This window comes from Adiantum capillus-veneris, chromosome 24 (assembly GCF_014529385.1).
Source record: "Adiantum capillus-veneris isolate H3 chromosome 24, ASM1452938v2, whole genome shotgun sequence".
Classification (NCBI taxonomy): Eukaryota; Viridiplantae; Streptophyta; class Polypodiopsida; order Polypodiales; family Pteridaceae; genus Adiantum; species Adiantum capillus-veneris.
Window position 1 is genome coordinate 60,650,556 of NC_140954.1, and position 144,179 is coordinate 60,794,734.

General features: G+C 41.9%; 1 protein-coding gene and 1 pseudogene across 4 annotated transcripts; both read right to left on the minus strand.

Annotated features, from left to right (window-relative positions):
* Positions 1-9,478: 9,478 nt before the first annotated feature.
* Positions 9,479-55,303, minus strand: LOC147426450 (uncharacterized). Of its 4 annotated transcripts, none has more exons than XM_086498519.1 (3): positions 53,360-55,303; positions 12,635-13,640; positions 9,479-9,644 (listed from the first exon to the last, which is right to left on the minus strand). In XM_086498519.1, exon 1 carries the CDS (start codon positions 55,255-55,257, stop codon positions 53,719-53,721), a length of 1,539 nt encoding a protein of 512 aa, XP_086354645.1. In that variant the 5' UTR covers positions 55,258-55,303; the 3' UTR covers positions 9,479-9,644; positions 12,635-13,640; positions 53,360-53,718. The 4 variants fall into 4 exon arrangements, with proteins under 4 accessions (XP_086354645.1, XP_086354647.1, XP_086354644.1 ...); XM_086498518.1 differs by lacking the exon at positions 9,479-9,644 and adding an exon at positions 11,998-12,372; XM_086498521.1 differs by lacking the exon at positions 12,635-13,640.
* On the minus strand, positions 13,667-22,365 carry LOC147426451 (uncharacterized; annotated as a pseudogene).
* Positions 55,304-144,179: the final 88,876 nt, after the last annotated feature.

Sequence of the window (144,179 nt, forward strand, 5' to 3'; positions counted from 1 at the left end):
AGTTTCCAAAGGATGGGTCAATTCATGCTACACGCAGATGATTGCAACTTGTGCATAGTGATGTTTGTGGGCCTATGCAAACTCCGTCCTTGGGAAATTACTTATACTTCGTGACTTTCATTGATGACTACTTCAGGCATGCATGGGTATATCCGTTTAAAGCTAAGTCCGAAGTGTTCATGTGCTTCAAGCAATTTCTTGCTATGGCTGAAAATGTCTCGAAATGTACTATGGGCACCCTCCGTTTCGATCAAGCGGGGAGTATATGTCGCACGAATTTAATGCTTTTTTGGCTAGTCGTGGGATAAAACACCAATGTACAGTGCCGTATACGCCTCTGCAAAATGGTGTTGCTGAGAGGAAAAACAAGTCTCTTACGGAAATGGCAAGATGTATGGTCAAGAGTCAAGCTTTACCACATTCGTTTTGGCTCGAGGCTATCATGTGTGTCACTTATGTACTCAATAGGTGTCCTACGAAAGCGTTGCAATCTATGACTCCATATGAAGCATGGCATGATAGAAACCCATCTATTGAGGACATGAGTGTTTTTGGATGTTTCGCTTATGGTTTAGTGCCACAAGTACAGCACACACAATTGGATGATAAGGCTGTCAAATGTATTTTTGTTAGTTATAGTGTTGAAAGCAAAGGTTACAGGTTGTACCATCCGCAAACAAAGCGTATTTTGGTCTCACGTGATGTTGTGTTTGTGGAAGATTCTGTTCACCCTTGGTTGTCATGTACTAGAGACAGTAATGTAAGCTCACACGGCAATTATGACACTTTGTTGTCTCTTTTCAGTGGTGAAGTACGAATGTAAATTACAATGAGGCAAAGGTACAGCCTACGGGGGTTTCTGAAAATGTTACAAATCAGCCTATTACTGATGCAGATGTACACAATGTACTTGATGAGGAATGGGCTGAAAATGAGCAGGCAAGAGGTATGCCAAAATGGCTGGTGCACACTTTGTGTGACATTAAATTGGATACACCTTTGTTTAGTCTTACTTGTTCAGGTTCTCGCCATGCCTCTTATGCATCAAATTGTTATGCTTTAGCTGTGTCTAGCTTACATGATGTTGAGGAACCTCTGTCTTTCAATGAAGCACAGAATTCAAAAAATTGGATGGCTGCCATGCAATCAAAATATGACGTATTTTTAGAAAATGACAAATGGACTTTATTGTATTTGCCTCTTGTCAAAAAGGTCATCGTACAAAGTGGGTTTACAAGTTGAAACGCAAGCCGGATGGTGAAGTTGATCACCATAAGGCTTGACTTGTTGCAAAAAGCTATGCACAACAAAAGGCATAGATTATGAAGAAACTTTTGCTCCCACTTTCCATATGACTATTGTTTGTTTTCTGTGTGCATTGGCAGTTCATTTTCGTTGGGATGTACATCAATCCAATATTGTTACACAACCTTGCGATTTTGTCAAGAAAGGACAAGAGGACAAAGTGTGCAAGTCTAAGAAGGCTTTGTATGGATTGAATAAATCTCCTTGTGCTTGGTATGAGAAAGCTGACACTCATTTGGTCAAACAAGGCTTTCGTAACAGTCCAACAGAAAGCACATTGTATGTCAAGCATGAGGGTGATGTACTTCTCATTGTTGTTCTTTATGTGGATGATTTGTTGATCATTGGTCACAATGAGGCACACACTACTGAATTTAAGGCTGATTTGAATGCCCTTTTCAAGATGAAACATTTTGGTATGTTGCATCATTACTTGGGCATACAATTTAAACAGTGTGATGGTGGTATTGCATTGTGTCAAAAAAGTTACATAGAGACATTGATATGTAAGTTTGGACTTGAGGATTGCAAACCTATTGCCACTCCCATGGAAACATATTTGAAGTTGAGTCTACATGATGCTGGTGATCTTGCTAATGTCACTCTTTACCAAACTGCTCTTGGCTGCCTCATTTATGTATGCAACATGAGGCAGTTTGCAGTTTCATAGATCAGCAGATTTACGCATAGCCCAAGCTCTAAGCATTAGTAGATTGTCAAGAGGATTTTCTGCTACTTCAGTGGCACTTTACATCTTGTCTTGTTTTATCTCAAGCAGGGATCATTGCCGCCAGACTTACATGATTTTTCTATCTCAGATTGGGCTGACACGCGAGTGTCCACAAGCGGTTTTTGTTTCATGCTTGGTAGTTCATGTATATCATGGTTGAGCAAGAAGCAACCTATTGTGGCCACTTCGAGTTGTGAGGCTGAGTACATGGCAGTCTTCACAGCTACGATTGAGTGTGTATGGCTCAAACACCTTATGGTTGATTTGGATGTTGGACAGGACACTGCCAACACTATCTACACTAACAGTAGAGCGCATTGGCAGTTGCGAGGAACCCAGCTTTTCATGCTCGCACAAAGCACATTGAGGTGCATTACCACTATGTCAGGGAGAGGCTCTCAGTAGGAGAGATCAGCTTGGCTTATGTGCCAACACAGGACAACCTTGGAGATCTTTTCACAAAGGCATTGTCTCATGAGAAGTTTGAAGCTTTCCGCAAAGCTTTGGGCATACTCCCCTTTGTGGACTGATCATGTCCTCAGGGCATGGCACTTCCTTTTACTCATGTGCAAACTCTCGTTCACCGCATCACTCTAGGGAGGATTTGTTACCATATACATGTGGTAGAGATATGTGTGAACACACTTAGGACTGTCGGGGCATTTTTTCCCTCTTTAGGAGGTTTTTTCCCTTGTGCATTGTATATACCCCCATCACTCTAGGGCTATCTTCCTTTTGCTCATGTGCAAGCTCTCGTTCACCACATCACTCCAGGGGGGATTTGTTACCATATACATGTGGTAGAGATGTGTGTGAACACACTTAGGACTGTCGGGGCATTTTTTCCCTCTTTAGGAGGTTTTTTCCCTTGTGCATGGTATATACGCCCATCACTCTAGGGCTATCTTACTTTTCATTGCACACTAAGTAACACACTCTCTGTTGTGTGTCTTGAACTTTCTTCGTCTTCTCCAAGCTGTGTGTTTTCTTGCAACCCTAACTCCAACAAAACCTTTTAGTGATGTTGAATCCACCCCAAAATCATGCCAAAAGACGCAAGCTAGCCTTGATCTTGGCACCTTTTAGGGCCAAACACTCTAAGATTACAGAGCTACCCGATTGACCACTCAGATCCTCCCTAGATCATCAATCTGCTTTTGGTGATGCAACAAAATTATTCTTTATTCCATCTTGAACAAGCCTCAATAGATTTTAAAGTTCTTGGGTAAGAGCCTAGAAAAACTCATAATTACAAGGGAGCAATTTATTTGAAGCCACTAAAGCAGCTTCTCATTGTGCCACACCATTACTTTGACAAGGGATCAAAAGCATCTTTCTAGATAGGATAAAGGGACCAATAAAAGTACGGCCCCAGTAGAAGGGCAAACATTAAGTCTAGCGAGCCCCAATTGTAGGACAAAATGTGGTGAGTGATGGAAGGGTTAAGATGAGTTGGTGTTATCTAATTAGTAGGATCATGGGATCAAACCTCGCTCTTGAATGTACTATTTAGACTTGTTGGGTGTATCTGGCTATGGAAGCTGTGATTTTTAAAACGAAAAAATAGAAAGAGGTGGCTTGTTTTTTGTATAGACTATCGTGCAACAAAACTCCATGTTTGCTTGGAAGTATGGGTGTTGAGCTCTCATTTTCACCCTGCAACGCCTCAAATGATGCATCATGCGGCATGAGATTTGTTTTTTCTGTCCTTTAGTTTGTCCCTTCACCCTAGGTATCTAGTGGTTTAAAGATTTGAATTTCACCTGCTTTCTTATCTCAAGAATTAAAAGACACTAATAGCATCGAGCAACTCCATTCACATCTTCCACTAAAAAGCCCTAGATCTTTAGACAAAGTGATACTATACTTGACCTAGGGTTAATTTTATTTGTGAGTTAATCAATTCGTGTTTTTTGGCTAAAGGTGATGCTTTTTCGAGTTTATATAAGTGTGGAGCTCTCTCATATGTACGCTCTCTATGGTGGCGTTGAGGTAGGTGAAATAAGTACCGAGGGAAGGAGAGAGAAGAAGGATTAGACAAAGAGAGAAAAACATACTTGTGGAATAGAGATAGGATAGGGGTGTGAGAGTACCGACAACGAGAGGGAACTTATAGATCTAACAGTTCTAGACAACACTTATTCTATGAGGATTCTCTATGAGTCTATGGCCAAAAAGAAAAGCTCCTAAACAACCTTGTGAGGCATCTTCTATGTTTGAGTGGCAACCAATCCACACATTTTGAATGACATCCAGTCCATTGGGCATGCCAATTAGCTAGTGGGCTGACCTATAGGCAAATTAAGCCAGGTATCACGTTTATTACATGTGCTTCCTCTTAAACTCCAACATTTTGAGGTGACGCTTGAATCCAAGATGTCATATTGCCAAGTGTCTCACTGATGACCTTTGTGTCGCTTGTTCATGATGAGTGTGCGGATGCATGCGCGGTGCAGTGCGTGCGGAGAAGGGGGAAGAGCACAAGCCGGTGTGGGTGGAGCAGCCTCACAAGACTTAAGATGAGGAGCTTCTTATTCTCATATGTAATGAAGAATAAGGGTATGTACACACATGGGCGGGGCGGTCAAACACTAGACGTCCAGGCGGGTAAAAGACGGAGCGCCTTTACCCCAACAATCTCCCACTTAAAGGCGATGCGCCGATAAGTGAGACCTACTAGCTAAACTACTAGTATGTATAAGAAACTAGGTGAGAGACTCTCTCGACCTACGCCCACTGGCTCACTCTGTCGATCTACATGCAGTCATATTGGCTCTGGTGGTAGGCTAGTGTGCGTACCCACAGAAGAGCCTGCATGTAAATCCCACAGACAACTCTGTATGGTCTATAAAGCTCCACGAAGAGTCATGCTAGTGTCAACCACCATACAGCTAACAATCCCTACTGCAAATGCTCCCATTGCAACTGCTAGGTCGGGCCTCGACTGTAACAAGTCGAACATGAGATGCCTGAACGCTGATGAAATATGTGCAAGACTGGCCATACTCGCCTCCCCTATGCTATCTGCAATCACTGCATCCTCGGGACTACCCATCGCGTATAGATGTGTCAACACCAACACTGGGGAAGCTACGTCTCTCTCATCCATAGGCAAAATTGTGCATACTGGCACCAACTTGTTAGCCTCTACCATGAGCATGTCAAAAAACTCCATATATGTCAACTATGTCTGTGTAGACCTGCTCTATCTTTGCCTGTACAAAGTCTGACAACACCTGTTGTGTCTCACTAGAGCATTGTTGCTCTATCTCTGTCTCTACAGAGTCTACTATCATGTCTTCCACAGCTAAATGCTCTGTCTCCCGAGCATGATGGAGATCATTGGCGAAAAAGACACATCTTGTCTCTCGCTCAAAGCATGCTAGCAACAAAACCGAGACTATGCCGTCTCGAACCTCAGACACATACATATGATATACCACGCCGCTGCAGGCTCCTCTGGAAATCACTAGTGAACCGCAATGCATCTGGAAAGATTGCTCTCTAAGTAGTACCTGACAATCAAAAGCTGCCAACTATCTCACTAAGATCAAGCTCTGTCTCAACTGAGGAATATAACGCACATGTTGTAGCGTGTATGATGCACCATTGGGCAATGACAAACAAACATCTCCTGCACCCTCTATGTCGAATGTCGGAACCATCGGCCAAGTGCACACAACCAAGTCTCCACTAAAGAATGTGCTAAACCACTCACGACATGGTGTGACGTGAGAAACTCCATCGCTATCTAGTACCCGCTATGGAGAAAGTGTGCTAACCATAGACAAATATGCAAGATGTACATTGCAGGCAAGCGTGACAATATCAACGTCACTGGCATAAACTACCCCACTGGAACTGTCTCTCTAACATTTGTCAAAGCCGCATCTGCATCTGCATCTGGCATACATCTCTGCTGTTGTCTCATACGTCTGAAACAACAACGTCTAATGTGTCTTGTGTGACCGCAATGCCAACAACGCATGTATTGGCAAGAACAAGACCGCAGTCTCTCAATGTCACACATGTATGCTGTCATAAGTGAACGCCAAAATGGAAACAAAGTGGGAGATCACTCAACCACTATGCTAATCAAGCATAAACCAACCAGTAGCTCAATAGTGAAAACCTATAACCTACACGATATAGTCTCACGCTCGGAATATACGTCGATGTGAGAACATGAGGCAAAATCAAAGGAAAACGGTAAAACCACTACGAGTATACTATAAATGAATGGCTCTAAGAGCGAAAGTATGGCGAGAAATCTGGGAAAATATGACAAAATCTTCCCTATAAGCTGAGCAAAACCTCGAGTACAATCTCAACCATAAACCATGCAAAACTGGCAACAAAGTGGGAGGTAACTCGACCATTACGTAATGCTCAAAAGCATGATCAATCGCATCGAATTTGACACTAACATATGCCTAAAAGCAACTCCACAATCTGCAAACTCTGCAAGCATAAGCTGGGACAAATTGCTCAACTGAGCGTAAAGCGCATAACCATATATGCAAGTAGAGAACAAGCTAGCTCAAAATACATCCCACAAGAGAAACTGCATGCAAACTATCTGCAAAAACCTGTGACTGTCTATCTGTAGCTACACAAGCATACACAATCACAACCCTCACTCGTGCGAGAGTGGATACAAGAACACCAAACCGTGTCCAAATTGAGTAAGCACTCGATTACTGTCAAAGTGGGAATGTATCGACCATTGTAGAAGATGACATAACACTGCAAACTTTTATGGCGAGAAGATGGAGAAAAATGAACAAAATTTCCTTTGCAAAATGAGTCAAAACTCAACGCAAACCACAAGCCAAAAAACTGCAGATAATTGCCAAAGTGGGAGTCAACTTGACCACTAAACCATCAGAGAGAAAACTGTGAATACGTGCAAACCATGGCAAGAATCAAGGAAAAATCCGACAAAGTTTCCCCTAGAAACTGAGCAAAACTCAAAAAATCTCACCAAATCGCGTGAAAACTAGACACACAATGTCTCAGTAAACAAATCCACAAATCGTCTACATACGCTGCCAAAAGCCTGGCAACTGGCTCACTCCTGACCGAGTGGCTCTATGGACGTGTACTTATCCAAAAACACCTATAAAATTGTAAATCTGCTACCTATGAGCTATAGCTGCTCAAGCTATATCCACATATGCATACATAGCCTGAAACTGCACCAAATTGTGCAAAAAATGCTCTCTAGTGCTCCACACAAGCTGCTGGCAACGTGTAAGCAAAACCGTTGAAGAACTGGCAACTACTACCTCATTGATCGGTAAACATGTCGATCGAAAAAATCTGTCAAGAGTTGTGTGCGCTCAAGGGAGAGATCCGCTCTAGAATGGTCCGTCAGAGCCGTATCTGCAGATATGTGCCGTCGAAGCTGAAGTTGGAGATAATTGTCGAAGTCGTAAAGTCGAGGATGGCCGTCGGAGTCATCTTCCCCCACCGGATGCAAGTGCCAATGCTATGGCTGTCTGTGCTCGAAGTCGAGAAAACGCTCAATGTCAGCTTCCACCACCGGTGGGCGAAAGCGCGCTAGTTGAATAGCCGCAAATCGGTGTCGAAACCGATACGCCAAGCCGAGCCGTCAATGCTCGAGGCCGTAGACGATGCTAGAAGACCGAACTTGGACTGATGCCAGATAACGACGGGCTTACTCGTCTGCACCTAGCCAGTGTGTTCTCACATAGTTCGCTTTCTCTCAATCTCCTTTCACTCCCCAAGTAGTTGTACACCAAACTGTCTTGAAGAACACAGTCTTTGTGTTTTGGATTTTTGACCCACCTGCACTTCGAATCAAAAAACAATTTCTTTCACAAAGTTGTAGATCTTGAAGAGATCTATGTTTTGATTTTAAAAAAATTTGAAATTGGAGCTTCTTAGCTCAAGTTATGGCCAAAATACTGAACAGCTGTCAAGCTGCCAAACCTAAGCGACCTACTTCTTAGTGTCCCTAGCTCAAGAAAACTTGATCTCTCTCTCCCCTTTTGCCTAGTGGAGTGTAAGCCCATGTTACCTTGATCTCTAAGATCTACTTTCTGAATCCGTGTCGAACCGCCTCTGATCTGCGATAATGCCAAGCACCGAACTCCGTCACCACCGAGAAATTGCCACTACTACCTAACCATAGCTCTGATACCAATTGATGAGTGTGTGAGAATGTGCGCGCGCGCGGATGCGTGTGCGTGTGCGGTGCGATGCACACGAAGGAGGAAGAGCACAACCCAATGTGGGTGCAGTAGCCTCACAAGACTTAAGATGAGGAGCTCCTAATTCTCATATGTAATGAGAATAAAGATATGTACACACATGGCCGGGGCGGCCGGACATTGGACATCCGAACGGACAAAAGGCGGAGTGCCTTTACCCCACCATTTTATACTTGCAACATGCCCATGTCATTATGTTTACATGCATCCAACACAAATGGACTTGACAATGTAAACGCTTGGAATTTTTTCCCTTTGACCAACTCTCATCAAGTTTCATTATACTTGGATGCCATCAAATTCTTCCTAATAAATGGGACCATGAAGGCCCACACAAACTTTGCTCCTATTGAGCACATCTACACATGGTAATTCTTCAAATACACCATAGCCTAAACTTGGAGCATTTTTTGTGTTTTACGCAAACATTGATAGAGTCTGCTTCAACCTCTGGAGTCTTCTTATGGAGGAAAGTCTTCTTAAGGCACTTACACCTTTAACATGCCACAAAGCTACAACATATAATGGACATGCTCGTTTTGTACATATATAAAGGATCAACCGTATAACATTGTAAGATGTTAGAAACTAGCTTATTTGATATCCATAGCTAACATTAGAAGAACTCAGCATCAAATTTGGGCATGTTTTAGTGTATCAAATGGGAGTACTACTTACTAAATAGCAAACTCAAATTTTAGATATTAAAGTGATAGGATTTTTTGCTCAAATTAGAAAAGATTATATTGAGCTTCAGTAAAGCTTCTCCACAATACTCTCTCACTCTGTCTTAGTGAGATATCAAGCCCACTCATGGTATGCCTAGATGACTTCTTACCTACATTTATCATTAGCATGAGGTACCAAGATCATTGCCAGTGGAACTATAGCTGGACTACTTCATTGATATAATCTGCTTACTTCGAGTAATGGTCGCTTATCTTGCCAACCCAGATGGCAATTTCACATTGACTATTAGTCCTTATTATGTTTTTGTATTTCTTGTTTATGTTTTGTAGACCTTATCATCATTTTGAGTAGTGAAGAAGTGCTTCCAACCTTCATTTCCATTGTGTGCTCTCTTAGTTGTTTGTGTGTGTATGTGTGTGTTTTGTTATTGTTATTCTATTAATACATATACACAAAAGAACATAACGTTCAAAAGACAACTGGCTTTAGATAATTAGACAAAGATTGTAAAAAAATAACTTTTAAATTTATTTTTGTATAATATAATAAGAATGAGGAATCATTCCAATGATCCTATACAAAAAAAAAGAGTTGTGGAAGTCATTCAAGTTGAATCGGTAAGATTCTTCAAAGTCGGACAACAACAAAGTCAAAAAAATCTTGAGTAAAGATAGAATTCTCACCTGCATCCATATAAACAAAACAACAGATTTGTTAGCCTTGAATACATATTACAGGTGTCAAAAAACATATGAATTGTTATCCTTGTCCTACTTGAATTTCTTGATATGAACTATCCATAATTTAAAGTTCCTAATATTGCAAGGTGTCCCTCCAAAGGTAAGTGGTTCAATAATTAAACTCTATTTTTTATTCCCAGTTAAGCCATTCTTGCAACAAAAATCAAAAGGCCATGACCCCTTCTAATTCAAGTGTCATTAGTAGTTTGTTTTTTATCAAATTTTTGTTTTACATAACCTAATCAAATCAAACAGTTAACTAAAAAATGCTTTTGTTTTATTTAATTATATATCATACTCTTATCTAATGCTTTTAATTTTGAAAGCTTGTAGTGATTTTCATATTATCCAAAGAACAGTATTTCTTTTCTCCAAAGTAGTCCATAAACGTTCCATACCCTCACAAGTCGACTAACACTATCGCTGTTTAGGGCTAAGCAACCTTCATCCCTTTATCTAAAGATCATGCATGCCTCAAATTTAAGAGTCAACAACTTACCAATGTGTACTATTATATTACAATTACGTTTTGATGTAAATTTTTCAACTCAAGAGCCAAGTAAATCACCTTAAGATATCAACAAGGTATAATTTCAAGTTTATAAACAAAATTACGTTCTGATGTAAATTTTTAGCAGTTTTCTATATTAAGCCATCAGGTGACCGTAGCTACCCTGGTGCAAGTGCATAGCCGTAGTCAATACTATTTTGCTAAACGAATGTTTTAAGCTAGATCGAGCTAGCCAAATTCAATGAGAGCGAAACAAGCTCAATATCATAGTTTAGTTTAGTTAACATTAGACCAATTCACAATACGGCAATCACTACCAAGTCTGCCAGATATAAATGAGTGGTTTGATTCAAGATGCAATATATTGATGCAACAGGGTCATAGACCACCCAACAAAAAAATGATCATAACCATTCAGTGAGGCGAAGGTAAGATAACCTAGCATGCGTTAACAAATTATGGCAGACTAATCCAACAAAACCATAAAGTCTAATGCAAGCTAGTTAAAAGGCATCCCAATTCAAGAGCGGTAAGATCTCAAGCAATTTCCTATTCCTATACTCTATTCATGCTCATGACAAAAATCTTCTAGTTTTTAATAGAACATTCTCATTTTCAAAAATCGGCCCAATAATGGAATCATTAGTAGGTAGATATAAAGATGCAAAAGCCACAATGAGATCAAGCCAGGCTCAACATTACATATTTTTATAGAGCAGTAGCAAACCAACAAGTACCCCACCAAAAGAATGGAATCCAGCCAGTCAACTTTAATGAGTCTCATCATTAATACATGCTTTATCGTAAAAAACATTATGACCAATAGGATCACAGAATAGGATGCAACCGACCAAGCTCAAGTATACCAAAGAAAAGAGAGTTGAAGAAGAGTCCATTTCACTTTATGAGTGAAGCAAAAATGTTCATTAGTCATCAAGTATGAATTCCAATAGCAGTAATGTTTTTCAACCAGCTCCAAGTTAAGGCTAACAATGTAATGTTATAACAAAGAAAGCTCAAATACAATGAGAGCCAGGCAAGCTCAATAGCATAGTTTAGTTTAGATTAGATCAATTCACAACAAGGCATCGTCCACTAAAAAGTCAGCCAAATCTAAATTAGCGGTTTGCTTGAAGATGCAAAACATTTTTACACCACTATAAGGAACATCCTCATAAATTACCTAGCAAAAATAAGTGATGAGAACAATTCAGTGAGGCCAAGGTAAGGTGACCCAACATGTGTAAATTGAGCAAAACCATTAAGTCTAATGCAAGCCAGTTAAAAGGCAAACCCAATACAGGAGCAGTAAGGGCTCATGCAATCTCTTATTCCTATATGCATAGTACTCTTTTCATGCCCAGGACATAATTCTTCTAGTTTTTAATAGAACATTCTCATTTTTGGAAGTCAGTCGAATGATGGAATCATTAGCATGCAAATCTGTAGATGCAAACAAAACCAAAATAAGATCAAACCAGGCTCAACATTACATATTTTTTCTTAGCAGTACCATATTAGCAAGTAACCCACCTAAAGAATGGAATCCAACCAGTCAGCTTTGATGAGTCTCAACATTGCCATATGCTTTATCAAAAGATATTATGACCTAGTACGATCACAGGATAGAATGCAACCAACCATGTTATGTACGGTAAGTTCAAGTATACCAAAGAAAGAGAGCTGAAGAAGAGTCCTTTTCCACTTTATACGTGAAGCAAACAAGGAGCAACACTCACATCCATATTCACAAACATTTTTCAAGGCAAAGTTGACAGAGTTGCACCATAGTAAGCACATCGATCAGTATTCGCAAGGCTAAGTCTTCAGACCTCTTGTTTACAGTAATTTCTCTCAAGGAAAAATCATATTTGAGCAAAATTTGGAGAACCTTTTATTTTTGAACTTGTCACGGCCCGGATCATCAAGACCCATACTAGGCCAATGATTCTACCAAATTTGAAAGTGCGGTTGTCTTCCTTATCAAAATAAATTTACCCATAACATAGTAAACTGTTGATAATGCCACGATCAATGACAGTACAACTTACGGCATGTATGCCCATCAAATTGCTAGTGATGATTTTTCTAAAATACAAACAATCAAAAACCAAAGAGCCGGTAGTTATTGTAAAAAGTATAACCAGTGAGTATCGGAACCTGTGATGAGGTAGAGTTGTCAGCAAATTCTGTACTACAACAAAGTGCTATCACCACAACAAAACCCACCTCTCCTATGCATATTCTCTCAATAGTGCAAACACGGCATACAAAACATCACTCAATGACACCCTTTTTTTTTCCTCATGATGCAGGTTTTAATCCATTACAAAAGAACACGATAACCACACTCCCTTTCAGAATATTAAATGAAAGTAGACAGAATCATAAAGGCTAAGTGAGGGTATAAGCAAACCCTCACCTGTTTAAATGGTAGCAGCCTTAGGATGGAATCCAGTTAGGCGCCACAAAGAGATCAGTCAGAGCCAGCTACAATCTCCACATAATCCAAGACTGCAAGAGTCGAGAGTCTTCATTCTTCAAAGGGCATCCCAGTAGGCAAGGCATCAAGTCGTCATAGGGGGAAGAGAGGAGAGGAGAGTGAAGACATATAGCAAGACAGGTAACAAAGTCGAAGCCTTAGTGCGAAAGCACTCGTAGAGAATACAATGTTAGGGAGGCGCAAAAACTTTAATGACTCAATGGGCATATTTCAAAAGGAAGGTGGAGACTAAAATCCCACCATAATTAGTGTAGGACTTTTAGCTAAGAGGTAAGTTCCCACCCCATTCCCACATTAGAAAATGCATCTGATACATAGCATCGATAAATGTTGAGACTTGAGAGCAATGGGAAACTAAGAATATTCAACATAATGTATATTTAAAATGGACAAGACTTTGGGCAGACCAATTAAAAAAATGAGCCAAAAATGCTTAAAACCTGCATAAGGTTTTCAAGAAAAATTTAACAGAGAAGCTGTCAAGGGGTATTAGTGACAGTAGCAAGGCACACCATCATCATATTATGTTACCAAACAATATATCCATAGTATTTATCCACAAAACTTGAGGGAAGCATAGATAAGCACTTTTCTTAAGCACTATGGGAAGTCATATCTCAGCATGTCCTTAAGTCAGACTAAGTATGGTGACAAAGTGTGTGTGTGTTGCTATTTTTAGATTTATACACAAAAGAACATAACATTTCAAAAGACAGTTGGCTTTAGACAAAGGACGATGATTAGCACAAAAACAATACAATCTTCGATTCATTTTTGGACATCATAGTAAGGATCAAGTATCGTTCTAGTGTTTTTTATATAAGATAGTCCAAAAACAACTTATTTTGAAGTAAAAGAGACCAAGTTTGATAGTGATGGACAACAACTAAGCCAAAATGATCCTAAGTAAAGATAGAGTACTAACCTGCATCCATATAAACAAGACAACAGATTTGTTAGCTTTGAATATGTATTACAAGTTTCAACGAATGTCATAGAATATAATATCTAACTTTACCAGATAATTTTCTCATATTAAACTGCTCATTTAATACGGAAAGATAAAAGAGGAACAAGAGTTAGGATATAGATATGTGCTTCTAGACCTATCTCAACAGAGGGACCAAAAGGAGAAATGGTTGCTTCTCAATAGGGGTCCAAAAGGAGACGCTCTACCAAAGAGCAATGTGCAATAAGTGCTTCTAGATTTACCTCAGCAAAGAATCAAGAGGAGAGATGGTTACATCTCAATAGGAGAGAGTATACCCCACTCTCATACCAAGAGGAGAGTATACCCCACTCATGTTTTCTAACTCTCTCTCTCTCTTGCAAAATTATTGTTCATGCCAAGTTAATTAAGTACTATGTTTATGTTGCTACCATTAATTAAGTTCACCCCCTATGTTCTCAAAGTAATCTCACAAAAATGCTAACTCTAATTCTCTTAGTTCTGCTATTCTCAAAGTTCATAGGCCATTTCCATTACATTGGTATCATAGCATTTGGTTTCTCTTTTCTTGCTTAAGAAGTCTCTTGTAAAAAAAACTCACTTTTCTTTCGATTAACATAAAGTTTATTCTCTCTTAAAACTTGAAATATTACCTAGAGGTGTCGCTTGTGTTCGTCTAGTGAATTAGAGTAGATGATGATATCATCAAAGAACACTCCAGTAAAGGTTGGTGAGACTTGAATAGCTTCTCCATCAAGCGTTTGAATGTGGCTGGTGCATTGGTCAAACCAAAAGGCATGAGAATGTATTCATAAACACCAAATGCAGTGCGAAATGCGGTTTTTACAATGTCTTGATCAACTATCCTTATTTGATAATAGCCACTTCTTAGGTCAAATCTACCGAAGTAGGTCGATCCTTGTAGCTTATCAAATAGGTCTTCTACCCGTGGAACAAGAAATCTATTTTTGATAGTGATCCTGTTTAGTGCTCTATAGTCGACACCCACATACGATATGTGTCGTCTTTCTTTTGCACTAATAACACAAGTGAGCAAAATGGAGATGAGCTAAGCCTAACCATGCTCTTCTCAACTAACTCATGCACTTGCCGCATAATCTCCTCTTGTTGAGCTTGAGAAACTCTATAAGGAGGTTTATTAGGCGGTGAACTTCCTGGAAGAAGTTCAATTGTATGGTCATCATTGTCTCGTTTAGGAGGTAGTCCACAAGGGGTGTCATCAATAAAGACATCTGGAATCCCTTAAGAAAATTGGATAACTCTAATTCCTTGTGATCATTTATATTTTCTTTTGTTAAAGCATTAGGTTCATTTTGAGAATCTTTAACAAAAATCATGTACACGGAAATAGAGCTCTTTATTGACTTATTGAAACCTTGCGTATGCACAATGGGTATGATTTTATCCATCTCCTTAGCGTCTATGTATATATTTTTTTCCTTGAACCTAAAGTAGATTCTCCTTTCAAGTAATTTAACATTGGCAACCATGCGATCTAACCGTGGTGCCCATAGGATTATATCTTCATGCTTGAGAGGAGAAATAAAGAAGTTCTCTTTGTCTACATAGCTTTGGACATACAGCCTCAGTTTTTCGATTAAGGAAGTAACTGAAGCTTCTTGCCCCTTAAAAGCACCATCTGCGGGTAGGACATCTCCCATCTCATAGGCTTGGATGCCTAGCTTGGTGGCCAACTCTGTGGATATAAATTTGTGAGTAGAACCACGGTCAAAGAGAATAAAAGCATCATGTTCTCTTACCTTTCCCCACGCATAGCATAGAGGAGATCCTTTGTGGTGAGCTTCGTCTTCTTGGATTTCGACCAAGGTAGCTCAAGGAAGCTCATGGCGGATGTTCTTTTGGAGACAAGCGCGGTACGCATGCCCTTGCTCGCCGCACTTGAAACAACGGTTATCCTTGCGATACGCTCAAGCTCTTCAAGAGAGAGTTTGTTTTTGCTTTTGTAAACTCCCTTCTCCTTAGCTTTGTTGTTATTGGAATTGCCCTTAAGAGACTTTTGGACGTTGTCCTTCTCCTTGGGCTCATTGGAACCCTTGTTTTCCGTGGGCTTAAGAGCTCTCTTAGCCCCTCTTTGAAAATTGATTCGAGAAGCCACCATAGTATGGTGTCTAACCGCAGATATGGTGCGTGGCCTTTGGGAGTTGACATACTCCGCCATTTCTTCAGTTAAGCCAGCATAAAATTGTTGTTTTTGCTCTCCAAAATCCATCTTTTTAAAGACAGTGGTTTTGAGATGTAAGTCCCAAAACTTGTCTACATATTTATGAATGGATTCGTAGGGAGAGAACTTCAAGCTTCACCATTCGGTGAGTACTTTGTCTTTGGCATCGGTGGCCAAAAACTGCTTCATAATGGAAGCTCTTAAAGCTTTCCATGTTCGTGGAGCTTCATCGTTTGCCCGTAGGCTAGACCACCAATGCCTAGCGAACTTTTGAAAATGCATAGCTACATGGCGTAGCTTAGAGGACTCCGTGAAGCCCTCATCTCCAAACGCCGCATCGAATTGTTGGATGAAAGGCAAGACTTTGTCCGTAGCACCAAAGGTGCCATCATAGATAAGGAAAGAGATGCTCTTTCCTCCCTCTTTGAACTTTTTCAGCTTGGACGACCTCTTCCACGCGGCATAGGATTTCCTCTGGCCTCTTCTTTTTGATGGTTCAGAAGTTGCACCATCGCTTTCTTCAGAAGATAAAGAATTTGAGAAAGATGGAGAAGAGGGTGACCGCCTTTTTCTTGCCTTGGTCCTCCTTGTCTGCACCATCACTTTCTTCATAAGAGGAAGAGAATGAAGAAGATGGAGAAGAGGGTGACCTCTCTCTCGCCTTTTTCTTCTCTTGCTTTTTGTCATCCCTCTTTGAATTATAGTGTGGAGAAGTGTGCGATGATCTTCCGGTTTAGGAGGTGATGGAGAGCGTTTTGCCCGCCATCTTCGTGGAGCCATCTCCGTCGAGGTGACAGGAGACTCACTTCTTTCTCGTTCCTTCGGTGGGGACTCGAGTTCTCCTTTGAGAAGGAGATGCATCATCAAGAAGCAAATTTTTGAGCCCTTCGTATGCATCCTCTTCTTCCCAAATTGGAGAGAGGGTTTTTTAACACCAAAACAACACCGGGTCATGTCAAGCTTCTAATAGCTCAATAGTGGTTAAGCCATAGGCAAGCCCCATAGGACTCCACTCTTAAGACCATAGCTACGGTGATGCCCCATCATCTACACGAAAACAGGTGCACTGCAAGGCTGAAAAATCCCTATTCTACTTACTCAATTGCAATTAATAATACCAACCATTCATAGCTAGCTTGAGGACCTCCCTTCTTGAGCAAGAAAAGAGAAACCTTGTGCTCTGATACCAATGTAACATTTAATGGCCTAGTAACTTGTGTGTAGCGGAAAATAACATGAACATAGTCAACCTTTCATTAGAATAGATTCCTAATGAGCATAACAAGAGTGCTTTGGTGGAGAGAGCAACAAAAAGCATAAAACCTAGTTAGATAGGCATGAACAATACTTCAAAAGAGAGGGAAATTAAGCTATTGACAACAATTGAGGACTGGATTTACATGGAGCCGGTCCCCCCTCCAAAAGGCTTTGTATTATAGGTTTCCCCCATCCAGGGAGACACTTTACAATACAATTCTTTGTGTTCCTTCAATAACTAGCTAGTGCAATGAAGATGGAAACTTCAAGCACTAAGCAAACACTTATAAAACACAACATCAATTCCCTCACGATCTCAGACCCAAGACCTCACACACCTTCAAAGATGGTGAGAGCTAGCGGGGTATGAGAGTAGATTGAGAGGAAGGAGTAGTCTTACGAGAAAGATGTATATCTCCTCACATAATCACTCATATTAGCATAGCATAGCTTAGTAATTAGCATGGTAGAGGAGTTGAGCATACATTGAAGCTTGGCTCTTGGTTGGATTTGCATAGAGAGTCTTCTTGCTTCACAGATGAGCTTGTGTTAGTGTGTAAGTGATAATTCCTTTACAAATCAATCGCAATAGGAATTAAGAGGCATAAGTGAAAACCTTGTGACATGTGTCCCCCTTTTCCCTTTTGTGAGAGCTTTATGTAATTAAATAATGCAACTAAACTCTTATTGGACCCCTTTGTCTTCTGGCCAATAGGAATCAGGCAAGCCATTGGGCTGTTGAATGCTCATTGGACCCCTTGGGAGACTGTCCAATAGTCTTCTAGAGAGCTTATTTCTTATTGGTTCTTTTATCAAGTGATTTTAAATGAATTAAACTAAAAGTACTCTAGCCTAATTCTCATTGGTCCACCTCTATGGCAATCCAATAGGATTTGAGTGCACCTTGGGGACAGCTGGGCTAGAGAGCTGACATGTGTCCCTTATTCCCTTTGTGTAAAGGGGTTTGCATGAGTGTGTGTGTGTGTGTGTTTCTCTCTCATCCCATACTAAAAGGGCTCGCCCCCATCAATCTAGGACCACTTGAAGACTTTTTGTACTCACAAAGCATCCAATTCCACTAAGCTTGACCATTTGGACTTGCCTTTGAATTTTGGAACCTTAGCATTTTGGAAGTCTTAATGGGCTGAACCCTAAGGTCTTTGGAGCCCATTGTTGCACATTGCTCTTTTGCAAAGGGGCCCCCATATTTTCCCTCCATTGGATCCCTAATGCGGCCAGTCTGCCAGCTTAACCAATATTCTAGCTTTTTCTCCCCTAGCACTTAGCCATATTAAATGATCAGTTTAACATGAGAAAATCATTTAGGAGAATTAGATATTAGTTATTATGACAACATGGCCTCCTTCCCTTACAAGCTCCCCTCCGTGTTCCGGAGCTTCTCGGTTCCCTTGCTTCTGCAACGTGCCCTTTTTTAATATTGCTTTGCAAGTGGGAGCTTTCTCAGCAGGGCTTCCATCCACGGCCGCCCTCCCTTCGCTTCACGCATACATATTCCTTGCTCTCCCAGCCGACGGCAGCCCAAGTGCAAGCCCATCTCTCGTGCAAACTTCGTAAAAGTTTATTTTCTAAAGCCATTTTCTTTTTAAAAAAACCCAACCAAGGGTGGGCTCCCACCAAGTGATGGTTATAGGCCTAGGTTTTACAGCTATGGAGCCAATCTTCTCGAGTATGCATTGGACAAGGACCTTTGATATACATCACCATTAGAGATGGCAATTCCGAATATCCATAGCAGGACGATAACACCAAAGGCATACATCAAAAATTGGCGTTGCCTAGCACTGTACAAGTAGCACACTCAAAAGTGGAAAATGCGAGCACACCATATATACATGGGCTGGTAAACTTCGAGCCAAAAAACTCCTATCATAGTTTGCCAGCTCCCCTAGCCTGCTAGAGCATTCATGCTCAGCAGTAACACTAGTAGATGCTCATTCCACTTGGATCCCACACAAAAACACTTGGCATTCCATGCATCAAAAGCTTAATCAAGCTTCCACCTGGCTCCCAAAGAAAACCTGTGGAGATGACATACACCAACCTTGCACCAAAAAACCATCAATTACTTTTCCATAGACCTGCATGTGCATCATAAAATTTCATTCTTTGATATCCCCTACACAAAAAGCTATATTCGGGTCAACATAGGGCATATGGTACTCAAAAGCCTTGGAAACATTTGTAGCATCACTATGAGTAACAAAAGTAATCCTCAAAAGGCATTGAAAAGCATACATTCCTGCAAAGTGGCATATAACGCCCTTAAAACACGTTGGAGGCAAGCATCATCTTTCTTTGAAGCACCCGTAATTTTCTCAAGAGGCATTTCTTCATCAAGAAGACGATCAAAAAACTCACAAGTTACTTTTCCCCAACATGCAAGTATCAAAGGAAGAAGAGATGGATACACCATCACTTGCTTCAAGCATGAGACTATCAAAAAAACCAATATCATCAACTACACCATCAAACAAACCCTCAACCTGTACCACTTCTTCACATACACTTTCATCATCACAAAAACTCATAACCTCTTCAACTGAAGCATTCTCACTCTTCTCTGCCAATGGTTGCACATACTCCTCATGGGAGACAAGGCATAACTCGCATGTCATTTCCACCTGATGATAGGTCACAAGTGCTCTCTGTCTCACTATCACTCACTACAAACTCGGCTTCGACTTCCAAGGCTCTCAAACTTTGATGAATTGCCTCCTTGTCTTTAAGCTCGGGAAGGACAAAAGATCTTAACTTGTCATCAAAGCTTTCCCCACCATCACTATATGAAGATGTTTCTTCATCGCTCTCATAACCCTCACCATCAGGTGTAACCATTCCATTATGCATATCAAAACCAAACCCATCATGGGACAAGCATACCAGAGATGCCGAGCTTTCAAAGCTCTCCCATTACTGTGCTTGAAGTTCTCTCCAGGACTCAATGAGTTAACCATTCTCAATGGTACAAAACAACTATGGAGGATCATAGAAAGCTAGAAAAAGAGCCCTTTTCATGCTTTGTCAACTCGATTGTTCTTCCTCGGACAGCATGGAATAAAGGTAGCATGCATCATAAAGAAGCCCTTGCCATGCATAATCAGCTTGCGACTCGTCATCATAAAGCTCCAATTGAGCAAACTCGTACTCCACATGGCAAAACCATGCCACAATATCTTCATGTTGGGCACCTATGAAGAACCTGCTTGTAGCCATATCCATATTGGATCACTCGTAGCATAAGACCATTGTGAATTGAAGCTCTGGAGTTCGATCCTCAGCGAGGGGCACCAAAACGATGATAGGGAAAAGGATAGAACAAAATACTGCCTCTCAATAGCTCGCCCAAATCGCCAAGCATTCAAATAATTGTAGAGCTCGAGCATTCCTATCACTCTAAGATTCTTGTTAGCATCACCTGGCTATAAGTGAGGGTTTTTGAGCCAAACAAAATCATAAATCACCAAAGAAACTAGATACAATGATGGCATCTATCATATGTGAGCTTTTCGAGCACCCTTGCGTCTTTCTTCTTCAGCCCTGCACTCGATTGGCCATTCCTCTCAGCTGTGATGCTGCCTTAGGTCCCCATTCAAAGCTTGTAGGTCAAGAAGACCTTCTCCCCAAGCCCCTCAAAAGCTTGATGATGAGGACCCCTATGTAGGTGTCTTGTACAACAACCCTTACCCCAGGGCTCCTCACACTGCCCTTGACGATGGTGCCCTCGCTCATCTCTAAAATGGCCATCCCTCTCTTATCGATTCTCTTGGTTTGCGGCCACCGACCATGGTCAGCCCATCCTCCACCTCGCAACTCTCGGCTCTCCTTGGAAGCACAAAGCGGCTCTTCTCTGAACTGAGTCCTCCTGCTGCTCCTCTCCACACTTCAGTCCTCCATGAGCCCATATCAGGGCTTCTTCCACTTGAGTAGACCGCCCTAGCTTCCCTCCAGAGAGGTCTGCAAACCTTGCCTTCCTCTGGCCCTCTCTCGTGCAGTGCTCCCATTGTTTGCTAGCTCCAGCCCGAGTACGGCTCTGCGGGATGCTTCCCACTTCTCCAACTTGTGTAGTTGCCACCATAGTTACCCGGAACGCGGAACGGGAACGGCGACGGGATCCCCGCGGAACGAGGGAACGGCTAGGGGTCCGGAACAGGTACGGCGCGGAACGGGAGGTATAAAAAACACCCAAATAGTGCATTTTTTAGCTCCTTGTGTTTAAATACAAGGAGTATTAGAGTGCTTTGACTTTAATACTCACAAAAAACTCGTTTTGAAGACCATTCAACCTTGCTATGACTAGATGATGAGAGAGAGAGAGAGACTCGAGAGAGTGAGAGGGAGAGGGAGAGATTTGAGAGAGTGGGAGGGAGAGGAAGACAGCTTGAAGGCCTAAAGCCTTGAGCCTTGAGAAAGAGAGTCTTGAGAGGGAGAGATCTTGAGAGTGTGAGAGGGAGAGAGCTTGAGCCTTGAGGATTAGCTTGTGGAGAGAAAGGGGGAGGGGGTGCATTTTATGAGTCCTTGAGGCCTTGCACACTTCAAAAAGAAGCCCAAACATTTACTTCAATTTTTTCAATTTTTGCCAAATTTGTTTGTAGCCATTGGCTGTTCCAGGGGAATTCCGGAACGTTCCGGGGCTTTCCGGAACGTTCCGGAACGGCCGTTCCGGTTTGCACTGGCCACCCAAAACGTCAGACGTTCCGGGACGTTTCGGAACGTTCGAGAAGAGAACTGCCCCCCGGAACGCCGGAACGGGGGCTAGGGGGCGTTCCCCGGTAACTATGGTTGCCACCCTCTAAAGCCAGCTTTTCTGTCCGTTTCTAGCTGCTCTGGATGATGAGCTCTCCCTCAGATTCTTCGAGCCCCCTTGCCTCTTAGCTTGGCTCCCCTCCTCGGCTGCCTCTCCGAGCCCATCCCTTTGATTAGCTCCCCCTCAGTCCTCAAGAGCATTCTCTGCATCGCAGCCCATGCTCAGGCACACCCCCCTCCTTCTGACCTCGGCCTCTGCATGGCTTCCCTTCTCTCACCTGGTGAGTCTCCTTTTGAGCTCTCCCTTCTCAACCCCCGTGAGCCGATGGCCTCCAAAGCTTTCTCAACATGGCCTCCTTGCCTCACAAGCTCCCCTCCTTCGTGCTGTTCCGGAGCTTCTCGGTCCCCCTTGCTTCTGCAGTGTGCCCTTTTTTTATATTGCTCTGCAAGTGAAAGCTTTCTCAGCAGGGCTTCCATCCGCGGCCTCCTTGCCTCACAAGCTCCCCTCCTTCGTGCTGTTCCGGAGCTTCTCAGTCCCCCTTGCTTCTGCAGTGTGCCCTTTTTTTATATTGTTCTGCAAGTGAAAGCTTTCTCAGCAGGGCTTCCATCCGCGGCCACCCGCCCACCCTTCGCTTCACGCACACATACTCCTTGCTCTCCCAGCCGGCGGCGGCCCACGTGCAAGCCCATCTCTCGTGCAGACTTCGTAAAAGTTTATTCTTTAAAGCCATTTTCTTTTTAAAAAACCCAACCAAGGGTACCAAGTGATGGTTATAGGCCTACATTATCAGCTATAAAGCCAATCTTCTGGAGTATGCATTGGACAAGGTCCTCTTGATATACATCACCATTAGAGATGGCAACTCCAAATATCCACAGCAGGACCATAACACCAAAGGCATACATCAAAAATTGGCGTTGCCTAGCACTGTACAAGCAACCATAGCACACTCAAAAGTGGAAAAAGCGAGCACGCCATATATACATGGGCTGGTAAACTTCGAACCAAAAAACTCCTATCAACGCTAATGGTTCCATGACTAGGATCTGTAACTGATGGCAATGAATGCTGAAAACTGATGGCTGAAAACGCTGATGTAGCGGGCTGAACTCACTAATGCTGATGCTAAAAAAATGCTGATGTGCAGGGCTGAAATCGCTGGCAGAAACACTGAGGCTGCAATTGGAAACGTTGGCGATGAGGCTTCCAAACACAGGCTGCTGATGATGGAAAATGCCGGAGTGTTGAAGTGTTGCAGGTACTGCTGGTACTGCAGGGTACTGACTTTGTGGGTCCTCCTTGCCTTCAGAGGTAACCCCCTAGGTTCACGTATATACCCATTAAGCGAGTCGAGCAGTCTTTATTTCTGAGCCCCCCACGACCCTTGAGAACTAATGCTAAAAGTCACTTATTAAAAGTGCCTTAAGGGGATTATTCACAGTTGCTAGAGTTAGGCCATTGTTCAAATGTCTATATGCCGAATTAACTGTACTGTGCAAGAAAGGGTATGCAACTACGACCAGCCTGAACATGCACGTCTTGCTAGAGGCTCACAAAGTGCCAGGGTATGCAACTACAACCGGCCCGAACATGCACGTCCTGCTAAAGCTCACAAAGTGCCAAGCTAGGTCCTAAGCTAAACTGAGATTGACGCTAGATTGTAGCAGTAGCTTGTCCACATTGGAGAGGGGGAATGGAGAACACGCCCATCACACACAAAACTATCTCTCTATAGCCCAGGGTATTCACAACACCCCTGTCCTCTCAAAAAACACCTTCAAACGACACATGGTCGCATAGCAAATGCACACTTGCGCTGAACTCAACACACACACACACACACACACACTTGTGTAGACCATAACTCACAACACACCCACAAATGTCGTCGATTGTCATCGATTTCTGCACACAAACACCTCTCTCTCTCTCTCTCTCTCTCTCTCTCTCTCTCTCTCTCTCTCTCTCTCTCTCTCTCTCTCTCTCTCTCTGTGTGTGCACACATGAGCACCCTTTACTGAAGGGGGCCCCCCGGCAACATCAACGCCGTCGTTGCTCCTTTGCACACTTGCCTTCAAAAAAGCTTTTGCCTCATGTGTAAAGTGCAACGGAATTGAATATGGTGAAGATCTAGTTTTACACTTCCACAAATCCTTCTACTTCTTTCATTGCATTAGTGATTCCTTTTTGCTTAGATAATGGTTCCTTTTACTTTCCCCTGAAGAGAGGGGCTGAGAGAATGCAATAGAAATGTGTAGAGAGAGAGAGAGAGAGAAGAGAATAGCGCCAACGCTCTGAAGGGCCCCCACACCATTACCGATGTGGTATTTGCTTTAAATTGCGGAAATGGAATGTATACACAATGCAATACCTCAATGCAGACTCTACCGACTCGCTGTCAACAAATCACCCCAGTAAGTCCCCACAAAGAGCCACCTCCAGGGCTGATTTGATGCACCTTGGATCCTTCTCGATGTGGGATTGTGGATGGCCATCAAGGATAGATCTCGGGCTGATTTGCGCTCCCGATGTGAGAGGAATGAAGGGCCGAATGCTAGCTGCAGGAACAGGCTCCATCGGGGACAGACCACATCATCACCTTGTTCGCGCTCCGCATCCGCCAAAACCGACCACCTTCTGCCCGCGTGCACCTAGCGCCACCAAGCCCGCCACCAATGCAGCACCTTGCATGGACCACCATAGCCACCACGAGCTCAAGATCCTCTTTCTCACTTGATACCCCCACAATGGGTGCGCTCCAGGATTTATACCATGGCCTCAAAGGCCCTCTCTTCGCATATGGGGCAATGCCGTTGTTCTTCTTAGGTTTTAAGCCCCTCGGCGGTGATCTGAAGGTTGGCTCTGCTCTTCAGTGACTTGACATGTCAGTAGTTTGTGACAAGAGTAGTTAAGCAATTGTATCTACTCTTTCCATACAGAATTTGGCTAGAAAAGTTTGTACTTGAGAGTCCACCATAAGACTTCTATGCTTGATATATGTGTGGTAGCCAAGTTGTTGGGATTGTCTTATCATCCAACACTACATTTCCGGAAGCATGTATATCTTGGATTCCCATCATAGAATATATGTGATATCGGGAGATATCAGCATGTATTATTGGCACGCAAGCGAGGTCGCTTGCAGTATTTCAAGGGTGGGGTGTGTCACCAGGAGGTGTATTTTTCTTGTTGCCTTCTTTAAATATAAACTACATATTTTTATTTATTTTATTTTTACTTGTTTCCCCCGGAAACCTTGAAAAGGTGCAAGTGGACATTGCATGGCCAATGTAAAACGGATGCGGCTGAACGGGTTTCTCGCATCGAGAATCTAGGTCGATCAGTCTGGGACTGGAAGCTTGTGTGCGCTAGATGGAGTTTGGGCCACTCGGCAAATCATTTGCAACTTTATAAGTTGGTGGGAACTAGAGAATTAAACCAAAAGGAGCAAGCTGGACACACGGTAGTAGGAGAGCAACCTGTAGACACACACTCTAGGTTCTTATCCCAAGAGGGGGCCCCCAAAAAGGAGGAAACGCTGAGAATTACTCATAGTGCATTTACAAAGTGTGTGAGTAGTGGGTGCAGGGTCACACCTTTAATAGAAAGCTTGCCTTTTGCTTTGTCTCATGTAGCGCAATGATTTGCTCTCGTTCATCTCTCTCCCCCCTTTGCACATATGGTAATGCCCCACTAGTTGGGCTTCTCAGTTGAATATGTACAGTTTTGGGGGTTTTATGCGCGTTCTCCAAGGCAAGAGCCTTCTGAACAAGAACCGGATTAGCTCACAGGTACGTACAGTTCCATTGCGAAAGATTGCGAATTTGGAGAGTTTTCTTCCGTGAAAACTCGTCCAAATCCCACACAGACTGTCCCATTCCGTACGGGAGCCCTTGAGACACGCGTAGACCTATTTGCTCCGCTAAATACGATCCAAAACAGAGAATTACAGCCCACTGTGTTTTTCTGCGGGTTTAGGATTTCGCACATAAACTGCAAGAAAACGCCAGGGAGTCTCGAGAAAGCTTTGGGATGCGTGTACAGGGTTTTGGGCACCCGACAGTGGAAAAACATAGAATTACAGCACGCTGAAATTCTGTTACAGCTCACCAGAAAGCTTCTAAATTGCGAGAGAATCTGTCCTAGACAGCTACTTTTGACCTGCACGGGATTTGGCACCATTATGCTATCGAAATTGGGTCAAAAGCCTGCAATTTCAGCCCTCGCCAGGTTTGGACAGCTTTGTAAGACTTTGATCGTCGTGTCCAAATCGTCTGTTCTTAATTGAATAAAGAAATACCAAAAGGGGCACCGGTCTTTGGGGCCTACAAGGTGTCGGTCTTTGTGTGCGCAGTGACATTCTAGTCGTTGGACGCATCTGTGTTCTCTTTTCTTCTCAATGCTCTACATAAAGTTAACAGGTAATTGAATTAGTACCGCCCTCTACGGTGTACAGGCCGGTTATAACCACCTTCCGTCCCTGTGCGCTAGAGCCGCCAAGCCCGCCACCAACGCAACGCCCTGCGCGGACCACCATAGCCACCACGAGCTCAAGCTCCTCTTTCTCACTTGATACCCACACAATGGGTGCGCTCTAGGACTTGTACCATGGCATCCAAGGCCCTCTCTTCGCATATGGGGCAATGCCGTTGCCATCGTGGTTCATTCCACCCTTAAACTGCTCCAAAATCCCAAGTATAACACATATTAAACCCCTTTTTTCCTCCACTTCAAGACATGGCCATTTCTTGCTTGGCATCTCAATTTCCGAACCGCAAAGACCGGGTGAAAGCCGTCGTTGCCGACTTCAATCAATATGGAACTTGCCGAATTTCAAGATTCTCAGGCCCGCAAACCCACGCTGCCAAAATCGGCAAACAACATCTTCACCGCTCCTCGGGCAAGTACACCCCAACCTTAACCTGGCATAACTTGCTAACGGGGAATCTGATTGACGAGCCATCTCTTCCTCTCAACTTCACATGCTGAGCTCTATCTTCTAAAACCTGATCGAGGCCCAAAACCACCGGATGGCACGTCTACCGATGCAATCAATTTGGCCCATAATTTGCCCCCAGCAAATCTTTGACTAGACATATCTTGCCCGTTTGAGCTTCGATTGAGGATCCGAAAAGACCCACATGCTCCACAACTTGAGCTCTTCGCATCTATCCACTCATACCAACTTTGGCCATCTATTCCCACTTGCCCTGTCCATCGGGAATCTGCTATGCACTCCATCTTTGAACAACTCTATCTTTCACATCGGGACTCTATTTGAAGAGCCGTCTTGACCAACCAGTAGACCACCTCGAATACCACAGTCTAGGGCACCATCCACACAATTTAGACACCTGGACTTGACATCCTAAATGGCCCGTTCTGGAGTCTTCTTGGCCTAAAAAAAACCACATTAAACATACACCTCCGTTATCACGTGTCCGCCTGGGTCTTTTGTATCTGCCTAGGCCCTTTGCCATGCACCTGTCAGCATTCATAGCACTGCATAGACCACTTCACAACACCCGTGGCTCAAGTGCGATGCACACGTGACATCTCGAGACCGAACAACCAATAGATCTCGGATCTGTTGCAATAGATCTCCTCGTATACAAGCTCCTAACGCATGCCACCCATCGAACAGGCACAGCAATGACTTGCAAGCATGCACCCCCCGTGTGGGGTGTCCAAGCAGTGGGGAGAGGGAGCTCTAGAGAGAGCATGAGAGATCGATGGCACAAAAGGCTAGAGAGAGAGAGAGAGATGGTGGACAAAAAACGCTAGAGAGAGAGAGAGGCACACACAAACAACGCTAGAGAGAGTGTGTCTAAAACACTAGATCTTTGCATTGATCAACTGCCAAAAAATACAAGGGGAGGGGTTGCTTATGTAGGCAAATCGCAAATTTGCCTTACCTAGCCAAAAACCAAACGATCCTGATAAAATGGCCGACAATGCTAATAAATGTGAAAACACACTGAAAGTGACATAATACACACGTCACGTGCACATGGCTCTGTGTGCCACGTGGACATGCTTCATCGACTTCCAAAGCTAGTTTTCCCCTTTTTTCTAGATAGGAGTGTATAGAATCCTAAGAGGATTAGTGCCGGCAATTTTTTGAGCCTGTTCGCAGGACCTACATGTCTGGACGAGTCCATTAGATTAGGATTTTCAATTTTGGAACCCTCTTGTATAAATGGTTTGTACACACGTTTTGATAGATGTTTTTACACTACAATAGACATCTGGCATGGCGTGCATGTAGTTCTAGGTTAGAAAAATCCAACGAGCCATTCCCCGCATCAATCGGAGATGTGCGATAGTTTCATCCAAAACTTTGCCCTGGTCAAAAGCTTATAAATCAAATCATTTAATGGTTTAATTTGTTGGGTTGGTGAATAGTTTGCCCTACCTAAGTCTTAAAAAGTTTATAACCGGTATCTTGCCCAATAAATGATTAGATGAGCCAACGTCGGAGATCAGCCCAACGTTCTTGCACATTAGCCCCTTGACGTTTTGGACCTTCATCGCAAGCATCCGCGCCGGATCAGCCATAGCAGCCAGCATTTTCAGTTTTCAGCCCTTTCCCTCGCCTGAGGAGCCACGGATCTGCTAACGCTAGCCCCTCTGTTGCAGCTAGGAGCTTTTGGCAGCACATCGAGCCTCTCTCCCGGCCATTCCCTCGCCGCATCGAGTGCTCATATCGTTGACCATCATTTGCTCCATCATCAGCTACATTTTCATCCCAGCTTTACGCGACAGATTTGCTATGTTTTTCGTGCCAGATTTGCATTTTTGCAGCCAGCTCTTCCTCAAAGGTGGCAGCGGAAGATGCAATGAAGACAAGAACTGGCTCATGATCCGGTGGGTACCTCCACTCTGATCTAGAACACCTGCAGTGCCAAACGCATGAACAAGGCACACCTGTGGAGGAGAGATCATTGAGGTAGAGAGAGACAAGACATCTGAGAATGAGAGAGAGAAAGAGAGATCTAGGAAAGGCTCTCCATGCTGATAACAATCTACTCATACAAGTGACCAAGGGTGGTCCGGCATAGAATTGACACACCCAATGGATATACCCGAGGTACACACAACTGCGATTGCTACTAACACTGCCAACTGCTCCTGCACACGAGACCACTGACACGGTCTCGTCATGGACACCTCCTCCAACATGCTCTGAGGGCATAGATCTGGTGCATCTCCTCTTGGCTAGATCTAGTGTGGATCTAGATCTCGGTGGAGAAAACCTGCCACTGTAGGGTCACAAGGGCCTATGAGAGGCTGTCCTAAGAAGGCGTTGCATCAAGGAGATGATCCTCGAGCTCTGCTACTGCTGCCCACCAAAAACGTTAGGGCTGAGTGCTGCTCTCTGGCTGGGGGAGAAAAACGTTGGGCTGAAGGGGAAAAACGCTAGGGCTGCAAGCACCCTCTGCCCCTCCTAGGGAGCAACCCTAGGGGCGCCTTGTGCTCCCCAGAGCCTACACACAATTGCTCCTCCCTAGCGCTCCTGCCCTCACCTATATACCTAACAATGACGAGGTCGGTCAGCAATTAGCCAGCCCTCACAACCTGGGAAATGTAGGAAAATAGGGAAAATAGGCAGCAGATGCCTTGCGGGCTACAGGGAAAAATGTTAGACTTACACCACACTGCTGCTTCACAGGTCTAGGGCATACATGTACAGCTAGTGTGCCTCCGGGCTGGCCACTCTTTGCATATGCATTTTCTCTGCATTGTCTGGCCGCCCACTCCGGGCCGCCCACCTTGTCCAAGCGCCCTCATATTTCATTTATTTCTTGTTAGGTTGTGGGGGATTTTCCCAGGCATTTCCCTACCTCCCCCTGGGCACCTATTTATAGGGGCAGGGGGGTACCCACTTCCATCATACTCATTGTACTGAGGGTCTTCTGCTCATGGTAGTCATGGGGGGGTTGATCGCCCCCTCTTCACCATATCTTGCGTTTGTGGTCTACTCTCTCTCTCTCTCTCTCTCTCTCTCTCTCTCTCTCTCTCTCTCTCTCTCTCTCTCTCTCTCTCTCTCTCTCTCTCTCTCTCTCTCTCTCTCTCATTGTGACATTTGTCATTTCATTTTTGTCATTGTTGTCATCTTGTTACTCTGAATCTGACTTTGTATCAGATCCACCACATTGTAACTTTCTGGTCTCATAGGTCACTTTGGCCTTTTGAAGACGTTAATATAACATTTCATTTAACATTTCTCTCTCTCTCTCTCTCGCACACGCACTCTCACATGGTATCAGTAGCTTCAGACTCTCGATGATCCTAGGCGCATCTCCCCATCAAGTACTCCTCCCAAGATCACAATAGCCAGCGTTTTTGGAGAACCGTCATCGATTTCATTGTGGAGGCCTAGCACTAGCGTTTTTGCATATTTTCATCGCGAGAACTGCAAACTCAGCCTAGCGTTTTTGGGAGTAGCAGCGTTTTTGCAATTCAGCCAGCGTTTTTGGCCTTGCTCCTTGAGATTTTCTGCTCCTTCTCTTGGCGCCCCCTCCTTGCAAAGAAACGCACCCAACAAGGACCAGATCAGCCCTGCGTTTTTCAAGGCAAAACCTGCATTTTTCTGGGACAACTTGCGTTTTTAGACCTCGCTGCGTTTTCTGAGGTTGCTACGTTTTCAGCAAACGCTAAGCCTCTTGCACACACGGGAGCGGTAAAAACCTCCACGGGAGATTCTTCTACCGCAGGCACCAACAGATACACTCTTTCGTCAGGTATCTAAACAACATCGGCACCATTTTTGGCATTGAATACTTGCCATTTTTCTCTGTTCTCAGCCCTTCGACAGCTGAGAAGTGCGAGAATCCCCTCATTTGAACCTCTGCGACGCTCCCGTAACAATCGGTGGCGTACAGGCACGTTGAAATCTCTGTTTCAACAGCGTTTTCAGCACCCTTTGCAGCGTTTTTTGGATGGACAGCAGGCTGATTTTTTGCCTATTGCGTGGTTCATTGTCACGTGACAAATCCAACCCTATGCGTCCATGGACAAGCTACAGCATGACCAAGGTTCAGTCAGTCAAGTCGGTCTAGAATAGGAAGTGATCTGGCACTTTTGTGAGTCTGTTCACAGACCGTGCATGACCAGTCACTTAGATTAGATGCATATCCTCTGGTTGCACACAGCATGACCATCAGATTCCAGTCAGATCCCATCAGTAGCATTTTTTCACTCAATAGACCTATTTTCCCTATTTTTGACATTTTTCACTTATTATTTATTAAGTGAATTTTGTTGGAAAGTAGGTAGGGCAATTTTGCTAAGATAATATATAAGCAAACTAGAGCTAGCACTTTCTGGCAGAAGAGGCAACAGGAGCACCTTGCTCAACAGGCAACTTCTCAGCAAGACCAACCCCCGCGACAACTCTAGCGTTTTCCGCATTGCAGAAGGCCTAGCGTTTTTTGCATCAGATTAGCCAGTGTTTTTGCATTTGCAGATTCACGGCGACAGTAGACAGCAGATCAGCCCTAGCATTAGCAAAATTCAGCCCTACCGTTTTTTGGAGCAGCAGGCGACCTAGCGTTTTGCAGTTCCTTCGCGACGGAATCCGCAATAGCACCAACGTTTTCAGTTTTCAGCAGTCAGATCCCGCAATAGAACCCCCAAACATCGTAGATCTCACCTTCCCGCAGCAGATCCTCGCCGCACAGTTAGTTTCATCGAGGTTTACAGTTTCAGCCCAGAAAACGCAGATTTTCAGCGCATCGTCGTTGCATTGTTGTCATCGACATAGAGTCAGAATTCAGCAGATAAAGATTTGCAGATTTCAGCCATTAGCATTTCCAAATTTCAGCCCGTCTCGTCGTCGTCCTCATCGTCATCGACATCGTCGGCAAGTCCAAGCATTGTAGAGATTTGTGCAATCATAAGTAGACCGCTCTCGCCATAGAGAGTGGGACCTTCGGAGGAGGGTTCGACAATATTCTGGTGTCGTATTCTTCTCTCTCTATCTCTCAGTCTCATGAACCTTCACGCACAGTGTCCATTCACTTTGTTTGTGTTCATTGCACTCTCTCATTAAAGGAACGGAAGGCTCTCCCTTCCGTAAGTAAAAGGAACCCTTGAGCACAGTTCAGAGCACTCATCTTGAGCAAAGTTCAACATTCATTCCGCTGCACATTACATTGGTATCAGAGCTTTGGCAGTGTTTTGTATCACTCAAGGAAAGAACCACAAGAACCACAGAATTTTTGTTTGCTTCTTGCGATCGCACGTAACCCAAGTTCTCTTGGGCGTGTCGATTCCTAATCGTGTTTTTGAAGAGTGACAGGAAACCCAAGAAAGAAGGGCTTGCCCAACCTCCCTTGTGCCTTTTTTCACCCGTTGAGAGCAGACCTGCACTTAGCGGCCGGCCAATCGACGTGAGGTGGGAAAAAGCAACCTTGGTGTGAGCGCAAGGCCGCCAAGGGTGCGCCTGCAGAAAAGAGCAGAACTCGAGTGAAGAGAAGATCCTTCTCTAACACAGATTGCAAGCGAAAGAAGAACCCAAGAACCTCGAGACCCCCAAGAACCTCAAAGACCCTCAAGAACTCAAGACCCTGAAGACCCCCAAGAACCTCAAAGACCCTTAAGAACTCAAGACCCTCAAGACCCCCAAAAACCCAAGAACCCAAGACCCACAAGAACCCAAGTTCCTCGTGAACTTAAGAACCAAAGATCACAGTGCATGGTCATCACCCGAAGCGGAATGGATACTTCGCATGGCGATGATGGGCATGAAAGTAGTGAAGAAGAATTTCCCTCACCATAGAGGTTTTCCTGACCCTCCCCCTTCGCCATCTACGCCAAGGATTGCACCAAATCCTATGGAGGCTTTGGTCAAGTTGATGATGGACATGATGGCACAACAACAAGAAGCGAATCACGTTGCGCTAGCACAACAAGAAGCGACTCGCATTACTTTGGAACGCAAGCGCGATGCACGAAAAGAAAAAAAAAAGCACAAAGAAAGGAGGCAGCCGAAGAGAGACGAGCGGCCTTGGAGGTTGATCGTGAGGTTCAGAGAGACCTACGCACGCAAGAATTGGTTCGACGGGTCCTCGCTTCGAAGTCCGAGCCAGCCAAAGATGTTGGTAGTTAATCAAGTGGCGCAAGCCGAGATTCGGACTAGTCACTGCAACAACCCAGTCACAGAGAAGATCCAGTTCAGCAAGTATGATGGCAAGATGGATGCCACGGTTATTCATTCTTGGTTGCATCAATTTAATGCTTATTTTGCGACAACTAAGAAGATAGGAAATAGCAAGGTTTTGACGGCAGCCATGTACCTTGCCGGTGATGCCATAAATTGGTACCATGCATGGCAAGAGACAGTTAGCCGCGCACCTAGAGGAAGCCGATGAATTCACGTCCCTTTTCTTCAATTGGGTTGATTTCCAAGACAAGCTCAAGGCACGGTTTATGCCCCCACAGTACCTCGCACGATTAAAGGACAATTGGCGCGGTCTCAAGCAAAATGGTATGCCAGTTATGTCTTTCTCTAATCGTGTTTTGCAGCTAGGCACTCCATTACGCAAATCGGATGCGGAGCGCAAGGAGGCATTCCTTTATGGATTGGACGAGTATATCAAGTATGATGTCGAGGTGCTCGATCCAATCGATCTCAACAAGGCGGTAGCGATTGCTCTTGCACAAGAGATGAAGCACAACAAAGGAAAGCCTAAGGAAAACAAGACTTCGACAAGTACCTCTCAAAACCCTCCAAACGGTAAGAACGGTAAGAATGGTAAGAATGGTAAGAACGGTAACTCTTCTAACCAATCTTCCAATAGTATCTCAGAAAAGAACTCTTCCAATGAACCTAAGGGTAAAGCTAACACCATTGCTAAATCTAAGCTCACTCCAGATGAAAGATAGCACAAGGAATTTTGGGAGGATACATCACGTCGGAAGAGCAAAGCACTTATTCTAAGGAAGGTCGTTGTTTTCATTGTCACATTAAGGGTCACATAAAAAGAACATGTCCTAAGCTTGACTCTAATGAATCTAAAGAATCCACAAAACCCACTTCCTCTGTCAATGCAATAAATGACAACACGAGTGTGCCACAAGTTTCTCATGACCCTCCCATTGATGAGTCTCTCATTAAATGTTATGGTCATATGACGAGGCAACGTTTTGTTATATTGTTTGACCCAAGCAATATGCATGATATGATTAGCCCCTCTCTTGTTGAAAGAGCCCGCCTAGAGGTTAGTCAGAAATCTCCTCTCGACGTCTCTGGCTTCGCTCCCGGTATGGACTCTCTCATCACGAAAGAGTGCCTTGATGTGTTGTTTACAGTTCAACAAGCTACTTTCCGGAGAAAAATTTTCGTCTCTCCTCTCTCAGGATGTGATATGATTTTGGGCATTAGATGGTTTCGTGAGCATAACCCACTCATTGATTGGGCAGAAAATACGTTTACTTTCAATGCCAAAAGTGACTCTCCCATTGTCATTCGTGGAGAGCAAGTTGTTCATTCTCCATCTCTCATTTCTGATGTGTAGCAGAAGATTGAAAGGATTCAGGAGAAGGAGACTCTCTCAGTCTCTTCTTCTCCAAAACATGACACACAGGATTTGCATAATGATAAGCATGATGATTTGAATGGCACTGACAAGCATGATGATCACGATGTGATTTCTCACGAGCATGATGGTTTGTATGATTAAGACGTGATTGTTCACAAAGATGATGGTTTAGTTGATATTTTCTCTAGTGAAGCTAACCTCATTGCAAATTCGATCAATCACGAAGAACTGATCTTGACTCTCGAGCCTAGGTCCAAAGAACCTCCTCAGGAAGAACCGATCTTAGCTCTCGAGCCTAGGTCCAAAGAACCTTTACAGGAAGTACTATGTGCTCGAATGATTCCTCGACACGCATTAGATGGTTTCGTGAGCATAACCCTCTCATTGATTGGGCGGAAAATGCGTTCACTTTCAATGCCAAAAGTGACTCTCCCATTGTCATTCGTGGAGAGCAAGTTGTTCATTCTCCCTCTCTCATTTCTAATGTGCAGGTGAAGATTGAAAGGATTCAGGAGAAGGACACTCTCAATCTCTTCTTCTCCAAAGCATGACACACAGGATTTGCATGATGATAAGCATGATGAATTGAATGATAATGATAAGCATGATGATTTGAATGACACTGACAAGCATGATGATTTGCATGATGATCACGATGTGATTTCTCACGAGCATGATGATTTGTATGATTAAGACGTGATTGTTCACAAAGATGATGGTTTAGTTGATACTTTCTCTAGTGAAGCTAACCTCATTGCACATTCAATCAATCACCAAGAACCGATCTTTGCTCTCGAGCCTAGGTCCAAAGAACCCCCTCAGGAAGAACCGATCTTGGCTCTCGAGCCTAGGTCCAAAGAACCTTTACAGGAAGTACTATGTGTTTGAATGATTCGTCAGCACGCATTGTTCGAGTGTTTCATTTGTGATCGTTTCCTATATTTTAGTCAGCGTCTTTATGTGATCCCTTTTCCTAGGCATTACATATTGTATGTTGAGCACGTTTCACTCATGAATGAGCACGGATGTATGCGGATTATTTATGAAAAGCTGAAAAGTATGCATTCACGAAAGTCACATTCCATGTCTCTTCCTTGGCATGACACAGTTGTAGAAAGAGCACAAGAAAGTATGAGCACCAAGCATGGGCATTTCTGTTGTGATTTGCCACACATGATTGATTTAGATCAGAAAGACAAGATTCGATCTCATTGTTTGCGTGTGTGTGGTGAACGGTTTGGCACTCCGTCTATTTGTTTCTCTACATTGCACGCACAGTCTTTAGAGAAGACGAGATTTTTTCTAGTCACTTTACATGGAATGGGTATGTTCATGTTTTTGTGTTGGAAGTGGTTTCAAGAATTTTCAGCCTCGAAGATGCTTGAAGAAGGTAGACGCATGACTATCGACGAAGTTGAAGTATCGAAGGAGCCACAGAAGACTTCGTGTCGCTTTCGGCACCACCCAAAGAAGAAGGCATTGCAAACCTTTATGAAGTTCAAGTATCGCATGACCCACACATCACAGTGAGCCGGCAAAGAGTCCTTTCCAGGATTCCAGACTCTGTTGGCGATCTCCCTCGACACCATACAATTCGGTACCAGTACCTCACTTTGAAAAGGAGGGGATGTCACATGACACATCCAACCCTATGTGTCCGTGGACAAGCTATAGCATGACCAGAGTTCAGTCAGTCAAGTCAGTCTAGAATAAGAAGTGATCTGGCACTTTTGTAAGTCTGTTCGCAGACCGTGCATGACCAGTCACATAGATTAGATGCATATCCTCTGGTTGCACACAACATGATCATCAGATTCCAATCAAATCCCATCAGTAGAATTTTTACAATGCATAGACCTATTTTCCCTATTTTTGACATTTTTCACTTATTATTTATTAAGTGACTTTTGTTGGAAAGTAGGTAGGGCAATTTTGCTAAGATAATATATAACCAAACCAGAGCTAGCACTTTCTGGCAGAAGAGGCAGCAGGAGCACCTTGCTCAACAGGCAACTTCTCAGCAAAACCAACCCTCGCGACAACTCTAGCATTTTCAGCATTGCAAAAGGCCTAGCGTTTTTTGCATCAGATCAGCCAACGTTTTTGCATTTGCACATTCACGGCGACAGTGGACAGCAGATCAGCCCTAGCGTTAGCAGATTCCCCCAGAAAGCAGATCAGCCCTAGCGTTAGCAGAATTCAGCCCTAGCGTTTTTGGGACAGCAGACAACCTAGCGTTTTGCAGTTCCTTCGCGACAGAATCTACAGCAACACCAACGTTTTCAGTTTTCAGCAGTCAAATCCCACAGTAGAACCCCCAAACCTCGCAGATCTCACCTTCCCGCAACAGATCCTCGTCGCACGGTCAGATTCATCAAGGTTTACAGTTTCAGCCCAGAAAACGCAGATTTGAGCATCTGCGTTTTCAGCGCGTCGTCGTTGCATCGTCGTCATCGACATCGTCGTCGACATAGAGTCAGAATTCAACAGATAAAGATTTGCAGATTTCAGCCCGTCTCGTCGTCGTTCTTATCGTCGTCGACATCGTCGGCAAGTCAAAGTGTCACAGGGACATGGCAGCTGTTCACTATGTCACAAGGACGTGGCAACTGCTAACTTTAGTTATTGGTTTCTTTCCAATGGGTTTTGTTTTATTTTTGAGACCCTCTTTTTGAAGTAGCAAACGGTCGAACATTGTATGTGTCATAATAATCAATATCTAATTCTCCTAAATGATTTTCTCATATTAAACTGATCATTTAATGTGGGGAAGTGCCAAGGGAGAAAAAGCTAGAATATTGGTTAAGTTAGCAGACCGGCCACAGTAGGGATCCAAAGGAGGGAAAATAGGGATCCAAAGGGGGGGCCATCTGCAAAAGAGCCATGTGAAACAACGGGCTAAAAAGACCCTAAGGTTCAGCCCATTAAGACTTCCAAAATGCTAAGGTTCCAAAATTCAAAGGTTGTGTCCAAAGGTCAACCTTAGGGAAAATTGGATGCTTAGTGTGTGCCCAAAAAGTCTTTCTGCATCCCTACATGGGAGGGGGCGAGCCCCAAAGCTAGGGGATGAGAGAGAAAACCACACACACACACACAGGCTCCCTTTACACAAAGGGAATGAGGGACACATGTCAGCTCCCTAGGCCAGATGCCCACAAGGTGTGCCCAATTCCTATTGGAAGACCCTTGAAGTGGACCAATGAGAATTAAGCTAGAGTAAATCTAGTTTAATTAATTAAAAAACATTTAATAAAAGAACCCAATAAGAATTAAGTATCCTAGAAGACTATTGGGCAGTCTCCCAAAGGGTCCAATGAGCATTCAGGAGCCCCATGGCTTGCCTGATTCCTATTGGCCAGGAGGCAAAGGGGTCCAATGAGAGTTTAGTTTAATTATTTAATTATCTAAAGCTCTCACAAAAGGGGAAAGGGGGACACATGTCAGAAGGCTATCACTTATGCTGCTTAATCCCTATTGGCTTGACCTGGGGAGGTCCAATGAGGCAAAAGCCAGACTAACATAGCAGCTAGGGCTCGCCCAAGAGAGAGAGGGGGCTGATTTTTGCTTGGCATTGACACACACACTCTCACACTTGACCATGTGTGAAGGAAAAATACTCTATCTCCTCCCAAGCTTTAATGGAGAGCTCATCACCTACTCCAAGCTTGTGAGATAGAAGCCTACATCAACACTCTCTTGGCATGTGGATGCAAATCCAACCAAGAGCCAAGCTCCAATGCATGCTCATCTTCTCTACCAAGCTAATTACTAAGCTAAGCTATGCTAATATGAGTGATTATGTGAGGAGATGTACTTCTTTCTCGTAAGATACTTCTTTTTCCTCTCAATCTACTCTCATACCCTGCTAGCTCTCACCATCTTCGAAGGTGTGTGAGGTCTTGGGTCTGAGAACGGGGATAATTCAAGTTGTGTTTGATTAAGTGTTTTGCTTGGTGTATGAAGCTTCCATCTTCATTGCACTAGCTCGTCTTGAAGGAACACAAAGAATTGTATTGTACAATGTCTCTCTTGATGGGAGAAACCATAATACAAAGCCTTTTGGAGGGGGGACCGGCTCCATGCAAATCCGGTCCTCAACTGTTGTCAATAGCTTAATTGCTCTCTCTTTTGAAAGTATTGTCGATGCTATCTAACTAGGTGTTATGCTTTTTGTTGCTCTCTCCACCCAAGCACTCTTGTAATTCTCATTAGGAATCAACTCTAATGAAATGCTCACTATGTTCATGCTAATTTCCGCTACACATAAGATTTTAGGCCATTAAATGTTACAGTATGGCCAATGTGAACGGTAGTTTCACCCCAGACGAAAAGTGGTCGGCATTGGAATTCGTATAGTAAGAGGATGTCTAGGCTCAGAGCAACATCATATAGGTCCCCCGTCGCACTTAGCAAGTTGGTGGATACTAGGAAGTGAACTCAATAAAGGCATAAAGTCAAGGTGGGACTATCAGCAAAAAATATCCGACAGTTGGGCCACATTGCATTTTTGGATGCAGTCCCGATGAGGATAGATCGTCACATGACCACAAGGAGCCCAACAGAATCATTTCCTAAAATTTAGGGAACTGATATTTTGGGCCACGAAATGTGTTCGCGTCATTACCTCCGGTTTGACTAGGGGAACACTTTACAACTCTGCTGCGAAGTCAACTGGGCGACCAGTCGGGAGATTTTTAGGCGGCAACCCCGAAACGGGCAAAAGCTTATAAATGCGCCAAGTGTTACTTTTTCATGAACTTGCCCCATGCAAAAAAAGGGCGCTTATTTTAAAGCTGGGAGAGGCTTCATTTGGGTTTTTGTCACAGGTTAAGAGCTATGGAGTGCTTTCTTTCCCTCCCATGTACAGTGTGATGCTAGGAGTGATGCCCTGCACGCTACACACTGCTCTCTCTCCCCCCTACGTGCAGTTATGTGATGCCCCACAAGAGGGCTCTTCATTTGACTGATGTACAGCTGTGTGGTTTCATGGTTTTGTGCTGAGGCAAGAGCCTCCTTGAGCAGGAACAGGGGTAGCTAGCTGCTACTCCAAAGCAGGCACCGGTGAGGGTCATAACCTTACCGTACAGGTGCAAATTCAGCTCTGTGTATGCGCAGAAAATTGACTGTTTTTCAGCCATACGGACGCCAGAACACTTGGGAATCGTGCCCCATTGGCAAAAGACAGCTAGGGGACTGTTTGGGGCTGAAAACACGACAAAAACCAGTAAATACAGCATGCGGAATTTATTGTTTTTGGGTAGGAATCAGAAGGTATACGCCAGTGCAAGTGAGATCCAGCAGGGAATTTGATTTCGCGCAAGTGTTGGGGCTGTTATGTTGCCGAACTTTGGCCAAATCAAGTAGTATCTAGTGTGATACAGGTGAAGGATTCCTAGGACCTTACTTTGTAATTTACCCTCTCAAAGAATAAAGAAATACCGAAAGGGGCGCCAATTTTGGGGCCTACAGGTTATCGGCGTCTGCTCGGAGCATTCTAGCTTCCGAGCCGTGTGTGTACTTAAGTGCTAATCCCCGTTGCAAGTTACCTTTGCAAAGTGCTATGTGTGTGTGTATAAAGTAAAGAATTTCGGGTGAAAGCCAACGCCTACCGTCCTACGGGCCGGTTTCATGGTTGCATTGCCGGGATATCAATCACTTTTTCCTCAATAAGTGAGCCTCGGTTGTTCTGGGTAAAGACACAGATTACAATCGCGGGATTACACTATGGCCGACAAAGGGAAGGGCATTATGAAAGAGAGTTCCTCTTCAAAGGACAGATAGGAAATCCCTATCGTTTTCGAGATTGGCGAGAGCTCACGGCCAAGTCAATCTGTACCTCCTGTCAATGTGAATGTCTCTCCAGTTGTACAGGGCTTTATGACTGGGCAACTTGAGAATGATGCGTTCAGGACTCGGTTAGTTGCCGCAGTGAATGTCTTTTCACAACTAGTGCAGAATCCAAGGTTTATGGAGTTCTTGTAAGCGCCACCAGTGCAACAGCAAAATAGGCAACCTACACCGCATACGGAGCTTGTTGAGGCTCAAGCCCAAGTACTTAATGCGACTCAACAGGAAAGGAAAAACTCGCATGTTGCGGAGTCAAGGGCTCCAAAACAGGTTCCTCCCGTGCTTGAACAGGTGGCTGTTCCACAAGTTATGCCAGTTCAGCCCGCCATCTTTTCGAGCCCGCATGCTGTCTTGAATGGACAAGGAACTGGATACCAGGCTATGCACCCAGCTTTTCCACCACCCACGGTACATCCTGGGTATTTCGGGGGTGGATCAGTGTTTCAAACTATGGCTGGTTATGCGCCTAGAAGTCATTCGTACATGTCAGGAACAGGGTTTGGGGGTATGCAAGGCATGATGCCAAACCCCATGTATGGTAGTATTGGCATCGGCATGCAGCAGGGTTTCCAGAGCAACCACGGCCAATTTGGGGTGCCACAGGGTCATTTTGGCATGGCTGGTTTTTCTAGACAGCAGCCAGATATCGCACCTCTGACGCAAAATGTGAATGGCCAAGATGTGCCGATCATGCCTACTATAGTGCCCATGTTGCAGACCATTCCTTATGACAACTTGGGGGCACTGGAGAAGTCGAAAGCTTTCAAAGAAGGTAGTGCAGCTGTAAAGTTCAGTACCTTCAGTGGTTTCGAGGATAAGACCAAGGCTCTCACTTTCCTCCAACAATTTGATACAGCTTATGCAGGAGGGAATTTTACAAAGGCCTCGAAGGTCAGGAAAGCTGCCACTTTCTTAAAGGACAATGCGCGGACGACATTGTTAATGCAAGGACAGGCACCCGCCACTTGGGTTTACTTCAAGAAAATGTTTGCATCTGCTTGGCTGTCAAATGAATTTGAAGCCGACGTAATGACAGATTGGCACAAGCTTACTTCAGCTTCGTGCAAGAGCTTGTTGGAGTACAATAGGAGGTTTTGTAAAGCGTTACTCTTAGTGACCTCCTATAGATTTGTGCCATTGACAGAGCAGATAGAGAAGTATTGTTGTGGGTTGCCTAAAGGGCTTCGCGATTACTGTACCAAGAACAGAGTGGCTACCCACACTCAGCTAATGGAAGTTGCAAACACTGGTCTTGCCTTGTTGAAAGGAGAGGACAGTGGATTTCCAAGCAACGACAAAGGAGGGCAGCAAAAGAAAAATTCAGCGAAGAAGCCCTTTGTGAAAGCGGCTCCTGATGCGTCACAAGGGTCGGAAAAGGCCACCAAAGACAAGGATTCAGTTGGGACTTTTGGAGCGCAGGCAAAGAAACAGAAAAGGAAGCCTTTTGTGCGCAAGTCGCTCGAGGAAAAGAAGGTCCTAATGGCTGAAAACAAATGCTTTATATGCGAGCAGCCTGGTCACTTTGCTACCAATTGTCCACAAAGGAAAAGACCAACTAACTCAGAGGATAAAGAAGACCAGAAAGGCAAGAAGCTTAAACCCACGGCAGGTTTAGTGCCAGACATGGAGGGTGACAGGCCCAGCACAGATGCCAGTGAGTTATGCGGGGCATGGGGTGAAGTTAGGGATCAGACGGCACTCATCTTCTTTGATCCAGGTGCCAAAGCCAACTTTATCTCACCAGAGTAAACTATGAAGCTGGGCATCAGTGCTGAAGAGATGGGGTACACAGCAGAGACACGGTTGGCATGTCCTGGCCACTCAGAGTGTGTTACTCCCATTATTGGAAAGCTGCGTCTGCATATCCACTCATATGTGGACACAGAAGAGTTCTACATCATGCCGCTAGAAGGATGTGATGCCTTGTTGGGGATCCCGTGGATGTTCCGAGTGCATGGAGTCTTGGATGCCTACAACAAAAAGATCATTGTACAACATAGGGGCAAAACTCACATCTTGGATGTAAAGCTTAAAGGAGAGTCAGTCCCTATTGTATCTGCTTCTGCTATCACTTCTATGATAAAAAATCATCTTTCTGTGTACTTGATTTTTGCACGTGATGTCTCAAATAGTGATCAGTCAAATTTATCTGTGTTAGATAAAGAAAGGTCAACAGTTTTGCAAAAGTTTAGTAACTGTTTTTCTAATTCATTACCGTCGCAATTGCCGCCAAAGAGATCTGAGGACCATCGGATAAATTTGGTGCCAGGGTGTAGCCCACCAAATAGACCTCCCTACAGGGTTAGAGCGGCGCAACAAAAAGAGATTATGGGCCAGGTTGAGGAGTTATTAGAGAAGGGGTTGATTCAGCCTAGTCCTTCACCCTTTTGCTCCCCAGTGCTCCTAGTGCAGAAGAAGGATGGCTCATGGCGCATGTGTATTGATTACCGTGCGTTGAATAAGAATACCATCAAGAATAGGTTTCCTATTCCTAGAATTGATGATATTCTCGATCGTTTATAGAGTGCTGCAATTTTCAGCAGGATAGACCTTAAGAGTAGGTACCATGAGATTCGTATAAGGCCAGAGGACAAGACTGTGTTTAGAACGACATTTGGTCTTTATGAGTTCCTAGTGATGCCGTTTGGGCTAACAAATGCTCCTGCCACATTCAACAGAATGATGGACCGGATTTTCCGCTCGCATCAACAATTCGTTGGGACGTTCTTTGATGACATGATAGTCTATTCGAAGAATGAAGAGGAGCATAGGCGTCATTTGACCATTGTGTTCGAAGAGCTGCGCACTCACAAGTTACTTGTCAATCCTAAGAAAAGTGAATTCTTCCTCGAAGAGATCCACTTTCTTGGCCACATAGTCTCAAAGGATGGTGTCAGAATGGATCCCGTAAAGGTCGAAGCTATTAAGACATGGCCAGACTTGAAGACTGTGCACGATGTCAAAAGCTTCTTGGGATTGTGTTCCTACTATAGAAGGTTTATCAGAAATTTTACAGAGATAGCATCACCTCTTCACGCTTTGCAAAAGAAAGAGGTCACTTTCAGATGGACCCAAAAAGAGATTTCAGCTTTTAGTCTCTTAAAGGAAAAGTTGACTTCAGATCCAGTAATTGTTTTGCCAAACCTTAGGAAGTCATTTGTGGTCCAGTGTGACGCGTGTGGCAGTAGCATCGGAGCAGTGCTCATGCAAGATGGACGGGTAGTAGCTTATGAAAGCCGAATTTTGCAAGGGCCAGAGAGAACTATGCAAGTCTATGAGAAAGAGCTCTTGGCCGTGATTCATGCGCTTTCTAGCTGGAAGCACTACCTCTTAGGTGCTGATTTTGTTGTCCAAATAGATCATCAGACCTTGCGATACTTCTTGACACAGTCAAAGTTATCCAAAAAGCATATGCGATGGGCAAACATTCTTTCCATGTTCCACTTCCAGATTATGCATGTGGAAGGCAAGAAGAATGTTGTGGCTGATGCGTTATCAAGGAAGCCACAAATTTCAGCCATGTCAATTCCTTATCATCATGAGCTAGATGACATGAAGGAGCAGTATACTACTGATGAAGATTTTGCAAGGATCTTTGAACAGTTGCAAGAGGGGCAACATCATGAGCACTACCTCCTCAGAGATGGTTTTATGATTATGCATGGCAGACTTTGTGTCACAAGGCCACTGCGACATAAGGTCATGGAAGAGAGTCGTGTCCCACCGTATGCAAGGCATCATGGCATTGATGCGACAGTTAAAGCGGTAGAGACATTCTTCTATTGGCCTACCTTGAGGAGAGATGTGGATGCCTTTGTGCGAGCATGCATAGTTTGCCAAAAGGTCAAGTTTGACAGGCAAAAGGCACCAGGGTTGTTACAACCACTGCCGATTCCGGATAAGCCATGGGAAAGCATTGCTATGGACTTTATCTTTGATCTTCCAAGAACGCCAACAGGGAATGATGGTATAGGGACCATTATCTGCAAATTCAGCAAGCAGGCCCATTTTATCCCTGTCAGGAAGAAGATAAAATCTGATCAGATGGCACGCTTGTTCATGTACAATGTGTTTAAGTACCATGATATGCCACAATCGATTATCAATGATCGTGATCCTCGCATGACAAGTTTGTTCTAGAGAGGATTGTTTGAGAACATGGGCACTACGCTCAAGTTCTCGTCTTCGTTTCATCCACAAACTGATGGACACTAAGAAGAGGCTAAAAGGCAAGTGGGAACAGTATTTGCCTATGCTTGAATATGCGTACAATAATACGGTGCATTCGTCTACTGGCAAAGCACCTTTTGAGATTGTTGAAGGCGGCAAAAAGGTTCCTCCCATTTTGCATACAAAGAACAAGATCTTTGAGGCAGATCGATATGTTGAGGACATGGATGAAATGTACAAGAAAATTAAAGTTGCCTTGGAGAAGACTCAGGCAAAACAAAAAAAGGCTGCTGATCATCACCGTCATGAATTGTTGTTATCACTTGGTGATTGGGTTCTGTTAATATTCGAAAAGGCAACATTAAAGAAGATGAAGAGCAAGAAAAGGTTGTTTCCTAAGCTCAGTATACGTTACTATAGACCTTTTCAAGTGCTTGACAAGATCATCGATGTGGCTTACACGCTGAAATTGCCTGATGCGTGGAAGATTCATAATGCGTTTCACGTGAGTCTTCTAAGACCCTTCGTGGGTGATGTGCCAGAAGACATGCCAGATGAGGATCCGCCAGAAGTTGAGGAACTTGATGAGATCCTGGTACCTGGACAAGTTTTGGCACATAAGGACAGAAGAGTTAAAGGACAGGTTGCAAGACGTTATTTGGTAAAGTTCAAGAACTATAGATGCAAAGTGGATGGAAGAGCATGAACTGTCAGAGTCACCAAATGTATTGCAACTTTACCTTAAAGCCTTTGGGTTACAGCCTACTTATGCCCCAACCCAACGTGTGCAAAGGAGGGGTAATGATAGAGCTAGTACATCAAATGTACATATGAATTCAGTGTAATAGATGGAAATGACAAAAGTATGAAGGTCTCATTAAGTCATTTGTATCTATGTGTTACGACCTTTCTTGCGGATACATGCGATGATAAAAGAGTGTTAATAGCACAAGATCATCAGTGGCGTGTATTTATGGTATGTAATCGAGGACGTTTGCGCTTTCAAGAGGGGGGTATGTCACGGGGACATGGCAGCTGTTAACTATGTCACGAGGACGTGGCAACTGCTAACTTTAGTTGTTGGTTTCTTTCCAATGGGTTTTGTTTTATTTGAGACCCTCTTTTTGAAGTAGCAAACGGTCGGACATTGTATGGCCAATGTGAACGGTAGTTTCCCCCACAGCAGGAAGTGGTTGGCACTAGAATTCGTATAGTAAGAGGATGTAGGCTCATAGCAAGATCATATAGGTCCCCCCGTCGCACTTAGCAAGTTGGTGGATACTAGGAAGTGAACTCAATAAAGGCATAAAGTCAAGGTGGGACTATCAGCAAAAAATATCCGACAGTTGGGCCACATTGCATTTTTGGATGCGGTCCCGATGAGGATTGATGGTTAAATGACCACATAGAGCCCAACGGAATCATTTCCTAAAATTTAGGGAACTGCTATTTTGGGCCACTAAATGTATTCGCGTCATTACCTCCGGTATGACTAGGGGAACACTATACAACTCTGCTGCGAAGTTAACCGGGCGACCAGTTGGGAGAATTTTAAGCAGCAACCCCGAAACGGGCAAAAGCTTGTAAATGCGCCAAGTGCTACTTTTTCATGAACTTGCCTCATGCGAAAAAAAAGGGCGCTGATTTTTAAGTTGGGAGAGGCTTCATTTGGGTTTTTGTCACAGGTTAAGAGCTATGGAGTGCTTTCTTTCCCTCCCATGTACAATGTGGTGCTAGGAGTGATGCCCTGCACGCTACACTGCTCTCTCTCTCCCCTATGTGCAGTTATGTGATGCCCCACAAGAGGGCTCTTCATTTGACTGATGTACAGCTGTGTGGGTTCATGCTTTTGTGCTGAGGCAAGAGCCTCCTTGAGCAGGAACAAGGGTAGCTAGCTGCTACTCCAAAGCAGGCACCGGTGAGGGTCATAACCTTACCGTACAGGTGCAAATTCAGCGCTGTGTATGCGCAGAAAATTGACTGTTTTTCAGCCATACGGACGCCAAAACACTTGGGAATCGTGCCCCACCGGCAGAAGACAGCTAGGGGACTGTTTGGGGCTGAAAAGAGGGAAAAACCAGTGAATACAACGTGCTACATTTACTGTTTTTGGGCAGGAATTAGAGGGTATACGCCAATGCAAGTGAGATCCAGCAGGGGAATCGATTTCGCACAAGTTTTGGTTGTTAGCCGAAATTTGGCCAAATCAGGTAGTATCTAGTGTGATACGGGTAAAGGATTCCCAGGACCTTACTTTGTAATTTACCCTCTCAAAGAATAAAGAAATACCGAAAGGGGCGCCAATTTTGGGGCCTATAGGTTGTCGGCGTTTGCTCGAAGCATTCTAGCTTCCAAGCCGTGTGTGTACTTAAGTGTTAATCCCCGTTGCAGGTTACCTTTGCAAAGTGCTTTGTGTGTGTGCATAAAGTAAAGAATTTGGGGTGAGAGCGAACGCCTACCGCCCTACGGGCCGGTTTCACCAAGCATTGTAGAGATTTGTGCAATCATAAGTAGACCGCTCTCGCCATAGAGAGTGGGGCCTTCGGAGGAGGGTTTGACAACATTCTGGTGTCGTATTCTTCTCTCTCTATCTCTCACTCTCATGAACCTTCACGCACAGTGCCCATTCACTTTGTTTGTGTCCATTGCACTCTCACTAAAGGAACGGAAGGCTCTCCCTTCCGTAAGTAAAAGGAACCCTTGAGCACAATTCGGAGCACACATCTTGAGCAAAGTTCAACATTCATTCCGCTGCACCTTACATTCATTCCTCCATTGCTTGTCAGGACACGATCCGGTGGTTATCTAAGCGGTTATTGTGGACTGTTACAGCTTTGGAGACGGTACCTTCTATGGCGACTTGAGATCTTATCCATCAATCCTTGGGAGATCCATTCGTTCCAACCATCATTTTGCGGTTGCGCACTCTAGAGGGGGTGGTGACTTGTGATTTGCTATGGACACACCTATGCACTCAGCAGAGGAGTTCACACGAGATATGGCCATGCTCATGGCATATGGGATTCCGACATTCCCAAAGAAGACACCACCATCTTGGGTGGACAGACACTTACCACTTGACCTCGACACGTCAGATCACTTGCTTACGTAGGAGCATCTACATGGACTTAGGGAGAGGATCTTAGATCTCTTCTTGGAAAGGTTCATTGCTTGGATATACAAACTGGAGTGGGACTTCAGTGTTTTGGACTCTCTTGGAGAGTTTACCCGCGAGATGCGAGAGATCAGGCATCATTATGCGAATACATCCAAAGTCACCCAGAGCTTGGCTTGGATGATAGTGTAGTTACTCTTCTACATTCCTAATCATTTGGATTGCTACCTTCAAAGTTGCTTACACTCACACTCGGTAACCTTACAGCAGACTTATCCCCCGACCTGGGCAGTAGGCCACTCCAAGCTCATTTACATGAGAGCCACACTGCAGTGCGGTTTGGTGGCGTTGTTGGCACGAATTCTGCTTTGGTTGACACCGGAGGATTGGAGGCAAGAGATACAGGCAAGCCGGTGCAAACAGATTGGTCTGGCCTTTCCTCTTCTAAGAGATTATTCATAACGCAGACTACTCAGTCTGGCTTCCCTTCTTCTACAGGATGATTACGGTGCCGACAGCTTTATCACACCTCTTCTTAGAGGCCCTTCATAGCGCAAATTGTTGAGTCTGGCTTTCCCCTCATCTTGGATTACCCTACCTACTGACAGAACACCATGCGGTGGTGGTCCGTGCGGTCTCCCGGTGACTGCTGCAGTTACGGTAGCTTCTACAATGCAAACTGTTTAGTCTGGCTTTTCTTGATTTGGAGGAGTTTATAGCGCAGATTGCTACATCTATCCTTCCTGGAGTTTTTACACAACTTAGCCAGCCACCTGGCCATCTTGGGTTGCAGGTTCATGCATTGGCATGCTTCCGATCATGCTTATGATGGTTCCTAGGCTTCTCCATTTTCTCCAGATGGTCTGACTACAGACACCACACATCCTATTGTGCAGGACACTTGCAGGTCTATTGGCACTTCTTTTACGACAAGGAATTGTTTTCACACTCAGTTAGGGACCTTCTCGTAGTATCTTCACCCCTATATCAGCAGAGTACAGCAGTTTGCTACACTGCACGTGACCGCACTTTACCACGGAGATATTTGGCAGTTGGGACACCCTAGACTACTACTACACTCATGGAGTATTGTCCTTCAACAGACATCACAGTGGACATCTTCATCATTTGCCTCACATCTTTGGCTTCACGCGGTTTGTTCAACATCAGGTGCTGAGAGGGGGTATTAGACTTGCACCACTCTGCTGCTTCACAGGTCTAGGGCATACATGTACAGCTAGTGTGCCTCCAGGCTAGCCACCCTCATCACCTCCAAGCGAAGTATCCATTCCGCTTCCAGTAATGACCATTCTGAAGTCGTGGGTTCTTGTGGGTTCTTGGGGTTTTGGGTTCTTAAGTTCACGAGGAACTTGGGTTCTTGTGGGTCTTGGGTTCTTGAGTTCTTGAGGGTCTTGAGGTCCTTGAGGCTTGAGGTTCTTGAGGTTTTCTTTCGCTTGCAAACCGTGTTTGAGAAGAATCTTCTCTTCACTCGAGTTCTACTCTTTTTCCGTGGGCGCACCCCTTGGCGGCCTTGCGCTCACACCAAGGTTGCTTTTTCCCACCTCACGTCGATTGGCCGGCCACTAAGTGCACGGTCCGCTCTCAATGAGTGAAAAGAGGCACAAGGGGAGGCTGAACAAGCCCTTCTTTCTTGGGATTCCTGTCACTCTTCAAAAACACGAATAGGAATCGACACGCCCAAGTGAACTTGGGTTCGTGCGACCTCAACAAGCAAAAAAAAATCATGTGGTTCTTGTGGTTCTTTCCTTGAGTGATACAGAACACTGCCAAAGCTCTGATACCAATGTTAGGTGCAGCGGAATGAATCTTGTTCTTTCTCAAGACGAGTGCTCCGAACTGTGCTCAAGGTTCCTTTTGTTCTTACGGAAGGGAGAGCCTTCCGTTCTTAATGGAGAGTGCTATGATCACGAACAAAGTGAGTGGACATTGTGCGTGCAAGTGTATGAGACTGAGAGATAGAGAGAAGAGAGATACGACACCAAAGACGTAAAACCCTCCTCCGAAGGCCCTACTCTCGTCGGCGAGAGTGGTCTACTTGTGATTGCACAAATGGGTACAATGATGATGCATGGAAACTGATGCAACTTGTGACTATGTTGGTGACGACGATGGGGACGGGGACGGCGACGATGACCTAAGGGCTGAAATCTGCAACCTTCTAACTGCTGTCCACAAAACACTATCTGCTGAAAATCTGGGGCTGATTTGGGGCTGCTGAAAACGCTGATTTGGCTGCGTTTTTATGCTGCTGAAAACGCTGAAATAGCCTGATGAAAACGCTGGCCTGCTGCTGCGTTCTAATGCTGAAAAAACGCTGATTTGGTCTGCTGTGTTTGGGCTGAAAAATGTTGATGGGACTGCTGCATTTTGGGCCAATCTGGAAACGCTAGGTGCAAGGGGATGTTGCGGTCAAGCAATGGCTGAATCGCCAAGGCAAGGAAGGGCTGGCGATGCTACAAACGCTAGGGCTGAAATGTTGGCGATGAGGATGGAACCAAAAACGCCAAGTGCTTGAGGAGTTCTTGTTGAGAGAGGGGAGTACCTGCTGCCAAAGGCCTGTTGTGCTCCTTGCTCATCTGCCAAAGAATGCTAGCTTTGGTTTGCTTATATATTTTCTTAGCAAAATTGCCCTACCTACTTTTGTTGGAAAGTCACTTAAATTAATAAGTGAAAAATGCCAAAAATAGGTAAAATAGGCTAAATGCACTGGAAAATTTCCCTGATGGAATTTGATGGATTCTGATGGGAATACTAATGATCATGCTGTGTGCAACCAGAGGATATGCATCTACACTAAGTGACTGGGCATGCACGGTCTACGAATAGACTCACAAAAGTGCCAGATCACTTCTGATCTAGACTGACTGGATTGACTGAACCTTTATCATGTTGTAGCTTGTCCACGGACACAAAGGGTTGGATGTGTCGTGTGACAACAATGTCCGAGGGTCCTCTGCTCAGTGCTCCTAAGCCAACCTGAGGGAGAGAGCCCTGGCAATAAATTTATAGGCCCATGGCCTTCTAAAAGCAGCTACACAAAAAGCTACAAGTCCAAAAGCATCTGGTCTCAATTTCCCAAGCACCAAAAGCTGCCAGCACAAATCGCGGAAATCCGTACAGATGCCATGTCAACAGCCAGGCAAATCGCAGAGCTGTCCGTACAGCGCTACCACATCAACATGTTCATGCAAAATTGGGTCCTTGCTTGTTTTAATGTTCGTGTTCGTTGGGCCCCAGCGGACGGGACCCCATAAGTTGAAACAACTTATAACTTTTAAATCTATCAGTTTCACTGGGGGTTGTCCAATCGAACATGCCACGTCATTACTTTGTGACACAAAAACTCCAAGTTGCTTCAGAAAGTCCAAGGAAAGGGAAAAAACCAAGGCTACTGAGGAACTATATGTCCAATGACAAAGATCCAAAGAACTGCATCAATCACTATATAGAATGATGAACTGCAAATTGTATCTGAAGAAATTTCATCGGAGCTAAGAGTGAAACTATTATTGATCTCCATCTGCCTGGAACACCACCCAAGAGAATATCAACCCACTCTCAGAGTGAATCGGGAATAGACATCCAGCAAAAAGGAACACACACCAATACTGAGACTGTAGCTAACACGGCAAGATCAAGAGACCCAGACTGTCAATCCTGTCCGTTGCACATGGAACCACAAGAACTATATGGAAGTAGTCTCGGAGGGCGGCAAGCATAGCCACAACGAAGTCTCACTCATAAGATCTAGATGGGAAAACCTATTAGATGACCTCCAAAACTCTAACAGCAGCTTGAGTGAGTGGACCATATCAAAGAGAAAAGCCTCCAACCACTCCTCATCTATGTTCGTCAATCGTCCACTGCGCACCCTCGATTAGCATACAACATCAGGTTTCTCCTTTTATGAGAAAGCCCAAAAGTACTCTTTTAATCTCTTAAGGTGTTGCGGAGGCAAGAAGCTCACCTTAACATCCTCTTGAAACTTCTCCCAATTGTATCCGAGAGGGGTCGCTAAGAGAGACACATTGTTTGTCCCTTGTGCGCAATCAACTTCTTTTCCCTTCCATATGATAGCATCGCTTGTGAGATGCATACGGGCTTGGAGCCTTACTTATTTTGGACTTAGGAACGACCTCAAAGTAAGGATTAAATTGATGCAAACAAGGGTAAATTACGATAGTATCCATTGTACCATCATACATTTTACTAAACAATCAAGATCTACGATTAGTGCGAAATCAAACCATAGCCTCCACGGTCAAGATCTCCAGCTGATTTGCATATTCAATGTCTGTAAAAACACAACACAGCTGATGTAAATCCCATAAGCTAGATGGGGCTGAGGAAGGCTAGATTCTACTGTAGATGAGGCGTCTCCATCTGGCCCGAGGATGGGCTGAACTAGAGGGGGCGATAGCTGCAAAAAACACCAACAATGGGGACAACGATCTGGGCTGAAAACACCAAGGAAAGAGTATGTTAACAGAAAGGTGAGCGCTAGAAAGAGAAGAGGTGTGCACACAAAGTTTTGGGGCATTGTCGGCTCAGTATCTCCCAACCTCTATCTGACACGAATCTAGATCACAACCTTGCCCTTATCCTCGCTTACACGCTAATGTTGACGGAAGTCCACAGAATTGCAACCCCCATTACACACCTTTACAAGCTTTTTATGCAAAGAGAGTTCCGACAAACAAACACCTGATATGGACTTGTTCTGACATGCAAGCCCTACAAACAGGCTCATAAATGGACGGTACTAAATCCCATACGCTTTACAGACATTGTTTGACTCTAGAGCTAGGTTTAGCATATCCACATGGCACACGCAGCAAGCGTGCATGTGACATGTTACCAATACCAGACTTCAATTTTAGCTTGAGAGGTAGGGTTAGAGTGTAAAGCTCAACGTGTGACCCACATGAATGACGAGTCTTCTTTTTTAACCAACAAACACAACATGATAGACAAGGTATGCTAAAGAATCATTAGGATTGCAACATGGAGGAAATTGGAACAAATGAAGTAGGACAAGAGTTTATCTTTGTGTACAATTGAGACGAAAAGGAAGAGGAGTTTCAATGTCGTAAATAAATCCAGCGAGAAGAGAAAGAAAGAAAGATTGTATTAACATACTTTAGAGGCCAACTTGATCTATAGGACAAATCAAATAAATGCCATAAAGGCGTATAAAACAAAAAGAAAGTACAATGCTTCTGAAAAAAACCCTCTCAGGACTCCTAAGAGGTATATCTACAGTGGGTTGTTTTGGGGGGGGGGGGGGGGGGGGGGGGGGGGGGGGGGGGGGGCGCGTCATAGTATGGGAGAGAGCAACACAGAACGAAGCACATGTATGTTTTTCTCTGGCTCTTTTTCTATTTTCTTTTCGTCTTTTTTCTCGATGTGGTGGTGGTGTTTTGTTTTCTGCCGGGGGGGGGGGGGGGGGGGTTGCCATTCTTTCTAAACAGGTTTCTGCTTAAGAGCCTTAAAGTCAGCTAGGAATAAATTTATAAGCCTTTAGCCTCTTATATCTTGATGCCCTGAGACTTTTGAGTGAAAAATATGTTACTCTTGAGGGTCTTCTTTATTCAAAATCTATTGCAATCCTCTATTCTTGTGGTTTTGCCTTGAGGTTTGTATCCTCACTAATGTTACCTACCCTTCCCCCCCTTTTATAGAGCATTTTCTAAACCCGTTTCTGTTATGGAGGCAGCATTGGTATTTGTGCACTGAAACTTCAGGAAACAAGAACTAAAAAAACAAGGTTACCTTCTTCATACCACTTGCAAGGACCGTAAGGTTTGCATACATAGCCCTGAAGGCACACCAAGAAGCTCTTTTGCAAAACTTCCATGAAATTCTATCTCCACCTCTTAAACTCTGCTTAGTAACATCCTTTTGCATGCCAATGATGGGAGAGGCTTTGGCTACATTTAACTGAGCTACTTTACCTTGCTAACTTCTACCTCTCTAAACTGTACAATTTGAATACGGATTAGAACTCGGCAAATACTTCAGGATGCTTGCACCATCTGCAATGCTTTGAGTTGACAAAGACATGGACCAGATAGTTTACAAATGAGCATATGAGTAAGCTCTTCATATTTACATCACTTTTTGGGGATCCACTAGCATTGGAAATACTGTGGCACTCCACAAATCTGTGTTGCTTTTACAGCGAACTCACAAGAAGATGCAGGGAGGTGTGGTGCAAAGACTACTCGCAAATCCCTTCTCACTCTGCAAGAAGGAAAACTCTCTGGATTCAAGCTCCAGTTGTTTCTGCTTGAGTGTATATCCTGCCCTCTACTATAGCTTGATAATGAACCTGCTTCTTTATTATCCCCACATGATAGAAGAGTTGGCCTGTCAATAACTCCATTATAAGATTGTGCAGATCTCTGGTGAGGGAGAGTAAGAAGAACATCATCTGGAAGCTCTGACTCCAACCTTTGAAGAACAGAAATGTGAGGCTCAGAAACCATGTCCCTGCGATCAACATTATGTTTGAGTAAATTTGAGCTACGTTCTGAAGAAATCTTTATTGGTCCTGTTTGCTGATCATGAGATTGTGGCTGCTTATCTGGCACATAGGTCCGTGAAAGAAAAAGTCTCGTGTTGACACAATGAGACCAGCCGATGCCTAATGCCGGAATCACTCTTCTACTGGCAGATATTAGAGGTCCTGACTTCCCACTCAGCATCGCACTGACAGCATTTGGCTTCGCTAAACACTCACTGTCAACATCATCCACAACCTGGTTAGTAACTAAGACAGCAATGTCATAATCATGTGCATACTGCTTGAGCTTGCTCGAAAGTTTGAAGAACCATTCTGTGCGCATGGCTAAATCCTTGGCATTATTGTCAAAATCAGATCGAAACAAAGCAGCCACAGAATCGATAATCAGGAGCCTCACTGGCATAGTGAGAGGCCGGGAGAGGAGCACAGGTACTTGGTCAAGGAACACACAAAGCTCTTCAATATTCTGTATTGACTGTACAAAAACGTTGTCACAAGGATCCTTGAGCTCAGCATCAACATGATTAACCAAACCAGTTTTCTCTTGTTTGGGCAGAAATATGCTGCTGTGCATCTCCAAGCACCCATCAGCATTTACATTCTGCAGATAACAAAGGTTTCCTGCTCTTTCATGAATGGATGAGATGTGATTGCTTGATAAAAAATCATTCATGGCGTTTTGCATGTCAATGCCATCTAAACCCATCTCAGGTGCATTCAAATGCCGGTGCTCTGATATGCTATAGTGGGAGTTGGCCATGGCGCCAACCCTTTCTGCAGATTCTTCATGGTTAAGCTTGTTTTTGGAAGAGAATTGCCCTAGACCGAGCTTTCCTGATTCAAGAAAGCCTTTGGCAAGCTGCTGGAGGCGTTTAGAGGGAAAATAGCTCTCTGTGTATATGTACAGAGAGCTTGCGTGAAGGCCGCCCTGGGAAACGGACATCTGTGCAGAGAGAAGAAGCTGCAAACAAATCTGCGTCTTGGCAGAGCCGCATTCTCCCACGAGCTCAGTGATGCTGCCGCAGGGAATTCCACCACGTAAGAATGAGTCTAAGATGGGGCAACCCAAGCTGCACTTGCGCGCAAGCCGAGGCAGCGATGGCGAGGGAGAAAGCGGGCGTCCTTCCTCTCCTCGGCTGCTCATGCTCACCTATCCATGGCAGCTTCTGACGTGTTCCCGCCTTTCTCAAATGAAATTTTACTTGGTCCTTTTAGGCCTTGTTCAGACTGCGCAACAGGTGGACATGCTGTCTGAAGAGTCTTTCCTTTCGAAGTTCATATTGTGCAAGGCTTGGTAGCTAACCCTCACGACTAATTGGCAAGGACCTCCCCACTGGGGATCAATGGTCCATGTCAAAAAGCGTGGGCGATGCTCATCTACGCCGTTGGATCACGGATGTGCTCAATTGTGATCACAACGTGATGGATTTGATATCATTACTACAGACAGGGTTTGTTACTGAAGTAGCAAGTAGGGACTGGTGATTTCTTATAGTGGTGGTTCGAAAGAAGAATGGGAAACTTAGGGTCTTTGTGGACTATAGGAAGTTGAATGCTCATACCATCAAAGATCCATTTCCTTTGCCATTTACAGATACAATGCTAGATGAAATAGGAGACCGTGAAATGTACAACTTTATGGATGGATATAGTGGGTACAACCAACTAAAGATCGCACCAAAATCTCGAGCAAAAACAAAATTCATCACTAAATGGGGATCTTTCATGTTTCATAATGCCATTTGGGTTATGTAATGCTCCAGGAGCCTTTCAATGATGTATAATGAAAATCCTCAATGAGTTTTTACATAAATTTTTGGCAATATTTGTGGATGACTTTACAATGTTCTCAATTGAAGACATGCATCTTCTATTTTTTGGAAACGGTATTTGTGAGATGCAGAGAGAAAAGGATTCGTCTCAATCCCTTCAAATTAGTGTTCATGGTCTAGAAGGGACAACTTTTGGGACATATCATGTCCAAAAATGGAATTGAAATGGATGAAGACAAATTCCAGTGTGTCCAGCAAGCGAGATCAGCAATGAATGTGTCAGAATTGAGTTCATTCTTGGGGTACATCGATTTTTTTAAGAAGATCTATTCATATGTTTGCAACAAAGGCCATTCCATTATATGAATTTACCCAGAAAGGAGTTAAGTTTGTTTGGACCCCAGAATGTGAAACGAGTTTCTAGTCTCTCAAGGAGGCCATTAGTATGAAGCCAATCCTTTTGGAAGCTAGATTGGGGATGTTATCTTCCATCTTTATATAGATGCTTCCGGTATGGCAATGAGGCTATTCTCACAAAACTTGATGGGAAAATGGATTACCTAGTATATTATTTTGGTCGAAGAATTAGTACAACAAAGCAAGGTATTCCACAATCGAGAGAGATGCACTGGGAATGGTTTTTAATGCAACTAAATTTATGCATTATTTGTTGTGGAAGTTATTTCACTTTTATGTGGATCGTCAGGCATTGCTCTTTTTTATTAGCAAAGTGGTGATTCAAGGATGACTAATCAGATGGATGATGTTTCTATTGGAATTTCAATTTAAGATTGTCCATAAGCCAAGGAAAACTCATTGTGGTGTTAATTTCATAGCCCAAAGTAGCGAGGGAATTTCAACTACATTATTAAGAGACGAACTAGCGGATGCTAAACTTGTCCAGACTATTGGCAACGGATGGGCTAGATCCAAAATGGCACGATGCATATGATTTTCTCTAGTATGGAGGTGTTCTAAAGGATTGGTCTGAATCCAGCAAGGGCCATCAAAAGCTTGAAATTCACTGTTATATCTGGATCCTTGTACAAGTTGGGAATTCATGGAGTCTTGAGGAAATGTGTATCAGTGTAAAGCAAAGTGAAATTAATCACTAAGGCTCACAGTGGCAGCTCGTGAGGACACTTTTCCATTGATATAAAAAGGTCTTGCAAGCAGGGTTATGGTGGCAGAGCACGAAGTCAAAGGTCAAAGCCTTTTGCAAAACATGTGATATTTGTCACAGAATGGGCAGACCCATTGCAACAGACATGACACCTTTGACCATAATACAACCATCAGGAATCTTCATGAAATGGGGTTTGGATTATATGGGACCGTCCAAGAAGGTCACTACCTGTTATGTGAGTAAATGGGTGGAAGCTAAGGCATTACCCAATAACTTAGCCAAGTTTACAACATGGTTTTTATATTAACACATTATAGTTGATATGGTTGTCCAATTGAGTCTATATCGTATTATTCCAGATCAAATGCACATGCTAAAAGTAGCAATAAGAGTATTAAGATAATTCTGACTATGATAGTTTAGAAGGAACCTCACACATTGGATGATAAGCTTCAATAAACACTCTGGCCATATAGACACCATTCAACATGATGTATGATACTCAAGCAGTGTTACCCATGGAATTTATTGTCCCCACCCTTAGATTGGCTATAGAGCATGACATGGAGTACAACTCAACATTGAAGAAGAGATTAGATGAGTTAATTAAGTTGGATGAGATCAAACAAAGAGCAATGTTGGAACAAGAAGTAACACAACAACGAAGGAAATAGCAAGGGAGTACAGAAAGGGTGATTTGGTTTTGCTATAAAGTTCTTTAATGGCACAATTAGATTGAAGGTTTGTGTGGACTAATGATGTCAGGAATCTACAATGGGGCAAAGATCAAGTTGTATTATTCCAAACCAGAAGGACCTCTAGCACTAGATCCACAAGACAATCACATCTACTTTTGAAACTTCTTCACTCGATTTGTTCTTTATTGGACCAAAAGGGGTCAAATTAATGAAGGACATTCAACTAGAGAATGATCAAAGGGTCATCATATTCTAGGCTCGGCTATCAGATAATCAAAAGGCATTTGAAGTCCATAGCATTCACTAGTGGTGCATTAAAGAGTGCGTCTTTTTGGGTATCCCGCTAGAAATCATTATAAGTCAAGACCAATGCATGAATGCCACATCAGTAACAGTTGTTATGCTCCCGAGGCATGGAAAGAGTGGAGCATTCATGGCTCAAATTAGAATAACTATGAGGAGAGTGGATGATCCCGCAAGCATTCCTTCACCCCTTGTGCTTACAGAGCTCGTTACTGCAAAATTTCCTAATGCAACATCTTTCCCTCCAACTGCTACATGCATGGAGATGCCTATGCACTCGTGGTTCCCTTCAACTTCATCATCAAGTGAGTTCTTCTTCTCTATCCAAACACTTTCATAGGGGTCAAACATGGTGAAATGGCACAATCACACAAGCTATGCAAGCTGTACTCAATGAGTAGAATCAAGCCATAGCCAACCTTAAGCATGGGCTAGTACTTGTAGAGCCTTGACTCACAATGTCATATTAGCCGATTGGCAAATATGTATTCTAGGATAGGGAAAGGGAGCTCCTACAAAATTGAGGCATGATGGTGTTGCTGGAAGCTTTGAAATTACCCATTGATTCAAATATCATGGTATAGGTGATCGACACATTTGAATTTTAAGACGTGCACAATAATAGTCAATGGCAAGAATCTTCAAATCACGATTATGGCTATTTCATATATATCCAGAGATTATCATTTGACCCAAAGGCACAACCTTCTAGCGCTGACGGCCCAAACTAGAAAGAAGCGGAAAACAAAAGCCAAGGCATCCCCATCTCTGCCTTGGAGAATAGAGCAGTGCATCGATTTGCTACAAAGGCTATTGGTCTAAAAAATATCCCAAGCTTGTTTTGCAAATTTCACTGAATGAATGTGAGAAGTAATGGTGCGCTTCACAGACAATGCAATGGGAAATGAACAACAAAATGCCCATAAACCTTAGCTCCATACTATTTAGCAATGTAGTGTCTCAGACTGCCAAGGGTAAGACCCATAACCTTTTCAAAGCATGGTATATGTGGCAATACCTATACTAGGCAACAAGTCTTCCACCACATGTCAATGCGCAAAACATACTCTTGAAGTTGAGTGGGGCTGAAGTCCCTAAAGATTAGACCGTGAGTCTAGAGACCCAGCCAGAACAAACATATCTGGTTATAATAGGACAAAAAGAGATCTAGAACAAGATGTAGTAGGGACATTTGAGCTGCCAACAAGAAAGCAGAAACTCACTAAGGATTTTTATGATCATTTCAGTGCAAGAACTAAGAAATTGGCAACAAATGTTGAAAAGACACCGGAGCCAACAACTGAATAGACAACAGACAATTCACGGGCAATGATTATTGTCCTTCCTAGTACAACACTAGATATAACAACAGAACTTCAAAAAAGTCCAAAACAAAAGGCACTTATGAATGAACTACAATCATTGCATCGTCAAGAGACCAGTGGACATGTTACAAGCTCTTTAGAAGAATAGCCTAGTGGAAAATATGGTGATAGATTCATAAAAAAACTTTGGCAGTACCCTATAATGTCCCAATCCTGACATACCAAATTGAAAGAGCAGATGCTAAGACCATTACTAATGGGTGTGCTGCTACCATCCAAATGGGGTGGAACACCATAGTTAGTGCCACGAGTCAGATGATGGAAGCCCAGAGCTTCATCAAACAATCGGACTGTTACCCAGCTAGAGCAAGCACTCGAAAGAGAAATCATCAAATGAAAAAATTAAAGAAAGAAAATTATCCAGATAAAAGAATATCTCATTGAAGAACAATGTCAGGAGGAGCGTATGTACAGACCATTAAAAGCTCAAACAACAAGGGAACAAGCTGAAGTGTAAGGACATGGGTCCTACGGACAAGGCCACCCGCACAGCCGGACAGTGTGTCCGCTAAGGGGGAGGCTATAAGATAGCACGGCTGGGTGGAGACTAGCACACCGCCCTTTCACTGGTATCCGAGCTATTTTTGGGAAAAAGAAAAAGCGGGTTGCATGTGCATGTGACGTGCTACTTCTCTCCCACGATCTTCAGACAACGACGTCTTCGCTGTGGAGACAGGCAACGACAACCCCATCTACGCCCTCCATGGCGGGCGACCAAGGCAAACTCGACCGGCAACTCTACGACACCGAGGCTCCGAAGGCTTCGATTGGCTGCGCACATAGGAAGGCAACCCTTGCATGAAGGAGGGTTGAACCCACCCCATGAGGGTAAGAGGCCAACACTTTACCATGAAGCTATCGACCCTTGTTACACAACAAGGAAAGATAGCATACTTGTGTTGAAAAGAAAGATAGAACGAAAAGAAAAGCTTCAAACTTCAAGGAAGTAGTTTCACCCTTCCTTTTCACTTCTTGGAGGAAGACAAGTTTTCCTCAAATTATTTTTTCCTCAAGGAGGTAGCTTCAAAGTGAACAAAAGCTTTCACAAAACAACGAGTTTTTGTGAAGAATCAACAAAGGTGTTCTTACGACGAACAAAAAATGAAGCGCTACAATTTCCGCAAGGCGAGGTTCGCATGCAACGCAAATTGCGGAGCATATAAAACACAAAGACTTCAATTCTACAAGGTACAAGTTGACTTTTTTTTTGCATGTAGATCAAAATCAGGGCACTAATATGCATGACGATGATGATCTAGGAGATCATGGCCTTGTGGATATGACTGCTTTCAAGACTTTGGAAAATTGCAAAAGCGTACTTGAATGCGACCTCTCCGCACTCAATGCAAATGTTACAAATCTTACGGAGCTACTTGTGAAATTTATGAATTCACGGATGGCTCAAGGAGCCACAAGTGGCATAGTTCAAGGGAACTAAGCTCGCACGACTCAACGAGTCCAAGAGACAAGTGCTTCAAAAGATGCAAAAGGTATCAATGCATTACTTAAGAATATCACCATTCCCGAGTTTCACGGGGAAGAGCACGATCGCAACAAGGATGCGGTCAATAAGTTCTTACACAAATGGAGTGATATTCATAGATTGAGACACACCCCGGATATAAAAACAGCTACGGAAACAAGGCTATCTCTTAAAGGCAAGGCCTATAAGTGGTGGATGCCATTTCCAATAGATGCTCGTCCTCTGTCTTGGGTTGCGTTTCAAGCTTCTTTCTCCAAAGAGTTTTTGGACTCCAATGAAGAAGATAAGAATTGGTTAGCATGGGATGCATGCTGCATGTCTAACCTCTCTCTCACACAGTACCTTTCAAAGTATCGGAAAATCATTTTGAAACTAGAAGGTCTAGATGAATTCCAAAAGATACGGGGTTTTAATAGGTGTCTTGACAAAGACTATCGTCTTCATGTCAAGACCAAACATCCAAAAACTTTGGAAGAAGCCATCAGTCATGCCCAAAGATATGATGATGACCAAGAGAGGAAAGGAAATATTCCCTACTCTAAGAATAATTTTGCCAAGAGCAATGTGGCTAAGATCCAATGGTGAGGTAGATCTCTCATACGTTCCAAGAGGAATAAGAGACAATCTACCTCTCCATGCCCACAAGAAGCTAAGAAGCCTAAGCAATCACGAGATACTCCACGTGGGTCCCTCAGCACTGTTGATTTTGAGTGTGCAAAGAAACACAATTTGTGTTTTAGATGTCTTTCGGACCAACATAACAAGAAAGATTATCCTCTTTTACAAGGCAAAGAAAAGACCATGCACACGGTGCAACGCCTCACATTAGATTCATCTCCTAAATATTGTGATGTAGAGGTTCTTCATATGGAAGAAAAGCACAAGTGTTGTGTGCCTGCCTGCTTCAATGTGGCAGCCCACCTTTGGCCCCCATGATTTGATTTGCATGCATGGCACTATTAATGAACAATGTGTTCGTATTTTAGTGGATGATGGTGCAACTCATAACTTTTTGAACTATAAGGTAGTCAAGAAATTGAAGCTTACACAGACTCCCTGCTCCCACAAGTATGTGGTGGAGCAGATGTCTGGCAATGACAAAGAAGTATGGGACACGGTAGTTCAAGGAGTTGAGCTTATTGTTCAAGATCATACGATGACCCTTGACTTTCAAGCTACGAACATGGACTGTGTTGATGTAGTTTTAGGACGAGAGTGGCTGCATGGTCTAGGAAACACATTGCACACTAGTTATGAACACAAATCCCTATCCTTTATGGCCAATGGTAAACATGTGCTTTTGCTTGGTGAGAAAAAAATATCATATGCACCTCTTATATGTACAGTTGAGCTTTCTATTTTGCAGAAATCAGATCTGATAGATGAAGTCTTTTTGTGTTACTGCTTGTCTCCAAGTCTTGTGAATTCTCAAGAGCAAAGTGCGGTGAATTCTAGTAATGGTATGAAAAGTGCAATGAATTCTAATGATAAGCAAAGTGTTAACAAATCTAACGAGCAAAGTACTCTCAATTTTAATTCTATAGAGCAACGTGCAATTGTTGTAAAACAAACATTACAACAATTACAAGATTCTCTATCCTAGCATAACTCTAGTTTACTTTCTCCTTTTGCATGGTAAAAGCTGACTCACTTACTCATGGAGTATAGTGATGTATTCTCAAGTGATTTACTGCCGGGTTTACCCCCTACACGTGATGTGCAACATGGCATAGATGTCTTGCCAGGCACTAAACCGATGAGTAAATCACCTTATCGTATGAGTGCTAAAGAATCCAAGGAGGTTGAGAGTCAGTTGGTTAACTACCTCACCCGTGGTTTCATTAGACCTAGTACTTCGCCTTGGGCATCACCAATTCTATTGGTAAAAAAGAAAGATGGTACTATGCGCATGTGCGTAGATTATCGCGGATTAAACGTCATAACCATCAAGAACAAGTATCCTCTGCCAAGAGTGGATGAGTTGTTTGATCAACTCCATGGGGCAAGATACTATACAAAGATAGATATTCGTTCAGGATACCAACAGGTGCGTATCCTTTTGCAAGATATCTCCAAAACTGCCTTTAGAACACGGTTTGGGCATTTTGAATTTTTGGTTATGCCTTTTAGTTTAACCAATGCTCCTGCTACATTTATGACACTCATGGATAGTGTCTTACGTCCCTATCTTGAAAAATTTGTTGTGGTTTTCCTTGATGACATTCTCATTTATAGTAAGACTAAAGATGAACACATAGAACACTTACGATTAGTGTTCGAACAGCTACGAGCTCACTCGATGTATGCTAACCAAAGCAGCTGTGATTTCTTTAAAACAGAGTCACATTACCTCTTTCATGTGATCTCTTGTTAGCGGCTGGACACACCCTACGGAAAATGACTGCTCGACGGATTATTATTTTTTGTAATTATTCATTTATTGAGAGCACCCGACATTTCACCTTTGTAAATATTGGGGCTTTACAAAAGTTTCCAGATTGTATCCCAGTTTTGACATTTAGATTGAGTAGATGAAAATTGGAACATTAGGGTTTGAGATTGTAAGGTATTTATACCACTTTTTGACCTTAATGAAAAACCTTTGTCATTTTAAAAAGTACTATCTATGAGTGAGCGTACTGTGTACGAGAGAGAGAGAGTGAGAGCTTCATCTTGACGCTACGCGCGCACCGGTGGTCGGAATTGAGTGCGAAGAAGTGCAGCGTGTTGCCCGCGACGAGAGCTACGCGCCAATACTTACATTGCAGGCGTACGGTCTGGCTTTGCGAGCTCGACCTACGAGCTTCATCAGGTGATTCGGTGAGCATACGTTATCCGTTTTCGCATTTCAACATATCCACGCGTTCGCATTGAGTAGAGCTACACATTAGGCACTTTAGTTTTCTGAAACGACGACCTGCAAATTTCGGCCAGACATCCTACCTCTTTGAACAACTCTATCTTTCACATCGGGACTTTATGGATGGATATAGTGGGTACAACCAACTAAAGATCGCACCAAAATCTCGAGCAAAAACAAAATTCATCACTAAATGGGGATCTTTCATGTTTCATAATGCCATTTGGGTTATGTAATGCTCCAGGAGCCTTTCAATGATGTATAATGAAAATCCTCAATGAGTTTTTGCATAAATTTTTGGCAATATTTGTGGATGACTTTACAATGTTCTCAATTGAAGACATGCATCTTCTATTTTTTGGAAACGGTATTTGTGAGATGCAGAGAGAAAAGGATTCGTCTCAATCCCTTCAAATCAGTGTTCATGGTCTAGAAGGGACAACTTTTGGGACATACAATGTCCAAAAATGGAATTGAAATGGATGAAGACAAATTCCAGTGTGTCCAGCAAAAGCGAGATCAGCAATGAATGTGTCAGAATTGAGTTCATTCTTGGGGTACATCGATTTTTTTTAGAAGATCTATTCATATGTTTGCAACAAAGGCCATTCCATTATATGTATTTACCCAGAAAGGAGTTAAGTTTGTTTGGACCCCAGAATGTGAAACGAGTTTCTAGTCTCTCAAGGAGGCCATTAGTATGAAGCCAATCCTTTTGGAAGCTAGATTGGGGATGTTATCTTCCATCTTTATATAGATGCTTCCGGTATGGCAATGAGGCTATTCTCACAAAACTTGATGGGAAAATGGATTACCTAGTATATTATTTTGGTCGAAGAGTTAGTACAACAAAGCAAGGTATTCCACAATCGAGAGAGATGCACTGGGAATGGTTTTTAATGCAACTAAATTTATGCATTATTTGTTGTGGAAGTTATTTCACTTTTATGTGGACCGTCAGGCATTGCTCTTTTTTATTAGCAAAGTGGTGATTCAAGGATGACTAATCAGATGGATGATGTTTCTATTGGAATTTCAATTTAAGATTGTCCATAAGCCAAGGAAAACTCATTGTGGTGTTAATTTCATAGCCCAAAGTAGCGAGGGAATTTCAACTACATTATTAAGAGACGAACTAGCGGATGCTAAACTTGTCCAGACTATTGGCAACGGATGGGCTAGATCCAAAATGGCACGATGCATATGATTTTCTCTAGTATGGAGGTGTTCTAAAGGATTGGTCTGAATCCAGCAAGGGCCATCAAAAGCTTGAAATTCACTGTTATATCTGGATCCTTGTACAAGTTGGGAATTCATGGAGTCTTGAGGAAATGTGTATCAGTGTAAAGCAAAGTGAAATTAATCACTAAGGCTCACAGTGGCAGCTCGTGAGGACACTTTTCCATTGATATAAAAAGGTCTTGCAAGCAGGGTTATGGTGGCAGAGCACGAAGTCAAAGGTCAAAGCCTTTTGCAAAACATGTGATATTTGTCACAGAATGGGCAGACCCATTGCAACAGACATGACACCTTTGACCATAATACAACCATCAGGAATCTTCATGAAATGGGGTTTGGATTATATGGGACCGTCCAAGAAGGTCACTACCTGTTATGTGAGTAAATGGGTGGAAGCTAAGGCATTACCCAATAACTTAGCCAAGTTTACAACATGGTTTTTATATTAACACATTATAGTTGATATGGTTGTCCAATTGAGTCTATATCGTATTATTCCAGATCAAATGCACATGCTAAAAGTAGCAATAAGAGTATTAAGATAATTCTGACTATGATAGTTTAGAAGGAACCTCACACATTGGATGATAAGCTTCAATAAACACTCTGGCCATATAGACACCATTCAACATGATGTATGATACTCAAGCAGTGTTACCCATGGAATTTATTGTCCCCACCCTTAGATTGGCTATAGAGCATGACATGGAGTACAACTCAACATTGAAGAAGAGATTAGATGAGTTAATTAAGTTGGATGAGATCAAACAAAGAGCAATGTTGGAACAAGAAGTAACACAACAACGAAGGAAATAGCAAGGGAGTACAGAAAGGGTGATTTGGTTTTGCTATAAAGTTCTTTAATGGCACAATTAGATTGAAGGTTTGTGTGGACTAATGATGTCAGGAATCTACAATGGGGCAAAGATCAAGTTGTATTATTCCAAACCAGAAGGACCTCTAGCACTAGATCCACAAGACAATCACATCTACTTTTGAAACTTCTTCACTCGATTTGTTCTTTATTGGACCAAAAGGGGTCAAATTAATGAAGGACATTCAACTAGAGAATGATCAAAGGGTCATCATATTCTAGGCTCGGCTATCAGATAATCAAAAGGCATTTGAAGTCCATAGCATTCACTAGTGGTGCATTAAAGAGTGCGTCTTTTTGGGTATCCCGCTAGAAATCATTATAAGTCAAGACCAATGCATGAATGCCACATCAATAACAGTTGTTATGCTCCCGAGGCATGGAAAGAGTGGAGCATTCATGGCTCAAATTAGAATAACTATGAGGAGAGTGGATGATCCCGCAAGCATTCCTTCACCCCTTGTGCTTACAGAGCTCGTTACTGCAAAATTTCCTAATGCAACATCTTTCCCTCCAACTGCTACATGCATGGAGATGCCTATGCACTCGTGGTTCCCTTCAACTTCATCATCAAGTGAGTTCTTCTTCTCTATCCAAACACTTTCATAGGGGTCAAACATGGTGAAATGGCACAATCACACAAGCTATGCAAGCTGTACTCAATGAGTAGAATCAAGCCATAGCCAACCTTAAGCATGGGCTAGTACTTGTAGAGCCTTGACTCACAATGTCATATTAGCCGATTGGCAAATATGTATTCTAGGATAGGGAAAGGGAGCTCCTACAAAATTGAGGCATGATGGTGTTGCTGGAAGCTTTGAAATTACCCATTGATTCAAATATCATGGTATAGGTGATCGACACATTTGAATTTTAAGACGTGCACAATAATAGTCAATGGCAAGAATCTTCAAATCACGATTATGGCTATTTCATATATATCCAGAGATTATCATTTGACCCAAAGGCACAACCTTCTAGCGCTGACGGCCCAAACTAGAAAGAAGCGGAAAACAAAAGCCAAGGCATCCCCATCTCTGCCTTGGAGAATAGAGCAGTGCATCGATTTGCTACAAAGGCTATTGGTCTAAAAAATATCCCAAGCTTGTTTTGCAAATTTCACTGAATGAATGTGAGAAGTAATGGTGCGCTTCACAGACAATGCAATGGGAAATGAACAACAAAATGCCCATAAACCTTAGCTCCATACTATTTAGCAATGTAGTGTCTCAGACTGCCAAGGGTAAGACCCATAACCTTTTCAAAGCATGGTATATGTGGCAATACCTATACTAGGCAACAAGTCTTCCACCACATGTCAATGCGCAAAACATACTCTTGAAGTTGAGTGGGGCTGAAGTCCCTAAAGATTAGACCGTGAGTCTAGAGACCCAGCCAGAACAAACATATCTGGTTATAATAGGACAAAAAGAGATCTAGAACAAGATGTAGTAGGGACATTTGAGCTGCCAACAAAAAGCAGAAACTCACTAAGGATTTTTATGATCATTTCAGTGCAAGAACTAAGAAATTGGCAACAAATGTTGAAAAGACACCGGAGCCAACAACTGAATAGACAACAGACAATTCACGGGCAATGATTATTGTCCTTCCTAGTACAACACTAGATATAACAACAGAACTTCAAAAAAGTCCAAAACAAAAGGCACTTATGAATGAACTACAATCATTGCATCGTCAAGAGACCAGTGGACATGTTACAAGCTCTTTAGAAGAATAGCCTAGTGGAAAATATGGTGATAGATTCATAAAAAAACTTTGGCAGTACCCTATAATGTCCCAATCCTGACATACCAAATTGAAAGAGCAGATGCTAAGACCATTACTAATGGGTGTGCTGCTACCATCCAAATGGGGTGGAACACCATAGTTAGTGCCACGAGTCAGATGATGGAAGCCCAGAGCTTCATCAAACAATCGGACTGTTACCCAGCTAGAGCAAGCACTCGAAAGAGAAATCATCAAATGAAAAAATTAAAGAAAGAAAATTATCCAGATAAAAGAATATCTCATTGAAGAACAATGTCAGGAGGAGCGTATGTACAGACCATTAAAAGCTCAAACAACAAGGGAACAAGCTGAAGTGTAAGGACATGGGTCCTACGGACAAGGCCACCCGCACAGCCGGACAGTGTGTCCGCTAAGGGGGAGGCTATAAGATAGCACGGCTGGGTGGAGACTAGCACACCGCCCTTTCACTGGTATCCGAGCTATTTTTGGGAAAAAGAAAAAGCGGGTTGCATGTGCATGTGACGTGCTACTTCTCTCCCACGATCTTCAGACAACGACGTCTTCGCTGTGGAGACAGGCAACGACAACCCCATCTACGCCCTCCATGGCGGGCGACCAAGGCAAACTCGACCGGCAACTCTACGACACCGAGGCTCCGAAGGCTTCGATTGGCTGCGCACATAGGAAGGCAACCCTTGCATGAAGGAGGGTTGAACCCACCCCATGAGGGTAAGAGGCCAACACTTTACCATGAAGCTATCGACCCTTGTTACACAACAAGGAAAGATAGCATACTTGTGTGTGAAAAGAAAGATAGAACGAAAAGAAAAGCTTCAAACTTCAAGGAAGTAGTTTCACCCTTCCTTTTCACTTCTTGGAGGAAGACAAGTTTTCCTCAAATTATTTTTTCCTCAAGGAGGTAGCTTCAAAGTGAACAAAAGCTTTCACAAAACAACGAGTTTTTGTGAAGAATCAACAAAGGTGTTCTTACGACGAACAAAAAATGAAGCGCTACAATTTCCGCAAGGCGAGGTTCGCATGCAACGCAAATTGCGGAGCATATAAAACACAAAGACTTCAATTCTACAAGGTACAAGTTGACTTTTTTTTTGCATGTAGATCAAAATCAGGGCACTAATATGCATGACGATGATGATCTAGGAGATCATGGCCTTGTGGATATGACTGCTTTCAAGACTTTGGAAAATTGCAAAAGCGTACTTGAATGCGACCTCTCCGCACTCAATGCAAATGTTACAAATCTTACGGAGCTACTTGTGAAATTTATGAATTCACGGATGGCTCAAGGAGCCACAAGTGGCATAGTTCAAGGGAACTAAGCTCGCACGACTCAACGAGTCCAAGAGACAAGTGCTTCAAAAGATGCAAAAGGTATCAATGCATTACTTAAGAATATCACCATTCCCGAGTTTCACGGGGAAGAGCACGATCGCAACAAGGATGCGGTCAATAAGTTCTTACACAAATGGAGTGATATTCATAGATTGAGACACACCCCGGATATAAAAACAGCTACGGAAACAAGGCTATCTCTTAAAGGCAAGGCCTATAAGTGGTGGATGCCATTTCCAATAGATGCTCGTCCTCTGTCTTGGGTTGCGTTTCAAGCTTCTTTCTCCAAAGAGTTTTTGGACTCCAATGAAGAAGATAAGAATTGGTTAGCATGGGATGCATGCTGCATGTCTAACCTCTCTCTCACACAGTACCTTTCAAAGTATCGGAAAATCATTTTGAAACTAGAAGGTCTAGATGAATTCCAAAAGATACGGGGTTTTAATAGGTGTCTTGACAAAGACTATCGTCTTCATGTCAAGACCAAACATCCAAAAACTTTGGAAGAAGCCATCAGTCATGCCCAAAGATATGATGATGACCAAGAGAGGAAAGGAAATATTCCCTACTCTAAGAATAATTTTGCCAAGAGCAATGTGGCTAAGATCCAATGGTGAGGTAGATCTCTCATACGTTCCAAGAGGAATAAGAGACAATCTACCTCTCCATGCCCACAAGAAGCTAAGAAGCCTAAGCAATCACGAGATACTCCACGTGGGTCCCTCAGCACTGTTGATTTTGAGTGTGCAAAGAAACACAATTTGTGTTTTAGATGTCTTTCGGACCAACATAACAAGAAAGATTATCCTCTTTTACAAGGCAAAGAAAAGACCATGCACACGGTGCAACGCCTCACATTAGATTCATCTCCTAAATATTGTGATGTAGAGGTTCTTCATATGGAAGAAAAGCACAAGTGTTGTGTGCCTGCCTGCTTCAATGTGGCAGCCCACCTTTGGCCCCCATGATTTGATTTGCATGCATGGCACTATTAATGAACAATGTGTTCGTATTTTAGTGGATGATGGTGCAACTCATAACTTTTTGAACTATAAGGTAGTCAAGAAATTGAAGCTTACACAGACTCCCTGCTCCCACAAGTATGTGGTGGAGCAGATGTCTGGCAATGACAAAGAAGTATGGGACACGGTAGTTCAAGGAGTTGAGCTTATTGTTCAAGATCATACGATGACCCTTGACTTTCAAGCTACGAACATGGACTGTGTTGATGTAGTTTTAGGACGAGAGTGGCTGCATGGTCTAGGAAACACATTGCACACTAGTTATGAACACAAATCCCTATCCTTTATGGCCAATGGTAAACATGTGCTTTTGCTTGGTGAGAAAAAAATATCATATGCACCTCTTATATGTACAGTTGAGCTTTCTATTTTGCAGAAATCAGATCTGATAGATGAAGTCTTTTTGTGTTACTGCTTGTCTCCAAGTCTTGTGAATTCTCAAGAGCAAAGTGCGGTGAATTCTAGTAATGGTATGAAAAGTGCAATGAATTCTAATGATAAGCAAAGTGTTAACAAATCTAACGAGCAAAGTACTCTCAATTTTAATTCTATAGAGCAACGTGCAATTGTTGTAAAACAAACATTACAACAATTACAAGATTCTCTATCCTAGCATAACTCTAGTTTACTTTCTCCTTTTGCATGGTAAAAGCTGACTCACTTACTCATGGAGTATAGTGATGTATTCTCAAGTGATTTACTGCCGGGTTTACCCCCTACACGTGATGTGCAACATGGCATAGATGTCTTGCCAGGCACTAAACCGATGAGTAAATCACCTTATCGTATGAGTGCTAAAGAATCCAAGGAGGTTGAGAGTCAGTTGGTTAACTACCTCACCCGTGGTTTCATTAGACCTAGTACTTCGCCTTGGGCATCACCAATTCTATTGGTAAAAAAGAAAGATGGTACTATGCGCATGTGCGTAGATTATCGCGGATTAAACGTCATAACCATCAAGAACAAGTATCCTCTGCCAAGAGTGGATGAGTTGTTTGATCAACTCCATGGGGCAAGATACTATACAAAGATAGATATTCGTTCAGGATACCAACAGGTGCGTATCCTTTTGCAAGATATCTCCAAAACTGCCTTTAGAACACGGTTTGGGCATTTTGAATTTTTGGTTATGCCTTTTAGTTTAACCAATGCTCCTGCTACATTTATGACACTCATGGATAGTGTCTTACGTCCCTATCTTGAAAAATTTGTTGTGGTTTTCCTTGATGACATTCTCATTTATAGTAAGACTAAAGATGAACACATAGAACACTTACGATTAGTGTTCGAACAGCTACGAGCTCACTCGATGTATGCTAACCAAAGCAGCTGTGATTTCTTTAAAACAGAGTCACATTACCTCTTTCATGTGATCTCTTGTTAGCGGCTGGACACACCCTACGGAAAATGACTGCTCGACGGATTATTATTTTTTGTAATTATTCATTTATTGAGAGCACCCGACATTTCACCTTTGTAAATATTGGGGCTTTACAAAAGTTTCCAGATTGTATCCCAGTTTTGACATTTAGATTGAGTAGATGAAAATTGGAACATTAGGGTTTGAGATTGTAAGGTATTTATACCACTTTTTGACCTTAATGAAAAACCTTTGTCATTTTAAAAAGTACTATCTATGAGTGAGCGTACTGTGTACGAGAGAGAGAGAGAGTGAGAGCTTCATCTTGACGCTACGCGCGCACCGGTGGTCGGAATTGAGTGCGAAGAAGTGCAGCGTGTTGCCCGCGACGAGAGCTACGCGCCAATACTTACATTGCAGGCGTACGGTCTGGCTTTGCGAGCTCGACCTACGAGCTTCATCAGGTGATTCGGTGAGCATACGTTATCCGTTTTCGCATTTCAACATATCCACGCGTTCGCATTGAGTAGAGCTACACATTAGGCACTTTAGTTTTCTGAAACGACGACCTGCAAATTTCGGCCAGACATCCTACCTCTTTGAACAACTCTATCTTTCACATCGGGACTTTATGGATGGATATAGTGGGTACAACCAACTAAAGATCGCACCAAAATCTCGAGCAAAAACAAAATTCATCACTAAATGGGGATCTTTCATGTTTCATAATGCCATTTGGGTTATGTAATGCTCCAGGAGCCTTTCAATGATGTATAATGAAAATCCTCAATGAGTTTTTGCATAAATTTTTGGCAATATTTGTGGATGACTTTACAATGTTCTCAATTGAAGACATGCATCTTCTATTTTTTGGAAACGGTATTTGTGAGATGCAGAGAGAAAAGGATTCGTCTCAATCCCTTCAAATCAGTGTTCATGGTCTAGAAGGGACAACTTTTGGGACATACAATGTCCAAAAATGGAATTGAAATGGATGAAGACAAATTCCAGTGTGTCCAGCAAAAGCGAGATCAGCAATGAATGTGTCAGAATTGAGTTCATTCTTGGGGTACATCGATTTTTTTTAGAAGATCTATTCATATGTTTGCAACAAAGGCCATTCCATTATATGTATTTACCCAGAAAGGAGTTAAGTTTGTTTGGACCCCAGAATGTGAAACGAGTTTCTAGTCTCTCAAGGAGGCCATTAGTATGAAGCCAATCCTTTTGGAAGCTAGATTGGGGATGTTATCTTCCATCTTTATATAGATGCTTCCGGTATGGCAATGAGGCTATTCTCACAAAACTTGATGGGAAAATGGATTACCTAGTATATTATTTTGGTCGAAGAGTTAGTACAACAAAGCAAGGTATTCCACAATCGAGAGAGATGCACTGGGAATGGTTTTTAATGCAACTAAATTTATGCATTATTTGTTGTGGAAGTTATTTCACTTTTATGTGGACCGTCAGGCATTGCTCTTTTTTATTAGCAAAGTGGTGATTCAAGGATGACTAATCAGATGGATGATGTTTCTATTGGAATTTCAATTTAAGATTGTCCATAAGCCAAGGAAAACTCATTGTGGTGTTAATTTCATAGCCCAAAGTAGCGAGGGAATTTCAACTACATTATTAAGAGACGAACTAGCGGATGCTAAACTTGTCCAGACTATTGGCAACGGATGGGCTAGATCCAAAATGGCACGATGCATATGATTTTCTCTAGTATGGAGGTGTTCTAAAGGATTGGTCTGAATCCAGCAAGGGCCATCAAAAGCTTGAAATTCACTGTTATATCTGGATCCTTGTACAAGTTGGGAATTCATGGAGTCTTGAGGAAATGTGTATCAGTGTAAAGCAAAGTGAAATTAATCACTAAGGCTCACAGTGGCAGCTCGTGAGGACACTTTTCCATTGATATAAAAAGGTCTTGCAAGCAGGGTTATGGTGGCAGAGCACGAAGTCAAAGGTCAAAGCCTTTTGCAAAACATGTGATATTTGTCACAGAATGGGCAGACCCATTGCAACAGACATGACACCTTTGACCATAATACAACCATCAGGAATCTTCATGAAATGGGGTTTGGATTATATGGGACCGTCCAAGAAGGTCACTACCTGTTATGTGAGTAAATGGGTGGAAGCTAAGGCATTACCCAATAACTTAGCCAAGTTTACAACATGGTTTTTATATTAACACATTATAGTTGATATGGTTGTCCAATTGAGTCTATATCGTATTATTCCAGATCAAATGCACATGCTAAAAGTAGCAATAAGTATTAAGATAATTCTGACTATGATAGTTTAGAAGGAACCTCACACATTGGATGATAAGCTTCAATAAACACTCTGGCCATATAGACACCATTCAACATGATGTATGATACTCAAGCAGTGTTACCCATGGAATTTATTGTCCCCACCCTTAGATTGGCTATAGAGCATGACATGGAGTACAACTCAACATTGAAGAAGAGATTAGATGAGTTAATTAAGTTGGATGAGATCAAACAAAGAGCAATGTTGGAACAAGAAGTAACACAACAACGAAGGAAATAGCAAGGGAGTACAGAAAGGGTGATTTGGTTTTGCTATAAAGTTCTTTAATGGCACAATTAGATTGAAGGTTTGTGTGGACTAATGATGTCAGGAATCTACAATGGGGCAAAGATCAAGTTGTATTATTCCAAACCAGAAGGACCTCTAGCACTAGATCCACAAGACAATCACATCTACTTTTGAAACTTCTTCACTCGATTTGTTCTTTATTGGACCAAAAGGGGTCAAATTAATGAAGGACATTCAACTAGAGAATGATCAAAGGGTCATCATATTCTAGGCTCGGCTATCAGATAATCAAAAGGCATTTGAAGTCCATAGCATTCACTAGTGGTGCATTAAAGAGTGCGTCTTTTTGGGTATCCCGCTAGAAATCATTATAAGTCAAGACCAATGCATGAATGCCACATCAATAACAGTTGTTATGCTCCCGAGGCATGGAAAGAGTGGAGCATTCATGGCTCAAATTAGAATAACTATGAGGAGAGTGGATGATCCCGCAAGCATTCCTTCACCCCTTGTGCTTACAGAGCTCGTTACTGCAAAATTCCTAATGCAACATCTTTCCCTCCAACTGCTACATGCATGGAGATGCCTATGCACTCGTGGTTCCCTTCAACTTCATCATCAAGTGAGTTCTTCTTCTCTATCCAAACACTTTCATAGGGGTCAAACATGGTGAAATGGCACAATCACACAAGCTATGCAAGCTGTACTCAATGAGTAGAATCAAGCCATAGCCAACCTTAAGCATGGGCTAGTACTTGTAGAGCCTTGACTCACAATGTCATATTAGCCGATTGGCAAATATGTATTCTAGGATAGGGAAAGGGAGCTCCTACAAAATTGAGGCATGATGGTGTTGCTGGAAGCTTTGAAATTACCCATTGATTCAAATATCATGGTATAGGTGATCGACACATTTGAATTTTAAGACGTGCACAATAATAGTCAATGGCAAGAATCTTCAAATCACGATTATGGCTATTTCATATATATCCAGAGATTATCATTTGACCCAAAGGCACAACCTTCTAGCGCTGACGGCCCAAACTAGAAAGAAGCGGAAAACAAAAGCCAAGGCATCCCCATCTCTGCCTTGGAGAATAGAGCAGTGCATCGATTTGCTACAAAGGCTATTGGTCTAAAAAATATCCCAAGCTTGTTTTGCAAATTTCACTGAATGAATGTGAGAAGTAATGGTGCGCTTCACAGACAATGCAATGGGAAATGAACAACAAAATGCCCATAAACCTTAGCTCCATACTATTTAGCAATGTAGTGTCTCAGACTGCCAAGGGTAAGACCCATAACCTTTTCAAAGCATGGTATATGTGGCAATACCTATACTAGGCAACAAGTCTTCCACCACATGTCAATGCGCAAAACATACTCTTGAAGTTGAGTGGGGCTGAAGTCCCTAAAGATTAGACCGTGAGTCTAGAGACCCAGCCAGAACAAACATATCTGGTTATAATAGGACAAAAAGAGATCTAGAACAAGATGTAGTAGGGACATTTGAGCTGCCAACAAGAAAGCAGAAACTCACTAAGGATTTTTATGATCATTTCAGTGCAAGAACTAAGAAATTGGCAACAAATGTTGAAAAGACACCGGAGCCAACAACTGAATAGACAACAGACAATTCACGGGCAATGATTATTGTCCTTCCTAGTACAACACTAGATATAACAACAGAACTTCAAAAAAGTCCAAAACAAAAGGCACTTATGAATGAACTACAATCATTGCATCGTCAAGAGACCAGTGGACATGTTACAAGCTCTTTAGAAGAATAGCCTAGTGGAAAATATGGTGATAGATTCATAAAAAAACTTTGGCAGTACCCTATAATGTCCCAATCCTGACATACCAAATTGAAAGAGCAGATGCTAAGACCATTACTAATGGGTGTGCTGCTACCATCCAAATGGGGTGGAACACCATAGTTAGTGCCACGAGTCAGATGATGGAAGCCCAGAGCTTCATCAAACAATCGGACTGTTACCCAGCTAGAGCAAGCACTCGAAAGAGAAATCATCAAATGAAAAAATTAAAGAAAGAAAATTATCCAGATAAAAGAATATCTCATTGAAGAACAATGTCAGGAGGAGCGTATGTACAGACCATTAAAAGCTCAAACAACAAGGGAACAAGCTGAAGTGTAAGGACATGGGTCCTACGGACAAGGCCACCCGCACAGCCGGACAGTGTGTCCGCTAAGGGGGAGGCTATAAGATAGCACGGCTGGGTGGAGACTAGCACACCGCCCTTTCACTGGTATCCGAGCTATTTTTGGGAAAAAGAAAAAGCGGGTTGCATGTGCATGTGACGTGCTACTTCTCTCCCACGATCTTCAGACAACGACGTCTTCGCTGTGGAGACAGGCAACGACAACCCCATCTACGCCCTCCATGGCGGGCGACCAAGGCAAACTCGACCGGCAACTCTACGACACCGAGGCTCCGAAGGCTTCGATGGCTGCGCACATAGGAAGGCAACCTTGCATGAAGGAGGGTTGAACCCACCCCATGAGGGTAAGAGGCCAACACTTTACCATGAAGCTATCGACCCTTGTTACACAACAAGGAAAGATAGCATACTTGTGTGAAAAGAAAAGATAGAACGAAAAGAAAAGCTTCAAACTTCAAGGAAGTAGTTTCACCCTTCCTTTTCACTTCTTGGAGGAAGACAAGTTTTCCTCAAATTATTTTTTCCTCAAGGAGGTAGCTTCAAAGTGAACAAAAGCTTTCACAAAACAACGAGTTTTTGTGAAGAATCAACAAAGGTGTTCTTACGACGAACAAAAAATGAAGCGCTACAATTTCCGCAAGGCGAGGTTCGCATGCAACGCAAATTGCGGAGCATATAAAACACAAAGACTTCAATTCTACAAGGTACAAGTTGACTTTTTTTTTGCATGTAGATCAAAATCAGGGCACTAATATGCATGACGATGATGATCTAGGAGATCATGGCCTTGTGGATATGACTGCTTTCAAGACTTTGGAAAATTGCAAAAGCGTACTTGAATGCGACCTCTCCGCACTCAATGCAAATGTTACAAATCTTACGGAGCTACTTGTGAAATTTATGAATTCACGGATGGCTCAAGGAGCCACAAGTGGCATAGTTCAAGGGAACTAAGCTCGCACGACTCAACGAGTCCAAGAGACAAGTGCTTCAAAAGATGCAAAAGGTATCAATGCATTACTTAAGAATATCACCATTCCCGAGTTTCACGGGGAAGAGCACGATCGCAACAAGGATGCGGTCAATAAGTTCTTACACAAATGGAGTGATATTCATAGATTGAGACACACCCGGATATAAAAACAGCTACGGAAACAAGGCTATCTCTTAAAGGCAAGGCCTATAAGTGGTGGATGCCATTTCCAATAGATGCTCGTCCTCTGTCTTGGGTTGCGTTTCAAGCTTCTTTCTCCAAAGAGTTTTTGGACTCAATGAAGAAGATAAGAATTGGTTAGCTGGGATGCATGCTGCATGTCTAACCTCTCTCTCACACAGTACCTTCAAAGTATCGGAAAATCATTTTGTTTTCAACTAGAGAATGATCAAAGGGTCATCATATTCTAGGCTCGGCTATCAGTCACACTCAAAATCAACAGTGCTGAGGGACCCACGTGGAGTATCTCGTGATTGCTTAGGCTTCTTAGCTTCTTGTGGGCATGGAGAGGTAGATTGTCTCTTATTCCTCTTGGAACGTATGAGAGATCTACCTCACCATTGGATCTTAGCCACATTGCTCTTGGCAAAATTATTCTTAGAGTAGGGAATATTTCCTTTCCTCTCTTGGTCATCATCATATCTTTGGGCATGACTGATGGCTTCTTCCAAAGTTTTTGGATGTTTGGTCTTGACATGAAGACGATAGTCTTTGTCAAGACACCTATTAAAACCCCGTATCTTTTGGAATTCATCTAGACCTTCTAGTTTCAAAATGATTTTCCGATACTTTGAAAGGTACTGTGTGAGAGAGAGGTTAGACATGCAGCATGCATCCCATGCTAACCAATTCTTATCTTCTTCATTGGAGTCCAAAAACTCTTTGGAGAAAGAAGCTTGAAACGCAACCCAAGACAGAGGACGAGCATCTATTGGAAATGGCATCCACCACTTATAGGCCTTGCCTTTAAGAGATAGCCTTGTTTCCGTAGCTGTTTTTATATCCGGGGTGTGTCTCAATCTATGAATATCACTCCATTTGTGTAAGAACTTATTGACCGCATCCTTGTTGCGATCGTGCTCTTCCGTGTGAAACTCGGGAATGGTGATATTCTTAAGTAATGCATTGATACCTTTTGCATCTTTTGAAGCACTTGTCTCTTGGACTCGTTGAGTCGTGCGAGCTTAGTTCCCTTGAACTATGCCACTTGTGGCTCCTTGAGCCATCCGTGAATTCATAAATTTCACAAGTAGCTCCGTAAGATTTGTAACATTTGCATTGAGTGCGGAGAGGTCGCATTCAAGTACGCTTTTGCAATTTTCCAAAGTCTTGAAAGCAGTCATATCCACAAGGCCATGATCTCCTAGATCATCATCGTCATGCATATTAGTGCCCTGATTTTGATCTACATGCAAAAAAAAAGTCAACTTGTACCTTGTAGAATTGAAGTCTTTGTGTTTTATATGCTCCGCAATTTGCGTTGCATGCGAACCTCGCCTTGCGGAAATTGTAGCGCTTCATTTTTTGTTCGTCGTAAGAACACCTTTGTTGATTCTTCACAAAAACTCGTTGTTTTGTGAAAGCTTTTGTTCACTTTGAAGCTACCTCCTTGAGGAAAAAATAATTTGAGGAAAACTTGTCTTCCTCCAAGAAGTGAAAAGGAAGGGTGAAACTACTTCCTTGAAGTTTGAAGCTTTTCTTTTCGTTCTATCTTTCTTTTCAACACAAGTATGCTATCTTTCCTTGTTGTGTAACAAGGGTCGATAGCTTCATGGTAAAGTGTTGGCCTCTTACCCTCATGGGGTGGGTTCAACCCTCCTTCATGCAAGGGTTGCCTTCCTATGTGCGCAGCCAATCGAAGCCTTCGGAGCCTCGGTGTCGTAGAGTTGCCGGTCGAGTTTGCCTTGGTCGCCCGCCATGGAGGGCGTAGATGGGGTTGTCGTTGCCTGTCTCCACAGCGAAGACGTCGTTGTCTGAAGATCGTGGGAGAGAAGTAGCACGTCACATGCACATGCAACCCGCTTTTTCTTTTTCCCAAAAATAGCTCGGATACCAGTGAAAGGGCGGTGTGCTAGTCTCCACCCAGCCGTGCTATCTTATAGCCTCCCCCTTAGCGGACACACTGTCCGGCTGTGCGGGTGGCCTTGTCCGTAGGACCCATGTCCTTACACTTCAGCTTGTTCCCTTGTTGTTTGAGCTTTTAATGGTCTGTACATACGCTCCTCCTGACATTGTTCTTCAATGAGATATTCTTTTATCTGGATAATTTTCTTTCTTTAATTTTTTCATTTGATGATTTCTCTTTCGAGTGCTTGCTCTAGCTGGGTAACAGTCCGATTGTTTGATGAAGCTCTGGGCTTCCATCATCTGACTCGTGGCACTAACTATGGTGTTCCACCCCATTTGGATGGTAGCAGCACACCCATTAGTAATGGTCTTAGCATCTGCTCTTTCAATTTGGTATGTCAGGATTGGGACATTATAGGGTACTGCCAAAGTTTTTTTATGAATCTATCACCATATTTTCCACTAGGCTATTCTTCTAAAGAGCTTGTAACATGTCCACTGGTCTCTTGACGATGCAATGATTGTAGTTCATTCATAAGTGCCTTTTGTTTTGGACTTTTTTGAAGTTCTGTTGTTATATCTAGTGTTGTACTAGGAAGGACAATAATCATTGCCCGTGAATTGTCTGTTGTCTATTCAGTTGTTGGCTCCGGTGTCTTTTCAACATTTGTTGCCAATTTCTTAGTTCTTGCACTGAAATGATCATAAAAATCCTTAGTGAGTTTCTGCTTTCTTGTTGGCAGCTCAAATGTCCCTACTACATCTTGTTCTAGATCTCTTTTTGTCCTATTATAACCAGATATGTTTGTTCTGGCTGGGTCTCTAGACTCACGGTCTAATCTTTAGGGACTTCAGCCCCACTCAACTTCAAGAGTATGTTTTGCGCATTGACATGTGGTGGAAGACTTGTTGCCTAGTATAGGTATTGCCACATATACCATGCTTTGAAAAGGTTATGGGTCTTACCCTTGGCAGTCTGAGACACTACATTGCTAAATAGTATGGAGCTAAGGTTTATGGGCATTTTGTTGTTCATTTCCCATTGCATTGTCTGTGAAGCGCACCATTACTTCTCACATTCATTCAGTGAAATTTGCAAAACAAGCTTGGGATATTTTTTAGACCAATAGCCTTTGTAGCAAATCGATGCACTGCTCTATTCTCCAAGGCAGAGATGGGGATGCCTTGGCTTTTGTTTTCCGCTTCTTTCTAGTTTGGGCCGTCAGCGCTAGAAGGTTGTGCCTTTGGGTCAAATGATAATCTCTGGATATATATGAAATAGCCATAATCGTGATTTGAAGATTCTTGCCATTGACTATTATTGTGCACGTCTTAAAATTCAAATGTGTCGATCACCTATACCATGATATTTGAATCAATGGGTAATTTCAAAGCTTCCAGCAACACCATCATGCCTCAATTTTGTAGGAGCTCCCTTTCCCTATCCTAGAATACATATTTGCCAATCGGCTAATATGACATTGTGAGTCAAGGCTCTACAAGTACTAGCCCATGCTTAAGGTTGGCTATGGCTTGATTCTACTCATTGAGTACAGCTTGCATAGCTTGTGTGATTGTGCCATTTCACCATGTTTGACCCCTATGAAAGTGTTTGGATAGAGAAGAAGAACTCACTTGATGATGAAGTTGAAGGGAACCACGAGTGCATAGGCATCTCCATGCATGTAGCAGTTGGAGGGAAAGATGTTGCATTAGGAAATTTTGCAGTAACGAGCTCTGTAAGCACAAGGGGTGAAGGAATGCTTGCGGGATCATCCACTCTCCTCATAGTTATTCTAATTTGAGCCATGAATGCTCCACTCTTTCCATGCCTCGGGAGCATAACAACTGTTATTGATGTGGCATTCATGCATTGGTCTTGACTTATAATGATTTCTAGCGGGATACCCAAAAAGACGCACTCTTTAATGCACCACTAGTGAATGCTATGGACTTCAAATGCCTTTTGATTATCTGATAGCCGAGCCTAGAATATGATGACCCTTTGATCATTCTCTAGTTGAATGTCCTTCATTAATTTGACCCCTTTTGGTCCAATAAAGAACAAATCGAGTGAAGAAGTTTCAAAAGTAGATGTGATTGTCTTGTGGATCTAGTGCTAGAGGTCCTTCTGGTTTGGAATAATACAACTTGATCTTTGCCCCATTGTAGATTCCTGACATCATTAGTCCACACAAACCTTCAATCTAATTGTGCCATTAAAGAACTTTATAGCAAAACCAAATCACCCTTTCTGTACTCCCTTGCTATTTCCTTCGTTGTTGTGTTACTTCTTGTTCCAACATTGCTCTTTGTTTGATCTCATCCAACTTAATTAACTCATCTAATCTCTTCTTCAATGTTGAGTTGTACTCCATGTCATGCTCTATAGCCAATCTAAGGGTGGGGACAATAAATTCCATGGGTAACACTGCTTGAGTATCATACATCATGTTGAATGGTGTCTATATGGCCAGAGTGTTTATTGAAGCTTATCATCCAATGTGTGAGGTTCCTTCTAAACTATCATAGTCAGAATTATCTTAATACTCTTATTGCTACTTTTAGCATGTGCATTTGATCTGGAATAATACGATATAGACTCAATTGGACAACCATATCAACTATAATGTGTTAATATAAAAACCATGTTGTAAACTTGGCTAAGTTATTGGGTAATGCCTTAGCTTCCACCCATTTACTCACATAACAGGTAGTGACCTTCTTGGACGGTCCCATATAATCCAAACCCCATTTCATGAAGATTCCTGATGGTTGTATTATGGTCAAAGGTGTCATGTCTGTTGCAATGGGTCTGCCCATTCTGTGACAAATATCACATGTTTTGCAAAAGGCTTTGACCTTTGACTTCGTGCTCTGCCACCATAACCCTGCTTGCAAGACCTTTTTATATCAATGGAAAAGTGTCCTCACGAGCTGCCACTGTGAGCCTTAGTGATTAATTTCACTTTGCTTTACACTGATACACATTTCCTCAAGACTCCATGAATTCCCAACTTGTACAAGGATCCAGATATAACAGTGAATTTCAAGCTTTTGATGGCCCTTGCTGGATTCAGACCAATCCTTTAGAACACCTCCATACTAGAGAAAATCATATGCATCGTGCCATTTTGGATCTAGCCCATCCGTTGCCAATAGTCTGGACAAGTTTAGCATCCGCTAGTTCGTCTCTTAATAATGTAGTTGAAATTCCCTCGCTACTTTGGGCTATGAAATTAACACCACAATGAGTTTTCCTTGGCTTATGGACAATCTTAAATTGAAATTCCAATAGAAACATCATCCATCTGATTAGTCATCCTTGAATCACCACTTTGCTAATAAAAAAGAGCAATGCCTGACGGTCCACATAAAAGTGAAATAACTTCCACAACAAATAATGCATAAATTTAGTTGCATTAAAAACCATTCCCAGTGCATCTCTCTCGATTGTGGAATACCTTGCTTTGTTGTACTAACTCTTCGACCAAAATAATATACTAGGTAATCCATTTTCCCATCAAGTTTTGTGAGAATAGCCTCATTGCCATACCGGAAGCATCTATATAAAGATGGAAGATAACATCCCCAATCTAGCTTCCAAAAGGATTGGCTTCATACTAATGGCCTCCTTGAGAGACTAGAAACTCGTTTCACATTCTGGGGTCCAAACAAACTTAACTCCTTTCTGGGTAAATACATATAATGGAATGGCCTTTGTTGCAAACATATGAATAGATCTTCTAAAAAAAATCGATGTACCCCAAGAATGAACTCAATTCTGACACATTCATTGCTGATCTCGCTTTTGCTGGACACACTGGAATTTGTCTTCATCCATTTCAATTCCATTTTTGGACATTGTATGTCCCAAAAGTTGTCCCTTCTAGACCATGAACACTGATTTGAAGGGATTGAGACGAATCCTTTTCTCTCTGCATCTCACAAATACCGTTTCCAAAAAATAGAAGATGCATGTCTTCAATTGAGAACATTGTAAAGTCATCCACAAATATTGCCAAAAATTTATGCAAAAACTCATTGAGGATTTTCATTATACATCATTGAAAGGCTCCTGGAGCATTACATAACCCAAATGGCATTATGAAACATGAAAGATCCCCATTTAGTGATGAATTTTGTTTTTGCTCGAGATTTTGGTGCGATCTTTAGTTGGTTGTACCCACTATATCCATCCATAAAGTCCCGATGTGAAAGATAGAGTTGTTCAAAGAGGTAGGATGTCTGGCCGAAATTTGCAGGTCGTCGTTTCAGAAAACTAAAGTGCCTAATGTGTAGCTCTACTCAATGCGAACGCGTGGATATGTTGAAATGCGAAAACGGATAACGTATGCTCACCGAATCACCTGATGAAGCTCGTAGGTCGAGCTCGCAAAGCCAGACCGTACGCCTGCAATGTAAGTATTGGCGCGTAGCTCTCGTCGCGGGCAACACGCTGCACTTCTTCGCACTCAATTCCGACCACCGGTGCGCGCGTAGCGTCAAGATGAAGCTCTCACTCTCTCTCTCTCGTACACAGTACGCTCACTCATAGATAGTACTTTTTAAAATGACAAAGGTTTTTCATTAAGGTCAAAAAGTGGTATAAATACCTTACAATCTCAAACCCTAATGTTCCAATTTTCATCTACTCAATCTAAATGTCAAAACTGGGATACAATCTGGAAACTTTTGTAAAGCCCCAATATTTACAAAGGTGAAATGTCGGGTGCTCTCAATAAATGAATAATTACAAAAAATAATAATCCGTCGAGCAGTCATTTTCCGTAGGGTGTGTCCAGCCGCTAACAAGAGATCACATGAAAGAGGTAATGTGACTCTGTTTTAAAGAAATCACAGCTGCTTTGGTTAGCATACATCGAGTGAGCTCTCGTAGCTGTTCGAACACTAATCGTAAGTGTTCTATGTGTTCATCTTTAGTCTTACTATAAATGAGAATGTCATCAAGGAAAACCACAACAAATTTTTCAAGATAGGGACGTAAGACACTATCCATGAGTGTCATAAATGTAGCAGGAGCATTGGTTAAACTAAAAGGCATAACCAAAAATTCAAAATGCCCAAACCGTGTTCTAAAGGCAGTTTTGGAGATATCTTGCAAAAGGATACGCACCTGTTGGTATCCTGAACGAATATCTATCTTTGTATAGTATCTTGCCCCATGGAGTTGATCAAACAACTCATCCACTCTTGGCAGAGGATACTTGTTCTTGATGGTTATGACGTTTAATCCGCGATAATCTACGCACATGCGCATAGTACCATCTTTCTTTTTTACCAATAGAATTGGTGATGCCCAAGGCGAAGTACTAGGTCTAATGAAACCACGGGTGAGGTAGTTAACCAACTGACTCTCAACCTCCTTGGATTCTTTAGCACTCATACGATAAGGTGATTTACTCATCGGTTTAGTGCCTGGCAAGACATCTATGCCATGTTGCACATCACGTGTAGGGGGTAAACCCGGCAGTAAATCACTTGAGAATACATCACTATACTCCATGAGTAAGTGAGTCAGCTTTTACCATGCAAAAGGAGAAAGTAAACTAGAGTTATGCTAGGATAGAGAATCTTGTAATTGTTGTAATGTTTGTTTTACAACAATTGCACGTTGCTCTATAGAATTAAAATTGAGAGTACTTTGCTCGTTAGATTTGTTAACACTTTGCTTATCATTAGAATTCATTGCACTTTTCATACCATTACTAGAATTCACCGCACTTTGCTCTTGAGAATTCACAAGACTTGGAGACAAGCAGTAACACAAAAAGACTTCATCTATCAGATCTGATTTCTGCAAAATAGAAAGCTCAACTGTACATATAAGAGGTGCATATGATATTTTTTTCTCACCAAGCAAAAGCACATGTTTACCATTGGCCATAAAGGATAGGGATTTGTGTTCATAACTAGTGTGCAATGTGTTTCCTAGACCATGCAGCCACTCTCGTCCTAAAACTACATCAACACAGTCCATGTTCGTAGCTTGAAAGTCAAGGGTCATCGTATGATCTTGAACAATAAGCTCAACTCCTTGAACTACCGTGTCCCATACTTCTTTGTCATTGCCAGACATCTGCTCCACCACATACTTGTGGGAGCAGGGAGTCTGTGTAAGCTTCAATTTCTTGACTACCTTATAGTTCAAAAAGTTATGAGTTGCACCATCATCCACTAAAATACGAACACATTGTTCATTAATAGTGCCATGCATGCAAATCAAATCATGGGGGCCAAAGGTGGGCTGCCACATTGAAGCAGGCAGGCACACAACACTTGTGCTTTTCTTCCATATGAAGAACCTCTACATCACAATATTTAGGAGATGAATCTAATGTGAGGCGTTGCACCGTGTGCATGGTCTTTTCTTTGCCTTGTAAAAGAGGATAATCTTTCTTGTTATGTTGGTCCGAAAGACATCTAAAACACAAATTGTGTTTCTTTGCACACTCAAAATCAACAGTGCTGAGGGACCCACGTGGAGTATCTCGTGATTGCTTAGGCTTCTTAGCTTCTTGTGGGCATGGAGAGGTAGATTGTCTCTTATTCCTCTTGGAACGTATGAGAGATCTACCTCACCATTGGATCTTAGCCACATTGCTCTTGGCAAAATTATTCTTAGAGTAGGGAATATTTCCTTTCCTCTCTTGGTCATCATCATATCTTTGGGCATGACTGATGGCTTCTTCCAAAGTTTTTGGATGTTTGGTCTTGACATGAAGACGATAGTCTTTGTCAAGACACCTATTAAAACCCCGTATCTTTTGGAATTCATCTAGACCTTCTAGTTTCAAAATGATTTTCCGATACTTTGAAAGGTACTGTGTGAGAGAGAGGTTAGACATGCAGCATGCATCCCATGCTAACCAATTCTTATCTTCTTCATTGGAGTCCAAAAACTCTTTGGAGAAAGAAGCTTGAAACGCAACCCAAGACAGAGGACGAGCATCTATTGGAAATGGCATCCACCACTTATAGGCCTTGCCTTTAAGAGATAGCCTTGTTTCCGTAGCTGTTTTTATATCCGGGGTGTGTCTCAATCTATGAATATCACTCCATTTGTGTAAGAACTTATTGACCGCATCCTTGTTGCGATCGTGCTCTTCCCCGTGAAACTCGGGAATGGTGATATTCTTAAGTAATGCATTGATACCTTTTGCATCTTTTGAAGCACTTGTCTCTTGGACTCGTTGAGTCGTGCGAGCTTAGTTCCCTTGAACTATGCCACTTGTGGCTCCTTGAGCCATCCGTGAATTCATAAATTTCACAAGTAGCTCCGTAAGATTTGTAACATTTGCATTGAGTGCGGAGAGGTCGCATTCAAGTACGCTTTTGCAATTTTCCAAAGTCTTGAAAGCAGTCATATCCACAAGGCCATGATCTCCTAGATCATCATCGTCATGCATATTAGTGCCCTGATTTTGATCTACATGCAAAAAAAAAGTCAACTTGTACCTTGTAGAATTGAAGTCTTTGTGTTTTATATGCTCCGCAATTTGCGTTGCATGCGAACCTCGCCTTGCGGAAATTGTAGCGCTTCATTTTTTGTTCGTCGTAAGAACACCTTTGTTGATTCTTCACAAAAACTCGTTGTTTTGTGAAAGCTTTTGTTCACTTTGAAGCTACCTCCTTGAGGAAAAAATAATTTGAGGAAAACTTGTCTTCCTCCAAGAAGTGAAAAGGAAGGGTGTGAAACTACTTCCTTGAAGTTTGAAGCTTTTCTTTTCGTTCTATCTTTCTTTTCAACACAAGTATGCTATCTTTCCTTGTTGTGTAACAAGGGTCGATAGCTTCATGGTAAAGTGTTGGCCTCTTACCCTCATGGGGTGGGTTCAACCCTCCTTCATGCAAGGGTTGCCTTCCTATGTGCGCAGCCAATCGAAGCCTTCGGAGCCTCGGTGTCGTAGAGTTGCCGGTCGAGTTTGCCTTGGTCGCCCGCCATGGAGGGCGTAGATGGGGTTGTCGTTGCCTGTCTCCACAGCGAAGACGTCGTTGTCTGAAGATCGTGGGAGAGAAGTAGCACGTCACATGCACATGCAACCCGCTTTTTCTTTTTCCCAAAAATAGCTCGGATACCAGTGAAAGGGCGGTGTGCTAGTCTCCACCCAGCCGTGCTATCTTATAGCCTCCCCCTTAGCGGACACACTGTCCGGCTGTGCGGGTGGCCTTGTCCGTAGGACCCATGTCCTTACACTTCAGCTTGTTCCCTTGTTGTTTGAGCTTTTAATGGTCTGTACATACGCTCCTCCTGACATTGTTCTTCAATGAGATATTCTTTTATCTGGATAATTTTCTTTCTTTAATTTTTTCATTTGATGATTTCTCTTTCGAGTGCTTGCTCTAGCTGGGTAACAGTCCGATTGTTTGATGAAGCTCTGGGCTTCCATCATCTGACTCGTGGCACTAACTATGGTGTTCCACCCCATTTGGATGGTAGCAGCACACCCATTAGTAATGGTCTTAGCATCTGCTCTTTCAATTTGGTATGTCAGGATTGGGACATTATAGGGTACTGCCAAAGTTTTTTTATGAATCTATCACCATATTTTCCACTAGGCTATTCTTCTAAAGAGCTTGTAACATGTCCACTGGTCTCTTGACGATGCAATGATTGTAGTTCATTCATAAGTGCCTTTTGTTTTGGACTTTTTTGAAGTTCTGTTGTTATATCTAGTGTTGTACTAGGAAGGACAATAATCATTGCCCGTGAATTGTCTGTTGTCTATTCAGTTGTTGGCTCCGGTGTCTTTTCAACATTTGTTGCCAATTTCTTAGTTCTTGCACTGAAATGATCATAAAAATCCTTAGTGAGTTTCTGCTTTCTTGTTGGCAGCTCAAATGTCCCTACTACATCTTGTTCTAGATCTCTTTTTGTCCTATTATAACCAGATATGTTTGTTCTGGCTGGGTCTCTAGACTCACGGTCTAATCTTTAGGGACTTCAGCCCCACTCAACTTCAAGAGTATGTTTTGCGCATTGACATGTGGTGGAAGACTTGTTGCCTAGTATAGGTATTGCCACATATACCATGCTTTGAAAAGGTTATGGGTCTTACCCTTGGCAGTCTGAGACACTACATTGCTAAATAGTATGGAGCTAAGGTTTATGGGCATTTTGTTGTTCATTTCCCATTGCATTGTCTGTGAAGCGCACCATTACTTCTCACATTCATTCAGTGAAATTTGCAAAACAAGCTTGGGATATTTTTTAGACCAATAGCCTTTGTAGCAAATCGATGCACTGCTCTATTCTCCAAGGCAGAGATGGGGATGCCTTGGCTTTTGTTTTCCGCTTCTTTTTGTAGTTTGGGCCGTCAGCGCTAGAAGGTTGTGCCTTTGGGTCAAATGATAATCTCTGGATATATATGAAATAGCCATAATCGTGATTTGAAGATTCTTGCCATTGACTATTATTGTGCACGTCTTAAAATTCAAATGTGTCGATCACCTATACCATGATATTTGAATCAATGGGTAATTTCAAAGCTTCCAGCAACACCATCATGCCTCAATTTTGTAGGAGCTCCCTTTCCCTATCCTAGAATACATATTTGCCAATCGGCTAATATGACATTGTGAGTCAAGGCTCTACAAGTACTAGCCCATGCTTAAGGTTGGCTATGGCTTGATTCTACTCATTGAGTACAGCTTGCATAGCTTGTGTGATTGTGCCATTTCACCATGTTTGACCCCTATGAAAGTGTTTGGATAGAGAAGAAGAACTCACTTGATGATGAAGTTGAAGGGAACCACGAGTGCATAGGCATCTCCATGCATGTAGCAGTTGGAGGGAAAGATGTTGCATTAGGAAATTTTGCAGTAACGAGCTCTGTAAGCACAAGGGGTGAAGGAATGCTTGCGGGATCATCCACTCTCCTCATAGTTATTCTAATTTGAGCCATGAATGCTCCACTCTTTCCATGCCTCGGGAGCATAACAACTGTTATTGATGTGGCATTCATGCATTGGTCTTGACTTATAATGATTTCTAGCGGGATACCCAAAAAGACGCACTCTTTAATGCACCACTAGTGAATGCTATGGACTTCAAATGCCTTTTGATTATCTGATAGCCGAGCCTAGAATATGATGACCCTTTGATCATTCTCTAGTTGAATGTCCTTCATTAATTTGACCCCTTTTGGTCCAATAAAGAACAAATCGAGTGAAGAAGTTTCAAAAGTAGATGTGATTGTCTTGTGGATCTAGTGCTAGAGGTCCTTCTGGTTTGGAATAATACAACTTGATCTTTGCCCCATTGTAGATTCCTGACATCATTAGTCCACACAAACCTTCAATCTAATTGTGCCATTAAAGAACTTTATAGCAAAACCAAATCACCCTTTCTGTACTCCCTTGCTATTTCCTTCGTTGTTGTGTTACTTCTTGTTCCAACATTGCTCTTTGTTTGATCTCATCCAACTTAATTAACTCATCTAATCTCTTCTTCAATGTTGAGTTGTACTCCATGTCATGCTCTATAGCCAATCTAAGGGTGGGGACAATAAATTCCATGGGTAACACTGCTTGAGTATCATACATCATGTTGAATGGTGTCTATATGGCCAGAGTGTTTATTGAAGCTTATCATCCAATGTGTGAGGTTCCTTCTAAACTATCATAGTCAGAATTATCTTAATACTCTTATTGCTACTTTTAGCATGTGCATTTGATCTGGAATAATACGATATAGACTCAATTGGACAACCATATCAACTATAATGTGTTAATATAAAAACCATGTTGTAAACTTGGCTAAGTTATTGGGTAATGCCTTAGCTTCCACCCATTTACTCACATAACAGGTAGTGACCTTCTTGGACGGTCCCATATAATCCAAACCCCATTTCATGAAGATTCCTGATGGTTGTATTATGGTCAAAGGTGTCATGTCTGTTGCAATGGGTCTGCCCATTCTGTGACAAATATCACATGTTTTGCAAAAGGCTTTGACCTTTGACTTCGTGCTCTGCCACCATAACCCTGCTTGCAAGACCTTTTTATATCAATGGAAAAGTGTCCTCACGAGCTGCCACTGTGAGCCTTAGTGATTAATTTCACTTTGCTTTACACTGATACACATTTCCTCAAGACTCCATGAATTCCCAACTTGTACAAGGATCCAGATATAACAGTGAATTTCAAGCTTTTGATGGCCCTTGCTGGATTCAGACCAATCCTTTAGAACACCTCCATACTAGAGAAAATCATATGCATCGTGCCATTTTGGATCTAGCCCATCCGTTGCCAATAGTCTGGACAAGTTTAGCATCCGCTAGTTCGTCTCTTAATAATGTAGTTGAAATTCCCTCGCTACTTTGGGCTATGAAATTAACACCACAATGAGTTTTCCTTGGCTTATGGACAATCTTAAATTGAAATTCCAATAGAAACATCATCCATCTGATTAGTCATCCTTGAATCACCACTTTGCTAATAAAAAAGAGCAATGCCTGACGGTCCACATAAAAGTGAAATAACTTCCACAACAAATAATGCATAAATTTAGTTGCATTAAAAACCATTCCCAGTGCATCTCTCTCGATTGTGGAATACCTTGCTTTGTTGTACTAACTCTTCGACCAAAATAATATACTAGGTAATCCATTTTCCCATCAAGTTTTGTGAGAATAGCCTCATTGCCATACCGGAAGCATCTATATAAAGATGGAAGATAACATCCCCAATCTAGCTTCCAAAAGGATTGGCTTCATACTAATGGCCTCCTTGAGAGACTAGAAACTCGTTTCACATTCTGGGGTCCAAACAAACTTAACTCCTTTCTGGGTAAATACATATAATGGAATGGCCTTTGTTGCAAACATATGAATAGATCTTCTAAAAAAAATCGATGTACCCCAAGAATGAACTCAATTCTGACACATTCATTGCTGATCTCGCTTTTGCTGGACACACTGGAATTTGTCTTCATCCATTTCAATTCCATTTTTGGACATTGTATGTCCCAAAAGTTGTCCCTTCTAGACCATGAACACTGATTTGAAGGGATTGAGACGAATCCTTTTCTCTCTGCATCTCACAAATACCGTTTCCAAAAAATAGAAGATGCATGTCTTCAATTGAGAACATTGTAAAGTCATCCACAAATATTGCCAAAAATTTATGCAAAAACTCATTGAGGATTTTCATTATACATCATTGAAAGGCTCCTGGAGCATTACATAACCCAAATGGCATTATGAAACATGAAAGATCCCCATTTAGTGATGAATTTTGTTTTTGCTCGAGATTTTGGTGCGATCTTTAGTTGGTTGTACCCACTATATCCATCCATAAAGTCCCGATGTGAAAGATAGAGTTGTTCAAAGAGGTAGGATGTCTGGCCGAAATTTGCAGGTCGTCGTTTCAGAAAACTAAAGTGCCTAATGTGTAGCTCTACTCAATGCGAACGCGTGGATATGTTGAAATGCGAAAACGGATAACGTATGCTCACCGAATCACCTGATGAAGCTCGTAGGTCGAGCTCGCAAAGCCAGACCGTACGCCTGCAATGTAAGTATTGGCGCGTAGCTCTCGTCGCGGGCAACACACGCTGCACTTCTTCGCACTCAATTCCGACCACCGGTGCGCGCGTAGCGTCAAGATGAAGCTCTCACTCTCTCTCTCTCGTACACAGTACGCTCACTCATAGATAGTACTTTTTAAAATGACAAAGTTTTTCATTAAGGTCAAAAAGTGGTATAAATACCTTACAATCTCAAACCCTAATGTTCCAATTTTCATCTACTCAATCTAAATGTCAAAACTGGGATACAATCTGGAAACTTTTGTAAAGCCCCAATATTTACAAAGGTGAAATGTCGGGTGCTCTCAATAAATGAATAATTACAAAAAATAATAATCCGTCGAGCAGTCATTTTCCGTAGGGTGTCCACCGCTAACAAGAGATCACATGAAAGAGGTAATGTGACTCTGTTTTAAAGAAATCACAGCTGCTTTGGTTAGCATACATCGAGTGAGCTCGTAGCTGTTCGAACACTAATCGTAAGTGTTCTATGTGTTCATCTTTAGTCTTACTATAAATGAGAATGTCATCAAGGAAAACCACAACAAATTTTTCAAGATAGGGACGTAAGACACTATCCATGAGTGTCATAAATGTAGCAGGAGCATTGGTTAAACTAAAAGGCATAACCAAAAATTCAAAATGCCCAAACCGTTTCTAAAGGCAGTTTTGGAGATATCTTGCAAAAGGATACGCACCTGTTGGTATCCTGAACGAATATCTATCTTTGTATAGTATCTTGCCCCATGGAGTTGATCAAACAACTCATCCACTCTTGGCAGAGGATACTTGTTCTTGATGGTTATGACGTTTAATCCGCGATAATCTACGCACATGCGCATAGTACCATCTTTCTTTTTTACCAATAGAATTGGTGATGCCCAAGCGAAGTACTAGGTCTAATGAAACCACGGGTGAGGTAGTTAACCAACTGACTCTCAACCTCCTTGGATTCTTTAGCACTCATACGAAAAGTGATTTACTCATCGGTTTAGTGCCTGGCAAGACATCTATGCCATGTTGCACATCACGTTATGGGGTAAACCCGGCAGTAAATCACTTGAGAATACATCACTATACTCCATGAGTAAGTGAGTCAGCTTTTACCATGCAAAAGGAGAAAATAAACTAGAGTTATGCTAGGATAGAGAATCTTGTAATTGTTGTAATGTTTGTTTTACAACAATTGCACGTTGCTCTATAGTTCTATAGAATTGAGAGTACTTTGCTCGTTAGATTTGTTAACACTTTGCTTATCATTAGAATTCATTGCACTTTTCATACCAATACTAGAATTCACCGCACTTTTGCTCTGAGAATTCACAAGACTTGGAGACAAGCATTAACACAAAAAGACTTCATCTATCAGATCTGATTTTCTGCAAAATAGAAGCTCAACTGTACATATAAGAGGTGCATATGATATTTTTTTCTCACCAAGCAAAAGCACATGTTTACCATTGGCCATAAAGGATAGGGATTGTGTTCATAACTAGTGTGCAATGTGTTTCCTAGACCATGCAGCCACTCTCGTCCTAAAACTACATCAACACAGTCCATGTTCGAAGCTTGAAAGTCAAGGGGTCAATCGTATGATCTTGAACAATAAGCTCAACTCCTTGAACTACCGGTCCCAAACTTCTTTGTCATTGCCAGACATCTGCTCCACCACATACTTGTGGGAGCAGGGAGTCTGTGTAAGCTTCAATTTCTTGACTACCTTATAGTTCAAAAAAAGTTATGAGTTGCACCATCATCCACTAAAAACGAACCATTGTTCAATAATAGTGCCATGCATGCAAATCAAATCATGGGGGCCAAAGGTGGGCTGCCACATTGAAGCAGGCAGGGCTCACAACACTTGTGCTTTCTTCCATATGAAAACCTCTACATCACAATATTTAGGAGATGAATCTAATGTGAGGCGTTGCACCGTGTGCATGGTCTTTTCTTTGCCTTGTAAAAGAGGATAATCTTTCTTGTTATGTTGGTCCGAAACATCTAAAACACAAATTGTGTTTCTTTGCACACTCAAAATCAACAGTGCTGAGGGACCCACGTGGAGTATCTCGTGATTGCTTAGGCTTCTTAGCTTCTTGTGGCAATGGAGAGGTAGATTGTCTCTTATTCCTCTTGGAACGTATGAGATCTACCTCACCATTGGATCTTAGCCACATTGCTCTTGGCAAAATTATTCTTAGAGTAGGGAATATTTCCTTTCCTCTCTTGGTCATCATCATATCTTTGGGCAGGATCGACATGTTTCCGTTCCCGATGTGAAAGATAGAGTTGTTCAAAGAGGTAGGATGTCTGGCCGAAATTTGCAGGTCGTCGTTTCAGAAAACTAAAGTGCCTAATGTGTAGCTCTACTCAATGCGAACGCGTGGATATGTTGAAATGCGAAAACGGATAACGTATGCTCACCGAATCACCTGATGAAGCTCGTAGGTCGAGCTCGCAAAGCCAGACCGTACGCCTGCAATGTAAGTATTGGCGCGTAGCTCTCGTCGCGGGCAACACGCTGCACTTCTTCGCACTCAATTCCGACCACCGGTGCGCGCGTAGCGTCAAGATGAAGCTCTCACTCTCTCTCTCTCGTACACAGTACGCTCACTCATAGATAGTACTTTTTAAAATGACAAAGGTTTTTCATTAAGGTCAAAAAGTGGTATAAATACCTTACAATCTCAAACCCTAATGTTCCAATTTTCATCTACTCAATCTAAATGTCAAAACTGGGATACAATCTGGAAACTTTTGTAAAGCCCCAATATTTACAAAGGTGAAATGTCGGGTGCTCTCAATAAATGAATAATTACAAAAAATAATAATCCGTCGAGCAGTCATTTTCCGTAGGGTGTGTCCAGCCGCTAACAAGAGATCACATGAAAGAGGTAATGTGACTCTGTTTTAAAGAAATCACAGCTGCTTTGGTTAGCATACATCGAGTGAGCTCGTAGCTGTTCGAACACTAATCGTAAGTGTTCTATGTGTTCATCTTTAGTCTTACTATAAATGAGAATGTCATCAAGGAAAACCACAACAAATTTTTCAAGATAGGGACGTAAGACACTATCCATGAGTGTCATAAATGTAGCAGGAGCATTGGTTAAACTAAAAGGCATAACCAAAAATTCAAAATGCCCAAACCGTGTTCTAAAGGCAGTTTTGGAGATATCTTGCAAAAGGATACGCACCTGTTGGTATCCTGAACGAATATCTATCTTTGTATAGTATCTTGCCCCATGGAGTTGATCAAACAACTCATCCACTCTTGGCAGAGGATACTTGTTCTTGATGGTTATGACGTTTAATCCGCGATAATCTACGCACATGCGCATAGTACCATCTTTCTTTTTTACCAATAGAATTGGTGATGCCCAAGGCGAAGTACTAGGTCTAATGAAACCACGGGTGAGGTAGTTAACCAACTGACTCTCAACCTCCTTGGATTCTTTAGCACTCATACGATAAGGTGATTTACTCATCGGTTTAGTGCCTGGCAAGACATCTATGCCATGTTGCACATCACGTGTAGGGGGTAAACCCGGCAGTAAATCACTTGAGAATACATCACTATACTCCATGAGTAAGTGAGTCAGCTTTTACCATGCAAAAGGAGAAAGTAAACTAGAGTTATGCTAGGATAGAGAATCTTGTAATTGTTGTAATGTTTGTTTTACAACAATTGCACGTTGCTCTATAGAATTAAAATTGAGAGTACTTTGCTCGTTAGATTTGTTAACACTTTGCTTATCATTAGAATTCATTGCACTTTTCATACCATTACTAGAATTCACCGCACTTTGCTCTTGAGAATTCACAAGACTTGGAGACAAGCAGTAACACAAAAAGACTTCATCTATCAGATCTGATTTCTGCAAAATAGAAAGCTCAACTGTACATATAAGAGGTGCATATGATATTTTTTTCTCACCAAGCAAAAGCACATGTTTACCATTGGCCATAAAGGATAGGGATTTGTGTTCATAACTAGTGTGCAATGTGTTTCCTAGACCATGCAGCCACTCTCGTCCTAAAACTACATCAACACAGTCCATGTTCGTAGCTTGAAAGTCAAGGGTCATCGTATGATCTTGAACAATAAGCTCAACTCCTTGAACTACCGTGTCCCATACTTCTTTGTCATTGCCAGACATCTGCTCCACCACATACTTGTGGGAGCAGGGAGTCTGTGTAAGCTTCAATTTCTTGACTACCTTATAGTTCAAAAAGTTATGAGTTGCACCATCATCCACTAAAATACGAACACATTGTTCATTAATAGTGCCATGCATGCAAATCAAATCATGGGGGCCAAAGGTGGGCTGCCACATTGAAGCAGGCAGGCACACAACACTTGTGCTTTTCTTCCATATGAAGAACCTCTACATCACAATATTTAGGAGATGAATCTAATGTGAGGCGTTGCACCGTGTGCATGGTCTTTTCTTTGCCTTGTAAAAGAGGATAATCTTTCTTGTTATGTTGGTCCGAAAGACATCTAAAACACAAATTGTGTTTCTTTGCACACTCAAAATCAACAGTGCTGAGGGACCCACGTGGAGTATCTCGTGATTGCTTAGGCTTCTTAGCTTCTTGTGGGCATGGAGAGGTAGATTGTCTCTTATTCCTCTTGGAACGTATGAGAGATCTACCTCACCATTGGATCTTAGCCACATTGCTCTTGGCAAAATTATTCTTAGAGTAGGGAATATTTCCTTTCCTCTCTTGGTCATCATCATATCTTTGGGCATGACTGATGGCTTCTTCCAAAGTTTTTGGATGTTTGGTCTTGACATGAAGACGATAGTCTTTGTCAAGACACCTATTAAAACCCCGTATCTTTTGGAATTCATCTAGACCTTCTAGTTTCAAAATGATTTTCCGATACTTTGAAAGGTACTGTGTGAGAGAGAGGTTAGACATGCAGCATGCATCCCATGCTAACCAATTCTTATCTTCTTCATTGGAGTCCAAAAACTCTTTGGAGAAAGAAGCTTGAAACGCAACCCAAGACAGAGGACGAGCATCTATTGGAAATGGCATCCACCACTTATAGGCCTTGCCTTTAAGAGATAGCCTTGTTTCCGTAGCTGTTTTTATATCCGGGGTGTGTCTCAATCTATGAATATCACTCCATTTGTGTAAGAACTTATTGACCGCATCCTTGTTGCGATCGTGCTCTTCCCCGTGAAACTCGGGAATGGTGATATTCTTAAGTAATGCATTGATACCTTTTGCATCTTTTGAAGCACTTGTCTCTTGGACTCGTTGAGTCGTGCGAGCTTAGTTCCCTTGAACTATGCCACTTGTGGCTCCTTGAGCCATCCGTGAATTCATAAATTTCACAAGTAGCTCCGTAAGATTTGTAACATTTGCATTGAGTGCGGAGAGGTCGCATTCAAGTACGCTTTTGCAATTTTCCAAAGTCTTGAAAGCAGTCATATCCACAAGGCCATGATCTCCTAGATCATCATCGTCATGCATATTAGTGCCCTGATTTTGATCTACATGCAAAAAAAAAGTCAACTTGTACCTTGTAGAATTGAAGTCTTTGTGTTTTATATGCTCCGCAATTTGCGTTGCATGCGAACCTCGCCTTGCGGAAATTGTAGCGCTTCATTTTTTGTTCGTCGTAAGAACACCTTTGTTGATTCTTCACAAAAACTCGTTGTTTTGTGAAAGCTTTTGTTCACTTTGAAGCTACCTCCTTGAGGAAAAAATAATTTGAGGAAAACTTGTCTTCCTCCAAGAAGTGAAAAGGAAGGGTGAAACTACTTCCTTGAAGTTTGAAGCTTTTCTTTTCGTTCTATCTTTCTTTTCAACACAAGTATGCTATCTTTCCTTGTTGTGTAACAAGGGTCGATAGCTTCATGGTAAAGTGTTGGCCTCTTACCCTCATGGGGTGGGTTCAACCCTCCTTCATGCAAGGGTTGCCTTCCTATGTGCGCAGCCAATCGAAGCCTTCGGAGCCTCGGTGTCGTAGAGTTGCGGTCGAGTTTGCCTTGGTCGCCCGCCATGGAGGGCGTAGATGGGGTTGTCGTTGCCTGTCTCCACAGCGAAGACGTCGTTGTCTGAAGATCGTGGGAGAGAAGTAGCACGTCACATGCACATGCAACCCGCTTTTTCTTTTTCCCAAAAATAGCTCGGATACCAGTGAAAGGGCGGTGTGCTAGTCTCCACCCAGCCGTGCTATCTTATAGCCTCCCCCTTAGCGGACACACTGTCCGGCTGTGCGGGTGGCCTTGTCCGTAGGACCCATGTCCTTACACTTCAGCTTGTTCCCTTGTTGTTTGAGCTTTTAATGGTCTGTACATACGCTCCTCCTGACATTGTTCTTCAATGAGATATTCTTTTATCTGGATAATTTTCTTTCTTTAATTTTTTCATTTGATGATTTCTCTTTCGAGTGCTTGCTCTAGCTGGGTAACAGTCCGATTGTTTGATGAAGCTCTGGGCTTCCATCATCTGACTCGTGGCACTAACTATGGTGTTCCACCCCATTTGGATGGTAGCAGCACACCCATTAGTAATGGTCTTAGCATCTGCTCTTTCAATTTGGTATGTCAGGATTGGGACATTATAGGGTACTGCCAAAGTTTTTTTATGAATCTATCACCATATTTTCCACTAGGCTATTCTTCTAAAGAGCTTGTAACATGTCCACTGGTCTCTTGACGATGCAATGATTGTAGTTCATTCATAAGTGCCTTTTGTTTTGGACTTTTTTGAAGTTCTGTTGTTATATCTAGTGTTGTACTAGGAAGGACAATAATCATTGCCCGTGAATTGTCTGTTGTCTATTCAGTTGTTGGCTCCGGTGTCTTTTCAACATTTGTTGCCAATTTCTTAGTTCTTGCACTGAAATGATCATAAAAATCCTTAGTGAGTTTCTGCTTTCTTGTTGGCAGCTCAAATGTCCCTACTACATCTTGTTCTAGATCTCTTTTTGTCCTATTATAACCAGATATGTTTGTTCTGGCTGGGTCTCTAGACTCACGGTCTAATCTTTAGGGACTTCAGCCCCACTCAACTTCAAGAGTATGTTTTGCGCATTGACATGTGGTGGAAGACTTGTTGCCTAGTATAGGTATTGCCACATATACCATGCTTTGAAAAGGTTATGGGTCTTACCCTTGGCAGTCTGAGACACTACATTGCTAAATAGTATGGAGCTAAGGTTTATGGGCATTTTGTTGTTCATTTCCCATTGCATTGTCTGTGAAGCGCACCATTACTTCTCACATTCATTCAGTGAAATTTGCAAAACAAGCTTGGGATATTTTTTAGACCAATAGCCTTTGTAGCAAATCGATGCACTGCTCTATTCTCCAAGGCAGAGATGGGGATGCCTTGGCTTTTGTTTTCCGCTTCTTTCTAGTTTGGGCCGTCAGCGCTAGAAGGTTGTGCCTTTGGGTCAAATGATAATCTCTGGATATATATGAAATAGCCATAATCGTGATTTGAAGATTCTTGCCATTGACTATTATTGTGCACGTCTTAAAATTCAAATGTGTCGATCACCTATACCATGATATTTGAATCAATGGGTAATTTCAAAGCTTCCAGCAACACCATCATGCCTCAATTTTGTAGGAGCTCCCTTTCCCTATCCTAGAATACATATTTGCCAATCGGCTAATATGACATTGTGAGTCAAGGCTCTACAAGTACTAGCCCATGCTTAAGGTTGGCTATGGCTTGATTCTACTCATTGAGTACAGCTTGCATAGCTTGTGTGATTGTGCCATTTCACCATGTTTGACCCCTATGAAAGTGTTTGGATAGAGAAGAAGAACTCACTTGATGATGAAGTTGAAGGGAAACACGAGTGCATAGGCATCTCCATGCATGTAGCAGTTGGAGGGTAAAGATGTTGCATTAGGAAATTTTGCAGTAACGAGCTCTGTAAGCACAAGGGGTGAAGGAATGCTTGCGGGATCATCCACTCTCCTCATAGTTATTCTAATTTGAGCCATGAATGCTCCACTCTTTCCATGCCTCGGGAGCATAACAACTGTTATTGATGTGGCATTCATGCATTGGTCTTGACTTATAATGATTTCTAGCGGGATACCCAAAAAGACGCACTCTTTAATGCACCACTAGTGAATGCTATGGACTTCAAATGCCTTTTGATTATCTGATAGCCGAGCCTAGAATATGATGACCCTTTGATCATTCTCTAGTTGAATGTCCTTCATTAATTTGACCCCTTTTGGTCCAATAAAAACAAATCGAGTGAAGAAGTTTCAAAAGTAGATGTGATTGTCTTGTGGATCTAGTGCTAGAGGTCCTTCTGGTTTGGAATAATACAACTTGATCTTTGCCCCATTGTAGATTCCTGACATCATTAGTCCACACAAACCTTCAATCTAATTGTGCCATTAAAGAACTTTATAGCAAAACCAAATCACCCTTTCTGTACTCCCTTGCTATTTCCTTCGTTGTTGTGTTACTTCTTGTTCCAACATTGCTCTTTGTTTGATCTCATCCAACTTAATTAACTCATCTAATCTCTTCTTCAATGTTGAGTTGTACTCCATGTCATGCTCTATAGCCAATCTAAGGGTGGGGACAATAAATTCCATGGGTAACACTGCTTGAGTATCATACATCATGTTGAATGGTGTCTATATGGCCAGAGTGTTTATTGAAGCTTATCATCCAATGTGTGAGGTTCCTTCTAAACTATCATAGTCAGAATTATCTTAATACTCTTATTGCTACTTTTAGCATGTGCATTTGATCTGGAATAATACGATATAGACTCAATTGGACAACCATATCAACTATAATGTGTTAATATAAAAACCATGTTGTAAACTTGGCTAAGTTATTGGGTAATGCCTTAGCTTCCACCCATTTACTCACATAACAGGTAGTGACCTTCTTGGACGGTCCCATATAATCCAAACCCCATTTCATGAAGATTCCTGATGGTTGTATTATGGTCAAAGGTGTCATGTCTGTTGCAATGGGTCTGCCCATTCTGTGACAAATATCACATGTTTTGCAAAAGGCTTTGACCTTTGACTTCGTGCTCTGCCACCATAACCCTGCTTGCAAGACCTTTTTATATCAATGGAAAAGTGTCCTCACGAGCTGCCACTGTGAGCCTTAGTGATTAATTTCACTTTGCTTTACACTGATACACATTTCCTCAAGACTCCATGAATTCCCAACTTGTACAAGGATCCAGATATAACAGTGAATTTCAAGCTTTTGATGGCCCTTGCTGGATTCAGACCAATCCTTTAGAACACCTCCATACTAGAGAAAATCATATGCATCGTGCCATTTTGGATCTAGCCCATCCGTTGCCAATAGTCTGGACAAGTTTAGCATCCGCTAGTTCGTCTCTTAATAATGTAGTTGAAATTCCCTCGCTACTTTGGGCTATGAAATTAACACCACAATGAGTTTTCCTTGGCTTATGGACAATCTTAAATTGAAATTCCAATAGAAACATCATCCATCTGATTAGTCATCCTTGAATCACCACTTTGCTAATAAAAAAGAGCAATGCCTGACGGTCCACATAAAAGTGAAATAACTTCCACAACAAATAATGCATAAATTTAGTTGCATTAAAAACCATTCCCAGTGCATCTCTCTCGATTGTGGAATACCTTGCTTTGTTGTACTAACTCTTCGACCAAAATAATATACTAGGTAATCCATTTTCCCATCAAGTTTTGTGAGAATAGCCTCATTGCCATACCGGAAGCATCTATATAAAGATGGAAGATAACATCCCCAATCTAGCTTCCAAAAGGATTGGCTTCATACTAATGGCCTCCTTGAGAGACTAGAAACTCGTTTCACATTCTGGGGTCCAAACAAACTTAACTCCTTTCTGGGTAAATACATATAATGGAATGGCCTTTGTTGCAAACATATGAATAGATCTTCTAAAAAAATCGATGTACCCCAAGAATGAACTCAATTCTGACACATTCATTGCTGATCTCGCTTTTGCTGGACACACTGGAATTTGTCTTCATCCATTTCAATTCCATTTTTGGACATTGTATGTCCCAAAAGTTGTCCCTTCTAGACCATGAACACTGATTTGAAGGGATTGAGACGAATCCTTTTCTCTCTGCATCTCACAAATACCGTTTCCAAAAAATAGAAGATGCATGTCTTCAATTGAGAACATTGTAAAGTCATCCACAAATATTGCCAAAAATTTATGCAAAAACTCATTGAGGATTTTCATTATACATCATTGAAAGGCTCCTGGAGCATTACATAACCCAAATGGCATTATGAAACATGAAAGATCCCCATTTAGTGATGAATTTTGTTTTTGCTCGAGATTTTGGTGCGATCTTTAGTTGGTTGTACCCACTATATCCATCCATAAAGTCCCGATGTGAAAGATAGATTGTTCAAAGAGGTAGGATGTCTGGCCGAAATTTGCAGGTCGTCGTTTCAGAAAACTAAAGTGCCTAATGTGTAGCTCTACTCAATGCGAACGCGTGGATATGTTGAAATGCGAAAACGGATAACGTATGCTCACCGAATCACCTGATGAAGCTCGTAGGTCGAGCTCGCAAAGCCAGACCGTACGCCTGCAATGTAAGTATTGGCGCGTAGCTCTCGTCGCGGGCAACACGCTGCACTTCTTCGCACTCAATTCCGACCACCGGTGCGCGCGTAGCGTCAAGATGAAGCTCTCACACTCTCTCTCTCGTACACAGTACGCTCACTCATAGATAGTACTTTTTAAAATGACAAAGGTTTTTCATTAAGGTCAAAAAGTGGTATAAATACCTTACAATCTCAAACCCTAATGTTCCAATTTTCATCTACTCAATCTAAATGTCAAAACTGGGATACAATCTGGAAACTTTTGTAAAGCCCCAATATTTACAAAGGTGAAATGTCGGGTGCTCTCAATAAATGAATAATTACAAAAAATAATAATCCGTCGAGCAGTCATTTTCCGTAGGGTGTGTCCAGCCGCTAACAAGAGATCACATGAAAGAGGTAATGTGACTCTGTTTTAAAGAAATCACAGCTGCTTTGGTTAGCATACATCGAGTGAGCTCGTAGCTGTTCGAACACTAATCGTAAGTGTTCTATGTGTTCATCTTTAGTCTTACTATAAATGAGAATGTCATCAAGGAAAACCACAACAAATTTTTCAAGATAGGGACGTAAGACACTATCCATGAGTGTCATAAATGTAGCAGGAGCATTGGTTAAACTAAAAGGCATAACCAAAAATTCAAAATGCCCAAACCACCGTGGATCTAAAGGCGTTTTGGGAGATATCTTCAAAAGGAATATGGTATAGTAGCACGTCACATGCACATGCAACCCGCTTTTTTTTTTTTTCCCAAAAATAGCTCGGATACCAGTGAAAGGGCGGTGTGCTAGTCTCCACCCAGCCGTGCTATCTTATAGCCTCCCCCTTAGCGGACACACTGTCCGGCTGTGCGGGTGGCCTTGTCCGTAGGACCCATGTCCTTACACTTCAGCTTGTTCCCTTGTTGTTTGAGCTTTTAATGGTCTGTACATACGCTCCTCCTGACATTGTTCTTCAATGAGATATTCTTTTATCTGGATAATTTTCTTTCTTTAATTTTTTCATTTGATGATTTCTCTTTCGAGTGCTTGCTCTAGCTGGGTAACAGTCCGATTGTTTGATGAAGCTCTGGGCTTCCATCATCTGACTCGTGGCACTAACTATGGTGTTCCACCCCATTTGGATGGTAGCAGCACACCCATTAGTAATGGTCTTAGCATCTGCTCTTTCAATTTGGTATGTCAGGATTGGGACATTATAGGGTACTGCCAAAGTTTTTTTATGAATCTATCACCATATTTTCCACTAGGCTATTCTTCTAAAGAGCTTGTAACATGTCCACTGGTCTCTTGACGATGCAATGATTGTAGTTCATTCATAAGTGCCTTTTGTTTTGGACTTTTTTGAAGTTCTGTTGTTATATCTAGTGTTGTACTAGGAAGGACAATAATCATTGCCCGTGAATTGTCTGTTGTCTATTCAGTTGTTGGCTCCGGTGTCTTTAACATTTGTTGCCAATTTCTTAGTTCTTGCACTGAAATGATCATAAAAATCCTTAGTGAGTTTCTGCTTTCTTGTTGGCAGCTCAAATGTCCCTACTACATCTTGTTCTAGATCTCTTTTTGTCCTATTATAACCAGATATGTTTGTTCTGGCTGGGTCTCTAGACTCACGGTCTAATCTTTAGGGACTTCAGCCCCACTCAACTTCAAGAGTATGTTTTGCGCATTGACATGTGGTGGAAGACTTGTTGCCTAGTATAGGTATTGCCACATATACCATGCTTTGAAAAGGTTATGGGTCTTACCCTTGGCAGTCTGAGACACTACATTGCTAAATAGTATGGAGCTAAGGTTTATGGGCATTTTGTTGTTCATTTCCCATTGCATTGTCTGTGAAGCGCACCATTACTTCTCACATTCATTCAGTGAAATTTGCAAAACAAGCTTGGGATATTTTTTAGACCAATAGCCTTTGTAGCAAATCGATGCACTGCTCTATTCTCCAAGGCAGAGATGGGGATGCCTTGGCTTTTGTTTTCCGCTTCTTTCTAGTTTGGGCCGTCAGCGCTAGAAGGTTGTGCCTTTGGGTCAAATGATAATCTCTGGATATATATGAAATAGCCATAATCGTGATTTGAAGATTCTTGCCATTGACTATTATTGTGCACGTCTTAAAATTCAAATGTGTCGATCACCTATACCATGATATTTGAATCAATGGGTAATTTCAAAGCTTCCAGCAACACCATCATGCCTCAATTTTGTAGGAGCTCCCTTTCCCTATCCTAGAATACATATTTGCCAATCGGCTAATATGACATTGTGAGTCAAGGCTCTACAAGTACTAGCCCATGCTTAAGGTTGGCTATGGCTTGATTCTACTCATTGAGTACAGCTTGCATAGCTTGTGTGATTGTGCCATTTCACCATGTTTGACCCCTATGAAAGTGTTTGGATAGAGAAGAAGAACTCACTTGATGATGAAGTTGAAGGGAACCACGAGTGCATAGGCATCTCCATGCATGTAGCAGTTGGAGGGAAAGATGTTGCATTAGGAAATTTTGCAGTAACGAGCTCTGTAAGCACAAGGGGTGAAGGAATGCTTGCGGGATCATCCACTCTCCTCATAGTTATTCTAATTTGAGCCATGAATGCTCCACTCTTTCCATGCCTCGGGAGCATAACAACTGTTATTGATGTGGCATTCATGCATTGGTCTTGACTTATAATGATTTCTAGCGGGATACCCAAAAAGACGCACTCTTTAATGCACCACTAGTGAATGCTATGGACTTCAAATGCCTTTTGATTATCTGATAGCCGAGCCTAGAATATGATGACCCTTTGATCATTCTCTAGTTGAATGTCCTTCATTAATTTGACCCCTTTTGGTCCAATAAAGAACAAATCGAGTGAAGAAGTTTCAAAAGTAGATGTGATTGTCTTGTGGATCTAGTGCTAGAGGTCCTTCTGGTTTGGAATAATACAACTTGATCTTTGCCCCATTGTAGATTCCTGACATCATTAGTCCACACAAACCTTCAATCTAATTGTGCCATTAAAGAACTTTATAGCAAAACCAAATCACCCTTTCTGTACTCCCTTGCTATTTCCTTCGTTGTTGTGTTACTTCTTGTTCCAACATTGCTCTTTGTTTGATCTCATCCAACTTAATTAACTCATCTAATCTCTTCTTCAATGTTGAGTTGTACTCCATGTCATGCTCTATAGCCAATCTAAGGGTGGGGACAATAAATTCCATGGGTAACACTGCTTGAGTATCATACATCATGTTGAATGGTGTCTATATGGCCAGAGTGTTTATTGAAGCTTATCATCCAATGTGTGAGGTTCCTTCTAAACTATCATAGTCAGAATTATCTTAATACTCTTATTGCTACTTTTAGCATGTGCATTTGATCTGGAATAATACGATATAGACTCAATTGGACAACCATATCAACTATAATGTGTTAATATAAAAACCATGTTGTAAACTTGGCTAAGTTATTGGGTAATGCCTTAGCTTCCACCCATTTACTCACATAACAGGTAGTGACCTTCTTGGACGGTCCCATATAATCCAAACCCCATTTCATGAAGATTCCTGATGGTTGTATTATGGTCAAAGGTGTCATGTCTGTTGCAATGGGTCTGCCCATTCTGTGACAAATATCACATGTTTTGCAAAAGGCTTTGACCTTTGACTTCGTGCTCTGCCACCATAACCCTGCTTGCAAGACCTTTTTATATCAATGGAAAAGTGTCCTCACGAGCTGCCACTGTGAGCCTTAGTGATTAATTTCACTTTGCTTTACACTGATACACATTTCCTCAAGACTCCATGAATTCCCAACTTGTACAAGGATCCAGATATAACAGTGAATTTCAAGCTTTTGATGGCCCTTGCTGGATTCAGACCAATCCTTTAGAACACCTCCATACTAGAGAAAATCATATGCATCGTGCCATTTGGATCTAGCCCATCCGTTGCCAATAGTCTGGACAAGTTTAGCATCCGCTAGTTCGTCTCTTAATAATGTTAGTTGAAAATTCCCTCGCTACTTTGGGCTATGAAATTAAACACCACAATGAGTTTTTTCCTTGGCTTATGGACAATCTTAAATTGAAATTCCAATAGAAACATCATCCATCTGATTAGTCATCCTTGAATCACCACTTTGCTAATAAAAAAGAGCAATGCCTGACGGTCCACATAAAAGTGAAATAACTTCCACAACAAATAATGCATAAATTTAGTTGCATTAAAAACCATTCCCAGTGCATCTCTCTCGATTGTGGAATACCTTGCTTTGTTGTACTAACTCTTCGACCAAAATAATATACTAGGTAATCCATTTTCCCATCAAGTTTTGTGAGAATAGCCTCATTGCCATACCGGAAGCATCTATATAAAGATGGAAGATAACATCCCCAATCTAGCTTCCAAAAGGATTGGCTTCATACTAATGGCCTCCTTGAGAGACTAGAAACTCGTTTCACATTCTGGGGTCCAAACAAACTTAACTCCTTTCTGGGTAAATACATATAATGGAATGGCCTTTGTTGCAAACATATGAATAGATCTTCTAAAAAAAATCGATGTACCCCAAGAATGAACTCAATTCTGACACATTCATTGCTGATCTCGCTTTTGCTGGACACACTGGAATTTGTCTTCATCCATTTCAATTCCATTTTTGGACATTGTATGTCCCAAAAGTTGTCCCTTCTAGACCATGAACACTGATTTGAAGGGATTGAGACGAATCCTTTTCTCTCTGCATCTCACAAATACCGTTTCCAAAAAATAGAAGATGCATGTCTTCAATTGAGAACATTGTAAAGTCATCCACAAATATTGCCAAAAATTTATGCAAAAACTCATTGAGGATTTTCATTATACATCATTGAAAGGCTCCTGGAGCATTACATAACCCAAATGGCATTATGAAACATGAAAGATCCCCATTTAGTGATGAATTTTGTTTTTGCTCGAGATTTTGGTGCGATCTTTAGTTGGTTGTACCCACTATATCCATCCATAAAGTCCCGATGTGAAAGATAGAGTTGTTCAAAGAGGTAGGATGTCTGGCCGAAATTTGCAGGTCGTCGTTTCAGAAAACTAAAGTGCCTAATGTGTAGCTCTACTCAATGCGAACGCGTGGATATGTTGAAATGCGAAAACGGATAACGTATGCTCACCGAATCACCTGATGAAGCTCGTAGGTCGAGCTCGCAAAGCCAGACCGTACGCCTGCAATGTAAGTATTGGCGCGTAGCTCTCGTCGCGGGCAACACGCTGCACTTCTTCGCACTCAATTCCGACCACCGGTGCGCGCGTAGCGTCAAGATGAAGCTCTCACTCTCTCTCTCTCGTACACAGTACGCTCACTCATAGATAGTACTTTTTAAAATGACAAAGGTTTTTCATTAAGGTCAAAAAGTGGTATAAATACCTTACAATCTCAAACCCTAATGTTCCAATTTTCATCTACTCAATCTAAATGTCAAAACTGGGATACAATCTGGAAACTTTTGTAAAGCCCCAATATTTACAAAGGTGAAATGTCGGGTGCTCTCAATAAATGAATAATTACAAAAAATAATAATCCGTCGAGCAGTCATTTTCCGTAGGGTGTGTCCAGCCGCTAACAAGAGATCACATGAAAGAGGTAATGTGACTCTGTTTTAAAGAAATCACAGCTGCTTTGGTTAGCATACATCGAGTGAGCTCGTAGCTGTTCGAACACTAATCGTAAGTGTTCTATGTGTTCATCTTTAGTCTTACTATAAATGAGAATGTCATCAAGGAAAACCACAACAAATTTTTCAAGATAGGGACGTAAGACACTATCCATGAGTGTCATAAATGTAGCAGGAGCATTGGTTAAACTAAAAGGCATAACCAAAAATTCAAAATGCCCAAACCGTGTTCTAAAGGCAGTTTTGGAGATATCTTGCAAAAGGATACGCACCTGTTGGTATCCTGAACGAATATCTATCTTTGTATAGTATCTTGCCCCATGGAGTTGATCAAACAACTCATCCACTCTTGGCAGAGGATACTTGTTCTTGATGGTTATGACGTTTAATCCGCGATAATCTACGCACATGCGCATAGTACCATCTTTCTTTTTTACCAATAGAATTGGTGATGCCCAAGGCGAAGTACTAGGTCTAATGAAACCACGGGTGAGGTAGTTAACCAACTGACTCTCAACCTCCTTGGATTCTTTAGCACTCATACGATAAGGTGATTTACTCATCGGTTTAGTGCCTGGCAAGACATCTATGCCATGTTGCACATCACGTGTAGGGGGTAAACCCGGCAGTAAATCACTTGAGAATACATCACTATACTCCATGAGTAAGTGAGTCAGCTTTTACCATGCAAAAGGAGAAAGTAAACTAGAGTTATGCTAGGATAGAGAATCTTGTAATTGTTGTAATGTTTGTTTTACAACAATTGCACGTTGCTCTATAGAATTAAAATTGAGAGTACTTTGCTCGTTAGATTTGTTAACACTTTGCTTATCATTAGAATTCATTGCACTTTTCATACCATTACTAGAATTCACCGCACTTTGCTCTTGAGAATTCACAAGACTTGGAGACAAGCAGTAACACAAAAAGACTTCATCTATCAGATCTGATTTCTGCAAAATAGAAAGCTCAACTGTACATATAAGAGGTGCATATGATATTTTTTTCTCACCAAGCAAAAGCACATGTTTACCATTGGCCATAAAGGATAGGGATTTGTGTTCATAACTAGTGTGCAATGTGTTTCCTAGACCATGCAGCCACTCTCGTCCTAAAACTACATCAACACAGTCCATGTTCGTAGCTTGAAAGTCAAGGGTCATCGTATGATCTTGAACAATAAGCTCAACTCCTTGAACTACCGTGTCCCATACTTCTTTGTCATTGCCAGACATCTGCTCCACCACATACTTGTGGGAGCAGGGAGTCTGTGTAAGCTTCAATTTCTTGACTACCTTATAGTTCAAAAAGTTATGAGTTGCACCATCATCCACTAAAATACGAACACATTGTTCATTAATAGTGCCATGCATGCAAATCAAATCATGGGGGCCAAAGGTGGGCTGCCACATTGAAGCAGGCAGGCACACAACACTTGTGCTTTTCTTCCATATGAAGAACCTCTACATCACAATATTTAGGAGATGAATCTAATGTGAGGCGTTGCACCGTGTGCATGGTCTTTTCTTTGCCTTGTAAAAGAGGATAATCTTTCTTGTTATGTTGGTCCGAAAGACATCTAAAACACAAATTGTGTTTCTTTGCACACTCAAAATCAACAGTGCTGAGGGACCCACGTGGAGTATCTCGTGATTGCTTAGGCTTCTTAGCTTCTTGTGGGCATGGAGAGGTAGATTGTCTCTTATTCCTCTTGGAACGTATGAGAGATCTACCTCACCATTGGATCTTAGCCACATTGCTCTTGGCAAAATTATTCTTAGAGTAGGGAATATTTCCTTTCCTCTCTTGGTCATCATCATATCTTTGGGCATGACTGATGGCTTCTTCCAAAGTTTTGGATGTTTGGTCTTGACATGAAGACGATAGTCTTTGTCAAGACACCTATTAAAACCCCGTATCTTTTGGAATTCATCTAGACCTTCTAGTTTCAAAATGATTTTCCGATACTTTGAAAGGTACTGTGTGAGAGAGAGGTTAGACATGCAGCATGCATCCCATGCTAACCAATTCTTATCTTCTTCATTGGAGTCCAAAAACTCTTTGGAGAAAGAAGCTTGAAACGCAACCCAAGACAGAGGACGAGCATCTATTGGAAATGGCATCCACCACTTATAGGCCTTGCCTTTAAGAGATAGCCTTGTTTCCGTAGCTGTTTTTATATCCGGGGTGTGTCTCAATCTATGAATATCACTCCATTTGTGTAAGAACTTATTGACCGCATCCTTGTTGCGATCGTGCTCTTCCCCGTGAAACTCGGGAATGGTGATATTCTTAAGTAATGCATTGATACCTTTTGCATCTTTTGAAGCACTTGTCTCTTGGACTCGTTGAGTCGTGCGAGCTTAGTTCCCTTGAACTATGCCACTTGTGGCTCCTTGAGCCATCCGTGAATTCATAAATTTCACAAGTAGCTCCGTAAGATTTGTAACATTTGCATTGAGTGCGGAGAGGTCGCATTCAAGTACGCTTTTGCAATTTTCCAAAGTCTTGAAAGCAGTCATATCCACAAGGCCATGATCTCCTAGATCATCATCGTCATGCATATTAGTGCCCTGATTTTGATCTACATGCAAAAAAAAAGTCAACTTGTACCTTGTAGAATTGAAGTCTTTGTGTTTTATATGCTCCGCAATTTGCGTTGCATGCGAACCTCGCCTTGCGGAAATTGTAGCGCTTCATTTTTTGTTCGTCGTAAGAACACCTTTGTTGATTCTTCACAAAAACTCGTTGTTTTGTGAAAGCTTTTGTTCACTTTGAAGCTACCTCCTTGAGGAAAAAATAATTTGAGGAAAACTTGTCTTCCTCCAAGAAGTGAAAAGGAAGGGTGAAACTACTTCCTTGAAGTTTGAAGCTTTTCTTTTCGTTCTATCTTTCTTTTCAACACAAGTATGCTATCTTTCCTTGTTGTGTAACAAGGGTCGATAGCTTCATGGTAAAGTGTTGGCCTCTTACCCTCATGGGGTGGGTTCAACCCTCCTTCATGCAAGGGTTGCCTTCCTATGTGCGCAGCCAATCGAAGCCTTCGGAGCCTCGGTGTCGTAGAGTTGCCGGTCGAGTTTGCCTTGGTCGCCCGCCATGGAGGGCGTAGATGGGGTTGTCGTTGCCTGTCTCCACAGCGAAGACGTCGTTGTCTGAAGATCGTGGGAGAGAAGTAGCACGTCACATGCACATGCAACCCGCTTTTTCTTTTTCCCAAAAATAGCTCGGATACCAGTGAAAGGGCGGTGTGCTAGTCTCCACCCAGCCGTGCTATCTTATAGCCTCCCCCTTAGCGGACACACTGTCCGGCTGTGCGGGTGGCCTTGTCCGTAGGACCCATGTCCTTACACTTCAGCTTGTTCCCTTGTTGTTTGAGCTTTTAATGGTCTGTACATACGCTCCTCCTGACATTGTTCTTCAATGAGATATTCTTTTATCTGGATAATTTTCTTTCTTTAATTTTTTCATTTGATGATTTCTCTTTCGAGTGCTTGCTCTAGCTGGGTAACAGTCCGATTGTTTGATGAAGCTCTGGGCTTCCATCATCTGACTCGTGGCACTAACTATGGTGTTCCACCCCATTTGGATGGTAGCAGCACACCCATTAGTAATGGTCTTAGCATCTGCTCTTTCAATTTGGTATGTCAGGATTGGGACATTATAGGGTACTGCCAAAGTTTTTTTATGAATCTATCACCATATTTTCCACTAGGCTATTCTTCTAAAGAGCTTGTAACATGTCCACTGGTCTCTTGACGATGCAATGATTGTAGTTCATTCATAAGTGCCTTTTGTTTTGGACTTTTTTGAAGTTCTGTTGTTATATCTAGTGTTGTACTAGGAAGGACAATAATCATTGCCCGTGAATTGTCTGTTGTCTATTCAGTTGTTGGCTCCGGTGTCTTTTCAACATTTGTTGCCAATTTCTTAGTTCTTGCACTGAAATGATCATAAAAATCCTTAGTGAGTTTCTGCTTTCTTGTTGGCAGCTCAAATGTCCCTACTACATCTTGTTCTAGATCTCTTTTTGTCCTATTATAACCAGATATGTTTGTTCTGGCTGGGTCTCTAGACTCACGGTCTAATCTTTAGGGACTTCAGCCCCACTCAACTTCAAGAGTATGTTTTGCGCATTGACATGTGGTGGAAGACTTGTTGCCTAGTATAGGTATTGCCACATATACCATGCTTTGAAAAGGTTATGGGTCTTACCCTTGGCAGTCTGAGACACTACATTGCTAAATAGTATGGAGCTAAGGTTTATGGGCATTTTGTTGTTCATTTCCCATTGCATTGTCTGTGAAGCGCACCATTACTTCTCACATTCATTCAGTGAAATTTGCAAAACAAGCTTGGGATATTTTTTAGACCAATAGCCTTTGTAGCAAATCGATGCACTGCTCTATTCTCCAAGGCAGAGATGGGGATGCCTTGGCTTTTGTTTTCCGCTTCTTTCTAGTTTGGGCCGTCAGCGCTAGAAGGTTGTGCCTTTGGGTCAAATGATAATCTCTGGATATATATGAAATAGCCATAATCGTGATTTGAAGATTCTTGCCATTGACTATTATTGTGCACGTCTTAAAATTCAAATGTGTCGATCACCTATACCATGATATTTGAATCAATGGGTAATTTCAAAGCTTCCAGCAACACCATCATGCCTCAATTTTGTAGGAGCTCCCTTTCCCTATCCTAGAATACATATTTGCCAATCGGCTAATATGACATTGTGAGTCAAGGCTCTACAAGTACTAGCCCATGCTTAAGGTTGGCTATGGCTTGATTCTACTCATTGAGTACAGCTTGCATAGCTTGTGTGATTGTGCCATTTCACCATGTTTGACCCCTATGAAAGTGTTTGGATAGAGAAGAAGAACTCACTTGATGATGAAGTTGAAGGGAACCACGAGTGCATAGGCATCTCCATGCATGTAGCAGTTGGAGGGAAAGATGTTGCATTAGGAAATTTTGCAGTAACGAGCTCTGTAAGCACAAGGGGTGAAGGAATGCTTGCGGGATCATCCACTCTCCTCATAGTTATTCTAATTTGAGCCATGAATGCTCCACTCTTTCCATGCCTCGGGAGCATAACAACTGTTATTGATGTGGCATTCATGCATTGGTCTTGACTTATAATGATTTCTAGCGGGATACCCAAAAAGACGCACTCTTTAATGCACTAGTGAATGCTATGGACTTCAAATGCCTTTTGATTATCTGATAGCCGAGCCTAGAATATGATGACCCTTTGATCATTCTCTAGTTGAATGTCCTTCATTAATTTGACCCCTTTTGGTCCAATAAAGAACAAATCGAGTGAAGAAGTTTCAAAAGTAGATGTGATTGTCTTGTGGATCTAGTGCTAGAGGTCCTTCTGGTTTGGAATAATACAACTTGATCTTTGCCCCATTGTAGATTCCTGACATCATTAGTCCACACAAACCTTCAATCTAATTGTGCCATTAAAGAACTTTATAGCAAAACCAAATCACCCTTTCTGTACTCCCTTGCTATTTCCTTCGTTGTTGTGTTACTTCTTGTTCCAACATTGCTCTTTGTTTGATCTCATCCAACTTAATTAACTCATCTAATCTCTTCTTCAATGTTGAGTTGTACTCCATGTCATGCTCTATAGCCAATCTAAGGGTGGGGACAATAAATTCCATGGGTAACACTGCTTGAGTATCATACATCATGTTGAATGGTGTCTATATGGCCAGAGTGTTTATTGAAGCTTATCATCCAATGTGTGAGGTTCCTTCTAAACTATCATAGTCAGAATTATCTTAATACTCTTATTGCTACTTTTAGCATGTGCATTTGATCTGGAATAATACGATATAGACTCAATTGGACAACCATATCAACTATAATGTGTTAATATAAAAACCATGTTGTAAACTTGGCTAAGTTATTGGGTAATGCCTTAGCTTCCACCCATTTACTCACATAACAGGTAGTGACCTCTTGGACGGTCCCATATAATCCAAACCCCATTTCATGAAGATTCCTGATGGTTGTATTATGGTCAAAGGTGTCATGTCTGTTGCAATGGGTCTGCCCATTCTGTGACAAATATCACATGTTTTGCAAAAGGCTTTGACCTTTGACTTCGTGCTCTGCCACCATAACCCTGCTTGCAAGACCTTTTTATATCAATGGAAAAGTGTCCTCACGAGCTGCCACTGTGAGCCTTAGTGATTAATTTCACTTTGCTTTACACTGATACACATTTCCTCAAGACTCCATGAATTCCCAACTTGTACAAGGATCCAGATATAACAGTGAATTTCAAGCTTTTGATGGCCCTTGCTGGATTCAGACCAATCCTTTAGAACACCTCCATACTAGAGAAAATCATATGCATCGTGCCATTTTGGATCTAGCCCATCCGTTGCCAATAGTCTGGACAAGTTTAGCATCCGCTAGTTCGTCTCTTAATAATGTAGTTGAAATTCCCTCGCTACTTTGGGCTATGAAATTAACACCACAATGAGTTTTCCTTGGCTTATGGACAATCTTAAATTGAAATTCCAATAGAAACATCATCCATCTGATTAGTCATCCTTGAATCACCACTTTGCTAATAAAAAAGAGCAATGCCTGACGGTCCACATAAAAGTGAAATAACTTCCACAACAAATAATGCATAAATTTAGTTGCATTAAAAACCATTCCCAGTGCATCTCTCTCGATTGTGGAATACCTTGCTTTGTTGTACTAACTCTTCGACCAAAATAATATACTAGGTAATCCATTTTCCCATCAAGTTTTGTGAGAATAGCCTCATTGCCATACCGGAAGCATCTATATAAAGATGGAAGATAACATCCCCAATCTAGCTTCCAAAAGGATTGGCTTCATACTAATGGCCTCCTTGAGAGACTAGAAACTCGTTTCACATTCTGGGGTCCAAACAAACTTAACTCCTTTCTGGGTAAATACATATAATGGAATGGCCTTTGTTGCAAACATATGAATAGATCTTCTAAAAAAAATCGATGTACCCCAAGAATGAACTCAATTCTGACACATTCATTGCTGATCTCGCTTTTGCTGGACACACTGGAATTTGTCTTCATCCATTTCAATTCCATTTTTGGACATTGTATGTCCCAAAAGTTGTCCCTTCTAGACCATGAACACTGATTTGAAGGGATTGAGACGAATCCTTTTCTCTCTGCATCTCACAAATACCGTTTCCAAAAAATAGAAGATGCATGTCTTCAATTGAGAACATTGTAAAGTCATCCACAAATATTGCCAAAAATTTATGCAAAAACTCATTGAGGATTTTCATTATATCATTCATTGAAAGGCTCCTGGAGCATTACATAACCCAAATGGCATTATGAAACATGAAAGATCCCCATTTAGTGATGAATTTTGTTTTTGCTCGAGATTTTGGTGCGATCTTTAGTTGGTTGTACCCACTATATCCATCCATAAAGTCCCGATGTGAAAGATAGAGTTGTTCAAAGAGGTAGGATGTCTGGCCGAAATTTGCAGGTCGTCGTTTCAGAAAACTAAAGTGCCTAATGTGTAGCTCTACTCAATGCGAACGCGTGGATATGTTGAAATGCGAAAACGGATAACGTATGCTCACCGAATCACCTGATGAAGCTCGTAGGTCGAGCTCGCAAAGCCAGACCGTACGCCTGCAATGTAAGTATTGGCGCGTAGCTCTCGTCGCGGGCAACACGCTGCACTTCTTCGCACTCAATTCCGACCACCGGTGCGCGCGTAGCGTCAAGATGAAGCTCTCACTCTCTCTCTCTCGTACACAGTACGCTCACTCATAGATAGTACTTTTTAAAATGACAAAGGTTTTTCATTAAGGTCAAAAGTGGTATAAATACCTTACAATCTCAAACCCTAATGTTCCAATTTTCATCTACTCAATCTAAATGTCAAAACTGGGAACAATCTGGAAACTTTTGTAAAGCCCCAATATTTACAAAGGTGAAATGTCGGGTGCTCTCAATAAATGAATAATTACAAAAATAATAATCCGTCGAGCAGTCATTTTCCGTAGGGTGTGTCCAGCCGCTAACAAGAGATCACATGAAAGAGGTAATGTGACTCTGTTTTAAAGAAATCACAGCTGCTTTGGTTAGCATACATCGAGTGAGCTCGTAGCTGTTCGAACACTAATCGTAAGTGTTCTATGTGTTCATCTTTAGTCTTACTATAAATGAGAATGTCATCAAGGAAAACCACAACAAATTTTTCAAGATAGGGACGTAAGACACTATCCATGAGTGTCCTCTTATATGTCGCAGGAGCATTGGTTAAAACTAAAAGGCATAACAAAAATTCAAAATGGCCCAAACCGTGTTCTAAAGGCAGTTTTGGAGATATCTTGCAAAAGGATACGCACCTGTTGGTATCCTGAACGAATATCTATCTTTGTATAGTATCTTGCCCCATGGAGTTGATCAAACAACTCATCCACTCTTGGCAGAGGATACTTGTTCTTGATGGTTATGACGTTTAATCCGCGATAATCTACGCACATGCGCATAGTACCATCTTTCTTTTTTACCAATAGAATTGGTGATGCCCAAGGCGAAGTACTAGGTCTAATGAAACCACGGGTGAGGTAGTTAACCAACTGACTCTCAACCTCCTTGGATTCTTTAGCACTCATACGATAAGGTGATTTACTCATCGGTTTAGTGCCTGGCAAGACATCTATGCCATGTTGCACATCACGTGTAGGGGGTAAACCCGGCAGTAAATCACTTGAGAATACATCACTATACTCCATGAGTAAGTGAGTCAGCTTTTACCATGCAAAAGGAGAAAGTAAACTAGAGTTATGCTAGGATAGAGAATCTTGTAATTGTTGTAATGTTTGTTTTACAACAATTGCACGTTGCTCTATAGAATTAAAATTGAGAGTACTTTGCTCGTTAGATTTGTTAACACTTTGCTTATCATTAGAATTCATTGCACTTTTCATACCATTACTAGAATTCACCGCACTTTGCTCTTGAGAATTCACAAGACTTGGAGACAAGCAGTAACACAAAAAGACTTCATCTATCTATCATCTGATTTCTGCAAAATAGAAAGCTCAACTGTACATATAAGAGGTGCATATGATATTTTTTTCTCACCAAGCAAAAGCACATGTTTACCATTGGCCATAAAGGATAGGGATTTGTGTTCATAACTAGTGTGCAATGTGTTTCCTAGACCATGCAGCCACTCTCGTCCTAAAACTACATCAACACAGTCCATGTTCGTAGCTTGAAAGTCAAGGGTCATCGTATGATCTTGAACAATAAGCTCAACTCCTTGAACTACCGTGTCCCATACTTCTTTGTCATTGCCAGACATCTGCTCCACCACATACTTGTGGGAGCAGGGAGTCTGTGTAAGCTTCAATTTCTTGACTACCTTATAGTTCAAAAAGTTATGAGTTGCACCATCATCCACTAAAATACGAACACATTGTTCATTAATAGTGCCATGCATGCAAATCAAATCATGGGGGCCAAAGGTGGGCTGCCACATTGAAGCAGGCAGGCACACAACACTTGTGCTTTTCTTCCATATGAAGAACCTCTACATCACAATATTTAGGAGATGAATCTAATGTGAGGCGTTGCACCGTGTGCATGGTCTTTTCTTTGCCTTGTAAAAGAGGATAATCTTTCTTGTTATGTTGGTCCGAAAGACATCTAAAACACAAATTGTGTTTCTTTGCACACTCAAAATCAACAGTGCTGAGGGACCCACGTGGAGTATCTCGTGATTGCTTAGGCTTCTTAGCTTCTTGTGGGCATGGAGAGGTAGATTGTCTCTTATTCCTCTTGGAACGTATGAGAGATCTACCTCACCATTGGATCTTAGCCACATTGCTCTTGGCAAAATTATTCTTAGAGTAGGGAATATTTCCTTTCCTCTCTTGGTCATCATCATATCTTTGGGCATGACTGATGGCTTCTTCCAAAGTTTTTGGATGTTTGGTCTTGACATGAAGACGATAGTCTTTGTCAAGACACCTATTAAAACCCCGTATCTTTTGGAATTCATCTAGACCTTCTAGTTTCAAAATGATTTTCCGATACTTTGAAAGGTACTGTGTGAGAGAGAGGTTAGACATGCAGCATGCATCCCATGCTAACCAATTCTTATCTTCTTCATTGGAGTCCAAAAACTCTTTGGAGAAAGAAGCTTGAAACGCAACCCAAGACAGAGGACGAGCATCTATTGGAAATGGCATCCACCACTTATAGGCCTTGCCTTTAAGAGATAGCCTTGTTTCCGTAGCTGTTTTTATATCCGGGGTGTGTCTCAATCTATGAATATCACTCCATTTGTGTAAGAACTTATTGACCGCATCCTTGTTGCGATCGTGCTCTTCCCCCGTGAAACTCGGGAATGGTGATATTCTTAAGTAATGCATTGATACCTTTTGCATCTTTTGAAGCACTTGTCTCTTGGACTCGTTGAGTCGTGCGAGCTTAGTTCCCTTGAACTATGCCACTTGTGGCTCCTTGAGCCATCCGTGAATTCATAAATTTCACAAGTAGCTCCGTAAGATTTGTAACATTTGCATTGAGTGCGGAGAGGTCGCATTCAAGTACGCTTTTGCAATTTTCCAAAGTCTTGAAAGCAGTCATATCCACAAGGCCATGATCTCCTAGATCATCATCGTCATGCATATTAGTGCCCTGATTTTGATCTACATGCAAAAAAAAAGTCAACTTGTACCTTGTAGAATTGAAGTCTTTGTGTTTTATATGCTCCGCAATTTGCGTTGCATGCGAACCTCGCCTTGCGGAAATTGTAGCGCTTCATTTTTTGTTCGTCGTAAGAACACCTTTGTTGATTCTTCACAAAAACTCGTTGTTTTGTGAAAGCTTTTGTTCACTTTGAAGCTACCTCCTTGAGGAAAAAATAATTTGAGGAAAACTTGTCTTCCTCCAAGAAGTGAAAAGGAAGGGTGAAACTACTTCCTTGAAGTTTGAAGCTTTTCTTTTCGTTCTATCTTTCTTTTCAACACAAGTATGCTATCTTTCCTTGTTGTGTAACAAGGGTCGATAGCTTCATGGTAAAGTGTTGGCCTCTTACCCTCATGGTCATGGTGGGTTCAACCCTCCTTCATGCAAGGGTTGCCTTCCTATGTGCGCAGCCAATCGAAGCCTTCGGAGCCTCGGTGTCGTAGAGTTGCCGGTCGAGCCTTGGTCGCCGCCTTGCCAGGGGTCGCGATGGAGGGCGTAGATGGGGTTGTCGTTGCCTGTCTCCACAGCGAAGACGTCGTTGTCTGAAGATCGTGGGAGAGAAGTAGCACGTCACATGCACATGCAACCCGCTTTTTCTTTTTCCCAAAAATAGCTCGGATACCAGTGAAAGGGCGGTGTGCTAGTCTCCACCCAGCCGTGCTATCTTATAGCCTCCCCCTTAGCGGACACACTGTCCGGCTGTGCGGGTGGCCTTGTCCGTAGGACCCATGTCCTTACACTTCAGCTTGTTCCCTTGTTGTTTGAGCTTTTAATGGTCTGTACATACGCTCCTCCTGACATTGTTCTTCAATGAGATATTCTTTTATCTGGATAATTTTCTTTCTTTAATTTTTTCATTTGATGATTTCTCTTTCGAGTGCTTGCTCTAGCTGGGTAACAGTCCGATTGTTTGATGAAGCTCTGGGCTTCCATCATCTGACTCGTGGCACTAACTATGGTGTTCCACCCCATTTGGATGGTAGCAGCACACCCATTAGTAATGGTCTTAGCATCTGCTCTTTCAATTTGGTATGTCAGGATTGGGACATTATAGGGTACTGCCAAAGTTTTTTTATGAATCTATCACCATATTTTCCACTAGGCTATTCTTCTAAAGAGCTTGTAACATGTCCACTGGTCTCTTGACGATGCAATGATTGTAGTTCATTCATAAGTGCCTTTTGTTTTGGACTTTTTTGAAGTTCTGTTGTTATATCTAGTGTTGTACTAGGAAGGACAATAATCATTGCCCGTGAATTGTCTGTTGTCTATTCAGTTGTTGGCTCCGGTGTCTTTTCAACATTTGTTGCCAATTTCTTAGTTCTTGCACTGAAATGATCATAAAAATCCTTAGTGAGTTTCTGCTTTCTTGTTGGCAGCTCAAATGTCCCTACTACATCTTGTTCTAGATCTCTTTTTGTCCTATTATAACCAGATATGTTTGTTCTGGCTGGGTCTCTAGACTCACGGTCTAATCTTTAGGGACTTCAGCCCCCACTCAACTTCAAGAGTATGTTTTGCGCATTGACATGTGGTGGAAGACTTGTTGCCTAGTATAGGTATTGCCACATATACCATGCTTTGAAAAGGTTATGGGTCTTACCCTTGGCAGTCTGAGACACTACATTGCTAAATAGTATGGAGCTAAGGTTTATGGGCATTTTGTTGTTCATTTCCCATTGCATTGTCTGTGAAGCGCACCATTACTTCTCACATTCATTCAGTGAAATTTGCAAAACAAGCTTGGGATATTTTTTAGACCAATAGCCTTTGTAGCAAATCGATGCACTGCTCTATTCTCCAAGGCAGAGATGGGGATTGCCTTGGCTTTTGTTTTCCGCTTCTTTCTAGTTTGGGCCGTCAGCGCTAGAAGGTTGTGCCTTTGGGTCAAATGATAATCTCTGGATATATATGAAATAGCCATAATCGTGATTTGAAGATTCTTGCCATTGACTATTATTGTGCACGTCTTAAAATTCAAATGTGTCGATCACCTATACCATGATATTTGAATCAATGGGTAATTTCAAAGCTTCCAGCAGCAACACCATCATGCCTCAATTTTGTAGGAGCTCCCTTTCCCTATCCTAGAATACATATTTGCCAATCGGCTAATATGACATTGTGAGTCAAGGCTCTACAAGTACTAGCCCATGCTTAAGGTTGGCTATGGCTTGATTCTACTCATTGAGTACAGCTTGCATAGCTTGTGTGATTGTGCCATTTCACCATGTTTGACCCCTATGAAAGTGTTTGGATAGAGAAGAAGAACTCACTTGATGATGAAGTTGAAGGGAACCACGAGTGCATAGGCATCTCCATGCATGTAGCAGTTGGAAAAGATGTTGCATTAGGAAATTTTGCAGTAACGAGCTCTGTAAGCACAAGGGGTGAAGGAATGCTTGCGGGATCATCCACTCTCCTCATAGTTATTCTAATTTGAGCCATGAATGCTCCACTCTTTCCATGCCTCGGGAGCATAACAACTGTTATTGATGTGGCATTCATGCATTGGTCTTGACTTATAATGATTTCTAGCGGGATACCCAAAAAGACGCACTCTTTAATGCACCACTAGTGAATGCTATGGACTTCAAATGCCTTTTGATTATCTGATAGCCGAGCCTAGAATATGATGACCCTTTGATCATTCTCTAGTTGAATGTCCTTCATTAATTTGACCCCTTTTGGTCCAATAAAGAACAAATCGAGTGAAGAAGTTTCAAAAGTAGATGTGATTGTCTTGTGGATCTAGTGCTAGAGGTCCTTCTGGTTTGGAATAATACAACTTGATCTTTGCCCCATTGTAGATTCCTGACATCATTAGTCCACACAAACCTTCAATCTAATTGTGCCATTAAAGAACTTTATAGCAAAACCAAATCACCCTTTCTGTACTCCCTTGCTATTTCCTTCGTTGTTGTGTTACTTCTTGTTCCAACATTGCTCTTTGTTTGATCTCATCCAACTTAATTAACTCATCTAATCTCTTCTTCAATGTTGAGTTGTACTCCATGTCATGCTCTATAGCCAATCTAAGGGTGGGGACAATAAATTCCATGGGTAACACTGCTTGAGTATCATACATCATGTTGAATGGTGTCTATATGGCCAGAGTGTTTATTGAAGCTTATCATCCAATGTGTGAGGTTCCTTCTAAACTATCATAGTCAGAATTATCTTAATACTCTTATTGCTACTTTTAGCATGTGCATTTGATCTGGAATAATACGATATAGACTCAATTGGACAACCATATCAACTATAATGTGTTAATATAAAAACCATGTTGTAAACTTGGCTAAGTTATTGGGTAATGCCTTAGCTTCCACCCATTTACTCACATAACAGGTAGTGACCTTCTTGGACGGTCCCATATAATCCAAACCCCATTTCATGAAGATTCCTGATGGTTGTATTATGGTCAAAGGTGTCATGTCTGTTGCAATGGGTCTGCCCATTCTGTGACAAATATCACATGTTTTGCAAAAGGCTTTGACCTTTGACTTCGTGCTCTGCCACCATAACCCTGCTTGCAAGACCTTTTTATATCAATGGAAAAGTGTCCTCACGAGCTGCCACTGTGAGCCTTAGTGATTAATTTCACTTTGCTTTACACTGATACACATTTCCTCAAGACTCCATGAATTCCCAACTTGTACAAGGATCCAGATATAACAGTGAATTTCAAGCTTTTGATGGCCCTTGCTGGATTCAGACCAATCCTTTAGAACACCTCCATACTAGAGAAAATCATATGCATCGTGCCATTTTGGATCTAGCCCATCCGTTGCCAATAGTCTGGACAAGTTTAGCATCCGCTAGTTCGTCTCTTAATAATGTAGTTGAAATTCCCTCGCTACTTTGGGCTATGAAATTAACACCACAATGAGTTTTCCTTGGCTTATGGACAATCTTAAATTGAAATTCCAATAGAAACATCATCCATCTGATTAGTCATCCTTGAATCACCACTTTGCTAATAAAAAAGAGCAATGCCTGACGGTCCACATAAAAGTGAAATAACTTCCACAACAAATAATGCATAAATTTAGTTGCATTAAAAACCATTCCCAGTGCATCTCTCTCGATTGTGGAATACCTTGCTTTGTTGTACTAACTCTTCGACCAAAATAATATACTAGGTAATCCATTTTCCCATCAAGTTTTGTGAGAATAGCCTCATTGCCATACCGGAAGCATCTATATAAAGATGGAAGATAACATCCCCAATCTAGCTTCCAAAAGGATTGGCTTCATACTAATGGCCTCCTTGAGAGACTAGAAACTCGTTTCACATTCTGGGGTCCAAACAAACTTAACTCCTTTCTGGGTAAATACATATAATGGAATGGCCTTTGTTGCAAACATATGAATAGATCTTCTAAAAAAAATCGATGTACCCCAAGAATGAACTCAATTCTGACACATTCATTGCTGATCTCGCTTTTGCTGGACACACTGGAATTTGTCTTCATCCATTTCAATTCCATTTTTGGACATTGTATGTCCCAAAAGTTGTCCCTTCTAGACCATGAACACTGATTTGAAGGGATTGAGACGAATCCTTTTCTCTCTGCATCTCACAAATACCGTTTCCAAAAAATAGAAGATGCATGTCTTCAATTGAGAACATTGTAAAGTCATCCACAAATATTGCCAAAAATTTATGCAAAAACTCATTGAGGATTTTCATTATACATCATTGAAAGGCTCCTGGAGCATTACATAACCCAAATGGCATTATGAAACATGAAAGATCCCCATTTAGTGATGAATTTTGTTTTTGCTCGAGATTTTGGTGCGATCTTTAGTTGGTTGTACCCACTATATCCATCCATAAAGTCCCGATGTGAAAGATAGAGTTGTTCAAAGAGGTAGGATGTCTGGCCGAAATTTGCAGGTCGTCGTTTCAGAAAACTAAAGTGCCTAATGTGTAGCTCTACTCAATGCGAACGCGTGGATATGTTGAAATGCGAAAACGGATAACGTATGCTCACCGAATCACCTGATGAAGCTCGTAGGTCGAGCTCGCAAAGCCAGACCGTACGCCTGCAATGTAAGTATTGGCGCGTAGCTCTCGTCGCGGGCAACACGCTGCACTTCTTCGCACTCAATTCCGACCACCGGTGCGCGCGTAGCGTCAAGATGAAGCTCTCACTCTCTCTCTCTCGTACACAGTACGCTCACTCATAGATAGTACTTTTTAAAATGACAAAGGTTTTTCATTAAGGTCAAAAAGTGGTATAAATACCTTACAATCTCAAACCCTAATGTTCCAATTTTCATCTACTCAATCTAAATGTCAAAACTGGGATACAATCTGGAAACTTTTGTAAAGCCCCAATATTTACAAAGGTGAAATGTCGGGTGCTCTCAATAAATGAATAATTACAAAAAATAATAATCCGTCGAGCAGTCATTTTCCGTAGGGTGTGTCCAGCCGCTAACAAGAGATCACATGAAAGAGGTAATGTGACTCTGTTTTAAAGAAATCACAGCTGCTTTGGTTAGCATACATCGAGTGAGCTCGTAGCTGTTCGAACACTAATCGTAAGTGTTCTATGTGTTCATCTTTAGTCTTACTATAAATGAGAATGTCATCAAGGAAAACCACAACAAATTTTTCAAGATAGGGACGTAAGACACTATCCATGAGTGTCATAAATGTAGCAGGAGCATTGGTTAAACTAAAAGGCATAACCAAAAATTCAAAATGCCCAAACCGTGTTCTAAAGGCAGTTTTGGAGATATCTTGCAAAAGGATACGCACCTGTTGGTATCCTGAACGAATATCTATCTTTGTATAGTATCTTGCCCCATGGAGTTGATCAAACAACTCATCCACTCTTGGCAGAGGATACTTGTTCTTGATGGTTATGACGTTTAATCCGCGATAATCTACGCACATGCGCATAGTACCATCTTTCTTTTTTACCAATAGAATTGGTGATGCCCAAGGCGAAGTACTAGGTCTAATGAAACCACGGGTGAGGTAGTTAACCAACTGACTCTCAACCTCCTTGGATTCTTTAGCACTCATACGATAAGGTGATTTACTCATCGGTTTAGTGCCTGGCAAGACATCTATGCCATGTTGCACATCACGTGTAGGGGTAAACCCGGCAGTAAATCACTTGAGAATACATCACTATACTCCATGAGTAAGTGAGTCAGCTTTTACCATGCAAAAGGAGAAAGTAAACTAGAGTTATGCTAGGATAGAGAATCTTGTAATTGTTGTAATGTTTGTTTTACAACAATTGCACGTTGCTCTATAGAATTAAAATTGAGAGTACTTTGCTCGTTAGATTTGTTAACACTTTGCTTATCATTAGAATTCATTGCACTTTTCATACCATTACTAGAATTCACCGCACTTTGCTCTTGAGAATTCACAAGACTTGGAGACAAGCAGTAACACAAAAAGACTTCATCTATCAGATCTGATTTCTGCAAAATAGAAAGCTCAACTGTACATATAAGAGGTGCATATGATATTTTTTTTCTCACCAAGCAAAGCAGCACATGTTTACCATTGGCCATAAAGGATAGGGATTTGTGTTCATAACTAGTGTGCAATGTGTTTCCTAGACCATGCAGCCACTCTCGTCCTAAAACTACATCAACACAGTCCATGTTCGTAGCTTGAAAGTCAAGGGTCATCGTATGATCTTGAACAATAAGCTCAACTCCTTGAACTACCGTGTCCCATACTTCTTTGTCATTGCCAGACATCTGCTCCACCACATACTTGTGGGAGCAGGGAGTCTGTGTAAGCTTCAATTTCTTGACTACCTTATAGTTCAAAAAGTTATGAGTTGCACCATCATCCACTAAAATACGAACACATTGTTCATTAATAGTGCCATGCATGCAAATCAAATCATGGGGGCCAAAGGTGGGCTGCCACATTGAAGCAGGCAGGCACACAACACTTGTGCTTTTCTTCCATATGAAGAACCTCTACATCACAATATTTAGGAGATGAATCTAATGTGAGGCGTTGCACCGTGTGCATGGTCTTTTCTTTGCCTTGTAAAAGAGGATAATCTTTCTTGTTATGTTGGTCCGAAAGACATCTAAAACACAAATTGTGTTTCTTTGCACACTCAAAATCAACAGTGCTGAGGGACCCACGTGGAGTATCTCGTGATTGCTTAGGCTTCTTAGCTTCTTGTGGGCATGGAGAGGTAGATTGTCTCTTATTCCTCTTGGAACGTATGAGAGATCTACCTCACCATTGGATCTTAGCCACATTGCTCTTGGCAAAATTATTCTTAGAGTAGGGAATATTTCCTTTCCTCTCTTGGTCATCATCATATCTTTGGGCATGACTGATGGCTTCTTCCAAAGTTTTTGGATGTTTGGTCTTGACATGAAGACGATAGTCTTTGTCAAGACACCTATTAAAACCCCGTATCTTTGGAATTCATCTAGACCTTCTAGTTTCAAAATGATTTTCCGATACTTTGAAAGGTACTGTGTGAGAGAGAGGTTAGACATGCAGCATGCATCCCATGCTAACCAATTCTTATCTTCTTCATTGGAGTCCAAAAACTCTTTGAGAAAGAAGCTTGAAACGCAACCCAAGACAGAGGACGAGCATCTATTGGAAATGGCATCCACCACTTATAGGCCTTGCCTTTAAGAGATAGCCTTGTTTCCGTAGCTGTTTTTATATCCGGGGTTGTCTCAATCTATGAATATCACTCCATTTGTGTAAGAACTTATTGACCGCATCCTTGTTGCGATCGTGCTCTTCCCCGTGAAACTCGGGAATGGTGATATTCTTAAGTAATGCATTGATACCTTTTGCATCTTTTGAAGCACTTGTCTCTTGGACTCGTTGAGTCGTGCGAGCTTAGTTCCCTTGAACTATGCCACTTGTGGCTCCTTGAGCCATCCGTGAATTCATAAATTTCACAAGTAGCTCCGTAAGATTTGTAACATTTGCATTGAGTGCGGAGAGGTCGCATTCAAGTACGCTTTTGCAATTTTCCAAAGTCTTGAAAGCAGTCATATCCACAAGGCCATGATCTCCTAGATCATCATCGTCATGCATATTAGTGCCCTGATTTTGATCTACATGCAAAAAAAAAGTCAACTTGTACCTTGTAGAATTGAAGTCTTTGTGTTTTATATGCTCCGCAATTTGCGTTGCATGCGAACCTCGCCTTGCGGAAATTGTAGCGCTTCATTTTTTGTTCGTCGTAAGAACACCTTTGTTGATTCTTCACAAAAAACTCGTTGTTTTGTGAAAGCTTTTGTTCACTTTGAAGCTACGCATCCTTAGGAAAAAATAATTTGAAGGAAAACTTTGTCCTTCCCGTTGTCTTCCTCCAAGAAGTGAAAAGGAAGGGTGAAACTACTTCCTTGAAGTTTGAAGCTTTTCTTTTCGTTCTATCTTTCTTTTCAACACAAGTATGCTATCTTTCCTTGTTGTGTAACAAGGGTCGATAGCTTCATGGTAAAGTGTTGGCCTCTTACCCTCATGGGGTGGGTTCAACCCTCCTTCATGCAAGGGTTGCCTTCCTATGTGCGCAGCCAATCGAAGCCTTCGGAGCCTCGGTGTCGTAGAGTTGCCGGTCGAGTTTGCCTTGGTCGCCCGCCATGGAGGGCGTAGATGGGGTTGTCGTTGCCTGTCTCCACAGCGAAGACGTCGTTGTCTGAAGATCGTGGGAGAGAAGTAGCACGTCACATGCACATGCAACCCGCTTTTTCTTTTTCCCAAAAATAGCTCGGATACCAGTGAAAGGGCGGTGTGCTAGTCTCCACCCAGCCGTGCTATCTTATAGCCTCCCCCTTAGCGGACACACTGTCCGGCTGTGCGGGTGGCCTTGTCCGTAGGACCCATGTCCTTACACTTCAGCTTGTTCCCTTGTTGTTTGAGCTTTTAATGGTCTGTACATACGCTCCTCCTGACATTGTTCTTCAATGAGATATTCTTTTATCTGGATAATTTTCTTTCTTTAATTTTTTCATTTGATGATTTCTCTTTCGAGTGCTTGCTCTAGCTGGGTAACAGTCCGATTGTTTGATGAAGCTCTGGGCTTCCATCATCTGACTCGTGGCACTAACTATGGTGTTCCACCCCATTTGGATGGTAGCAGCACACCCATTAGTAATGGTCTTAGCATCTGCTCTTTCAATTTGGTATGTCAGGATTGGGACATTATAGGGTACTGCCAAAGTTTTTTTATGAATCTATCACCATATTTTCCACTAGGCTATTCTTCTAAAGAGCTTGTAACATGTCCACTGGTCTCTTGACGATGCAATGATTGTAGTTCATTCATAAGTGCCTTTTGTTTTGGACTTTTTTGAAGTTCTGTTGTTATATCTAGTGTTGTACTAGGAAGGACAATAATCATTGCCCGTGAATTGTCTGTTGTCTATTCAGTTGTTGGCTCCGGTGTCTTTTCAACATTTGTTGCCAATTTCTTAGTTCTTGCACTGAAATGATCATAAAAATCCTTAGTGAGTTTCTGCTTTCTTGTTGGCAGCTCAAATGTCCCTACTACATCTTGTTCTAGATCTCTTTTTGTCCTATTATAACCAGATATGTTTGTTTCTGGCTGGGTCTCTAGACTCACGGTCTAATCTTTAGGGACTTCAGCCCCACTCAACTTCAAGAGTATGTTTTGCGCATTGACATGTGGTGGAAGACTTGTTGCCTAGTATAGGTATTGCCACATATACCATGCTTTGAAAAGGTTATGGGTCTTACCCTTGGCAGTCTGAGACACTACATTGCTAAATAGTATGGAGCTAAGGTTTATGGGCATTTTGTTGTTCATTTCCCATTGCATTGTCTGTGAAGCGCACCATTACTTCTCACATTCATTCAGTGAAATTTGCAAAACAAGCTTGGGATATTTTTTAGACCAATAGCCTTTGTAGCAAATCGATGCACTGCTCTATTCTCCAAGGCAGAGATGGGGATGCCTTGGCTTTTGTTTTCCGCTTCTTTCTAGTTTGGGCCGTCAGCGCTAGAAGGTTGTGCCTTTGGGTCAAATGATAATCTCTGGATATATATGAAATAGCCATAATCGTGATTTGAAGATTCTTGCCATTGACTATTATTGTGCACGTCTTAAAATTCAAATGTGTCGATCACCTATACCATGATATTTGAATCAATGGGTAATTTCAAAGCTTCCAGCAACACCATCATGCCTCAATTTTGTAGGAGCTCCCTTTCCCTATCCTAGAATACATATTTGCCAATCGGCTAATATGACATTGTGAGTCAAGGCTCTACAAGTACTAGCCCATGCTTAAGGTTGGCTATGGCTTGATTCTACTCATTGAGTACAGCTTGCATAGCTTGTGTGATTGTGCCATTTCACCATGTTTGACCCCTATGAAAGTGTTTGGATAGAGAAGAAGAACTCACTTGATGATGAAGTTGAAGGGAACCACGAGTGCATAGGCATCTCCATGCATGTAGCAGTTGGAGGGAAAGATGTTGCATTAGGAAATTTTGCAGTAACGAGCTCTGTAAGCACAAGGGGTGAAGGAATGCTTGCGGGATCATCCACTCTCCTCATAGTTATTCTAATTTGAGCCATGAATGCTCCACTCTTTCCATGCCTCGGGAGCATAACAACTGTTATTGATGTGGCATTCATGCATTGGTCTTGACTTATAATGATTTCTAGCGGGATACCCAAAAAGACGCACTCTTTAATGCACCACTAGTGAATGCTATGGACTTCAAATGCCTTTTGATTATCTGATAGCCGAGCCTAGAATATGATGACCCTTTGATCATTCTCTAGTTGAATGTCCTTCATTAATTTGACCCCTTTTGGTCCAATAAAGAACAAATCGAGTGAAGAAGTTTCAAAAGTAGATGTGATTGTCTTGTGGATCTAGTGCTAGAGGTCCTTCTGGTTTGGAATAATACAACTTGATCTTTGCCCCATTGTAGATTCCTGACATCATTAGTCCACACAAACCTTCAATCTAATTGTGCCATTAAAGAACTTTATAGCAAAACCAAATCACCCTTTCTGTACTCCCTTGCTATTTCCTTCGTTGTTGTGTTACTTCTTGTTCCAACATTGCTCTTTGTTTGATCTCATCCAACTTAATTAACTCATCTAATCTCTTCTTCAATGTTGAGTTGTACTCCATGTCATGCTCTATAGCCAATCTAAGGGTGGGGACAATAAATTCCATGGGTAACACTGCTTGAGTATCATACATCATGTTGAATGGTGTCTATATGGCCAGAGTGTTTATTGAAGCTTATCATCCAATGTGTGAGGTTCCTTCTAAACTATCATAGTCAGAATTATCTTAATACTCTTATTGCTACTTTTAGCATGTGCATTTGATCTGGAATAATACGATATAGACTCAATTGGACAACCATATCAACTATAATGTGTTAATATAAAAACCATGTTGTAAACTTGGCTAAGTTATTGGGTAATGCCTTAGCTTCCACCCATTTACTCACATAACAGGTAGTGACCTTCTTGGACGGTCCCATATAATCCAAACCCCATTTCATGAAGATTCCTGATGGTTGTATTATGGTCAAAGGTGTCATGTCTGTTGCAATGGGTCTGCCCATTCTGTGACAAATATCACATGTTTTGCAAAAGGCTTTGACCTTTGACTTCGTGCTCTGCCACCATAACCCTGCTTGCAAGACCTTTTTATATCAATGGAAAAGTGTCCTCACGAGCTGCCACTGTGAGCCTTAGTGATTAATTTCACTTTGCTTTACACTGATACACATTTCCTCAAGACTCCATGAATTCCCAACTTGTACAAGGATCCAGATATAACAGTGAATTTCAAGCTTTTGATGGCCCTTGCTGGATTCAGACCAATCCTTTAGAACACCTCCATACTAGAGAAAATCATATGCATCGTGCCATTTTGGATCTAGCCCATCCGTTGCCAATAGTCTGGACAAGTTTAGCATCCGCTAGTTCGTCTCTTAATAATGTAGTTGAAATTCCCTCGCTACTTTGGGCTATGAAATTAACACCACAATGAGTTTTCCTTGGCTTATGGACAATCTTAAATTGAAATTCCAATAGAAACATCATCCATCTGATTAGTCATCCTTGAATCACCACTTTGCTAATAAAAAAGAGCAATGCCTGACGGTCCACATAAAAGTGAAATAACTTCCACAACAAATAATGCATAAATTTAGTTGCATTAAAAACCATTCCCAGTGCATCTCTCTCGATTGTGGAATACCTTGCTTTGTTGTACTAACTCTTCGACCAAAATAATATACTAGGTAATCCATTTTCCCATCAAGTTTTGTGAGAATAGCCTCATTGCCATACCGGAAGCATCTATATAAAGATGGAAGATAACATCCCCAATCTAGCTTCCAAAAGGATTGGCTTCATACTAATGGCCTCCTTGAGAGACTAGAAACTCGTTTCACATTCTGGGGTCCAAACAAACTTAACTCCTTTCTGGGTAAATACATATAATGGAATGGCCTTTGTTGCAAACATATGAATAGATCTTCTAAAAAAAATCGATGTACCCCAAGAATGAACTCAATTCTGACACATTCATTGCTGATCTCGCTTTTGCTGGACACACTGGAATTTGTCTTCATCCATTTCAATTCCATTTTTGGACATTGTATGTCCCAAAAGTTGTCCCTTCTAGACCATGAACACTGATTTGAAGGGATTGAGACGAATCCTTTTCTCTCTGCATCTCACAAATACCGTTTCCAAAAAATAGAAGATGCATGTCTTCAATTGAGAACATTGTAAAGTCATCCACAAATATTGCCAAAAATTTATGCAAAAACTCATTGAGGATTTTCATTATACATCATTGAAAGGCTCCTGGAGCATTACATAACCCAAATGGCATTATGAAACATGAAAGATCCCCATTTAGTGATGAATTTTGTTTTTGCTCGAGATTTTGGTGCGATCTTTAGTTGGTTGTACCCACTATATCCATCCATAAAGTCCCGATGTGAAAGATAGAGTTGTTCAAAGAGGTAGGATGTCTGGCCGAAATTTGCAGGTCGTCGTTTCAGAAAACTAAAGTGCCTAATGTGTAGCTCTACTCAATGCGAACGCGTGGATATGTTGAAATGCGAAAACGGATAACGTATGCTCACCGAATCACCTGATGAAGCTCGTAGGTCGAGCTCGCAAAGCCAGACCGTACGCCTGCAATGTAAGTATTGGCGCGTAGCTCTCGTCGCGGGCAACACGCTGCACTTCTTCGCACTCAATTCCGACCACCGTGCGCGCGTAGCGTCAAGATGAAGCTCTCACTCTCTCTCTCTCGTACACAGTACGCTCACTCATAGATAGTACTTTTTAAAATGACAAAGGTTTTTCATTAAGGTCAAAAAGTGGTATAAATACCTTACAATCTCAAACCCTAATGTTCCAATTTTCATCTACTCAATCTAAATGTCAAAACTGGGATACAATCTGGAAACTTTTGTAAAGCCCCAATATTTACAAAGGTGAAATGTCGGGTGCTCTCAATAAATGAATAATTACAAAAAATAATAATCCGTCGAGCAGTCATTTTCCGTAGGGTGTGTCCAGCCGCTAACAAGAGATCACATGAAAGAGGTAATGTGACTCTGTTTTAAAGAAATCACAGCTGCTTTGGTTAGCATACATCGAGTGAGCTCGTAGCTGTTCGAACACTAATCGTAAGTGTTCTATGTGTTCATCTTTAGTCTTACTATAAATGAGAATGTCATCAAGGAAAACCACAACAAATTTTTCAAGATAGGGACGTAAGACACTATCCATGAGTGTCATAAATGTAGCAGGAGCATTGGTTAAACTAAAAGGCATAACCAAAAATTCAAAATGCCCAAACCGTGTTCTAAAGGCAGTTTTGGAGATATCTTGCAAAAGGATACGCACCTGTTGGTATCCTGAACGAATATCTATCTTTGTATAGTATCTTGCCCCATGGAGTTGATCAAACAACTCATCCACTCTTGGCAGAGGATACTTGTTCTTGATGGTTATGACGTTTAATCCGCGATAATCTACGCACATGCGCATAGTACCATCTTTCTTTTTTACCAATAGAATTGGTGATGCCCAAGGCGAAGTACTAGGTCTAATGAAACCACGGGTGAGGTAGTTAACCAACTGACTCTCAACCTCCTTGGATTCTTTAGCACTCATACGATAAGGTGATTTACTCATCATCGGTTTAGTGCCTGGCAAGACATCTATGCCATGTTGCACATCACGTGTAGGGGGTAAACCCGGCAGTAAATCACTTGAGAATACATCACTATACTCCATGAGTAAGTGAGTCAGCTTTTACCATGCAAAAGGAGAAAGTAAACTAGAGTTATGCTAGGATAGAGAATCTTGTAATTGTTGTAATGTTTGTTTTACAACAATTGCACGTTGCTCTATAGAATTAAAATTGAGAGTACTTTGCTCGTTAGATTTGTTAACACTTTGCTTATCATTAGAATTCATTGCACTTTTCATACCATTACTAGAATTCACCGCACTTTGCTCTTGAGAATTCACAAGACTTGGAGACAAGCAGTAACACAAAAAGACTTCATCTATCAGATCTGATTTCTGCAAAATAGAAAGCTCAACTGTACATATAAGAGGTGCATATGATATTTTTCTCACCAAGCAAAAGCACATGTTTACCATTGGCCATAAAGGATAGGGATTTGTGTTCATAACTAGTGTGCAATGTGTTTCCTAGACCATGCAGCCACTCTCGTCCTAAAACTACATCAACACAGTCCATGTTCGTAGCTTGAAAGTCAAGGGTCATCGTATGATCTTGAACAATAAGCTCAACTCCTTGAACTACCGTGTCCCATACTTCTTTGTCATTGCCAGACATCTGCTCCACCACATACTTGTGGGAGCAGGGAGTCTGTGTAAGCTTCAATTTCTTGACTACCTTATAGTTCAAAAAGTTATGAGTTGCACCATCATCCACTAAAATACGAACACATTGTTCATTAATAGTGCCATGCATGCAAATCAAATCATGGGGGCCAAAGGTGGGCTGCCACATTGAAGCAGGCAGGCACACAACACTTGTGCTTTTCTTCCATATGAAGAACCTCTACATCACAATATTTAGGAGATGAATCTAATGTGAGGCGTTGCACCGTGTGCATGGTCTTTTCTTTGCCTTGTAAAAGAGGATAATCTTTCTTGTTATGTTGGTCCGAAAGACATCTAAAACACAAATTGTGTTTCTTTGCACACTCAAAATCAACAGTGCTGAGGGACCCACGTGGAGTATCTCGTGATTGCTTAGGCTTCTTAGCTTCTTGTGGGCATGGAGAGGTAGATTGTCTCTTATTCCTCTTGGAACGTATGAGAGATCTACCTCACCATTGGATCTTAGCCACATTGCTCTTGGCAAAATTATTCTTAGAGTAGGGAATATTTCCTTTCCTCTCTTGGTCATCATCATATCTTTGGGCATGACTGATGGCTTCTTCCAAAGTTTTTGGATGTTTGGTCTTGACATGAAGACGATAGTCTTTGTCAAGACACCTATTAAAACCCCGTATCTTTTGGAATTCATCTAGACCTTCTAGTTTCAAAATGATTTTCCGATACTTTGAAAGGTACTGTGTGAGAGAGAGGTTAGACATGCAGCATGCATCCCATGCTAACCAATTCTTATCTTCTTCATTGGAGTCCAAAAACTCTTTGGAGAAAGAAGCTTGAAACGCAACCCAAGACAGAGGACGAGCATCTATTGGAAATGGCATCCACCACTTATAGGCCTTGCCTTTAATTATATCCAGAGATTATCATTTGACCCAAAGGCACAACCTTCTAGCGCTGACGGCCCAAACTAGAAAGAAGCGGAAAACAAAAGCCAAGGCATCCCCATCTCTGCCTTGGAGAATAGAGCAGTGCATCGATTTGCTACAAAGGCTATTGGTCTAAAAAATATCCCAAGCTTGTTTTGCAAATTTCACTGAATGAATGTGAGAAGTAATGGTGCGCTTCACAGACAATGCAATGGGAAATGAACAACAAAATGCCCATAAACCTTAGCTCCATACTATTTAGCAATGTAGTGTCTCAGACTGCCAAGGGTAAGACCCATAACCTTTTCAAAGCATGGTATATGTGGCAATACCTATACTAGGCAACAAGTCTTCCACCACATGTCAATGCGCAAAACATACTCTTGAAGTTGAGTGGGGCTGAAGTCCCTAAAGATTAGACCGTGAGTCTAGAGACCCAGCCAGAACAAACATATCTGGTTATAATAGGACAAAAAGAGATCTAGAACAAGATGTAGTAGGGACATTTGAGCTGCCAACAAGAAAGCAGAAACTCACTAAGGATTTTTATGATCATTTCAGTGCAAGAACTAAGAAATTGGCAACAAATGTTGAAAAGACACCGGAGCCAACAACTGAATAGACAACAGACAATTCACGGGCAATGATTATTGTCCTTCCTAGTACAACACTAGATATAACAACAGAACTTCAAAAAAGTCCAAAACAAAAGGCACTTATGAATGAACTACAATCATTGCATCGTCAAGAGACCAGTGGACATGTTACAAGCTCTTTAGAAGAATAGCCTAGTGGAAAATATGGTGATAGATTCATAAAAAAACTTTGGCAGTACCCTATAATGTCCCAATCCTGACATACCAAATTGAAAGAGCAGATGCTAAGACCATTACTAATGGGTGTGCTGCTACCATCCAAATGGGGTGGAACACCATAGTTAGTGCCACGAGTCAGATGATGGAAGCCCAGAGCTTCATCAAACAATCGGACTGTTACCCAGCTAGAGCAAGCACTCGAAAGAGAAATCATCAAATGAAAAAAAAGAAAGAAAAAATTATCCAGATAAAAGAATATCTCATTGAAGAACAATGTCAGGAGGAGCGTATGTACAGACCATTAAAAGCTCAAACAACAAGGGAACAAGCTGAAGTGTAAGGACATGGGTCCTACGGACAAGGCCACCCGCACAGCCGGACAGTGTGTCCGCTAAGGGGGAGGCTATAAGATAGCACGGCTGGGTGGAGACTAGCACACCGCCCTTTCACTGGTATCCGAGCTATTTTTGGAAAAAGAAAAAGCGGGTTGCATGTGCATGTGACGTGCTACTTCTCTCCCACGATCTTCAGACAACGACGTCTTCGCTGTGGAGACAGGCAACGACAACCCCATCTACGCCCTCCATGGCGGGCGACCAAGGCAAACTCGACCGGCAACTCTACGACACCGAGGCTCCGAAGGCTTCGATTGGCTGCGCACATAGGAAGGCAACCCTTGCATGAAGGAGGGTTGAACCCACCCCATGAGGGTAAGAGGCCAACACTTTACCATGAAGCTATCGACCCTTGTTACACAACAAGGAAAGATAGCATACTTGTGTTGAAAAGAAAGATAGAACGAAAAGAAAAGCTTCAAACTTCAAGGAAGTAGTTTCACCCTTCCTTTTCACTTCTTGGAGGAAGACAAGTTTTCCTCAAATTATTTTTTCCTCAAGGAGGTAGCTTCAAAGTGAACAAAAGCTTTCACAAAACAACGAGTTTTTGTGAAGAATCAACAAAGGTGTTCTTACGACGAACAAAAAATGAAGCGCTACAATTTCCGCAAGGCGAGGTTCGCATGCAACGCAAATTGCGGAGCATATAAAACACAAAGACTTCAATTCTACAAGGTACAAGTTGACTTTTTTTTTGCATGTAGATCAAAATCAGGGCACTAATATGCATGACGATGATGATCTAGGAGATCATGGCCTTGTGGATATGACTGCTTTCAAGACTTTGGAAAATTGCAAAAGCGTACTTGAATGCGACCTCTCCGCACTCAATGCAAATGTTACAAATCTTACGGAGCTACTTGTGAAATTTATGAATTCACGGATGGCTCAAGGAGCCACAAGTGGCATAGTTCAAGGGAACTAAGCTCGCACGACTCAACGAGTCCAAGAGACAAGTGCTTCAAAAGATGCAAAAGGTATCAATGCATTACTTAAGAATATCACCATTCCCGAGTTTCACGGGGAAGAGCACGATCGCAACAAGGATGCGGTCAATAAGTTCTTACACAAATGGAGTGATATTCATAGATTGAGACACACCCCGGATATAAAAACAGCTACGGAAACAAGGCTATCTCTTAAAGGCAAGGCCTATAAGTGGTGGATGCCATTTCCAATAGATGCTCGTCCTCTGTCTTGGGTTGCGTTTCAAGCTTCTTTCTCCAAAGAGTTTTTGGACTCCAATGAAGAAGATAAGAATTGGTTAGCATGGGATGCATGCTGCATGTCTAACCTCTCTCTCACACAGTACCTTTCAAAGTATCGGAAAATCATTTTGAAACTAGAAGGTCTAGATGAATTCCAAAAGATACGGGGTTTTAATAGGTGTCTTGACAAAGACTATCGTCTTCATGTCAAGACCAAACATCCAAAAACTTTGGAAGAAGCCATCAGTCATGCCCAAAGATATGATGATGACCAAGAGAGGAAAGGAAATATTCCCTACTCTAAGAATAATTTTGCCAAGAGCAATGTGGCTAAGATCCAATGGTGAGGTAGATCTCTCATACGTTCCAAGAGGAATAAGAGACAATCTACCTCTCCATGCCCACAAGAAGCTAAGAAGCCTAAGCAATCACGAGATACTCCACGTGGGTCCCTCAGCACTGTTGATTTTGAGTGTGCAAAGAAACACAATTTGTGTTTTAGATGTCTTTCGGACCAACATAACAAGAAAGATTATCCTCTTTTACAAGGCAAAGAAAAGACCATGCACACGGTGCAACGCCTCACATTAGATTCATCTCCTAAATATTGTGATGTAGAGGTTCTTCATATGGAAGAAAAGCACAAGTGTTGTGTGCCTGCCTGCTTCAATGTGGCAGCCCACCTTTGGCCCCCATGATTTGATTTGCATGCATGGCACTATTAATGAACAATGTGTTCGTATTTTAGTGGATGATGGTGCAACTCATAACTTTTTGAACTATAAGGTAGTCAAGAAATTGAAGCTTACACAGACTCCCTGCTCCCACAAGTATGTGGTGGAGCAGATGTCTGGCAATGACAAAGAAGTATGGGACACGGTAGTTCAAGGAGTTGAGCTTATTGTTCAAGATCATACGATGACCCTTGACTTTCAAGCTACGAACATGGACTGTGTTGATGTAGTTTTAGGACGAGAGTGGCTGCATGGTCTAGGAAACACATTGCACACTAGTTATGAACACAAATCCCTATCCTTTATGGCCAATGGTAAACATGTGCTTTTGCTTGGTGAGAAAAAAATATCATATGCACCTCTTATATGTACAGTTGAGCTTTCTATTTTGCAGAAATCAGATCTGATAGATGAAGTCTTTTTGTGTTACTGCTTGTCTCCAAGTCTTGTGAATTCTCAAGAGCAAAGTGCGGTGAATTCTAGTAATGGTATGAAAAGTGCAATGAATTCTAATGATAAGCAAAGTGTTAACAAATCTAACGAGCAAAGTACTCTCAATTTTAATTCTATAGAGCAACGTGCAATTGTTGTAAAACAAACATTACAACAATTACAAGATTCTCTATCCTAGCATAACTCTAGTTTACTTTCTCCTTTTGCATGGTAAAAGCTGACTCACTTACTCATGGAGTATAGTGATGTATTCTCAAGTGATTTACTGCCGGGTTTACCCCTACACGTGATGTGCAACATGGCATAGATGTCTTGCCAGGCACTAAACCGATGAGTAAATCACCTTATCGTATGAGTGCTAAAGAATCCAAGGAGGTTGAGAGTCAGTTGGTTAACTACCTCACCCGTGGTTTCATTAGACCTAGTACTTCGCCTTGGGCATCACCAATTCTATTGGTAAAAAAGAAAGATGGTACTATGCGCATGTGCGTAGATTATCGCGGATTAAACGTCATAACCATCAAGAACAAGTATCCTCTGCCAAGAGTGGATGAGTTGTTTGATCAACTCCATGGGGCAAGATACTATACAAAGATAGATATTCGTTCAGGATACCAACAGGTGCGTATCCTTTTGCAAGATATCTCCAAAACTGCCTTTAGAACACGGTTTGGGCATTTTGAATTTTTGGTTATGCCTTTTAGTTTAACCAATGCTCCTGCTACATTTATGACACTCATGGATAGTGTCTTACGTCCCTATCTTGAAAAATTTGTTGTGGTTTTCCTTGATGACATTCTCATTTATAGTAAGACTAAAGATGAACACATAGAACACTTACGATTAGTGTTCGAACAGCTACGAGCTCACTCGATGTATGCTAACCAAAGCAGCTGTGATTTCTTTAAAACAGAGTCACATTACCTCTTTCATGTGATCTCTTGTTAGCGGCTGGACACACCCTACGGAAAATGACTGCTCGACGGATTATTATTTTTTGTAATTATTCATTTATTGAGAGCACCCGACATTTCACCTTTGTAAATATTGGGGCTTTACAAAAGTTTCCAGATTGTATCCCAGTTTTGACATTTAGATTGAGTAGATGAAAATTGGAACATTAGGGTTTGAGATTGTAAGGTATTTATACCACTTTTTGACCTTAATGAAAAACCTTTGTCATTTTAAAAAGTACTATCTATGAGTGAGCGTACTGTGTACGAGAGAGAGAGAGTGAGAGCTTCATCTTGACGCTACGCGCGCACCGGTGGTCGGAATTGAGTGCGAAGAAGTGCAGCGTGTTGCCCGCGACGAGAGCTACGCGCCAATACTTACATTGCAGGCGTACGGTCTGGCTTTGCGAGCTCGACCTACGAGCTTCATCAGGTGATTCGGTGAGCATACGTTATCCGTTTTCGCATTTCAACATATCCACGCGTTCGCATTGAGTAGAGCTACACATTAGGCACTTTAGTTTTCTGAAACGACGACCTGCAAATTTCGGCCAGACATCCTACCTCTTTGAACAACTCTATCTTTCACATCGGGACTTTATGGATGGATATAGTGGGTACAACCAACTAAAGATCGCACCAAAATCTCGAGCAAAAACAAAATTCATCACTAAATGGGGATCTTTCATGTTTCATAATGCCATTTGGGTTATGTAATGCTCCAGGAGCCTTTCAATGATGTATAATGAAAATCCTCAATGAGTTTTTGCATAAATTTTTGGCAATATTTGTGGATGACTTTACAATGTTCTCAATTGAAGACATGCATCTTCTATTTTTTGGAAACGGTATTTGTGAGATGCAGAGAGAAAAGGATTCGTCTCAATCCCTTCAAATCAGTGTTCATGGTCTAGAAGGGACAACTTTTGGGACATACAATGTCCAAAAATGGAATTGAAATGGATGAAGACAAATTCCAGTGTGTCCAGCAAAAGCGAGATCAGCAATGAATGTGTCAGAATTGAGTTCATTCTTGGGGTACATCGATTTTTTTTAGAAGATCTATTCATATGTTTGCAACAAAGGCCATTCCATTATATGTATTTACCCAGAAAGGAGTTAAGTTTGTTTGGACCCCAGAATGTGAAACGAGTTTCTAGTCTCTCAAGGAGGCCATTAGTATGAAGCCAATCCTTTTGGAAGCTAGATTGGGGATGTTATCTTCCATCTTTATATAGATGCTTCCGGTATGGCAATGAGGCTATTCTCACAAAACTTGATGGGAAAATGGATTACCTAGTATATTATTTTGGTCGAAGAGTTAGTACAACAAAGCAAGGTATTCCACAATCGAGAGAGATGCACTGGGAATGGTTTTTAATGCAACTAAATTTATGCATTATTTGTTGTGGAAGTTATTTCACTTTTATGTGGACCGTCAGGCATTGCTCTTTTTTATTAGCAAAGTGGTGATTCAAGGATGACTAATCAGATGGATGATGTTTCTATTGGAATTTCAATTTAAGATTGTCCATAAGCCAAGGAAAACTCATTGTGGTGTTAATTTCATAGCCCAAAGTAGCGAGGGAATTTCAACTACATTATTAAGAGACGAACTAGCGGATGCTAAACTTGTCCAGACTATTGGCAACGGATGGGCTAGATCCAAAATGGCACGATGCATATGATTTTCTCTAGTATGGAGGTGTTCTAAAGGATTGGTCTGAATCCAGCAAGGGCCATCAAAAGCTTGAAATTCACTGTTATATCTGGATCCTTGTACAAGTTGGGAATTCATGGAGTCTTGAGGAAATGTGTATCAGTGTAAAGCAAAGTGAAATTAATCACTAAGGCTCACAGTGGCAGCTCGTGAGGACACTTTTCCATTGATATAAAAAGGTCTTGCAAGCAGGGTTATGGTGGCAGAGCACGAAGTCAAAGGTCAAAGCCTTTTGCAAAACATGTGATATTTGTCACAGAATGGGCAGACCCATTGCAACAGACATGACACCTTTGACCATAATACAACCATCAGGAATCTTCATGAAATGGGGTTTGGATTATATGGGACCGTCCAAGAAGGTCACTACCTGTTATGTGAGTAAATGGGTGGAAGCTAAGGCATTACCCAATAACTTAGCCAAGTTTACAACATGGTTTTTATATTAACACATTATAGTTGATATGGTTGTCCAATTGAGTCTATATCGTATTATTCCAGATCAAATGCACATGCTAAAAGTAGCAATAAGAGTATTAAGATAATTCTGACTATGATAGTTTAGAAGGAACCTCACACATTGGATGATAAGCTTCAATAAACACTCTGGCCATATAGACACCATTCAACATGATGTATGATACTCAAGCAGTGTTACCCATGGAATTTATTGTCCCCACCCTTAGATTGGCTATAGAGCATGACATGGAGTACAACTCAACATTGAAGAAGAGATTAGATGAGTTAATTAAGTTGGATGAGATCAAACAAAGAGCAATGTTGGAACAAGAAGTAACACAACAACGAAGGAAATAGCAAGGGAGTACAGAAAGGGTGATTTGGTTTTGCTATAAAGTTCTTTAATGGCACAATTAGATTGAAGGTTTGTGTGGACTAATGATGTCAGGAATCTACAATGGGGCAAAGATCAAGTTGTATTATTCCAAACCAGAAGGACCTCTAGCACTAGATCCACAAGACAATCACATCTACTTTTGAAACTTCTTCACTCGATTTGTTCTTTATTGGACCAAAAGGGGTCAAATTAATGAAGGACATTCAACTAGAGAATGATCAAAGGGTCATCATATTCTAGGCTCGGCTATCAGATAATCAAAAGGCATTTGAAGTCCATAGCATTCACTAGTGGTGCATTAAAGAGTGCGTCTTTTTGGGTATCCCGCTAGAAATCATTATAAGTCAAGACCAATGCATGAATGCCACATCAATAACAGTTGTTATGCTCCCGAGGCATGGAAAGAGTGGAGCATTCATGGCTCAAATTAGAATAACTATGAGGAGAGTGGATGATCCCGCAAGCATTCCTTCACCCCTTGTGCTTACAGAGCTCGTTACTGCAAAATTTCCTAATGCAACATCTTTCCCTCCAACTGCTACATGCATGGAGATGCCTATGCACTCGTGGTTCCCTTCAACTTCATCATCAAGTGAGTTCTTCTTCTCTATCCAAACACTTTCATAGGGGTCAAACATGGTGAAATGGCACAATCACACAAGCTATGCAAGCTGTACTGTAGTACTCAATGAGTAGAATAGCCAACCTTAAGCATGGGCTAGTACTTGTAGAGCCTTGACTCACAATGTCATATTAGCCGATTGGCAAATATGTATTCTAGGATAGGGAAAGGGAGCTCCTACAAAATTGAGGCATGATGGTGTTGCTGGAAGCTTTGAAATTACCCATTGATTCAAATATCATGGTATAGGTGATCGACACATTTGAATTTTAAGACGTGCACAATAATAGTCAATGGCAAGAATCTTCAAATCACGATTATGGCTATTTCATATATATCCAGAGATTATCATTTGACCCAAAGGCACAACCTTCTAGCGCTGACGGCCCAAACTAGAAAGAAGCGGAAAACAAAAGCCAAGGCATCCCCATCTCTGCCTTGGAGAATAGAGCAGTGCATCGATTTGCTACAAAGGCTATTGGTCTAAAAAATATCCCAAGCTTGTTTTGCAAATTTCACTGAATGAATGTGAGAAGTAATGGTGCGCTTCACAGACAATGCAATGGGAAATGAACAACAAAATGCCCATAAACCTTAGCTCCATACTATTTAGCAATGTAGTGTCTCAGACTGCCAAGGGTAAGACCCATAACCTTTTCAAAGCATGGTATATGTGGCAATACCTATACTAGGCAACAAGTCTTCCACCACATGTCAATGCGCAAAACATACTCTTGAAGTTGAGTGGGGCTGAAGTCCCTAAAGATTAGACCGTGAGTCTAGAGACCCAGCCAGAACAAACATATCTGGTTATAATAGGACAAAAAGAGATCTAGAACAAGATGTAGTAGGGACATTTGAGCTGCCAACAAGAAAGCAGAAACTCACTAAGGATTTTTATGATCATTTCAGTGCAAGAACTAAGAAATTGGCAACAAATGTTGAAAAGACACCGGAGCCAACAACTGAATAGACAACAGACAATTCACGGGCAATGATTATTGTCCTTCCTAGTACAACACTAGATATAACAACAGAACTTCAAAAAAGTCCAAAACAAAAGGCACTTATGAATGAACTACAATCATTGCATCGTCAAGAGACCAGTGGACATGTTACAAGCTCTTTAGAAGAATAGCCTAGTGGAAAATATGGTGATAGATTCATAAAAAAACTTTGGCAGTACCCTATAATGTCCCAATCCTGACATACCAAATTGAAAGAGCAGATGCTAAGACCATTACTAATGGGTGTGCTGCTACCATCCAAATGGGGTGGAACACCATAGTTAGTGCCACGAGTCAGATGATGGAAGCCCAGAGCTTCATCAAACAATCGGACTGTTACCCAGCTAGAGCAAGCACTCGAAAGAGAAATCATCAAATGAAAAAATTAAAGAAAGAAAATTATCCAGATAAAAGAATATCTCATTGAAGAACAATGTCAGGAGGAGCGTATGTACAGACCATTAAAAGCTCAAACAACAAGGGAACAAGCTGAAGTGTAAGGACATGGGTCCTACGGACAAGGCCACCCGCACAGCCGGACAGTGTGTCCGCTAAGGGGGAGGCTATAAGATAGCACGGCTGGGTGGAGACTAGCACACCGCCCTTTCACTGGTATCCGAGCTATTTTTGGGAAAAAGAAAAAGCGGGTTGCATGTGCATGTGACGTGCTACTTCTCTCCCACGATCTTCAGACAACGACGTCTTCGCTGTGGAGACAGGCAACGACAACCCCATCTACGCCCTCCATGGCGGGCGACCAAGGCAAACTCGACCGGCAACTCTACGACACCGAGGCTCCGAAGGCTTCGATTGGCTGCGCACATAGGAAGGCAACCCTTGCATGAAGGAGGGTTGAACCCACCCCATGAGGGTAAGAGGCCAACACTTTACCATGAAGCTATCGACCCTTGTTACACAACAAGG

Excerpts from the sequence above, each read along its gene's own strand:
- LOC147426450 (XM_086498521.1), bottom strand. The coding sequence starts at position 55,257 with ATGAGCAGCCGAGGAGAGGAAGGACGCCCGCTTTCTCCCTCGCCATCG.